This window comes from Hemitrygon akajei, unplaced genomic scaffold, assembly GCF_048418815.1.
Source record: "Hemitrygon akajei unplaced genomic scaffold, sHemAka1.3 Scf000098, whole genome shotgun sequence".
NCBI classification, from domain to species: Eukaryota; Metazoa; Chordata; class Chondrichthyes; order Myliobatiformes; family Dasyatidae; genus Hemitrygon; species Hemitrygon akajei.
Genome location: NW_027331984.1, coordinates 1,648,682 through 1,792,860, shown reverse-complemented (window position 1 = coordinate 1,792,860; position 144,179 = coordinate 1,648,682). Strand labels below are relative to the sequence as shown.

Below are 144,179 nucleotides of genomic sequence, written 5' to 3'. Positions count from 1 at the left end.
CCCTCCATAACCTCCCTGTCTCACAGGAACGTACCAATGCCGAACTCCACACAAATATGCCCTGTTCCAGTACCCCACCATAACCTCCCTGTCTCACTGGAACGTACCAATGCAGAACTCCACACAAATATGCCCTGTTCCTGTACCCCCCAATAACATCACTGTCTCACTGGAACGTACCAATGCCGAACTCCACACAAATATGCCCTGAACCTGTACCCCTCCATAACATCCTTGTCTCACAGGAACGTACCAATGCAGAACTCCACACAAATATGCCCTGTTCCTGTACCCCTCCATAACCTCCCTGTATCACTGGAATGTACCAATGCAGAACTACACACAAATATGCCCTGAACCTGTACCCTCCATAACCTCCCTGTCTCACAGGAACGTACCAATGCCGATCTCCACACAAATATGCCCTGTTCCAGTACCCCACCATAACCTCCCTGTCTCACTGGAACGTACCAATGCAGAACTCCACACAATTATGCCCTGTTCCTGTACCCCCCAATAACATCACTGTCTCACTGGAACGTACCAATGCCGAACTCCACACAAATAAGCCCTGTTCCTGTACCCCACCATAACCTCCCTGTCTCACTGGAACGTACCAATGCAGAACTCCACATAAATAAGCACTGAACCTGTACCCTTCCATAACCTCCCTGTCTCACTGGAACGTACCAATGCAGAACTACACACAAATATGCCCTGAACCTGTACCCCTCCATAACCTCCCTGTCTCACTCGAACGCACCAATGCGAACAACACTCAAATATGCCCTGAACCTGTTCCCTGCATAACCTCTCTGTCTCACTGGAATGTACCATTGCAGAACACCACACAAATATGCCCTGAACCTGTACCCCTCCATAATCTCCCTGTCTGACTGCAACGTACCAATGCCGAACTGCACACAAATATGCCCTGAACCTGTACCCTGCATAACCTCCCTGCCTCACTGGGACGCACCAATGCAGAATTCCACACAAATATGCCCTGAACCTGTACACCCTCCATAACCTCCCTGTCTCACTGGGATGTACCAATGCAGAATTCCACACAAATATGCCCTGAACCTGTACCCCTCCATAACCTCCTTGTCTCACAGGAACGTACCAATGCAGAACTCCACACAAATATGCCCTGTTCCTGTACCCCTCCATAACCTCCCTGTATCACTGGAATGTACCAATGCAGAACTACACACAAATATGCCCTGAACCTGTACCCTCCATAAGCTCCCTGTCTCACAGGAACGTACCAATGCCGAACTCCACACAAATATGCCCTGTTCCTGTACCCCCCAATAACATCACTGTCTCACTGGAACGTACCAATGCCGAACTCGACACAAATATGCCCTGTTCCTGTACCCCACAATAACCTCCCTGTCTCACTGGAACGTACCAATGCAGAACTCCACACAAATATGCCCTGTTCCTGTACCCCCCAATAACATCACTGTCTCACTGGAACGTACCAATGCCGAACTCCACACAAATATGCCCTGTTCCTGTACCCCACCATAACCTCACTGTCTCACTGGAACGTACCAATGCAGAACTCCACACAAATATGCACTGAACCTGTACCCTTCCATAACCTCCCTGTCTCACTGGAACGTACTAATGCAGAACTACACACAAATATGCCCTGAACCTGTACCCCTCCATAAACTCCCTATCTCACTGGAAAGTACAAATGCAGAACTCCACACAAATATGCCCTGAACCTGTACCCTCCATAATCTCCCTGTCCAACTGGAACGTACCAATGAGGAACGCCACACAAATATGCCCTAAACCTGTAACCCTCCATGACCTCCCTGTCTCACTGGAACGTACCAATGCAGAACTCCACACAAATATGCCCTCAACCTGTACCCCTCCATAACCTCCCTGTCTCACTGGAACGTACCAAAGCAGAACTCCACACAAATATGCCCTGAACCTGTACTCTCCATAACCTCCCTGTCTCACTGGAACGTACCAATTCAGAACTCCACACAAATATGCCATTTTGCTGTACCCCTCCATAACCTCCCATTCTCACTGGAACGTACCAATGCCGAACTCAACACAAATATGCCCTGAACCTGTACCCTCCATAACCTCCCTGTCTCACTGGAAAGTACCAATGCAGAACTCCACACAAATATGCCCTGAACCTGAACCTCTCCATAACCTCCCTGTCTCACTGGAACGTACCAATTCAGAACTCCAGACAAATATGCCCTAAACCTGTAACCCTCCATAACCTCCCTGCCTCACTGGGACGTACCAATGCGGAACTCCACACAAATATGCCCTGAACCTGTACCCTCCATAACCTCCCTGCCTCACTGGGACGTACCAATGCAGAATTCCACACAAATATGCCCTGAACCTGTACACCCTCCATAACCTCCCTGTCTCACTGGGATGTACCAATGCAGAATTCCACACAAATATGCCCTGAACCTGTACCCCTCCATAACCTCCTTGTCTCACAGGAACGTACCAATGCAGAACTCCACACAAATATGCCCTGTTCCTGTACCCCTCCATAACCTCCCTGTATCACTGGAATGTACCAATGCAGAACTACACACAAATATGCCCTGAACCTGTACCCTCCATAACCTCCCTGTCTCACAGGAACGTACCAATGCCGAACTCCACACAAATATGCCCTGTTCCAGTACCCCACCATAACCTCCCTGTCTCACTGGAACGTACCAATGCAGAACTCCACACAAATATGCCCTGTTCCTGTACCCCCCAATAACATCACTGTCTCACTGGAACGTACCAATGCCGAACTCCACACAAATATGCCCTGAACCTGTACCCCTCCATAACCTCCTTGTCTCACAGGAACGTACCAATGCAGAACTCCACACAAATATGCCCTGTTCCTGTACCCCTCCATAACCTCCCTGTATCACTGGAATGTACCAATGCAGAACTACACACAAATATGCCCTGAACCTGTACCCTCCATAACCTCCCTGTCTCACAGGAACGTACCAATGCCGAACTCCACACAAATATGCCCTGTTCCAGTACCCCACCATAACCTCCCTGTCTCACTGGAACGTACCAATTCAGAACTCCACACAAATATGCCCTAAACCTGTAACCCTCCATAACCTCCCTGTCTCACTGGAACGTACCAATGCGGAACTCCACACAAATATGCCCTGAACCTGTACCCTCCATAACCTCCCTGCCTCACTGGGACGTACCAATGCAGAATTCCACACAAATATGCCCTGAACCTGTACACCCTCCATAACCTCCCTGTCTCACTGGGATGTACCAATGCAGAATTCCACACAAATATGCCCTGAACCTGTACCCCTCCATAACCTCCTTGTCTCACAGGAACGTACCAATGCAGAACTCCACACAAATATGCCCTGTTCCTGTACCCCTCCATAACCTCCCTGTATCACTGGAATGTACCAATGCAGAACTACACACAAATATGCCCTGAACCTGTACCCTCCATAACCTCCCTGTCTCACAGGAACGTACCAATGCCGAACTCCACACAAATATGCCCGGTTCCAGTACCCCACCATAACCTCCCTGTCTCACTGGAACGTACCAATGCAGAACTCCACACAAATATGCCCTGTTCCTGTACCCCCCAATAACATCACTGTCTCACTGGAACGTACCAATGCCGAACTCCACACAAATATGCCCTGAACCTGTACCCCTCCATAACATCCTTGTCTCACAGGAACGTACCAATGCAGAACTCCACACAAATATGCCCTGTTCCTGTACCCCTCCATAACCTCCCTGTATCACTGGAATGTACCAATGCAGAACTACACACAAATATGCCCTGAACCTGTACCCTCCATAACCTCCCTGTCTCACAGGAACGTACCAATGCCGAACTCCACACAAATATGCCCTGTTCCAGTACCCCACCATAACCTCCCTGTCTCACTGGAACGTACCAATGCAGAACTCCACACAATTATGCCCTGTTCCTGTACCCCCCAATAACATCACTGTCTCACTGGAACGTACCAACGCCGAACTCCACACAAATAAGCCCTGTTCCTGTACCCCACCATAACCTCCCTGTCTCACTGGAACGTACCAATGCAGAACTCCACATAAATAAGCACTGAACCTGTACCCTTCCATAACCTCCCTGTCTCACTGGAACGTACCAATGCAGAACTACACACAAATATGCCCTGAACCTGTACCCCTCCATAACCTCCCTGTCTCACTCGAACGCACCAATGCGAACAACACTCAAATATGCCCTGAACCTGTTCCCTGCATAACCTCTCTGTCTCACTGGAATGTACCACTGCAGAACACCACACAAATATGCCCTGAACCTGTACCCCTCCATAACCGCCCTGAATCACTGGAGCGTACCAATGCAGAACTCCACACAAATATGCCCTGAACATGTACCCGTACATAACCTCCCTGTCTCTCTGGAACGTCCCACTGCAGAACTCCACACAAATATGATTTTTACCTGTAACCTCCATAACCTCCCTGTCTCACTGGAAAGTACCAATGCAGAACTCCACACAAATATGCCCTGAACCTGTACCCGTCCGTAACCCCCTTGTGTCACTGGAACGTACCACTGCAGATCTCCACACAAATATGCCCTGAACCTGAACCCTGCATAACCTCCCTGTCTCACTGGAACGTACCAATGCAGAACAACACACAAATATGCCCTGAACCTGTACCCCTCCATAACCCCCATGTCTCACTGGAAAGTACCAATGCAGAACTCCACACAAATATGCCATGAACCTGTACCCGTCCATAACCTCCCTGTCTCACTGGAACGTACCACTGCAGAACTCCACACAAATATGCCCTGAACCTGTACCCCTCCATGGCATCCCTGTCTCACTGGAACGAACCAATGCAGAACTCCACACAAATATGCCCTTTTGCTGTACCCCTGCATAACATCCCATTCTCACTGGAACGTACCAATGCCGAACTCAACACAAATATGCCCTGAACCTGTACCCTCCATAACCTCCCTGTCTCACTGGAAAGTACCAATGCAGAACTCCACACAAATATGCCCTGAACCTGTACCTCTCCATAACCTCCCTGTCTCACTGGAACGTACCAATGCAGAACTCCACACAAATATGCCCTGAACCTGTAACCCTCCATAACCTCCCTGTCTCACTGGAACGTACCAATGCGGAACTCCACACAAATATGCCCTGAACCTGTACCCTCCATAACCTCCCTGCCTCACTGGAACGTACCAATGCAGAACTCCACACAAATATGCCCTGAACCTGTACCCCTCCATAATCTCCCTGTCTGACTGCAACGTACCAATGCCGAACTGCACACAAATATGCCCTGAACCTGTACCCTGCATAACATCCCTGCCTCACTGGGACGCACCAATGCAGAATTCCACACAAATATGCCCTGAACCTGTACACCCTCCATAACCTCCCTGTCTCACTGGGATGTACCAATGCAGAATTCCACACAAATATGCCCTGAACCGGTACCCCTCCATAACCTCCTTGTCTCACAGGAACGTACCAATGCAGAACTCCACACAAATATGCCCTGTTCCTGTACCCCTCCATAACCTCCCTGTATCACTGGAATGTACCAATGCAGAACTACACACAAATATGCCCTGAACCTGTACCCTCCATAAGCTCCCTGTCTCACAGGAACGTACCAATGCCGAACTCCACATAAATATGCCCTGTTCCTGTACCCCCCAATAACATCACTGTCTCACTGGAACGTACCAATGCCGAACTCGTCACAAATATGCCCTGTTCCTGTACCCCACAATAACCTCCCTGTCTCACTGGAACGTACCAATGCAGAACTCCACACAAATATGCCCTGTTCCTGTACCCCCCAATAACATCACTGTCTCACTGGAACATACCAATGCAGAACTCCACACAAATATGCACTGAACCTGTACCCTTCCATAACCTCCCTGTCTCACTGGAACGTACTAATGCAGAACTACACACAAATATGCCCTGAACCTGTACCCCTCCATAAACTCCCTATCTCACTGGAAAGTACAAATGCAGAACTCCGCACAAATATGCCCTGAACCTGTACCCTCCATAATCTCCCTGTCCAACTGGAACGTACCAATGAGGAACGCCACACAAATATGCCCTAAACCTGTAACCCTCCATGACCTCCCTGTCTCATGGAGCGTACCAATGCAGAACTCCACACAAATATGCCCTCAACCTGTACCCCTCCATAACCTCCCTGTCTCACTGGAACGTACCAATGCAGAACTCCACACAAATATGCCCTGAACCTGTACTCTCCATAACCTCCCTGTCTCACTGGAACGTACCAATTCAGAACTCCACACAAATATGCCCTTTTGCTGTACCCCTCCATAACCTCCCATTCTCACTGGAACGTACCAATGCCGAACTCAACACAAATATGCCCTGAACCTGTACCCTCCATAACCTCCCTGTCTCACTGGAAAGTACCAATGCAGAACTCCACACAAATATGCCCTGAACCTGAACCTCTCCATAACCTCCCTGTCTCACTGGAACGTACCAATGCAGAACTCCACACAAATATGCCCTAAACCTGTAACCCTCCATACCCTCCCTGTCTCACTGGAACGTACCAATGCGGAACTCCACACAAATATGCCCTGAACCTGTACCCCTCCATAACCTCCTTGTCTCACAGGAACGTAACAATGCAGAACTCCACACAAATATGCCCTGTTCCTGTACCCCTCCATAACCTCCCTGTATCACTGGAATGTACCAATGCAGAACTACACACAAATATGCCCTGAACCTGTACCCTCCATAACCTCCCTGTCTCACAGGAACGTACCAATGCCGAACTCCACACAAATATGCCCTGTTCCAGTACCCCACCATAACCTCCCTGTCTCACTGGAACGTACCAATGCAGAACTCCACACAAATATGCCCTGTTCCTGTACCCCCCAATAACATCACTGTCTCACTGGAACGTACCAATGCCGAACTCCACACAAATATGCCCTGTTCCTGTACCCCACCATAACCTCCCTGTCTCACTGGAACGTACCAATGCAGAACTCCACTCAAATAAGCACTGAACCTGTACCCTTCCATAACCTCCCTGTCTCACTGGAACGTACCAATGCAGAACTACACACAAATATGCCCTGAACCTGTACCCCTCCATAACCTCCCTGTCTCACTCGAACGCACCAATGCCGAACAACACTCAAATATGCCCTGAACCTGTTCCCTGCATAACCTCTCTGTCTCACTGGAATGTACCATTGCAGAACACCACACAAATATGCCTTGAACCTGTACCCCTCCATAACCGCCCTGAATCACTGGAGCGTATCAATGCAGAACTCCACACAAATATGCCCTGAACATGTACCCGTACATAACCTCCCTGTCTCTCTGGAACGTCCCACTGCAGAACTCCACACAAATATGATTTGAACCTGTAACCTCCATAACCTCCCTGTCTCACTGGAAATTACCAATGCAGAACTCCACACAAATATGCCCTGAACCTGTACCGTCCATAACCCCCTTGTGTCACTGGAACGTACCACTGCAGATCTCCACACAAATATGCCCTGAACCTGAACCCTGCATAACCTCCCTGTCTCACTGGAACGTACCAATGCAGAACAACACACAAATATGCCCTGAACCTGTACCCCTCCATAACCCCCATGTCTCACTGGAAACTACCAATGCAGAACTCCACACAAATATGCCATGAACCTGTACCCGTCCATAACCTCCCTGTCTCACTGGAACGTACCACTGCAGAACTCCACACAAATATGCCCTAAACCTGTACCCCTCCATGGCATCCCTGTCTCACTGGAACGAACCAATGCAGAACTCCACACAAATATGCCCTGAACCTGTACACTCCATAACCTCACAGTCTCACTGGGGTGTCCCAATGCAGAACTCCACACAAATATGCCCTGAACCTGTACCCCTCCATAACATTCCTGTCTCACTGGAACGACCCAACGCAGAACACCACACAAATATGCCCTGAACCTGTACCCTCCATAACCTCCCTGTCTCACTGGAATGTACCAATGCAGGACTCCACACAAATATGCCCGGAACCTGTACCCTCCATGACATCATTGTCTCACTGGAACGTACCAATGCAGAACTCCCCACAAATATGCCCTGAACCTGTACCCCTCCATAATCTCCCTGTCTCACAGTAACGTACCAATGCAGAACTCCACACAAATATGCCCTGAACATGTACCCTCCATATCCTCCCTGTCTCACTGGAATGTACCAATGCAGAACTCCACACAAATATGCCCTGAACCTGTACCCCTCCATAATCTCCCTGCCTCACTGGAAAGTACCAATGCAGAACTCCACACAAATATGCCCTGAACCTGTACCCGTCTGTATCCCCCCTGTCTCACTGGAACGTAGCATTGCAGAACTCCACACAAATATGCCCTGAACCTCTACCCTGCATAACCTACCTGTCTCACTGGAAAGTACCACTGCAGAACTCCAAACAAATATGCCCTACACCTGTACCCGTCTGTAACCCCCCCCCCCCCGTCTCACAGGAACGTAAAACTGCAGAACTCCACACAAATATGCCCTGAAACTGTACCCTGCATAACCTACCTGTCTCACTGGAACGTACCAATGCAGAACAACACACAAATATGCCCTGAACCTGTACCCCTCCATAACCTCCCTGTCTCACTGGAAAGTACCAATGCAGAACTCCACACAAATATGCGCTGAACCTGTACCCGTCCATAACATCCCTGTCTCACTGGAACGTACCACTGCAGAACTCCACACAAATATGCCCTGTTCCTGTACCCCTCCATAACCTCCCTGTATCACTGGAATGTACCAATGCAGAACTACACACAAATATGCCCTGAACCTGTACCCTCCATAACCTCCCTGTCTCACAGGAACGTACCAATGCCGAACTCCACACAAATATGCCCTGTTCCAGTACCCCACCATAACCTCCCTGTCTCACTGGAACGTACCAATTCAGAACTCCACACAAATATGCCCTAAACCTGTAACCCTCCATAACCTCCCTGTCTCACTGGAACGTACCAATGCGGAACTCCACACAAATATGCCCTGAACCTGTACCCTCCATAACCTCCCTGCCTCACTGGGACGTACCAATGCAGAATTCCACACAAATATGCCCTGAACCTGTACACCCTCCATAACCTCCCTGTCTCACTGGGATGTACCAATGCAGAATTCCACACAAATATGCCCTGAACCTGTACCCCTCCATAACCTCCTTGTCTCACAGGAACGTACCAATGCAGAACTCCACACAAATATGCCCTGTTCCTGTACCCCTCCATAACCTCCCTGTATCACTGGAATGTACCAATGCAGAACTACACACAAATATGCCCTGAACCTGTACCCTCCATAACCTCCCTGTCTCACAGGAACGTACCAATGCCGAACTCCACACAAATATGCCCGGTTCCAGTACCCCACCATAACCTCCCTGTCTCACTGGAACGTACCAATGCAGAACTCCACACAAATATGCCCTGTTCCTGTACCCCCCAATAACATCACTGTCTCACTGGAACGTACCAATGCCGAACTCCACACAAATATGCCCTGAACCTGTACCCCTCCATAACATCCTTGTCTCACAGGAACGTACCAATGCAGAACTCCACACAAATATGCCCTGTTCCTGTACCCCTCCATAACCTCCCTGTATCACTGGAATGTACCAATGCAGAACTACACACAAATATGCCCTGAACCTGTACCCTCCATAACCTCCCTGTCTCACAGGAACGTACCAATGCCGAACTCCACACAAATATGCCCTGTTCCAGTACCCCACCATAACCTCCCTGTCTCACTGGAACGTACCAATGCAGAACTCCACACAATTATGCCCTGTTCCTGTACCCCCCAATAACATCACTGTCTCACTGGAACGTACCAACGCCGAACTCCACACAAATAAGCCCTGTTCCTGTACCCCACCATAACCTCCCTGTCTCACTGGAACGTACCAATGCAGAACTCCACATAAATAAGCACTGAACCTGTACCCTTCCATAACCTCCCTGTCTCACTGGAACGTACCAATGCAGAACTACACACAAATATGCCCTGAACCTGTACCCCTCCATAACCTCCCTGTCTCACTCGAACGCACCAATGCGAACAACACTCAAATATGCCCTGAACCTGTTCCCTGCATAACCTCTCTGTCTCACTGGAATGTACCATTGCAGAACACCACACAAATATGCCCTGAACCTGTACCCCTCCATAACCGCCCTGAATCACTGGAGCGTACCAATGCAGAACTCCACACAAATATGCCCTGAACATGTACCCGTACATAACCTCCCTGTCTCTCTGGAACGTCCCACTGCAGAACTCCACACAAATATGATTTTTACCTGTAACCTCCATAACCTCCCTGTCTCACTGGAAAGTACCAATGCAGAACTCCACACAAATATGCCCTGAACCTGTACCCGTCCGTAACCCCCTTGTGTCACTGGAACGTACCACTGCAGATCTCCACACAAATATGCCCTGAACCTGAACCCTGCATAACCTCCCTGTCTCACTGGAACGTACCAATGCAGAACAACACACAAATATGCCCTGAACCTGTACCCCTCCATAACCCCCATGTCTCACTGGAAAGTACCAATGCAGAACTCCACACAAATATGCCATGAACCTGTACCCGTCCATAACCTCCCTGTCTCACTGGAACGTACCACTGCAGAACTCCACACAAATATGCCCTGAACCTGTACCCCTCCATGGCATCCCTGTCTCACTGGAACGAACCAATGCAGAACTCCACACAAATATGCCCTTTTGCTGTACCCCTGCATAACATCCCATTCTCACTGGAACGTACCAATGCCGAACTCAACACAAATATGCCCTGAACCTGTACCCTCCATAACCTCCCTGTCTCACTGGAAAGTACCAATGCAGAACTCCACACAAATATGCCCTGAACCTGTACCTCTCCATAACCTCCCTGTCTCACTGGAACGTACCAATGCAGAACTCCACACAAATATGCCCTGAACCTGTAACCCTCCATAACCTCCCTGTCTCACTGGAACGTACCAATGCGGAACTCCACACAAATATGCCCTGAACCTGTACCCTCCATAACCTCCCTGCCTCACTGGAACGTACCAATGCAGAACTCCACACAAATATGCCCTGAACCTGTACCCCTCCATAATCTCCCTGTCTGACTGCAACGTACCAATGCCGAACTGCACACAAATATGCCCTGAACCTGTACCCTGCATAACATCCCTGCCTCACTGGGACGCACCAATGCAGAATTCCACACAAATATGCCCTGAACCTGTACACCCTCCATAACCTCCCTGTCTCACTGGGATGTACCAATGCAGAATTCCACACAAATATGCCCTGAACCGGTACCCCTCCATAACCTCCTTGTCTCACAGGAACGTACCAATGCAGAACTCCACACAAATATGCCCTGTTCCTGTACCCCTCCATAACCTCCCTGTATCACTGGAATGTACCAATGCAGAACTACACACAAATATGCCCTGAACCTGTACCCTCCATAAGCTCCCTGTCTCACAGGAACGTACCAATGCCGAACTCCACATAAATATGCCCTGTTCCTGTACCCCCCAATAACATCACTGTCTCACTGGAACGTACCAATGCCGAACTCGTCACAAATATGCCCTGTTCCTGTACCCCACAATAACCTCCCTGTCTCACTGGAACGTACCAATGCAGAACTCCACACAAATATGCCCTGTTCCTGTACCCCCCAATAACATCACTGTCTCACTGGAACATACCAATGCAGAACTCCACACAAATATGCACTGAACCTGTACCCTTCCATAACCTCCCTGTCTCACTGGAACGTACTAATGCAGAACTACACACAAATATGCCCTGAACCTGTACCCCTCCATAAACTCCCTATCTCACTGGAAAGTACAAATGCAGAACTCCGCACAAATATGCCCTGAACCTGTACCCTCCATAATCTCCCTGTCCAACTGGAACGTACCAATGAGGAACGCCACACAAATATGCCCTAAACCTGTAACCCTCCATGACCTCCCTGTCTCATGGAGCGTACCAATGCAGAACTCCACACAAATATGCCCTCAACCTGTACCCCTCCATAACCTCCCTGTCTCACTGGAACGTACCAATGCAGAACTCCACACAAATATGCCCTGAACCTGTACTCTCCATAACCTCCCTGTCTCACTGGAACGTACCAATTCAGAACTCCACACAAATATGCCCTTTTGCTGTACCCCTCCATAACCTCCCATTCTCACTGGAACGTACCAATGCCGAACTCAACACAAATATGCCCTGAACCTGTACCCTCCATAACCTCCCTGTCTCACTGGAAAGTACCAATGCAGAACTCCACACAAATATGCCCTGAACCTGAACCTCTCCATAACCTCCCTGTCTCACTGGAACGTACCAATGCAGAACTCCACACAAATATGCCCTAAACCTGTAACCCTCCATACCCTCCCTGTCTCACTGGAACGTACCAATGCGGAACTCCACACAAATATGCCCTGAACCTGTACCCCTCCATAACCTCCTTGTCTCACAGGAACGTAACAATGCAGAACTCCACACAAATATGCCCTGTTCCTGTACCCCTCCATAACCTCCCTGTATCACTGGAATGTACCAATGCAGAACTACACACAAATATGCCCTGAACCTGTACCCTCCATAACCTCCCTGTCTCACAGGAACGTACCAATGCCGAACTCCACACAAATATGCCCTGTTCCAGTACCCCACCATAACCTCCCTGTCTCACTGGAACGTACCAATGCAGAACTCCACACAAATATGCCCTGTTCCTGTACCCCCCAATAACATCACTGTCTCACTGGAACGTACCAATGCCGAACTCCACACAAATATGCCCTGTTCCTGTACCCCACCATAACCTCCCTGTCTCACTGGAACGTACCAATGCAGAACTCCACTCAAATAAGCACTGAACCTGTACCCTTCCATAACCTCCCTGTCTCACTGGAACGTACCAATGCAGAACTACACACAAATATGCCCTGAACCTGTACCCCTCCATAACCTCCCTGTCTCACTCGAACGCACCAATGCCGAACAACACTCAAATATGCCCTGAACCTGTTCCCTGCATAACCTCTCTGTCTCACTGGAATGTACCATTGCAGAACACCACACAAATATGCCCTGAACCTGTACCCCTCCATAACCGCCCTGAATCACTGGAGCGTATCAATGCAGAACTCCACACAAATATGCCCTGAACATGTACCCGTACATAACCTCCCTGTCTCTCTGGAACGTCCCACTGCAGAACTCCACACAAATATGATTTGAACCTGTAACCTCCATAACCTCCCTGTCTCACTGGAAATTACCAATGCAGAACTCCACACAAATATGCCCTGAACCTGTACCGTCCATAACCCCCTTGTGTCACTGGAACGTACCACTGCAGATCTCCACACAAATATGCCCTGAACCTGAACCCTGCATAACCTCCCTGTCTCACTGGAACGTACCAATGCAGAACAACACACAAATATGCCCTGAACCTGTACCCCTCCATAACCCCCATGTCTCACTGGAAACTACCAATGCAGAACTCCACACAAATATGCCATGAACCTGTACCCGTCCATAACCTCCCTGTCTCACTGGAACGTACCACTGCAGAACTCCACACAAATATGCCCTAAACCTGTACCCCTCCATGGCATCCCTGTCTCACTGGAACGAACCAATGCAGAACTCCACACAAATATGCCCTGAACCTGTACACTCCATAACCTCACAGTCTCACTGGGGTGTCCCAATGCAGAACTCCACACAAATATGCCCTGAACCTGTACCCCTCCATAACATTCCTGTCTCACTGGAACGACCCAACGCAGAACACCACACAAATATGCCCTGAACCTGTACCCTCCATAACCTCCCTGTCTCACTGGAATGTACCAATGCAGGACTCCACACAAATATGCCCGGAACCTGTACCCTCCATGACATCATTGTCTCACTGGAACGTACCAATGCAGAACTCCCCACAAATATGCCCTGAACCTGTACCCCTCCATAATCTCCCTGTCTCACAGTAACGTACCAATGCAGAACTCCACACAAATATGCCCTGAACATGTACCCTCCATATCCTCCCTGTCTCACTGGAATGTACCAATGCAGAACTCCACACAAATATGCCCTGAATCTGTATTCCTCAATAACCACCTTGTCTCACTGGAACGTACCAATGCAGAACTCCACACAAATATGCCCTGAACCTGTACCCCTCCATAATCTCCCTGCCTCACTGGAAAGTACCAATGCAGAACTCCACACAAATATGCCCTGAACCTGTACCCGTCTGTATCCCCCCTGTCTCACTGGAACGTAGCATTGCAGAACTCCACACAAATATGCCCTGAACCTCTACCCTGCATAACCTACCTGTCTCACTGGAACGTACCACTGCAGAACTCCAAACAAATATGCCCTACACCTGTACCCGTCTGTAACCCCCCCCCCCCCCCTGTCTCACAGGAACGTAAAACTGCAGAACTCCACACAAATATGCCCTGAAACTGTACCCTGCATAACCTACCTGTCTCACTGGAACGTACCAATGCAGAACAACACACAAATATGCCCTGAACCTGTACCCCTCCATAACCTCCCTGTCTCACTGGAAAGTACCAATGCAGAACTCCACACAAATATGCGCTGAACCTGTACCCGTCCATAACATCCCTGTCTCACTGGAACGTACCACTGCAGAACTCCACACAAATATACCCTGAAACTGTACCCCTCCATAACCTCCCTGTCTCACTGGAAAGTACCAATGCAGAACTCCACACAAATATGCCCTGAACCTGTACCCTCCATAATCTCCCTGTCCAACTGGAACGTACCAATGAGGAACGCCACACAAATATGCCCTAAACCTGTAACCCTCCATGACCTCCCTGTCTCACTGGTACGTACCAATGCAGAACTCAACACAAATATGCCCTGAACCTGTACCCCTCCATAACATCCCTGTCTCACTGGAACGTACCAATGCAGAACTCCACACAAATATGCCCTGAACCTGTACTCTCCATAACCTCCCTGTCACACTGGAACGTACCAATTCAGAACTCCACACAAATATGCCCTTTTGCTGTACCCCTGCATAACAACCATTCTTACTGGAACGTACCAATGCCGAACTCAACACAAATATGCCCTGAACCTGTACCCTCCATAACCTCCCTGTCTCACTGGAAAGTACCAATGCAGAACTCCACACAAATATGCCCTGAACCTGTACCTCTCCATAACCTCCCTGTCTCACTGGAACGTACCAATGGAGAACTCCACTCAAATATGCCCTGAACCTGTAACCCTCCATAACCTCCCTGTCTCACTGGAACGTACCAATGCGGAACTCCACACAAGTATGCCCTGAACCTCTACCCTGCATAACCTCCCTGCCTCACTGGAACGTACCAATGCAGAACTCCACACAAATATGCCCTGAACCTGTACCCCTCCATAATCTCCCTGTCTGACTGCAACGTACCAATGCCGAACTGCGCACAAATATGCCCTGAACCTGTACCCTGCATAACCTCCCTGCCTCACTGGGACGCACCAATGCAGAATTCCACACAAATATGCCCTGAACCTGTACACCCTCCATAACCTCCCTGTCTCACTGGGATGTACCAATGCAGAATTCCACACAAATATGCCCTGAACCTGTACACCTCCATAACCTCCTTGTCTCACAGGAACGTACCAATGCAGAACTCCACACAAATATGCCCTGTTCCTGTACCCCTCCATAACCTCCCTGTATCACTGGAATGTACCAATGCAGAACTACACACAAATATGCCCTGAACCTGTACCCTCCATAACCTCCCTGTCTCACAGGAACGTACCAATGCCGAACTCCACACAAATATGCCCTGTTCCTGTACCCCCCAATAACATCACTGTCTCACTGGAACGTACCAATGCCGAACTCGACACAAATATGCCCTGTTCCTGTACCCCACAATTACCTCCCTGTCTCACTGGAACGTACCAATGCAGAACTCCACACAAATATGCCCTGTTCCTGTACCCCCCAATAACATCACTGTCTCACTGGAACGTACCAATGCCGAACTCCACACAAATATGCCCTGTTCCTGTACCCCACCATAACCTCCCTGTCTCACTGGAACGTACCAATGCAGAACTACACACAAATATGCACTGAACCTGTACCCTTCCATAACCTCCCTGTCTCACTGGAACGTACTAATGCAGAACTACACACAAATATGTCCTGAACCTGTATCCCTCCATAAACTCCCTATCTCACTGGAAAGTACAAATGCAGAACTCCACACAAATATGCCCTGAACCTGTACCCTCCATAATCTCCCTGTCCAACTGGAACGTACCAATGAGGAACGCCACACAAATATGCCCTGAACCTGTACCCTCCATCACCTCCCTGTCTCACAGGAACGTACCAATGCCGAACTCCACACAAATATGCCCTGTTCCTGTACCCCCCAATAACATCACTGTCTCACTGGAACGTACCAATGCCGAACTCGACACAAATATGCACTGTTCCTGTACCCCACCATAACCTCCCTGTCTCACTGGAACGTACCAATGCAGAACTCCACACAAATATGCCCTGTTCCTGTACCCCCAAATAACATCACTGTCTCACTGGAACATACCAATGCCGAACTCCACACAAATATGCCCTGTTCCTGTACCCCACCATAACCTCCCTGTCTCACTGGAACGTACCAATGCAGAACTCCACTCAAATATGCACTGAACCTGTACCCTTCCATAACCTCCCTGTCTCACTGGAACGTACTAATGCAGAACTACACACAAATATGCCCTGAACCTGTACCCCTCCATAAACTCCCTATCTCACTGGAAAGTACCAATGCAGAACTCCACACAAATATGCCCTGAACCTGTACCCTCCATAATCTCCCTGTCCAACTGGAACGTACCAATGAGGAACGCCACACAAATATGCCCTAAACCTGTACCCCTCCATAACCTCCCTGTCTCACTGGAACGTACCAATGCAGAACTCCACACAAATATGCCCTTTTGCTGTACCCCTCTGTAACATCCCATTCTCACTGGAACGTACCAATGCCGAACTCAACACAAATATGCCCTGAACCTGTACCCTCCATAACCTCCCTGTCTCACTGGAAAGTACCAATGCAGAACTCCACACAAATATGCCCTGAACCTGAACCTCTCCATAACCTCCCTGTCTCACTGGAACGTACCAATGCAGAACTCCACACAAATATGCCCTAAACCTGTAACCCTCCATAACCTCCCTGTCTCACTGGAACGTACCAATGCGGAACTCCACACAAATATGCCCTGAACCTGTACTCTCCATAACCTCCCTGCCTCACTGGGACGTACCAATGCTGAATTCCACACAAATATGCCCTGAACCTGTACACCCTCCATAACCTCCCTGTCTCACTGGGATGTACCAATGCAGAATTCCACACAAATATGCCCTGAACCTGTACCCCACCATAACCTCCTTGTCTCACAGGAACGTACCAATGCAGAACTCCACACAAATATGCCCTGTTCCTGTACCCCTCCATAACCTCCCTGTATCACTGGAATGTACCAATGCAGAACTACACACAAATATGCCCTGAACCTGTACCCTCCATAACCTCCCTGTCTCACAGGAACGTACCAATGCCGAACTCCACACAAATATGCCCTGTTCCAGTACCCCAACATAACCTCCCTGTCTCACTGGAACGTACCAATGCAGAACTCCACACAAATATGCCCTGTTCCTGTACCCCCCAATAACATCACTGTCTCACTGGAACGTACCAATGCCGAACTCCACACAAATATGCCCTGTTCCTGTACCCCACCATAACCTCCCTGTCTCACTGGAACGTACCAATGCAGAACTCCACACAAATATGCACTGAACCTGTACCCTTCCATAACCTCCCTGTCTCACTGGAACGTACCAATGCAGAACTACACACAAATATGCCCTGAACCTGTACCCCTCCATAAACTCCCTGTCTCACTGGAAAGTACCAATGCAGAACTCCACACAAATATGCCCTGAACCTGTACCCTCCATAATCTCCCTGTCCAACTGGGACGTACCAATGAGGAACGCCACACAAATATGCCCTAAACCTGTAACCCTCCATGACCTCCCTGTCTCACTGGAACGTACCAATGCAGAACTCCACACAAATATGCCCTGAACCTGTACCCATCCATAACCTCCCTGTCTCACTGGAACGTACCAATGCAGAACTCCACACAAATATGCCCTGAACCTGTACTCTCCATAACCTCCCTGTCTCACTGGAACGTACCAATTCAGAACTCCACACAAATATGCCCTTTTGCTGTACCCCTGCATAACATCCCATTCTCACTGGAACGTACCAATGCCGAACTCAACACAAATATGCCCTGAACCTGTCCCCTCCATAACCTCCCTGTCTCACTGGAAAGTACCAATGCAGAACTCCACACAAATATGCCCTGAACCTGTAACCCTCCATAACCTCCCTGTCTCACTGGAACGTACCAATGCGGAACTCCACACAATTATGCCCTGAACCTGTACGCTCCATAACCTCCCTGCCTCACTGGGACGCACCAATGCAGAATTCCACACAAATATGCCCTGAACCTGTACACCCTCCATAACCTCCCTGTCTCACTGGGATGTACCAATGCAGAATTCCACACAAATATGCCCTGAACCTGTACCCCTCCATAACCTCCTTGTCTCACAGGAACGTACCAATGCAGAACTCCACACAAATATGCCCTGTTCCTGTACCCCCCAATAACATCACTGTCTCACTGGAACGTACCAATGCCGAACTCCACACAAATATGCCCTGTTCCTGTACCCCTCCATAACCTCCCTGTATCACTGGAATGTACCAATGCAGAACTACACACAAATATGCCCTGAACATGTACCCTCCATAACCTCCCTGTCTCACAGGAACGTACCAATGCCGAACTCCACACAAATATGCCCTGTTCCTGTACCCCCCAATAACATCACTGTCTCACTGGAACGTACCAATGCCGAACTCGACACAAATATGCCCTGTTCCTGTACCCCACAATAACCTCCCTGTCTCACTGGAACGTACCAATGCAGAACTCCACACAAATATGCCCTGTTCCTGTACCCCCCAATAACATCACTGTCTCACTGGAACGTACCAATGCCGAACTCCACACAAATATGCCCTGAACCTGTACCCCACCATAACCTCCTTGTCTCACAGGAACGTACCAATGCAGAACTCCACACAAATATGCCCTGTTCCTGTACCCCTCCATAACCTCCCTGTATCACTGGAATGTACCAATGCAGAACTACACACAAATATGCCCTGAACCTGTACCCTCCATAACCTCCCTGTCTCACAGGAACGTACCAATGCCGAACTCCACACAAATATGCCCTGTTCCAGTACCCCAACATAACCTCCCTGTCTCACTGGAACGTACCAATGCAGAACTCCACACAAATATGCCCTGTTCCTGTACCCCCCAATAACATCACTGTCTCACTGGAACGTACCAATGCCGAACTCCACACAAATATGCCCTGTTCCTGTACCCCACCATAACCTCCCTGTCTCACTGGAACGTACCAATGCAGAACTCCACACAAATATGCACTGAACCTGTACCCTTCCATAACCTCCCTGTCTCACTGGAACGTACCAATGCAGAACTACACACAAATATGCCCTGAACCTGTACCCCTCCATAAACTCCCTGTCTCACTGGAAAGTACCAATGCAGAACTCCACACAAATATGCCCTGAACCTGTACCCTCCATAATCTCCCTGTCCAACTGGGACGTACCAATGAGGAACGCCACACAAATATGCCCTAAACCTGTAACCCTCCATGACCTCCCTGTCTCACTGGAACGTACCAATGCAGAACTCCACACAAATATGCCCTGAACCTGTACCCCTCCATAACCTCCCTGTCTCACTGGAACGTACCAATGCAGAACTCCACACAAATATGCCCTGAACCTGTACTCTCCATAACCTCCCTGTCTCACTGGAACGTACCAATTCAGAACTCCACACAAATATGCCCTTTTGCTGTACCCCTGCATAACATCCCATTCTCACTGGAACGTACCAATGCCGAACTCAACACAAATATGCCCTGAACCTGTCCCCTCCATAACCTCCCTGTCTCACTGGAAAGTACCAATGCAGAACTCCACACAAATATGCCCTGAACCTGTAACCCTCCATAACCTCCCTGTCTCACTGGAACGTACCAATGCGGAACTCCACACAATTATGCCCTGAACCTGTACGCTCCATAACCTCCCTGCCTCACTGGGACGCACCAATGCAGAATTCCACACAAATATGCCCTGAACCTGTACACCCTCCATAACCTCCCTGTCTCACTGGGATGTACCAATGCAGAATTCCACACAAATATGCCCTGAACCTGTACCCCTCCATAACCTCCTTGTCTCACAGGAACGTACCAATGCAGAACTCCACACAAATATGCCCTGTTCCTGTACCCCCCAATAACATCACTGTCTCACTGGAACGTACCAATGCCGAACTCCACACAAATATGCCCTGTTCCTGTACCCCTCCATAACCTCCCTGTATCACTGGAATGTACCAATGCAGAACTACACACAAATATGCCCTGAACATGTACCCTCCATAACCTCCCTGTCTCACAGGAACGTACCAATGCCGAACTCCACACAAATATGCCCTGTTCCTGTACCCCCCAATAACATCACTGTCTCACTGGAACGTACCAATGCCGAACTCGACACAAATATGCCCTGTTCCTGTACCCCACAATAACCTCCCTGTCTCACTGGAACGTACCAATGCAGAACTCCACACAAATATGCCCTGTTCCTGTACCCCCCAATAACATCACTGTCTCACTGGAACGTACCAATGCCGAACTCCACACAAATATGCCCTGTCCCTGTACCCCACCATAACCTCCCTGTCTCACTGGAACGTACCAATGCAGAACTCCACACAAATATGCCCTGTCCCTGTACCCCACCATAACCTCCCTGTCCAACTGGAACGTACCAATGAGGAACGCCACACAAATATGCCCTAAACCTGTAACCCTCCATGACCTCCCTGTCTCATGGAGCGTACCAATGCAGAACTCCACACAAATATGCCCTCAACCTGTACCCCTCCATAACCTCCCTGTCTCACTGGAACGTACCAATGCAGAACTCCACACAAATATGCCCTGAACCTGTACTCTCCATAACCTCCCTGTCTCACTGGAACGTACCAATTCAGAACTCCACACAAATATGCCCTTTTGCTGTACCCCTCCATAACCTCCCATTCTCACTGGAACGTACCAATGCCGAACTCAACACAAATATGCCCTGAACCTGTACCCTCCATAACCTCCCTGTCTCACTGGAAAGTACCAATGCAGAACTCCACACAAATATGCCCTGAACCTGAACCTCTCCATAACCTCCCTGTCTCACTGGAACGTACCAATGCAGAACTCCACACAAATATGCCCTAAACCTGTAACCCTCCATACCCTCCCTGTCTCACTGGAACGTACCAATGCGGAACTCCACACAAATATGCCCTGAACCTGTACCCCTCCATAACCTCCTTGTCTCACAGGAACGTAACAATGCAGAACTCCACACAAATATGCCCTGTTCCTGTACCCCTCCATAACCTCCCTGTATCACTGGAATGTACCAATGCAGAACTACACACAAATATGCCCTGAACCTGTACCCTCCATAACCTCCCTGTCTCACAGGAACGTACCAATGCCGAACTCCACACAAATATGCCCTGTTCCAGTACCCCACCATAACCTCCCTGTCTCACTGGAACGTACCAATGCAGAACTCCACACAAATATGCCCTGTTCCTGTACCCCCCAATAACATCACTGTCTCACTGGAACGTACCAATGCCGAACTCCACACAAATATGCCCTGTTCCTGTACCCCACCATAACCTCCCTGTCTCACTGGAACGTACCAATGCAGAACTCCACTCAAATAAGCACTGAACCTGTACCCTTCCATAACCTCCCTGTCTCACTGGAACGTACCAATGCAGAACTACACACAAATATGCCCTGAACCTGTACCCCTCCATAACCTCCCTGTCTCACTCGAACGCACCAATGCCGAACAACACTCAAATATGCCCTGAACCTGTTCCCTGCATAACCTCTCTGTCTCACTGGAATGTACCATTGCAGAACACCACACAAATATGCCCTGAACCTGTACCCCTCCATAACCGCCCTGAATCACTGGAGCGTATCAATGCAGAACTCCACACAAATATGCCCTGAACATGTACCCGTACATAACCTCCCTGTCTCTCTGGAACGTCCCACTGCAGAACTCCACACAAATATGATTTGAACCTGTAACCTCCATAACCTCCCTGTCTCACTGGAAATTACCAATGCAGAACTCCACACAAATATGCCCTGAACCTGTACCGTCCATAACCCCCTTGTGTCACTGGAACGTACCACTGCAGATCTCCACACAAATATGCCCTGAACCTGAACCCTGCATAACCTCCCTGTCTCACTGGAACGTACCAATGCAGAACAACACACAAATATGCCCTGAACCTGTACCCCTCCATAACCCCCATGTCTCACTGGAAACTACCAATGCAGAACTCCACACAAATATGCCATGAACCTGTACCCGTCCATAACCTCCCTGTCTCACTGGAACGTACCACTGCAGAACTCCACACAAATATGCCCTAAACCTGTACCCCTCCATGGCATCCCTGTCTCACTGGAACGAACCAATGCAGAACTCCACACAAATATGCCCTGAACCTGTACACTCCATAACCTCACAGTCTCACTGGGGTGTCCCAATGCAGAACTCCACACAAATATGCCCTGAACCTGTACCCCTCCATAACATTCCTGTCTCACTGGAACGACCCAACGCAGAACACCACACAAATATGCCCTGAACCTGTACCCTCCATAACCTCCCTGTCTCACTGGAATGTACCAATGCAGGACTCCACACAAATATGCCCGGAACCTGTACCCTCCATAACATCATTGTCTCACTGGAACGTACCAATGCAGAACTCCCCACAAATATGCCCTGAACCTGTACCCCTCCATAATCTCCCTGTCTCACAGTAACGTACCAATGCAGAACTCCACACAAATATGCCCTGAACATGTACCCTCCATATCCTCCCTGTCTCACTGGAATGTACCAATGCAGAACTCCACACAAATATGCCCTGAATCTGTATTCCTCAATAACCACCTTGTCTCACTGGAACGTACCAATGCAGAACTCCACACAAATATGCCCTGAACCTGTACCCCTCCATAATCTCCCTGCCTCACTGGAAAGTACCAATGCAGAACTCCACACAAATATGCCCTGAACCTGTACCCGTCTGTATCCCCCCTGTCTCACTGGAACGTAGCATTGCAGAACTCCACACAAATATGCCCTGAACCTCTACCCTGCATAACCTACCTGTCTCACTGGAACGTACCACTGCAGAACTCCAAACAAATATGCCCTACACCTGTACCCGTCTGTAACCCCCCCCCCCCCCCTGTCTCACAGGAACGTAAAACTGCAGAACTCCACACAAATATGCCCTGAAACTGTACCCTGCATAACCTACCTGTCTCACTGGAACGTACCAATGCAGAACAACACACAAATATGCCCTGAACCTGTACCCCTCCATAACCTCCCTGTCTCACTGGAAAGTACCAATGCAGAACTCCACACAAATATGCGCTGAACCTGTACCCGTCCATAACATCCCTGTCTCACTGGAACGTACCACTGCAGAACTCCACACAAATATACCCTGAAACTGTACCCCTCCATAACCTCCCTGTCTCACTGGAAAGTACCAATGCAGAACTCCACACAAATATGCCCTGAACCTGTACCCTCCATAATCTCCCTGTCCAACTGGAACGTACCAATGAGGAACGCCACACAAATATGCCCTAAACCTGTAACCCTCCATGACCTCCCTGTCTCACTGGTACGTACCAATGCAGAACTCAACACAAATATGCCCTGAACCTGTACCCCTCCATAACATCCCTGTCTCACTGGAACGTACCAATGCAGAACTCCACACAAATATGCCCTGAACCTGTACTCTCCATAACCTCCCTGTCACACTGGAACGTACCAATTCAGAACTCCACACAAATATGCCCTTTTGCTGTACCCCTGCATAACAACCATTCTTACTGGAACGTACCAATGCCGAACTCAACACAAATATGCCCTGAACCTGTACCCTCCATAACCTCCCTGTCTCACTGGAAAGTACCAATGCAGAACTCCACACAAATATGCCCTGAACCTGTACCTCTCCATAACCTCCCTGTCTCACTGGAACGTACCAATGGAGAACTCCACTCAAATATGCCCTGAACCTGTAACCCTCCATAACCTCCCTGTCTCACTGGAACGTACCAATGCGGAACTCCACACAAGTATGCCCTGAACCTCTACCCTGCATAACCTCCCTGCCTCACTGGAACGTACCAATGCAGAACTCCACACAAATATGCCCTGAACCTGTACCCCTCCATAATCTCCCTGTCTGACTGCAACGTACCAATGCCGAACTGCGCACAAATATGCCCTGAACCTGTACCCTGCATAACCTCCCTGCCTCACTGGGACGCACCAATGCAGAATTCCACACAAATATGCCCTGAACCTGTACACCCTCCATAACCTCCCTGTCTCACTGGGATGTACCAATGCAGAATTCCACACAAATATGCCCTGAACCTGTACACCTCCATAACCTCCTTGTCTCACAGGAACGTACCAATGCAGAACTCCACACAAATATGCCCTGTTCCTGTACCCCTCCATAACCTCCCTGTATCACTGGAATGTACCAATGCAGAACTACACACAAATATGCCCTGAACCTGTACCCTCCATAACCTCCCTGTCTCACAGGAACGTACCAATGCCGAACTCCACACAAATATGCCCTGTTCCTGTACCCCCCAATAACATCACTGTCTCACTGGAACGTACCAATGCCGAACTCGACACAAATATGCCCTGTTCCTGTACCCCACAATTACCTCCCTGTCTCACTGGAACGTACCAATGCAGAACTCCACACAAATATGCCCTGTTCCTGTACCCCCCAATAACATCACTGTCTCACTGGAACGTACCAATGCCGAACTCCACACAAATATGCCCTGTTCCTGTACCCCACCATAACCTCCCTGTCTCACTGGAACGTACCAATGCAGAACTACACACAAATATGCACTGAACCTGTACCCTTCCATAACCTCCCTGTCTCACTGGAACGTACTAATGCAGAACTACACACAAATATGTCCTGAACCTGTATCCCTCCATAAACTCCCTATCTCACTGGAAAGTACAAATGCAGAACTCCACACAAATATGCCCTGAACCTGTACCCTCCATAATCTCCCTGTCCAACTGGAACGTACCAATGAGGAACGCCACACAAATATGCCCTGAACCTGTACCCTCCATCACCTCCCTGTCTCACAGGAACGTACCAATGCCGAACTCCACACAAATATGCCCTGTTCCTGTACCCCCCAATAACATCACTGTCTCACTGGAACGTACCAATGCCGAACTCGACACAAATATGCACTGTTCCTGTACCCCACCATAACCTCCCTGTCTCACTGGAACGTACCAATGCAGAACTCCACACAAATATGCCCTGTTCCTGTACCCCCAAATAACATCACTGTCTCACTGGAACATACCAATGCCGAACTCCACACAAATATGCCCTGTTCCTGTACCCCACCATAACCTCCCTGTCTCACTGGAACGTACCAATGCAGAACTCCACTCAAATATGCACTGAACCTGTACCCTTCCATAACCTCCCTGTCTCACTGGAACGTACTAATGCAGAACTACACACAAATATGCCCTGAACCTGTACCCCTCCATAAACTCCCTATCTCACTGGAAAGTACCAATGCAGAACTCCACACAAATATGCCCTGAACCTGTACCCTCCATAATCTCCCTGTCCAACTGGAACGTACCAATGAGGAACGCCACACAAATATGCCCTAAACCTGTACCCCTCCATAACCTCCCTGTCTCACTGGAACGTACAAATGCAGAACTCCACACAAATATGCCCTTTTGCTGTACCCCTCTGTAACATCCCATTCTCACTGGAACGTACCAATGCCGAACTCAACACAAATATGCCCTGAACCTGTACCCTCCATAACCTCCCTGTCTCACTGGAAAGTACCAATGCAGAACTCCACACAAATATGCCCTGAACCTGAACCTCTCCATAACCTCCCTGTCTCACTGGAACGTACCAATGCAGAACTCCACACAAATATGCCCTAAACCTGTAACCCTCCATAACCTCCCTGTCTCACTGGAACGTACCAATGCGGAACTCCACACAAATATGCCCTGAACCTGTACCCTCCATAACCTCCCTGCCTCACTGGGACGTACCAATGCTGAATTCCACACAAATATGCCCTGAACCTGTACACCCTCCATAACCTCCCTGTCTCACTGGGATGTACCAATGCAGAATTCCACACAAATATGCCCTGAACCTGTACCCCACCATAACCTCCTTGTCTCACAGGAACGTACCAATGCAGAACTCCACACAAATATGCCCTGTTCCTGTACCCCTCCATAACCTCCCTGTATCACTGGAATGTACCAATGCAGAACTACACACAAATATGCCCTGAACCTGTACCCTCCATAACCTCCCTGTCTCACAGGAACGTACCAATGCCGAACTCCACACAAATATGCCCTAAACCTGTAACCCTCCATGACCTCCCTGTCTCACTGGAACGTACCAATGCAGAACTCCACACAAATATGCCCTGAACCTGTACCCCTCCATAACCTCCCTGTCTCACTGGAACGTACCAATGCCGAACTAAACACAAATATGCCCTGTTCCTGTACCCCCCAATAACATCACTGTCTCACTGGAACGTACCAATGCCGAACTCGACACAAATATGCCCTGTTCCTGTACCCCACAATAACCTCCCTGTCTCACTGGAACGTACCAATGCAGAACTCCACACAAATATGCCCTGTTCCTGTACCCCCCAATAACATCACTGTCTCACTGGAACGTACCAATGCCGAACTCCACACAAATATGCCCTGTCCCTGTACCCCACCATAACCTCCCTGTCTCACTGGAACCTACCAATGCAGAACTCCACACAAATATGCACTGAACCCTTTACCCTTCCATAACCTCCCTGTCTCACTGGAACGTACTAATGCAGAACTACACACAAATATGTCCTGAACCTGTACCCCTCCATAAACTCCCTATCTCACTGGAAAGTACAAATGCAGAACTCCACACAAATATGCCCTGAACCTGTACCCTCCATAATCTCCCTGTCCAACTGGAATGTACCAATGAGGAACGCCACACAAATATGCCCTAAACCTGTAACCCTCCATGACCTCCCTGTCTCACTGGAACGTACCAATGCAGAACTCCACACAAATATGCCCTCAACCTGTACCCCTCCATAACCTCCCTGTCTCACTGGAACGTACCAATGCAGAACTCCACACAAATATGCCCTGAACCTGTACTCTCCATAACCTCCCTGTCTCACTGGAACGTACCAATTCAGAACTCCACACAAATATGCCCTTTTGCTGTACCCCTCCATAACCTCCCATTCTCACTGGAACGTACCAATGCCGAACTCAACACAAATATGCCCTGAACCTGTACCCTCCATAACCTCCCTGTCTCACTGGAAAGTACCAATGCAGAACTCCACACAAATATGCCCTGAACCTGAACCTCTCCATAACCTCCCTGTCTCACTGGAACGTACCAATGCAGAACTCCACACAAATATGCCCTAAACCTGTAACCCTCCATAACCTCCCTGTCTCACTGGAACGTACCAATGCGGAACTCCACACAAATATGCCCTGAACCTGTACCCTCCATAACCTCCCTGCCTCACTGGGACGTACCAATGCAGAATTCCACACAAATATGCCCTGAACCTGTACACCCTCCATAACCTCCCTGTCTCACTGGGATGTACCAATGCAGAATTCCACACAAATATGCCCTGAACCTGTACCCCTCCATAACCTCCTTGTCTCACAGGAACGTACCAATGCGGAACTCCACACAAATATGCCCTGTTCCTGTACCCCTCCATAACCTCCCTGTATCACTGGAATGTACCAATGCAGAACTACACACAAATATGCCCTGAACCTGTACCCTCCATAACCTCCCTGTCTCACAGGAACGTACCAATGCCGAACTCCACACAAATATGCTCTGTTCCAGTACCCCACCATAACCTCCCTGTCTCACTGGAACGTACCAATGCAGAACTCCACACAAATATGCCCTGTTCCTGTACCCCCCAATAACATCACTGTCTCACTGGAACGTACCAATGCCGAACTCCACACAAATATGCCCTGTTCCTGTACACCACCATAACCTCCCTGTCTCACTGTAACGTACCAATGCAGAACTCCACACAAATATGCCCTGTTTCTGTACCCCCCAATAACATCACTGTCTCACTGGAACGTACCAATGCCGAACTCCACACAAATATGCCCTGTTCCTGTACCCCACCATAACCTCCCTGTCTCACTGGAATGTACCAATGCAGAACTCCACACAAATATGCACTGAACCTGTACCCTTACATAACCTCCCTGTCTCACTGGAACGTACTAATGCAGAACTACACACAAATATGCCCTGAACCTGTACCCCTCCATAAACTCCCTCTCTCACTGGAAAGTACAAATGCAGAACTCCACACAAATATGCCCTGAACCTGTACCCTCCATAATCTCCCTGTCCAACTGGAACGTACCAATGAGGAACGCCACACAAATATGCCCTAAACCTGTAACCCTCCATGACCTCCCTGTCTCACTGGAATGTACCAATGCAGAACTACACACAAATATGCCCTGAACCTGTACCCTCCATAACCTCCCTGTCTCACAGGAACGTACCAATGCCGAACTCCACACAAATATGCCCTGTTCCTGTACCCCCCAATAACATCACTGTCTCACTGGAACGTACCAATGCCGAACTCGACACAAATATGCCCTGTTCCTGTACCCCACAATAACCTCCCTGTCTCACTGGAACGTACCAATGCAGAACTCCACACAAATATGCCCTGTTCCTGTACCCCCCAATAACATCACTGTCTCACTGGAACGTACCAATGCCGAACTCCACACAAATATGCCCTGTTCCTGTACCCCACCATAACCTCCCTGTCTCACTGGAACGTACCAATGCAGAACTCCACACAAATATGCACTGAACCCTTTACCCTTCCATAACCTCCCTGTCTCACTGGAACGTACTAATGCAGAACTACACACAAATATGCCCTGAACCTGTACCCCTCCATAAACTCCCTATCTCACTGGAAAGTACAAATGCAGAACACCACACAAATATGCCCTGAACCTGTACCCTCCATAATCTCCCTGTCCAACTGGAACGTACCAATGAGGAACGCCACACAAATATGCCCTAAGCCTGTAACCATCCATGACCTCCCTGTCTCACTGGAACGTACCAATGCAGAACTCCACACAAATATGCCCTCAACCTATACCCCTCCATAACCTCCCTGTCTCACTGGAACGTACCAATGCAGAACTCCACACAAATATGCCCTGAACCTGTACTCTCCATAACCTCCCTGTCTCACTGGAACGTACCAATTCAGATCTCCACACAAATATGCCCTTTTGCTGTACCCCTCCATAACCTCCCATTCTCACTGGAACGTACCAATGCCGAACTCAACACAAATATGCCCTGAACCTGTACCCTCCATAACCTCCCTGTCTCACTGGAAAGTACCAATGCAGAACTCCACACAAATATGCCCTGAACCTGAACCTCTCCATAACCTCCCTGTCTCACTGGAACGTACCAATGCAGAACTCCACACAAATATGCCCTAAACCTGTAACCCTCCATAACCTCCCTGTCTCACTGGAACGTACCAATGCGGAACTCCACACAAATATGCCCTGAACCTGTACCCTCCATAACCTCCCTGCCTCACTGGGACGTACCAATGCAGAATTCCACACAAATATGCCCTGAACCTGTACACCCTCCATAACCTCCCTGTCTCACTGGGATGTACCAATGCAGAATTCCACACAAATATGCCCTGAACCTGTACCCCTCCATAACCTCCTTGCCTCACAGGAACGTACCAATGCAGAACTCCACACAAATATGCCCTGTTCCTGTACCCCTCCATAACCTCCCTGTATCACTGGAATGTACCAATGCAGAACTACACACAAATATGCCCTGAACCTGTACCCTCCATAACCTCCCTGTCTCACAGGAACGTACCAATGCCGAACTCCACACAAATATGCCCTGTTCCAGTACCCCACCATAACCTCCCTGTCTCACTGGAACGTACCAATGCAGAACTCCACACAAATATGCCCTGTTCCTGTACCCCCCAATAACATCACTGTCTCACTGGAACGTACCAATGCCGAACTCCACACAAATATGCCCTGTTCCTGTACCCCACCATAACCTCCCTGTCTCACTGGAACGTACCAATGCAGAACTCCACACAAATATGCCCTGTTTCTGTACACCCAATAACATCACTGTCTCACTGGAACGTACCAATGCCGAACTCCACACAAATATGCCCTGTTCCTGTACCCCACCATAACCTCCCTGTCTCACTGGAACGTACCAATGCAGAACTCCACACAAATATGCACTGAACCTGTACCCTTCCATAACCTCCCTGTCTCACTGGAACGTACTAATGCAGAACTACACACAAATATGCCCTGAACCTGTACCCCTCCATAAACTCCCTATCTCACTGGAAAGTACAAATGCAGAACTCCACACAAATATGCCCTGAACCTGTACCCTCCATAATCTCCCTGTCCAACTGGAACGTACCAATGAGGAACGCCACACAAATATGCCCTAAACCTGTAGCCCTCCATGACCTCCCTGTCTCACTGGAACGTACCAATGCAGAACTCCACACAAATATGCCCTCAACCTGTACCCCTCCATAACCTCCCTGTCTCACTGGAACGTACCAATTCAGAACTCCACACAAATATGCCCTTTTGCTGTACCCCTCCATAACTTCCCATTCTCACTGGAACGTACCAATGCCGAACTCAACACAAATATGCCCTGAACCTGTACCCTCCATAACCTCCCTGTCTCACTGGAAAGTACCAATGCTGAACTCCACACAAATATGCCCTGAACCTGAACCTCTCCATAACCTCCCTGTCTCACTGGAACGTACCAATGCAGAACTCCACACAAATATGCCCTAAACCTGTAACCCAACATAACCTCCCTGTCTCACTGGAACGTACCAATGCGGAACTCCACACAAATATGCCCTGAACCTGTACCCTCCATAACCTCCCTGCCTCACTCGGACGTACCAATGCAGAATTCCACACAAATATGCCCTGAACCTGTACACCCTCCATAACCTCCCTGTCTCACTGGGATGTACCAATGCAGAATTCCACACAAATATGCCCTGAACCTGTACCCCTCCATAACCTCCTTGTCTCACAGGAACGTACCAATGCAGAACTCCACACAAATATGCCCTGTTCCTGTACCCCTCCATAACCTCCCTGTATCACTGGAATGTACCAATGCAGAACTACACACAAATATGCCCTGAACCTGTACCCTCCATAACCTCCCTGTCTCACAGGAACGTACCAATGCCGAACTCCACACAAATATGCCCTGTTCCAGTACCCCACCATAACCTCCCTGTCTCACTGGAACGTACCAATGCAGAACTCCACACAAATATGCCCTGTTCCTGTACCCCCCAATAACATCACTGTCTCACTGGAACGTAGCAATGCCGAACTCCACACAAATATGCCCTGTTCCTGTACCCCACCATAACCTCCCTGTCTCACTGGAACCTACCAATGCAGAACTCCACACAAATATGCACTGAACCTGTACCCTTCCAAAACCTCCCTGTCTCACTGGAACGTACCAATGCAGAACTACACACAAATATGCCCTGAACCTGTACCCTCCATCACCTCCCTGTCTCACAGGAACGTACCAATGCCGAACTCCACACAAATATGCCCTGTTCCTGTACCCCCCAATAACATCACTGTCTCACTGGAACGTACCAATGCCGAACTCGACACAAATATGCACTGTTCCTGTACCCCACCATAACCTCCCTGTCTCACTGGAACGTACCAATGCCGAACTCCACACAAATATGCCCTGTTCCTGTACCCCACCATAACCTCCCTGTCTCACTGGAACGTACCAATGCAGAACTCCACACAAATATGCACTGAACCTGTACCCTTCCATAACCTCCCTGTCTCACTGGAACGTACTAATGCAGAACTACACACAAATATGCCCTGAACCTGTACCCCTCCATAAACTCCCTATCTCACTGGAAAGTACCAATGCAGAACTCCACACAAATATGCCCTGAACCTGTACCCTCCATAATCTCCCTGTCCAACTGGAACGTACCAATGAGGAACGCCACACAAATATGCCCTATACCTGTAACCCTCCATGACCTCCCTGTCTCACTGGAACGTACCAATGCAGAACTCCACACAAATATGCCCTGAACCTGTACCCCTCCATAACCTCCCTGTCTCACTGGAACGTACCAATGCAGAACTCCACACAAATATGCCCTTTTGCTGTACCCCTCCATAACCTCCCATTCTCACTGGAACGTACCAATGCCGAACTCAACACAAATATGCCCTGAACATGTACCCTCCATAACCTCCCTGTCTCACTGGAAAGTACCAATGCAGAACTCCACACAAATATGCCCTGAACCTGAACCTCTCCATAACCTCCCTGTCTCACTGGAACGTACCAATGCAGAACTCCACACAAATATGCCCTAAACCTGTAACCCTCCATAACCTCCCTGTCTCACTGGAACGTACCAATGCGGAACTCCACACAAATATGCCCTGAACCTGTACCCTCCATAACCTCCCTGCCTCACTGGGACGTACCAATGCAGAATTCCACACAAATATGCCCTGAACCTGTACACCCTCCATAATCTCCCTGTCTCACTGGGATGTACCAATGCAGAATTCCACACAAATATGCCCTGAACCTGTACCCCTCCATAACCTCCTTGTCTCACAGGAACGTACTAATGCAGAACTCCACACAAATATGCCCTGTTCCTGTACCCCTCCATAACCTCCCTGTATCACTGGAATGTACCAATGCAGAACTACACACAAATATGCCCTGAACCTGTACCCTCCATAACCTCCCTGTCTCACAGGAACGTACCAATGCCGAACTCCACACAAATATGCCCTGTTCCAGTACCCCAACATAACCTCCCTGTCTCACTGGAACGTACCAATGCAGAACTCCACACAAATATGCCCTGTTCCTGTACCCCCCAATAACATCACTGTCTCACTGGAACGTACCAATGCCGAACTCCACACAAATATGCCCTGTTCCTGTACCCCACCATAACCTCCCTGTCTCACTGGAACGTACCAATGCAGAACTACACACAAATATGCCCTGAACCTGTACCCCTCCATAAACTCCCTGTCTCACTGGAAAGTACCAATGCAGAACTCCACACAAATATGCCCTGAACCTGTACCCTCCATAATCTCCCTGTCCAACTGGAACGTACCAATGAGGAACGCCACACAAATATGCCCTAAACCTGTAACCCTCCATGACCTCCCTGTCTCACTGGAACGTACCAATGCAAAACTCCACACAAATATGCCCTGAACCTGTACCCCTCCATAACCTCCCTGTCTCACTGGAACGTACCAATGCAGAACTCCACACAAATATGGCCTGAACCTGTACTCTCCATAACCTCCCTGTCTCACTGGAACGTACCAATTCAGAACTCCACACAAATATGCCCTTTTGCTGTACCCCTCCATAACCTCCCATTCTCACTGGAACGTACCAATGCCGAACTCAACACAAATATGCCCTGAACCTGTACCCTCCATAACCTCCCTGTCTCACTGGAAAGTACCAATGCAGAACTCCACACAAATATGCCCTGAACCTGTACCTCTCCATAACCTCCCTGTCTCACTGGAACGTACCAATGCAGAACTCCACACAAATATGCCCTAAACCTGTAACCCTCCATAACCTCCCTGTCTCACTGGAACGTACCAATGCGGAACTCCACACAAATATGCCCTGAACCTGTACCCTCCATAACCTCCCTGCCTCACTGGAACGTACCAATGCAGAACTCCAGACAAATATGCCCTGAACCTGTACCCCTCCATAATCTCCCTGTCTGACTGCAACGTACCAATGCCGAACTGCACACAAATATGCCCTGAACCTGTACCCTGCATAACCTCCCAGCCTCACTGGGACGTACCAATGCAGAATTCCACACAAATATGCCCTGAACCTGTACACCCTCCATAACCTCCCTGTCTCACTGGGATGTACCAATGCAGAATTCCACACAAATATGCCCTGAACCTGTACCCCTCCATAACCTCCTTGTCTCACAGGAACGTACCAATGCAGAACTCCACACAAATCTGCCCTGTTCCTGTACCCCTCCATAACCTCCCTGTCTCATTGGAATGTACCAATGCAGAACTACACACAAATATGCCCTGAACCTGTACCCTCCATAACCCCCCTGTCTCACTGGAACGTACCAATGCCGAACTCCACAGAAATATGCCCTGTTCCTGTACCCCCCAATAACATCACTGTCTCACTGGAACGTACCAATGCCGAACTCGACACAAATATCCCCTGTTCCTGTACTCCACCATAACCTCCCTGTCTCACTGGAACGTACCAATGCAGAACTCCACACAAATATGCACTGTTCCTGTACCCCCCCCCCCAATAACATCACTGTCTCACTGGAACGTACCAATGCCGAACTCCACACAAATATGCCCTGTTCCTATACCCCACCATAACCTCCCTGTCTCACTGGAACGTACCAATGCAGAACTACACACAAATATGCACTGAACCTGTACCCTTCCGTAACCTCCCTGTCTCACTGGAACGTACCAATGCAGAACTACACACAAATATGCCCTGAACCTGTACCCCTCCATAAACTCCCTGTCTCACTGGAACGTACCAATGCAGAACTCCACACAAATATGCCCTGAACCTGTACCCCTCCATAACCTCCCTGTCTCACTGGGACGTAACAATGCGGAACTCCACACAAATATGCTCTGAACCTGTACCCCTCCATAACCTGTCTTTCTCACTGGAACGTACCAATGCAGAACTCCACACAAATATGCCCTGAACCTGTACCCCTCCATAACCTCCCTGTCTCTCTGGGACGTACCAATGTAGAATTCCACACAAATATGCCCTGAACCTCTACCCTCCATAACCTCTCTGTCTCACTGGATCGTACCAATGCTTAATCCACACAAATATGCACTGAACCTGTACCCCTCCATAACCTCCCTGTCTCACTGGAACGTACCAATGCAGAACTCCTCACAAATATGCCCTGAACCTGTACCCCTCCATAATCTCCCAGGCTCACTGGAACGTACCAATGCAGAACTCCACACAAATATACCCTAAACCTGTAACCCGTCCATAACCTCCCTGTCTCACTGGAACGTACCACTGCAGAACTCCACACAAATATACCCTCAAACTGTACCCCTCCATAACCTCCCTGTCTCACTGGAAGCTACCAATGCAGAACTCCACACAAATATGCCCTGAACCTGTACCCTCCATAATCTCCCTGTCTCACTGGAACGTACCAATGCAGAACGCCACACAAATATACCCTAAACCTGTAACCCTCCATGACCTCCCTGTCTCACTGGAACGTACCAATGCAGAACTCCACACAAATATGCCCTGAACCTGTACCCCTCCATAACCTCACTGTCTCACTGGAACGTACCAATGCAGAACTCCACACAAATATGCCCTGAACCTGTACCTTCCATAACCTCCCTGTCTCACTGGAACGTACCAATTCAGAACTCCACACAAATATGCCCTTTTGCTGTACCCCTCCATAACCTCCCATTCTCACTGGAACATACCAATGCAGAACTCCACACAAATATGCCCTGAACCTTTACCCTCCATAACCTCCCTGTCTCACTGGAAAGTACCGATGCAGAACTCCACCAAATATGCCCTGAACCTGTACCTCTCCATAACCTCCCTGTCTCACTGGAACGTACCAATGCAGAACTCCACACAAATATGCCCTGAACCTGTACACCCTCCATAACCTCCCTGTCTCACTGGGATGTACGAATGCAGAATTCCCCACAAATATGCCCTGAACCTGTACCCCTCCATAACCTCCTTGTCTCACAGGAACGTTCCAATGCAGAACTCCACACAAATATTCCCTGTTCCTGTACCCCTCCATAACCTCCCTGTCTCATTGGAATGTACCAATGCAGAACTACACACAAATATGCCCTGGACCTGTACCCTCCATAACCTCCCTGTCTCACAGGAACGTACCAATGCAGAACTCCACACAAATATGCCCTGTTCCTGTACCCCCCAATAACATCACTGTCTCACTGGAACGTACCAATGCCGAACTCCACACAAATTTGCCCTGTTCCTGTACCCCACCATAACCTCCCTGTCTCACTGGAACGTACCAATGCAGAACTCCACACAAATATGCACTGAACCTGTACCCTTCCATAACCTCCCTGTCTCACTGGAACGTACCAATGCAGAACTACACACAAATTTGCCCTGAACCTGTACCCCTCCATAACCTCCCTGTCTCACTGGAACGTAACAATGCGGAACTCCACACAAATATGCTCTGAACCTGTACCCCTCCATAACCTGTCCTTCTCACTGGAACGTACCAATGCAGAACTCCACACAAATATGCCCTGAACCTGTACCCCTCCATAACCTCCCTGTCTCACTGGGACGTACCAATGTAGAACTCCACACAAATATGCCCTGAACCTCTACCCTGCATAACCTCTCTGTCTCACTGGAACGTACCAATGCTGAATCCACACAAATATGCACTGAACCTGTACCACTCCATAACCTCCTAGGCTCACTGGAACGTACCAATGCAGAACTCCACACAAATATGCCCTGAACCTGTACCCTCCATAACCTCCCTGTCTCACTGGAACGTACCAATGCAGAACTCCACACAAATATTCCCTGAACCTATACCCCTCCATAACCTCCGTGTCTCACTGGAATGTACCAATGCAGAACTCCACACAAATATGCCCTGAACCTGTACCCCTCCATAACCTCGCTGTCTCACTGGAACGTACCATTGCAGAACTCCACACAAATATGCACTGAACCTGTACCCCTCCATAACCTCCGTGTCTCACTGGAATGTACCAATGCAGAACTCCACACAAATATGCCCTGAACCTGTACCCCTCCATAACCTCCCTGTCTCACTGGAACGTACCATTGCAGAACTCCACACAAATATGCCCTGAACCTGTACCCCTCCATAACCTCCGTGTCTCACTGGAATGTACCATTGCAGAACTCCACACAAATATGCCCTGAACCTGTACCCCTCCATAACCTCCCTGTCTAACTGGAACGTCCCACTGCAGAACTACACACAAATATGCCCTGAACCTGTACCCCTCCATAACCTACCTGTCTCACTGGAAAGTACCAATGCAGAACTCCACACAAATATGCCCTGAAAATTTGCACATTTCTTCCCTACTTTTCACTGAGAAAATCTGTTTCAAGTTTAAGCTTCCAATTTCCTGCCCGATAGCCTCATAATCCCCTTACTCCAATTAAACGCTGTTCTAACTTAACTGTTCCTATCTCTCTCCAATGATATCGTAAAGGAGATAGAATTTTGATCACTATCTCCAAAATGCTCTCCCACTGAGAGTTCTGACACTTGACCTGGTTGATTTCCTGATGCCAGTCGAGTACAGCCTCTCCTCTTGTAGTTTTATCTACATATTGTGTCAGGAAACCTTCCTGAACACACCTAACAAACTCCATCGCGTCCAAACCCTTTGTGAGATACCAATCGATATTTGGGATATTAGAAACTCCAATCACGACAATTCTGTTATTATTACACCTTTACAGGATCTGTTTCCCTGTCTGCTCCTCGATATCGCTGTTACTATTAGGCGGTGTATAAAAACACCCAGTAATGCTATTACCCAGTAACACCCCTTCCTGATCCTGCCGACCACCCACAGAAACTTCACAGACAATCCCTTAATGGCGTCCACCCTTTCTGCAGCAGTAACTCTATCTCCGATCAACATTGTCACACCACCACCACTTTAACCTTCCTCCCGGACCTTTCTGAAACATCTAAAATCTGAAGTAAACATTCCTGTGCCCTGGCACATCCAAGTCTCTGTAACAGCCAGCACATCATATCTCCAAGTAGTGATCCACGCTGTAAGCTCATCCGCTTTATTCATAACACTCCTTGCGTTAAAATAGACACATCTCAAACCTTCGGTCTGAGAGCGTCCCTTCTCTGTCACCTATTATCCTCACTCTCGCACTATCTGCAAGCTCTCTCTATTTGTGAACCAACCTCCTCTTCCCCAGTCTCTTCAGTTCGGTTCCCAACCCCCAACAATTCTATTTTAATCTCTCCCCAATAGCCTTAGCAAACATTCCTGCCAGGATATTGGTCCCCCTGGGATTCAGAGCAGCCCCTTTTTTGTGCACGTCATACCTGCCCTTAAAGAGGTCCCAATGATCCAGAAATCAGAATCCCTGCCGATCCCTGGCTCTCGGCAGCGAGGGGGGAGGGTGTCGTTGGAGGGTTGAGGACTGAGTCTGAGTGAATCTGGTTCAAAGCCCAGTAAATGACAATACTCGGACGGTGCAAGCATGGCCGCCGCAAACAGCAGCCACGGGGTTAGCGCGAAGCTATTACAGGTCAGGGGTGTTCCAGAGTTCAAAGTTCAATTGCGGTGTTGTTCTGCCGGGAAGTCCTCGGCGTGGAATGTTTGGGCTTTCCGTTTTCCTATCACAGTCCAAAAAACTGCCGGGAAGATTAACTGGAGACCTGGGATGGGAGAAGGGTATTTCCAGCCCGCTCTCACGTTCTGGCAGGATCGGCGATACCGTGGAGCAGGTCCGACAGCAAAGTGGGACGGGGGAAGGATTGAATGGAGATCAAACAGAGAAGCGAATGTTATGACCTCATGGAACCTGACTTAGACAGAGGGGCATTTCCGTTTTTACTTCTGTCGTCTATATTGTCGTATCTTTTCGGTGTCAAGGCAACCTCTCAGTCTTTTCCCTGTTTAGCACTCCCAGGTTCCGAGCTGACAAGCCGATCCTCCCCGTTTGCCTGGGAGGCGCTGAGCTCCCTGCGTGAATGAGCGGTGCCGTTAGGTGCAGGGCGAGTCTCAGCGCAAACAGTCGCCAGTAGCCCAGGGGAAAAGGAGCTGTCTCTCCTGTGAAAACAAGTCAGTGCGGCTTCATAGTTGCATATGAATATATAAGACCATATGATATGGGAGCAGAAGTAGGCCATTTGGCCCATCGAGTCTGCTCCGTCAATTCATCATGGCGGATCCAATTTTCCCTCTCAGCCCCAATCTCTTGACTTGTTTGGTCGAGTGAACTTTTGCCTTTTCTCCTTCGAGGATGAAAGGTGACCTGAAAAAGGCGTATAAGGTGATCAGGGGCGTTAAACGTGTGCATAGACAGAGGCTTTCCCCCGCCCTCCCCAGTGTTGAAATAGCTAACAGAAGGGGAAGGCGATGGTGGGAGGTGTTCCATAGTTATAACGTGCTTGCAGGTAGGTACGGAAGGGATGTCTTTCACACAGAAACTGGTGAGTGAGTGGATTGAACTGCCAGCGACGGTGGAAAAGGCGGATGAAATAGGGTCTTCTAAGAGAGCGTTAGACAGGAACATGGAGCTTAGAAAAAGATAGAAGGCTATTTCGTAGGGAAATTCTAGTCATTTTCCAGAGGCGGTTACCTGGTCGGCTCAGCATTGTGGGCCGAAGGACCTGTAATGTGCTGCAGATTTCCATGTTCTCTGTTCTCCGGAATCACATCATGTCCTGGCCCATCAAGAATCTATCAAACTCTGCCTTAAATATACATAAAGCCTTGGTCTCCACAGCCACCAGTGGCAAAGAATTCCACAGATTCACCACTCTCTGGCGAAAGAAATTCCTTCTCATCTCCATTCAGCACAGCTGCCTGAGGCAAAGAGTTCCATTGCCCCCGCTAATGACCACTGGATTTAAATACATGTGAAATGGGGCATGGTCTATCCCCTGGGAATTCGAGCGGAAATTTACCTGAGCTACATCAGTCAGCATCCCCGATCTTGCAGGACGTTTCCCGCCAGGAACGATTCTGCAAACGGGATCTCTGGAAAGCGAGCGTTATTCAAAAAAAAAATCCCAACATGAAAGCATTTTGAATAAGCCTTGAGGAGCCTGGCAGTGGATGGGCTACAGCAGCAGAAGACCACGAGCACATACACTCAGTGGCCACTTTATTAGTTGCAGGAGATACCCAATATTGAATACCCATGGAGGCCGGCGAATATTTGAGAGACTCATGCCGCTGAGCAGTTAGACAGCCAACATCAGACTCCCGAAACCCGACTGGAAGTGATCCGGCGAGAGGAGCAAATACCCAGCGAGCCAGAAAAGGAACCTTCCCGATTCGTCGTTTTGGACAGTTCCTCTTCCGTATGACTTATCTTAAGGGGCGGGGATAAGGGGCGGGGATTCCGCGACCACTTTTAGAAAAAAAAATGCATGCAAAATAACATGAATTTTATAGCCAAACTTCTGTAATTAAACACAAAATGAAACAAGGAAATTGATTTACAGATTAGTTTTTGCTGAATTCCCTGCAATTATTTAGCAAAGGGCTTGACATATCTTGTTCACAGTTGAAGTGGGAGGGAGCTGGGGAAGGGCTTTGATTTGATTCCGAATGAGCAGGTGACTCTGTGCTGGGACGTTTAAGGTGAAACTCGTCTTGCCCCGGGCAGGACGGGACCTGCTGGGCGGAGCTTCGTATCTCGCAGAGCGTGGGCGGCTCGAATTCACAGCCTGGGACTTGCAGACTTTAACGAGAGGACGTCCGTCCCACGTTTGGGGTCGAGCAAGCTTTTCCGACCGATTAGATGCGATGGACCCTTACCATTATCCGTGGGCGCCAGGTCGGGGACAGCTGGGATTGAATAATAAGGAGAGAACTTGTGAGATCGGCCCAGAAATCAACTGAGAAGATAAATGCGGACATGAGGTAAGGTTAACACAGCTTTTTATATTTCTGCAAGTGTTTCACCTTGTGCCCCTCAGGGATTCCCCTGTTCGTTGTGCTCCTCCTCCTCAGCCCACGGTCCGACCCGCTCCGGTCGAAGATAAGAAGTAACAACACAGGTAATAGGAGCAGAAGTCGGCCAACTGCCCCGTCGAGCCGGCTCTGCCATTCAGTAAGGTCATGGCTAATCTGACCATGAACTCATCTCCACCTGCCTGCCTTCTCCCCATCACCCTTAAGTCCCCTAGTATTTAAAAACCTATCCAACCTTGTCTTAAGTATATTTACTGAGGTATGCTCAACTGCTTTATCTCCACTCTCTGGGAAAGAAGATCTCCATCCTAAATCTACTCCCCGAATCTTGAGACTATGCATCCTCGTTCTAGTCTTTCCTACCACTGGGGAAAAAAAAACTTTCCTGCCTCTATTTTTCCATCCCTGTTATATTTTTATATGTACCTATCAGATCTCTTCTCAATCTTCTGAATTCCAGTGAGTACAGTCCCAGGTGAATCAATAGTTCCCCGTAGTCTAATCACACCCCCCCCCCCATCTCAGGAATCAACCCGGTGAACCTCCTCTGCAGCGCCACCAAAGCCAGACCCGACAGCTGTGTCAGGTGGGTGGCACCATGGCTGCGGTGTCCACCTCTTCCCCAGGCCGAGGATGTCAGTGTTTCTACCAGTCCTGCTGCATCCCTCTCCCACAGACGCGGTGTGGGGTCAGTCAAGGGTCACGGGGCACAATCTGACACTCGACTATTTGGGTCCCTTTCGTAGCCAGAGTTGAGCATCGATGTTGTGCCCCAGCTGTCTAGATACGCAAACCAGGTCAGTACGATACGGAGAGCAAGCTGTTGCCCATGTAGCAGGCTGCCTCGCTCCACGCGCATAATGAACAGCAAGGATCTGCAGAGATCCATACAGTTTGGCACCGGCAGCGTCTCAGGAGTTGCCAGTCAGGGTTGAAATCAATTTAGGAACTGCAGCTCCGGAGTTTTCCCTCTGTGTTTACTATCGAATCCTTTCTCATGAGTCGATTCAGCCATAAGGTAGCGGAGGTTTGAGATCAGAGTATTCCTTCCAGTCGAACTGTCAACCGCGGCTGACGAGCCAGATCTGCCCGAAACGGCAATTATTAAGACTCTTGCCCCGTCTCCTGTCAGTAGAAACTGTTCCATCGGGGTCAGTAGCTAAGCCACACGTGCAGGCCGGGAGCCGGACTTGGTTGTCAAAGGCTATTTAGGTGAACGCCATTGGGAGCATTTAATAGGCAGAGGGACCTTGTTCCCATCAACACCCTTGGCTGTAACAACCTGGAGGAATCAGGGCAGTGCACCGACCACGAAAAAAAAATAAAAAAATTATAAACCCTTAGCATTTTGGGCAGCAACTCTAACGGTACTAATTCACTCTGGGATTCGATATCACATAAATGTTATCTCTGTATCGATTTTGTTTCCATTCCGTGGAGAAGGAATGGTTAAACAATATATTAAACCAAGTTCCTCAGACAGGATGAAGAGGTCAATACTCCCCAATGCCATTAGGCTTTACAATTCTACCGTCAGGACTTAAGAACTTTTTAAAAGCTATTATTAATGCTTTTTGAGACGGTGATTTAGATGCATATCATATGTTTTTACTGAGTTAAGTATTGTATGTAATTAGTTTTGCTACAACAAGTGTATGGGACATTGGAAAAAAAGTTGAATTTCCCCATGGGGATGAATAAAGTATCTATCTATCTATCTATCTATCTATCTAAGTTCCTTCAGTGTTGATTGATAGCAAGCTACCGAGCCGGCTGCTCCGATTTCAGCAGAGAGGCCGCTCCCTCTCCTGAGGAATGTGTGTGTTGGAATTCGCCCTGCGGGCAGGCAGCTGCTTGCACAGAGATTCTGAGGTCTGAGCCCCACAGGATAACAGCCTGCACCGCCCAAGTCAGCCAAAGGCCCCTCAGCTGGTTGGCTGCATGAATCGATTAGGAAAATATATCAAAGAAGTGATAGAACTTTTAAGCGGGATCTCGGGGAGAAGAATGCCGCTTCTTATGTTTATTTCACAGTATTCATTCAAGCAACATTTTTGTTAAGGTGTCTTTGTTTTGGAGTCAGGGATCCAGGAGTCACCGGCTCTCTTATGCCGACGATATGATGTGTTCGGCTGCTGTTTTTTTTTGTTTGAAATCATTGCCACGGTTAGGATTTCCCATTGGTTTATTCAAGATCAAAGATGCATTGCGGTGTGTCAGGGAGGTTTTAAAATGATCCCGGTGAGCGAGTAGAAGCACAAGTTGTTTGTTGTCTTTGAAGGACCGCGTGCAAACTATGAAAAGCTTTAAAAACAGTTAAACTTACAAACAAGAGAAAATCTGCTCCTCCCCCTTTTTCCCGTGGCCTTCTGTCTCTTTCAACAATCAACCTCCCAGCATCTGTACTTCATCCCTCCCCCTTCAGGATCCACCTATCATATGGAGCTTCCCTCCTTCCCTCACTCCCCCTCCAACTTATAAATCTACTCCTCAGTTCTGTTTTCTCCGAAGAGTCTCGTCCGATCTATCGACTGTATTTTTCCCACAGTTGCTGGCTGGCCTGCTGAGTTCCTCCATCATTTTGTATGTGAAACAATATACCCGTCAATTTAGTGCTTTGGTGAACCCCTTTGGTCGCATCCACTAAAGGAAAGATTCAGAAACGCGAGAAAATCTGTAGATGCTGGAAATCTGCATGCAGCACGCACAAATTGCAGTAGGAACTCAGGAGGCCAGGCATCGCCTATGGAAATTCGTAAACAGTTAGCGATTCGACCTGAAAACTTTCATCAGACTCATTTTCTTATGTCTGTTCGCCTTCATAACTTTTTGCTCAAATTTAAAACATGTATTCCTTTTGAAAACAGGAGGATAGATAGATAGATAGACCTCAGTATGTGCGGTTGGGAGACTGTAGGTCTGACACGGTGGTCAGCAGCACAGGAGCGCCGCAGGGAACCGTACTCTCTCCGGTCCTGTTCACCCTGTACACATCAGACTTACAATATAACTCGGAGTCCTGCCATGTGCAGAAGTTCGCTGATGACACGGCCATAGTGGGGTGTGTCAGGAATGGACAGGAGGAGGAGTATAGGAAACTGATACAGGACTTTGTGATATGGTGCAACTCAAACTACCTGCGTCTCAATATCACCAAGACCAAGGAGATGGTGGTGGACTTTAGGAGATCTAGGCCTCATATAGAGCCAGTGATCATTAATGGAGAATGTGTGGAGCAGGTTAAGACCTACAAGTATCTGGGAGTACAGTTAGACGAGAAGCTAGACTGGACTGCCAACACAGATGCCTTGTGAAGGAAGGCACAGAGTCGGCTGTACTTCCTTAGAAGGTTGGCGTCATTCAATGTCTGTAGTGAGATGCTGAAGATGTTCTATAGGTCAGTTGTGGAGAGCGCCCTTTTCTTTGTGGTGGCGTGTTGGGGAGGAAGCATTAAGAAGAGGGACACCTCACGTCTTAATAAGCTGGTAAGGAAGGCGGGCTCTGTCGTGGGCAAAGTACTGGAGAGTTTAACATCGGTAGCTGAGCGAAGGGTGCTGAGTAGGCTAAGGTCAATTATGGAAAACTCTGAACATCCTCTACATAGCACCATCCAGAGACAGAGAAGCAGTTTCAGCGACAGGTTACTATCGATGCAATGCTCCTCAGACAGGATGAAGAGGTCAATACTCCCCAATGCCATTAGGCTTTACAATTCAACCGCCAGGACTTAAGAACTTTTTAAAAGCTATTATTAATGCTTTTTGAGATAGTGATTTAGATGCATATCATATTTTTTACTGGGTTAAGTATTGTATGTAATTAGTTTTGCTACAACAAGTGTATGGGACATTGGAAAAAAAAGTTGAATTTCCCCATGGGGATGAATAAAGTATCTATCTATCTATCTATCTATCTATCTATCTATCTATCTATCTATCTATCATTAGCCCGTTGATAATCCATACCATGAATGACACAACAGGTGTCATAAGGAAATAAATTCCAAAAGCATTAGAAAACTAAATAAGCGAGAAAGAAATGATAATATTTACAACTGTGAGATCAAAACTCGACTCCTGAGAGCTGATAAACCCCAGGGACCTAATGGTTATCAGTCCACCTATGTCGTGGACATTTATTTTATTCGAAAAATCACTCGATCACGTGTCTAGGTTCCGGCTGCTTTCCTGGGCTGCGTAAGTCCAGGAAAGACACACTCTGGTGCCGCCAAACCCGCGAGACTGATGCGGCGCACCCACCCCAAACCCGGTTTGTGTAAATGCTGTGTAATTTGCTACCCTGTTAAAGCTCAATGCCCGGAAATAACAGACAGCACACTGAATACGATTAAAGAAATTATATTTGTGAGTCTTAACTGAAAGATTCGTAAAGATAAGAAAGATTAAAAAATACTAAGGGCCGCTTATAATTAAACAGTCAATGTGCACAAGTTGGAGCTCAGTTCATCGATCCTCCATCGATCTCGGCGCCTGTCTCCATGTAATTACAATTTCTCCAATGCGTCCAGTCCTACCACCGCTTCTCTCTAGCGTCTTCCCTCTTCACCTCCCTCCAAACAAAGAAGCCAGCTCTCATTCCAGAGCATCTGTTATTTTTCCCCATAACTCAAACACTGCTTCTACAGAGAGAACATTAGGTTGGCGGTGAAACATTTCCCGGGGTGTTACACTGTGGAGAGAGAATCTGGACCATAACCCTTCACAGTCTCAGATCCACACACCTATCGATGCCCATAAGACACAGCAGCAGAATTTGGCCATCTGGCCCCATCAACTCTGCTCCGGAATTCAATCCTGGCTGATCTTTCCCTCCTCTGCCTCACCCCCGTAACCTGTGAACAAGGAGAAGGAGATAAGTCCGTGGCCCAAGGTAGAAGGAGATCAGTTATACGGCTCTCGTTACATGCACATGCGGAACAACTCTTTAAATGGTTATGCAGAAATGTTGAAGTTAATAACTCACTTATTTCTACTGTCACGTACCCAGTGACCGGGTTAAAGAACCAGCAGAAATGCAAAACACACTGGAATCTGGTATTGCTATAAATTAGTAATGCTTTTTAGTAAACTACGCAATACGGTAATATAAATGCAAATATATCAAACAGGTTAGCAGTGATACAGATATAGATATCTGTGGGACAAAACTAGGCTCTTGCAAACCCAGGGGTTATTGGATACAAGCTTACGATGATGAAGACAGTTTAGTTCAGTTCGTGGTATTTTGTTGAGTAACGTTGGAGAGAGAGAGAGAGTGGGGGTCTGAGAGGTGATCCCGTCGATCTTCCCGTTGTCTTCTGATGTCCTGTTGTGGTCACCGACTACGACCATGATACTTACGAACTTTCTTCATTGGTCGCAACTCTTCACATTGTCAGCCACTGATCGATTTCCCTGAATCGATCCTCCAAAACCCGACCTTCACATGGGTGCACAAAGTTCGTTCAATGTCCCACACAGTGTGTGTCTCGTGGTGTGTCTGTGTGTGTAACAGTGGATCTGCTTTTTATCTCCACATGCTGGACATCAGCTGTCCATCAAACTGATCCTCCCATCACTTTCTGCAGAAACCGTACAAGCAGGCAAGTAACCTTGTGAAAGTTGAACAATCAGATGAGGAACCATAACATCAATCTTTCGAGCACTTTCAGTCTCTCTCTCTCTCTCTCTCTCTCTCTCTCTCTCTCTCTCTCTCTCTCTCTCTCTCTCTCTCACTCTCTCTCTCTCTCTCTCTCCCTCTCTGTCTCTCTCCCTCTCTCTCTCTCTCTCTATTGCTCTGGACGACTCCCCCCCCCCCCTCTCTCTTAAAAGCACCACCGTTCATATAGTCTCTTCTGGACCCCTTTCCATACTAGGGTGACCCACAACACACCCTCATTTTAATAAATTCTTACGGAGGGAAAAATTGCAGGTTATATGTGCAAAACAATACATGAGTAATCATCAGATAACAGTGTAAAACGAGTACAGTTTCAAACTTAACATCTAGATAAACAATCGGCTATAATGTTGTCAGTACCTTTGACATGTCTAATTTCGATGTCATATTCTAGCAATATGAGACTACAATTCAAAACCCTTCTGTTCTTATTTTTTATATTAGCCAGAAATACTAAAGGATTATGATCTGTGTAAACCATTAGTGGATTCTGGGCAGGACAAATATAAACTTCGAAATGTTGCAAAGATAGAATAAGTGGCAGTAACTCTTTTTCCATAGTGGAATAGTTTTTTTTCTGGTGTACATTATATTTCTTGGAGAAATAAGCCACTAGTTGTTCAATGTCATCCGCACATTTTTGCAATAATACTGCTCCGAAAGTCAGGTCACTAGCATCTGTTGCTATAGAGAATGATTTGGAATAGTCTGGTGCTCTGAATATGGGATTATAACACAATATAATTTACAGTTGTTCAAACAATATTCCCACAGCCAGAGGGTGCTCTTCCCATGTGTCACGACAGACCACTCAAACATCAATATATGTATGCCCCTGTGTTTTCTAAGCCTCTAATTACCGAGTCAATCATCCTTTGAGATGTTCCTGGAATATATTTCATTCCGAAAGGTAAAACATGATATTCATACAGCCCTGAAGGTGAGACAAAGGCTGAGATTTCCCTAGACATTTCAGTCAAAGGAACACACCAATATCCTTTCAGCAAGTCAATATTCTGTAAGGTACGTAGCCGTCCCCACTTTATCAATGTAATCATCTACTCTCGGGATAGGATCAGCATCTGTCTTTGTGATGGCATTGACTTTCCTGTAGTCAGTACAGAATCTCATGCTACCGTCCAATTTCGGTACAAGTATACAAGGCGCTGCTCACTCTGAGGTAGGTCGCCAAATAATACCAGCTGCTAGCATGTACTCAATTTCTTTTTCCACCAGCTTGCTTTTCTCAAATTTCATTCTGTAGGGATGCTTTTTAATGGGCTGGGCTGACTTTACAGTGATGTCACGCACGCGTCGTGCACGGTCTTAGAATATCACGGAATAAACCTTTAGGTCAGTTAATTAAAATATTCAGCATTTTTGCTGCTTTGACTGCAAATGCTGAATTTTCCCAGCAATATTTTTCAAAACATCATACTCTCTGAGTCTTCTGAAAACTACAGGGAGTTCGGTAAAATGATTTTGTCTTCTAGTACTAGACACGACAAACTCCTCCGTTGTCATGACAGTGCTCACTGATGCAGGATCAGAGTCATGATAACACTTGATCACATTTACATTCTGACCTGACCATTGCTCTCTGAGTAAGGTCAAAGGTGACATAATACGCTTAACTCTCAACTCCTTAACTATCCCCTGGAATGTTCTCGATATAAAGTTACTACCCTGTTTAGATTGGATTTTTTTAGGTAGACCGACTAGTATGGAGAATTTGTTAAGTGCTTTTACGTTGATGTTCCGGAGGGGCACCATTCAATGGAACCGAGACACAGCACATTTGATGGTTAACAGATACTCGTAGCCAGCTGCCGTGTTTGGCAATGAGCCCGCACAATCCACTTAGACCCCGGAAAATAGTTCACCAAAAACAGGTATCAGCCAAGATGGTGCTTTTGGGATCATCTGATTAGGATTTCCTGCACGCTGACGGGTATGGCCAGTCCTGCACAAGTTCACAACATCGTTCCTTAAATGAGGTCGGGAGAATTCCTTCACAATTCCATTTATTGGATTTTCCACTTCAGAGTGTTCACCTAAAGCCATACTATGAGCCACGTTTAAAATTTCAGCCCTGTAAACTTCCGGGACCACCACTTGATGTTCAATAGCCCGATCCTCATCTGCAAGCACAGTAGGTGGTCTCCATTCCTCATCAACAACCGGCCTCAGATAATATCCTACAGACTCTCTCTGAACCTCCTCTTCTGTGAGAGTTGTCTCCTTTAATGTCACAATTTCCAGATTTCTATTTTGCTCCTCTCTCTTCCTTTTTGCTTCTGCAGCCGGCAGTTTTTTTGTATTTTTGTTTTTACTTGGAACTCACGTTCATACTGCACTTTATCAGCCTGAATCTGAACCTCAGCCTCAGTAACTGCTTTACCCTCAACAAACATCTCCCTCCTCCTCTTTGAATTTCCCCTCGGCTGCATAAAGCTGTGTTATTAACATCTGTACCTGAGCCCTCCACGTGCGAGTGGTCAATTTAATCTTTAGCTTGCGATCAATTCCCATCAGTACATCCCTCTTAGCCTCATCCAAAGCATCAGGGGTTGGATCCACCATAAACATAATAACCACAAACTCCATTTTTGCTGTTTTTTCACACAACCACATCAAAATAAGGGAATGTACGCCAACCAATTCAAAGAATCCCCCACACAATTCTGTTCAAAGCCCCGGACGTAGGCCCTAATTTTGGACGCGTCCACAGGGACTGAGTTAAAGAACCAACAGAAATGGAAAACACTCTGGACTCTGGTATTGCTATAAAATAATAATGTTTATTAGTAAACTACGCAGTATAGTAATATAAAAACAAATACATCAAACGGGTTGGCAATGATACAGATATAGATATATATGCATGTGTGGAACAAAACCAGGCTCTTTCAAACCCAGGGGTAATTGGATATAATGTTGCGATGATGAAGAGAGTTCAATTCAGTCCGTGGTATTTAGTTGAGTAACGGGGGGGGGGGGGGGGGAGAGAGAGAGAGAGAGAGAGAGAGAGAGAGAGAGAGAGGAGATAGATATGCTGCTGTCAGTTATCCCGCTGTCTTCTGAATTCCTGTTGTGGTCACCTACTATGACCATCATACGTACGACCATTCTGCAGTGGTGGAATTATCACACAGGCAAGGGTGGACACACAAGTAATTCCCCACCGCTCGCACTTTTGGCAATGTGAGCTACTGATCGATTATCCCGAATCGATCCTCCAAATCCCCACCTTCACGTGGGTGCACAAAGCTCGTTCAGTGTCCGACACAGTGTGTGTCTCGTGTGTCTGTCTCTAGCCCAGCGGATCTGCTTCTTATCTCCACATGCTGGACATCAGCTGTCCATCAACCTGCTCCTCCCATCACTTTCTGCAGAAACCGTACAAGCAGGCAAGTAACCTTGTGAAAGGTGAACAATCAGCTGAGGAACCATAACATCAATCTTTCGAGCAGTTTCAGTCTCTCTCTCTCTCTCTCTCTCTCTCTCTCTCTCTCTCTCTCTCTCATTGCGCTGGACGCCTCACTCTCTCTCTCCTAATAGCACCACCGTTCACAGAGTCTCTTCTGGACCCCTAGGGTCCTAACTAGGTTGACCCCGAACACCTCCTCCTTTTAAGAAATTCTTACGGAGGAGCATTTCAGGTTATATGTGTATTACAGTGTTTAAAAGAATACACGACTAATTATCAAACAACCTATTAAAACGGGTAGGGTTTCAAACTTAACTTCTAGATAAACAATCAGCTGTAATGTTGTCCGTACCTTTTTCATGTCTAATTTCTAGATCATATTCTTGCAATAACAAACTCCAGTTCAACAACCTTCTGTTCATATATTTCATATTAGACAGAAATACTAAGGGATTATGATCTGCGTAAACAAACCGTGGTTTCTGGGCAGGTCAAATCTTAACTTCGAAATTTTGGAAAGACAGAATAAGGGACAGTAACTCTTTTTCCACAGTGGAATATATTTTCTGGTGTACATTAAATTTCTTGGTGAAATAAGCCACTGGGTGTTCAATGTCATCCGCACCTTCTTGCAATAATACTGCTCCAGCACCCTCGTCACTAGCATCTGTTGCTATGGACTATGGTTTGGAAAAGTCAGATGCTCTTAGCATTGGGATTATAACACAATATAGTTTACAGTTCGTCAAACAATTTTCCCACAGCCGCCGGGTGCTCGTCCCACGTGTCACTCCAGACCAGTAAATCATCGGAATAAGACCCTGTGTTTTCTAACCCTCTAATTAGTGAGTTAATCATCTTTTGAAATGTTCCTGTAGCATTTTTCATTTCGAAAGGTAAATTATTATTTTCATACAGCCCTGGAGGTGTGACAAGTGCTGAGATTTCTCTAGCCCTTTCATTCAAATGAACAGACCAATATCCTTTCAGGAAGTCAATTTTCTGGAAGGTACGTAGCCGTCCCGACTTTATCAATGCAATCATCTACTCTCGGGATAGGATCAGCATCTGTCTTTGTGATGACATTGACTTTCCGTAGTCAGTACAGAATCTCATGCTACCGTCCGATTTCGGTACACGTATTCAAGGCGCTGCCCACTCTGAGGTAGATCGCCGAATAATACCAGCTGCTAGCATGTACTCAATTTCTTTTTCCACCAGCTTGCTTTTCTCAAAGTTCATTCTGTAGGGATGCTTTTTAATGGGCTGGGCTGACTTTACTGTGATGTCATGCACCGCGTCGTGCACGGTCTTAGAATATCATGGAATAAACCTTTATGCCGGTTAATTAAAATCTTCAGTAGTTTTTGCTGCTTTGACTACAAATGTTGAATTTTCCTATCAATATTTTTCAAAACATCAGACTTTCTCAGTCTTGTGAAAAATACAGGGAGTTCAGTAAAATGACTTGGTATTCCTGTACTAGACACGACAATCTCCTCCGTTGTCATGACAGTGCTCACTGGTGCAGGATCGGAGTCATGATAACACGTGATCACACTTACATTCTGACCTGTCCATTGCTCTCTGAGTAAGGTCAAAGGTGACAAAATACGCTTAACTCTCAACTCCTTAACTATCCCCTGGATGGTCCTCGATGTATCGTTTCTACCCTGGTCAGATTGGATTTCCTCAGGTAGAACTAACTGTGTGGAGAATTTGATAAGTGCTATTACCTTGATGTTCCAGAGGGGCACCATGCCATGGAACCTGGACACAGCACATATGATGGTTAAAAGATACTCGTAGCCAGCTGCAGTCTTTGGCAATGGGCCCACACAATCCACCACAAACCCTGGAAAATAGTTCACCAAAAACAGGTATCAGCCTAAATGATTCTTTTGGGATCACCTGATTATTTTTACTGAACGCTGACAGGTATGGCAAGTCCTGCAGAAGTTCACAACATCCTTCCTTAAATTAGTTCGGTAAAATTCCTTCACAATTCCATTTACTGGCTTTTCCAATTCAAAGTGTTCACCTAAAGACATACTATGAGCCACGTTTAAAATTTCAGTCCTGTAACTTCCGGGACCACCACTTGATGTTCAAAAGCACGATCCTCTTCTGCAAGCACAGTAGGTGGTCTCCATTCCTCATCAACACCCTACCTCTAGGATAATATCCTACTGACTCTCACTGAACCTCCTCTTCTGTGAGAGCTGTCTCCTTTAAAGTCACAATTTCCGTATTTTTATTTTGCTCCTCTCTCTTCTGGTTTGCTTCCGCAGCCGCCAGTTTTTTTTTTGTTTTGATTTTTCTTTACTCAGAACTCATGTTCATACTGCATTTTACCTGCCTGAAGCCGAACCTCAGCCTCAGTAAGTGCTTTACCCTCAAGAAACATCTCCACCCCTCCTCTTTGAATTTCCCCGCGGTTGCATAATGATGTGTTATTAACATCTGTACCTGAGCCCTCCACGTGCGAGTGGTCAATTTAATCTTTAGCTTACGAGCAATTCCCATCAGTACATCACTCTTAGCCTCAACCAAAGCATCAGGTGTTGGTCCCAGCATAAACATAGAAACCTCAATATCCATTTCTGCTGTTTTACCACACAACCAAATCAAAATAAGGGAATGTAAGCCAATCAATTCAAAGAATCCCCCACACAATTTTGTTCAAAGCCCCGGACGTAGGCCCCAATTTTGGACGCGTCCAAAGGGACTGGGTTAAATAATCAGCTGAAATGGAAAACACTTTGGAGTCTGTTATTGCTATAATCTAATAATGTTTATTAATAAACTACACAGTATAGTAATATAAAAACAAATATATCAAACAGGTTGGCAATGATACAGATATATATATATGTGTGTGTGTGTGTGTGTGTGTGGAATAAAAGCAGGCTCTTACAAACCCAGGGGTAATTGGATATAATCTTATGATGATGAACTGAGTTCAATTCAGTCCGTGGTATTTAGTTGAGTAACGTTGCTGAGATAGAGAGAGAGAGAGAGAGGGAGAGAGAGTTGAGAGGTGATGCCGTCGATTATCCCGTTGTCTTGTGAAGTCCTGTTGTGGTCACCGACTATCACCATGATACGTACGACCGTTCTTCAGTGGTGGAATTATCACACAGGCAAGGGTGGACACACAAATAATTCCCCACCGGTCGCACTTTTCGCACAGTGAGCCACTGATCGATTACCCCGAATCGATCCTCCAAACCCCCACCTTCACCTGGGTGCACAAAGCTCGTTCAGTGTCCGACACAGTGTGTGTCTCGTGGTGTGTCTGTCTGTGGCCCAGCGGATCTGCTTCTTATCTCCACATGCTGGACATCAGCTGTCCATCAACCTGCTCCTCCCATCACTTTCTGCAGAAACCGTACAAGCAGGCAAGTAACCTTGTGAAAGGTGAACAATCAGCAGAGGAACCATAACATCAAACTTTCCAGCAGTTTCAGTCTCTCTGTCTCTGTCTCTCTCTCTCTCTGATTGCGGTGGTCGCCTCCCCCTCTCTCTCCTAATAGCAGCACAGTTCATAGGGTCTCTTCGTCACCCCTTTCCAAACTGGGGTGACGCCTAACACCTCCTCCTTTTAAGAAATTCTTACGGAGGAGAATTTCAGGTTATATGTGTATTACACAGATTAAAACAATACATGATAATTATCAAATAACCACGTAATAAGGGTAGAGTTCCAAACTTAACATTTAGATAAACAATAGCTATAATGTTGTCTGTATCTTTGACATGTCTAATTTCTAGATCATATTCTTGCAATATCAGACTCCAGTTCAACAACATTCTGTTCTTATTTTTCATATTAGCCAGAAATACTAATGGATTATGATCTGTGTAAACTATCCGTGGTTACTGGGCAGGACAAATCATAACTTTTGGACGTGTCCACAGGGACAAGGTTAAAGAACCAGCAGAAATGGAAAACACTGGAGAGTGGTATTGCTATAAACTAATAATTTTACTTAGTAAATTACACATTATAGTAATAAAAAAACAAATATATCAAACGGGTTGATATAGATATATATGTAAGCCTGGAACAAAACCAGGCTCTTTCAAACCCACGGGTAATTGGATATAATCTTACGATGATGAAGAGAGTTCAATTCAGTTCATGGTATTTAGTTGTGTAACGTTGCTGAGATGGAGATAGATAGAAAGGGAGAGAGAGAGAGAGAGAGAGAGAGGTGAGAGGTGATGCCGTCGATTAACCTGTTGTCTTCTGAAATCGTGTTGTAGTCACCCACTATGACCATCATACGTACGACCGTTTTTCAGTTGTGGAACTATCACACAGGCAAGGGTGGACACACAAATAATTCCCCACCGGTCGCACTTTTCACACTGTGAGTCACTGGGCGATTTCCCCAATCGATCCTCCAAAACCCCACCTTTAAGTGAGTGCACAAAGCACGTTCAGTGTCCGACACAGTGTGTGTCTCGTAGTTTGTCTGTCTGTGGCCCAGCGGATCTGCTTCTTATCTCCACATGCTGGACATCAGCTGTCCATCAACCTGCTCCTCACATCACTTTCTGCAGAAACCGTACAAGCAGGCAAGTAACCTTGTGAAAGGTGAACACTCTGCAGAGGAACCATAACATCAATCTTTCGAGCAGTTTCAGTCTCTCTCTCAGACTCTCTATCTCTATCTCTTTCTCTCTCTCGCTCCCCCTCTCCCCCTACCTCTCCCTATCCCTCTCCTTCACACCCCCCTCGCCCACTGGACGACTCCCCCTCTCTCTCCTAATAGCAGCACAATTCATAGGGTCTCTTCTGGACCCCTTTCCACACTAGGGTGACCCCAAACACCTCCTCCTTTTAAGAAATACTTTCGGAGGAGAATTTCAGGTTATATGTGTATTACAGAGTTTAAAACAATACATGAGTAATTATCAAATAACCTAGCAAAGCGAGAAGGGTTTCAATCTTAACATCTAGATAAACAATAGGCTATAATTTTGTCCATACCTTTGACATGTCTAATTTCTAGATCATATTCTTGCAATATCAGACTTGTTTACCAACCTTCTGTTCTTATTTTTCATATTAGCCAGAAATACTAACGGATTATGATCTGTGTAAGCTCTCAGTGGTTTCTGGGCAGGACAATTTTAAATTCGAATTTTGCAGAGACAGAATAATTGACAGTAACTCTTTTTCCGCATTGCAATATATTTTCTGGAGTACATTAAGTTTCTTTGAGAAATAAGCCACTGGGAGTTCAATGTCATCCGCAACTTTTTGCAATAATACTGCTCCAGTACCCTCGTCACTAGCATCTGTTGCAATGGAGAATGTTTTGGAAAAGTCAGGTGCTCTGAGTATGGGATTATAGCACAATATAGTTTACAGTTGCTCTAGTTTCCCACAGCCAGAGGGTGCACGTCCCACGTGTCACTCCAGACCAGTAAATCATCGGAATAAGACCCTTTGTTTTCTAACCCTCTAATTAGCGAGTTAATCATCCTTTGAAATGTTCCTGGAGTATTTTTCATTCCGAAAAGTAAAACATTATTTTCATACAGCCCTGGAGGAGTGACAAGCGCTGAGAATTCTCTAGCCCTTTCAGTCAAAGGAACACACCAATATCCTTTCAGCAAGTCAATTTTCTGTAAGGTACGTAACGATCCCGTCTTTATCAATGTATTCATCTACTCTCGGGATAGGATCAGCATCTGTCTTTGTGATGGCATTGACTTTCCTGTAGTCAGTACAGAATCTCAGGCTACCGTCCGATTTCGGTACAGGTATACAAGGCGCTGCCCACTCTGAGGTAGATCGCCGAATAATACCAGCTGCTAGCATGTACTCAATTTCTTTTTCCACCAGCTTGCTTTTCTCAAATTTCATTCTGTAGGGATGCTTTTTAATGGGCTGGGCTGACTTTACAGTGATGTCATGCACGCGTCATACATGGTCTTAGAACATCACGGAATAAACCTTTAGGTCAGTTAATTAAAATATTCAGCTTTTTTTTTGCTGCTTTGACTGCAAATGCTGAATTTTCACATCAATATTTGTCAAAACATTATGCTTTCTGAGTCTTCTGAAAACTACAGGGAGTTCAGTAAAGTGATTTGGTGTTCCCGTACTAGACACGACAATCTCCTCCGTTGTCATGACAGTGCTCACTGGTGCAGCGTCGGAGTCATGATAACACTTGATCACATTTACATTCCGAACTGACCATTGCTCTCTGAGTAAGGTGAAAGGTGACATAATACGCTTAACTCTTAACTCATTAACTATCCCCTGGAATGTGCTCGATGTAAAGTTACTACCCTGGTCAGATTGGATTTCTTTAGGCAGACCTACTAGTATGGCGAATTTGTTAAGTGCTTTTACCTTGATGTTCCAGAGGGGCAGCATTCCATGGAACAGATACACAGCCCATATGATGGTTAACAGATACACGTAGCCAGCTGCAGTCCTTTGCAATGGGCCCACACAATCCACTATGACCTTGGAAAATAGTTCACCAAAAACAGGTATCAGCCTAAATGATTCTTTTGGGATCACCTGATTACGTTTTACTGAACGCTGACAGGTATGGCAAGTCCTGCAGAAGTTCACAACATCCTTCCTTAAATTAGTTCGGTAGAATTCCTTCACAATTCCATTTACTGGCTTTTCCACTTCAAAGTGTTCGCCTAAAGACATACTATGAGCCACGTTTAAAATTTCAGTCCTGTAACTTCCGGGACCACCACTTGATGTTCAGTAACCCGATCCTCATCTGCAAGCACAGTAGGTGGTCTCCATTCCTCATCAACACCCCACCTCTAGGATAATATCCTACTGACTCTCTCTGAACCTCCTCTTCTGTGAGAGCTGTCTCCTTTAAAGTCACAATTTCCGTATTTTTATTTTGCTCCTCTCTCTTCTGGTTTGCTTCCGCAGCCGCCAGTTTTTTTTTGTTTTGATTTTTCTTTACTCAGAACTCATGTTCATAGTGCATTTTGTCTGCCTGAAGCTGAACTTCAGCCTCAGTAAGTGCTTTACCCTCAACAAACATCTCTACGCCTCATCTTTGAATTTCCCCTCGGCTGCATAATGCTGTGTTATTAACATCTGTACCTGAGCCCTCCACGTGCGAGTAGTCAATTTAATCTTTAGCTTACGAGCAATTCCCATCTGTACATCCCTCTTAGCCTCATCCAAACCATCAGGGGTTGGATCCACCATAAACATAGTAACCTCAAACTCTATTTCTGCTGTTTTTCCACACAACCAAATCTAAATAAGGGAATGTACGCCAATCAATTCAAAGAATCTCCCACACAATTTTGTTCAAAGCCCCGGACGTAGGCCCCAATTTTGGACGCGTCCACAGGGACGGAGTTAAAGAACAAGCAGAAATGGAAAACAATCTGGAGTCTGGTATTGCTATAAACTAATAATGTTTATTATTAAACTACGCAGTATAGTAATATAAATACAAATATATCAAACTGGTTGGCAATGATACAGATATAGATATATATGTATGTGTGGAAGAAAACCAGCTCTTTCAAAACCAGGGGGTAATTGGATATAATCTTACGATGATGAAGAGAGTTCAATTCAGTCCGTGGTATTTAGTTGAGTAACATTGCTGAAATAGAGAGAGAGAGAGAGAGAGAGAGAGAGAGAGAAGAGAGAGAGGAGAGAGAGAGAGAGAGAGAGAGAGAGAGAGAGAGAGAGACAGAGAGAGAGTGAGAGGTGAGAGGTGATGCCGTCGATTATCCCGTTGTCTTGTGAAGCCCTGTTGTGGTCACCGACTATGACCATCATACGTACGACCGTTATCACACAGGCAATGGTGGACACACAAATAATTCCCCACTGGTCGCACTTTTCGCACTGCGAGCCACTGATCGATTACCCCGAATCGATCCTCCAAAACCCGACCTTCACCTGGGTGCACAAAGCTCGTTCAGTGTCCGACACAGTGTGTGTCTCGTGGTGTGTCTGTCTTTAGCACAGCGGATCTGCTTCTTATCATCACATGCTGGACATCAACTGTCCATCAACCTGCTCCTCCCATCACTTTCTGTAGAAACCGTACATGCAGGCAAGTAAATTTTGAAAGGTGAACAATCAGCTGAGGAACCATAACATCAATCTTTCGAGCAGTTTCACTCTCTCTCTCTCTCCCTCTCTCTCTCTCTCTCTCTCTCTCTCTCTCTCTCTCTCTCTCTCTCTCGCTCTCTCTCTCTTTCTCCCTCTCTCTCTCTTTCTGTCTCACTCTCTATCTCTCTCTCATTGCGCTGGACACCTCACCCTCTCTCTCCTAATAGCACCACCGTTCATAGAGTCTCTTCTGGACCCCTTTCCAAACTAGGGTGACCCCGAAAACCTCCTCCTTTTAAGAAATTCTTACGGAGGAGAATTTCAGGTTATATGTGTATTACAGAGTTTAAAAAGAATACATGAGTAATTATCAAATAACCGAGTAAAACGGGTAGAGTTTCAAACTGAACATCCAGATAAACAATCAGTTATAAAGCTGTCCGCAGCTTTAACATGTCTAATTTCTAGATAATATTCTTGCAATATCAGACTCCAGATCAACAACCTTCTGCTCTTATTTTTCATATTAGCCAGAAATACTAACAGATTATGATCTGTGTAAACTATCCGTGGTTTCTGGGCAGGGTAAATCTTAACTTCGAAATTTTGCAAGACAGAATATGTGACAGTAACACTTTTTTCCACAGTGGAATATATTTTCTGGTGTACATTAAATTTCTTGGAGAAATAAGCTACTGGGTGTTCAATGTCATCCGCACCTTTTTGCAATAATACTGCTCCAGCACCCTCGTCACTAGCATCTGTTGCTATGGACTATGGTTTGGAAAAGTCAGATGCTCTGAGCATTGGGATTATAAAACAATATAGTTTACAGTTCGTCAAACAAATTTCCACAGCCTCCGGGGTGCTCGTCCCAAGTGTCACTCCAGACCAGTAAATGATCGGAATAAGATCCTGTGTTTTCTAACCCTCTAATTAGCGAGTTAATCATCCTTTGAAATGTTCCTGGAGCATTTCTCATTTCGAAAGGTAAATTATTATTTTCATACAGCCCTGGAGGAGTGACAAGTGCTGAGATTTTTCTAGTCCTTTCATTCAAAGGAACACACCAATATTGTCTCAGCAATTCAATTTTGTGTAAGGTACGTAGCCGTCCCGGCTTTATCAATGTATTCGTCTACTCTCGGGATAGGATCAGCATCTGTCTTTGTGATGGCATTGACTTTCCTGTAGTCAGCACAGTATCTCATGCTACCGTCCGATTTCGGTATAGGTGTACAAGGCGCTGCCCACTCTGAGGTAGATCACCGAATAATACCAGCTGCTGGCATGTACTCAATTTCTTTTTCCACCAGCTTGCTTTTCTCAAATTTCATTCAGTTGCTTTTGCTGCGTTGAATGCAAATGTTGAATTTTCCTATCAATATTAGCAAAACATCAGACATTCTGAGTCTTGGGAAAAATGCAGGGAGTTCAGTAAAATGATTTGGTATTCCTGTACTAGACACGACAATCTCCTCCGTTGTCATGACAGTGCTCACTGGTGCATGGTCGGAGTCATGATAACACTTGATCACATTTACATTCTGACCTGACCATTGCTCTCTGAGTAAGGTCAAAGGTGACACAATATGCTTAACTCTCAAGTCCTTATCTATCCCCATGGAATGTTCTCGATGTAAAGTTACTACCCTGGCCAGATTGGATTTCTTCAGGTAGACCGAATAGTATGGATAATTTGATAAGTGTTTTGATCTTGATGTTCCAGAGGTGCACTATCCCATGGAAGCTAGACACAGCACATATGATGGCTAACAGATACTCTTAGCCAGCTGCAGTCTCTGTCAATGGGCACACACAATCCACTATGACCCTGGAAAATAGTTCACCAAAAACAGGTATCAGCTTAAATGGTGCTTTTGGGATCATCTGATTAGGTTTTCCTGCACGCTGACGGGTATGGCAAGTCCTGCAGAAGTTCACAACATCCTTCCTTAAATTAGGCCAGTAGAATTCCTTCACAATTCAATTTATTGGCTTTTCCACCTCAAAGTGTTCACCTAAAGACATACTATGAGCCACGTTTAAATTTCAGCCCTGTAAACTTCCGGGGACCACCACTTGATGTTCAAAAGCACGATCCTCACCTGGAAGCACAGTAGGTGGTCTCCATTCCTCATCAACACCCCACCTCTCAGATAATATCCTACTGTTTCTCACTGAACCTCCTTTTCTGTGTGAGCTGTCTCCTTTTAAAGTCACAATTTCCGGATTTTTATTTTGCTCCTCTCTCTTCCTTTTTGCTTCCGCAGCCGCCAGTTATTTTGTTTTGTTTTTTTTCTTTACTCGGAACTGCTGTTCATAGTGCATTTTATCTGCCTGAAGCTGAACCTCAGCCTGTGTAAGTGCTTTACCCTCAACAAACATCTCCACGCCTCCTCTTTGAATTTCCCCTCGGCTGCATAATGATGTGTTATTAACATCTGTACCTGAGCCCTCCACATGCGAGTGGTCAATTTAATCTTTAGCTTACGAGCAATTCCCATCAGTACATCCCTCTTAGCCTCATCCAAAGTGTCAGTGGTTGGTTCCACCATAAACATATGTAACGTCAAACTCCATTTCTGCTGTTTTTCCACACAACCAAATCAAAATAAGGGAATGTATGCCAATCAATTCAAAGAAACCCCCACACAATTTTGTTTCAAAGCCCAGGACGTAGGCCACAATTTTGGACATGTCCACAGGGACGGGATAAAGATCCAGCAGAAATGGAAAACACTCCGGGGTGTGGTATTGCTATAAACTAATAATGTTTATTTGTAAATTACACATTATATTAATCTAAAAACAAATATATCAAACGGGTTGGCAATGATACAGATATAGATATATATGTATGAGTGGAACAAAACCAGGTTCTTTCAAACCCAGGGGTAATTGGATATAATCTTACGATGCTGAAGAGAGTTCAATTCAGTCCGTGGTATTTAGTTGAGTAACGTTGCTGAGAAACAGAGAGAGAGAGAGAGAGAGAGAGAGAGAGAGAGAGAGGAGAGTGAGAGAGAGAGAGAGAGAGAGAGAGAGAGAGAGGGTGAGAGGTGATGCCGTCGATTATCCCGTTGTCTTATGAAGTCCTGTTGTGGTCACCGACTATGACCATCATACGTACGACCGTTCTTCAGTGGTGGGATTATCACACAGGCAAGGGTGGACACACAAATAATTTCCCGACCGGGTCGCACTTTTCGCACTGTGAGCCACTGATCGATTACCCCGAATTGATCCTCCAAAACCCACCTTCACGTGGGTGCACAAAGCACGTTCAGTGTCCGACACAGTGTGTGTCTCGTGGTGTGTCTGTCTTTAGCCCAGCGGATCTGCTTCTTATCTCCACATGATGGACATCAGCTGTCCATCAACTTGCTCCTCCCATCACTTTCTGCAGAACCCGTACAAGCAGGCAATTAACCTTGTGAAAGGTGAACAATCAGCAGAGGAACCATAACATCAAGCTTTCGAGCAGTTTCAGTCTCTAACTCTCTCTCTCTCTCTCTCTCTCTCTCTCTCTACATCTCTCTCTCCCTCCGTCTCCGTCTCCCTGTCCCTTTCCCTCTACCCACTCCCCTCTCCGTACGACTCCCCCTCTCTCTCCTAATAGCAGCACAATTTATAGGGTCTCTTCTGGACCCCTTTCCAAACTAGTGTGACCCCGAACACCTCCTCCTTTTATGAAATTCTTACGGAGAATTTCAGGTTATATGTATATTACAGAGTTTAAAACAATACATGAGTAATTATCAAATAGCCGAGTAAAACGGGTAGAGTTTCAAACATAACATTTAGATAAACAGTCGGCTACAACGTTGACGTACCTTTGACATGTCTAATTTCTAGATCATATTCTTGCAATATCAGACTCCAATTCAGCAAACTTCTGATCTTATTTCTCATATTAGCCAGAAATACTAACGGTTTATGATCTGTGTAAACTATCAGTGGTTTCTGGGCAGGACAAATAATAACTTCGAAATTTTGCAGAGACAGAATAAGTGACAGGAACTCTTTTTCCAAAGTGGATATATTTTCTGGTGTACAATGAATTTCTTGTAGAAATAAGCCACTCTGTGTTCAATGTCATCTGCAACTTTTTGCAATAATACTGTTCCAGCGCCCTCGTCACTATCATCTGTTGCTATGGAGAATGGTTTGGAAAAGTCAGGTGCTCTGAGTTTGGGATTGTAACACAATATAGTTTACAGTTGCTCTAACAATTTTCCCACAGCCTACGGGTTGCACGTCCCACGTCTCACTCCAGACGAGTAAGTCATCGGAATAAGACCCTTTGTTTTCTAACCATCTTATTAGCGAGTTAATCATCCTTTGAAATGTCCCTGGAGCATTTTTCATTCCGAAATGTAAAGCATTTTCATACAGCCCTGGAGGTGTGACAAGTGCTCAGATTTCTCTAACCTTTCAGTCAAGGGAACACACCAATATCCTTCCAGCAAGTCAATGTTCTGTAAGGTTCGTAGCCGTCCCCACTTTATCAATGTATTCATCTACTCTCGGGATAGGATCAGCATCTGTCTTTGTGTTGGCATTGACTTTCCTGTATTCAGTACAGAATCTCATGCTACCGTCCGATTTCGGTACAGGTATACAAGGCGCTGCCCACTCTGAGGTAGATCGCCGAATAATACCAGCTGTTAGCATGTACTCAATTTCTTTTTCCACCAGCTTGCTTTTCTCAAATTTCATTCTGTAGGGTTGCTTTTTAATCGGCTGGGCTGACTTTACAGTGATGTCATGCACCGCGTCGTGCACGGTCTTAGAATATCACGGAATAAACCTTTAGGTCAGTTAATTAAAATATTCAGCTTTTTTTTATGCAGCTTTGACTGCAAATGCTGAATTTTCACATCAATATTTGTCAAAAACATCATTCTTTCTGAGTCTTCTGAAAACTACAGGGAGTTCAGTAAAATGATTTGGTCTTCTAGTACTAGACACGACAATCTCCTCCGTTGTCATGACAGTGCTCACTGGTGCAGGGGTGAGAGTCATGATAACACTTGATCACATTTACATTCAGACCTGACCATTGCGCTCTGAGTAAGGTCAAGGTGACATAATACGCTTAACTCTTAACTCCTTAACTATCCCTGGAATGTACACGATGTAAAGTTACTACCCTGGACAGATTGGATTTCTTTAGGTAGACCTTCCAATATGGAGAATTTGTTAGGTGTTTTTACCTTAATGTTCCAGAGGGGCACCATTCCATGGAACCGAGACACAGCACATATGATGGTTAACAGATACTCGTAGCCAGCTGTAGTCTTTGGCAATGGGACCACACAGTCCACTATGACCCTGGAAAATAGTTCACCAAAAACAGGTATCAGCCTAAATGGTGCTTTTGGGATCATCTGATTAGGTTTTCCTGCATGCTGACAGGTATGGCAAGTACTGCACGTTCACATCATCCTTCCTTAAATCAGGTCGGGAGAATTCCTCCACAATTCCATTTACTGGCTTTTCCAATTCAAAGTGTCCACCTAAAGAGCTAAGTTTAAAATTTCAGCCCTGTAAACTTCCGGGACCACCACTTGATGTTCAATATACCGATCCTCATCTGCAAGAGCAGTAGGTGGTCTCCACTTCCTCATCAACATCCCATCTCTAGGATAATATCCTACTGACTCTCTCTGAATCTCCTCTTCTGTGAGAGCTGTCACCTTTAAAGTCACAATTTACGGATTTTTTTTTTTCTCATCACTCTTCCTTGTTGCTTCCTCAGCCGCCAGTTTTATTTTTACTCGGAACTCCTGTTCATAGTGCATTTTATCGGCCTGAATCTGAACCTCAGCCTCAGTAAGTGCTTTACCCTCAACAAACATCTCCACAACTCCTCTTTGAATTTCCCCTCGGCTGCATAATGCCTGTGTTATTAACATCTGTACCTGAGCCCTCCACGTGCGAGTGGTCAATTTAATCTTTAGCTTACGAGCAATTCCCATCAATACATCCCTCATAGCCTCATCCAAAGCGTCAGGGGTTGGATCCACGATAAACATAGTCACGTCAAACTCCATTTCTGCTGTTTTTCCACACAACCAAATCTAAATAAGGGAATGTACGCCAATTAATTCAAAGATCCCCCACACAATTTTGTTCAAAGCCTCGGACGTAGGCCCCAATTTTGGACGCGTCCACAGGGACGGGGTTAAAGAACCAGCTAAAATGGAAAACCCTCAGGAATCTGGTATTGCTATAAACTAATAAGGTTTATTAGTATACAACGCTGTATAGTAATATAAATACAAATATATCAAACGGGTTGGCAATGATACAGATATAGATATATATGTATGTGTGGAACAAATTCCCGCTCTTTCAAACCCAGGGGTAATTGCATATAATCTTACGATGATGAAGAGAGTTCAATTCAGTCCGTGGTATTTAGTTGAGTAACGTTGCAGAGTGAGAGAGAGAGAGAGAGAGAGAGAGGTGAGAGTTGATGCCGTCGATTATCCCATTGTGGTCACCGACTATGACCATCATATGTACGACCGTACTTCAGTGGTGGAATTATCACTCAGGCAAGGGTGGACACACAAATAATTTCCCACCGGTCGCACTTTTCGCACTGTGAGCAACTGAGCGATTTCCCCGAATCGGTCCTCCAAAATTCCACCTTCACGTGGGTGCACAAATCTCGTTCAGTGTGTGTGTGTGTGTGTGTGTGTGTGTGTGTGTGTGTGTGTGTGTGTGTGTGTGTGTGTGTGTGTGTGTGTGTGTGTGTGTGTGTGTGTGTGTGTGTGTGTGTGTGTGTGTGTGTGTGTGTGTGTGTGTGGAATAAAAGCAGGCTCTTTCAAACACAGGGGTAATTGGATATAATCTTACGATGATGAACAGAGTTCAATTCAGTCCATGGTATTGAGAGAGAGAGAGAGAGAGAGAGAGACGTCAATTATCCCATTGTCTTGTGAAGTCCTGTTGTGGTCACCGACTATGACCATCATACGTACGACCGTTATTCAGTGGTTGAATTATCACACAGGCAATGGTGGACACACAAATAATTCCCCACCGCTCGCACTTTTCGCACTGTGAGCCACTGATCGACTTCCCCGAATCGATCCTCCAAAAGCTCGTTCAGTGTCCGACACAGTGTGTGTCTCGTGGTGTGTCTGTCTGTGGCCCAGCGGATCTTATTCTTATCTCCACATGCTGGACATTAGCTGTCCATCAACCTGCTCCTCCCATCATTTTCTGCAGAAACCGTACAAGCAGGCAAGTAACCTTGTGAAAGGTGAACAATCAGCAGAGGAACCATAACATCAATCTTTCGAGCAGTTACAGTCTCTCTCTCTCTCTCTCCCTCGCTCCCTCTCTCCCTCTCCATCTCCCTCTCCCTCTCGCTCCACGCCTCCCCTCCGCTGGACGACTCCCCCTCTCTCTCCTAATAGCAGCACAATTCATAGGGTCTCTTCTGGACCCCTTTCCAAACTAGGGTAACCCCGAACACCCCCTCCTTTTAAGAAATCCTTACGGAGGAGAATTTCAGGTTATATGTGTATTACAGAGTTTAAAAGAATACATGAGTAATTATCAAAATACCGAGTAAAACGGGTAGAGTTTCAGACTTAACATCTAGATAAACAATCGGCTACAATGTTGTCCGTACCTTTGACATGTCTAATTTCTAGATCATAATCTTGCAATATCAGACTCCAGTTCAACAACCTTCTGTTCTTATTTTTCATATTATCCAGAAATACTAAAGGATTATGATATGTGTAAACTATCCGTGGTTTCTGGGCAGGACAAATCTTAACTGCGAAATTTTGCAAAGACAGAATAAGGGACAGTAACTCTTTTTCCACAGTGGAATATATTTTCTGGTGTACATTAAATTTCTTGGTGAAATAAGCCACTGGGTGTTCAATGTCATCCGCACCTTCTTGCAATAATACTGCTCCAGCACCCTTGTCACTGGCATCTGTTGCTATGGACTATGGTTTGGAAAAGTCTGATGCTCTGAGCATTGGGATTATAACACAATGTAGTTTACAGTTGGTCAAACAATTTTCCCACAGCCTCCGGGTGCTCGTCCCACGTGTCACTCCAGACCAGTAAATCATCGGAATAAGACCCTGTGTTTTCTATCCCTCGTATTAGCGAGTTAATCATCCTTTGAAATGTTCCTGGAGCATTTCTCATTTCGAAAGGTAAATTATTATTTTCATACAGCCCTGGAGGCGTGACAAGTGCTGAGATTTCTTTAGCCCTTTCAGTCAAAGGAACACACCAATATCCTTTCAGCAAGTCTATTTTTGGTAAGGTACACAGCCGTCCCGGCTTTATCAATGTATTCATCTACTCTCGGGATAGGATCAGCATCTGTCTTTGTGATGGCATTGACTTTCCTGTACTCCGTACAGAATCTCATGATACCGTCCGATTTCAGTACAAGTATACAAGGCGCTGCCCACTCTGAGGTAGATCGCTGAATAATACCAGCTGCTAGCATGTACTCAATTTCTTTTTCCACCAGCTTGCTTTCCTCGAAGTTCATTCTGTAGGGTTGCTTTTTAATGGGCTGGGCTGACTTTACAGTGATGTCATGCACCGCCCTCGGGAAGCCCTTAGAATGTTGCATTGTTTTTGCTGCTTTGACTTCAAATGTTGAATTTTCCTATCAATATTTTTCAAAACATCATACTTTCTGAGTCTTGTGAAAAATACAGGCAGTTCAGTAAAATGATCTGGTCTTCTTGTACTAGACACGGCAATCTCCTCCGTTGTCATGACAGTGCTCACTGGTGCAGTGTCGGAGTCATGATAACACTTGATCACATTTACATTCTGACCTGAGATTGCTCACTGAGTAAGGTCAAAGGTGACACAATACCCTTAACTCTGAACTCCTTAACTATCCCCTGGTTTGTTCTCGATGTAAAGTTTCTACCCTGGTCAGATTGGATTTCCTCAGGTAGATCTAACTGTGTGGAGAATTTGATAAGGGCTATTACCTTGATGTTCCAGAGGGGCACCATGCCATGGAACCTGGACACAGCACATATGATGGTTAACAGATACTCGTAGCCAGCTGCAGTCTTTGGCAATGGGCCCACACAATCCACCACAAACCCTGTAAAATAGTTCGCCAAAAACAGGTATCAGCTTAAATGGTGCTTTTGGGTCACCTGACTATATTTTCCTGCACGCTGACAGGTATGGCAAGTCCTGCACAAGTTCATAACATCCTTCCTTAAACTAGGCCAGTAGAATTCCTTCACAATTCCATTTATTGGCTTTTCCACTTCAACGTGTTCACCTGAAGACATACTATGAGCCACATTTAAAATTTCAGCCCTGTAAACTTCCGGGACCACCACTTGATGTTCAATAGCCCGATCCTCATCTGCAAGCACAGTAGGTGTTCTCCACTTCCTCATCAACACCCCATCTCTAAGATAATATCCCACTGACTCTCTCTGAACCTCTTCTTCTGTGAGAGCTGTCTCCTTTAAAGTCACAATTTCCGGATTTTTATTTTGCTCCTCACTCTTCCTTTTTGCTTCCTCAGCCGCCAGTTTCTTTTTTTACTCTGAACATAAGTTCATACTTCATTTTCGCTGTCTGAAGCTGAACCTCAGCCTCAGTAAGTGCTTTGTTCTCAACAAACATCTCCACGTCTCCTCTTTGAATTTCCCCTCCGCTACATAATGCTGTGTTATTAACAGCTGTACCTGAGCCCTCCACGTGCGAGTGGTCAATTTAATCTTTAGCTTACGAGCAATTCCCATCAGTACATCCCTCTTAGCCTTATCCAACGTGTCAGGGGTTGGCTCCGCCTTACAACTAGTAACCTCAAACTCCATTGCTGCTATTTTTCCACACAAGCAAATCAAAATAAGGGAATGTGTCCCAATTAATTCAAAAATTCCCCACACAATTTTGTTCAAAGCCTCGGACATAGGCCCCAATTTTGGACGTGTCCACCGTGACGGGGTTAAATAACCAGCAGAAATCGAAAACACACTGGAGTCTGGTATTGCTATAAACTAATAATGTTTATTAGTAAATTACCCAATACAGTAATATAAATGCAAACATATCACAGGTTAGCAATGCTACAGATATAGATATATATGTATGTGTGGAACAAAACTAGGCTCTTTCAAACATAGTGGTAATTGGATATAATCTAACGATGATGAAGAGAGTTCAATTCAGTTCGTGGTATTTAGTTGAGTTACTTTGGAGAGAGAGAGAGAGAGAGAGAGAGAGAGGTGATGCCTTTGATCTTCCTGTTGTCTTCCGAAGTCCTGCTGTGGTCACCGATACGAACCATGATACGTGCAACCGTTCTTCTGTTGTCGCACCTTTTTCACACTGTGAGCCACTGAGCGATTTCCCCGAATCAATCCTCGAATACCCCACCTTCATGTGGTTGCACAAATCTCGTTCAGTGTCCGGCACTGTGTGTGTCTCCTGGTGTGTCTGTCTGTGTAACAGTGGATCTGCTCTTTATCTGCACATGCTGGACACCAGCTGTCCATCAACCTGCTCCGCCCACCGCTTTCTGCAGAAACCGTACAAGCGGACTAGTAACATTGTGAAAGGTAAACAATCAGCACAGGAACCATAACATGATTCTTTCGAGCAATTTCTGTTGCTCTCTCTATCTCTCTCTCTCAGTTGTCTGGACTCTTCCCCCTCTGTCTCTTAAAAGCAGCACAGTTCATAGAGCCTCTTCTGGACCCCTTTCCAAACTAGGGTGAGCCCTAACACTACATTCAGTAATAAGTATATCGCTTTGGATACTGTTGGTGGGGACAACCTGCCAGGGGCTAGTTGTCATGGTTTCGTATCTGGCACCGGGACTGGACCCTCAGCTCAGAATGGAAGGAGGGAAAGGAGGAGAGCAATAGTGATAGGGGATTCGACAGTTATGGGACAGATAAGAGGTTTTGTGGAAGAGATTGAGACTCTCGGATCGTCTGTTGCCTCCCTGGTGCCAGGGTCCACGATATCTCAGATCGAGTTCTCAGCATTCTCAAGAGCGAGTGGGTGCAGCCTGATGTCCTGGTCCATGAAGAAGGAGAAAGTCCTGCAAAGAGAATTTAGGGAGTTTGGTGCAACGGTGAAAGACAGGATATCCAGGGTTGCAATCTTCTGTGCCGCGTGCTAGTGAGGCTAGAAATAGGAAGTTAATGCAGATAAATACGTGGCTAAGGAGTTGCTGCAGGAGGGAGGTCTGCATGTTTCTGAGCAATTGGGTCTTGTTCCAGGGAAGGTGGGACCTGTTCCGACGGGACGGGTTGCACCTAATCTGGAGGGGGGACTGCCATTTTTGCAGGAAGGTTTGCTCGTGCTACTCAGGGGGGTTTAAACTAGATATGCAGGGGGAGGGGAGCCAGAGTGTTAGAGCAGATTGTGAGGTGGAAGAAGATAAAGGTCATGCGAGAGCTGCAAGTATAGTGCATGGGGTAAAGCCAGATCTAACATATAAAGATACTTTGAGGAAAGAGAAGCAGAATAAAGGGAGTAAAGATGGTAAGGTAGAAGGGCAAAAGTGCGTGTACTTCAAAGCAAGAAGCAGCAGGAAAAAAGATGATGAACTGAGAGCTTGGATACATCCATAGAATTATGATGTAGTGGCCATTAGAGAGACTTGGCTGGCACCAGAGCAGGAATGGATTCTCAATATTTCTGCATTTCAGTGCTTTAAATGGAGCGGGGAAGGAAGGGATGAGGGGTGGCATTACTGGTCAGGGATGCTATTACAGCTACAGAAAGGGTGGGAAATGTAGCAAGATCCTCCATTGAGTCAGTATGGGTAGAAGTCAGGAACGGCAAAGGAGCATTTACTCTATTGGGATTATTCTATAGACCCTGGCAGCAGCAGAGATACCGAGGAGCAGATTGGGAGGCAGATTTTTGAAAGGTGCGAAAATAACAGGGTTGTTATTATGGGTGACTATAACTTCGCGAATATTGATTGGCACCTGATTAATTCCAATGGTTTATAGAAGATAGAACAACATAGCACAGTACAGGACATTCGGCCCACAATGCTGTGCCAACCCTTAACCCTGCCTCCATATAACCCTCACCTTAAGTTCTTTTATATACCTGCCTAGTGGTCTCTTAAATTTCACTAGTGTAACGGCCTCCACCACTGACTCAGTCAGTCCATTCCACGCACCATCAACTCTCTGAGTAAAAATCTTTCCTCTAATATCCCCCTTGAACTTTCCACCCCTTTCCTTAAATCCATGTCCTCTTGTATTGACCAGGGGTCCCCTGGGGAAGAGGCACTGGTTGTCCTCTCTATCTATTCATCTTAATATCTTGTATACCTCTATCATGTCTTCTCTAATCCTTCGTAGAGTAAAGCCCTAGCTCCCTTAATCTCTGATCATAATGCATACACTCTAAACCAGGCAGCATCCTGGTAAAACACCTCTGTACCCTTTCCAATGCTTCCACATCCTCCCTATAGTCAGGTTGACCAGAGCTGGACACAGTACTCCAAGTGCGCCCGAACTAGAGTTATTTTTTTAGAGCTGCATCATTACCCCGTTATTCTTAAGCTCTATCCCTCGACTTTTGAAGGCTAACACTCCATAAGCTTTCTTAGCTATCTTATCTACCTGTGAGGCAACTTTCAGGGATTTGTGGACATGTACCCCTAGATCCTTCTGCTCCTCCACACACCCCAGTATCCTGCCATTTACTTTGCCTTGGAGTTTGACCTTCCAAAGTGTACAGCCTCAGACTTCTCCGGGTTGAACTCCATCTGCCGCTTCTCAGCCCACTTCTGCATCCTATCAATGTCTCTCTGCAACCTTCGACAATCCTCAGCACTATCCACAACACCACCAAGCTTTGAGTCGTCTGCAAACTTTTGTGTCGTCCATCCTTCTACCCCCACATCCAGGACGTTAATTAAAATCTCGAAAAGTAGACGTCCCAGAATCGATCCGTGTGCGGCACCATTAGTCACAACCCTTCAATGCGAATCTACTCCCTCCACCACAACTCTCTGCTTTCTGCAGGCAAGCCAATTCTGAATCCACCTGGCCAACCCTTCCTGGATCCCATGCCTTCTGACATTCAGAATAAACCTACCATGAGGGACCTTGTCCAATGCCTTACTAAAACAATATAGATCACATCCATTGCACTACCCTCATCTATGTGCCTGGTCACCTCCTCAAAGAACTCCGTCTGGCTTGTTAGACACGAACTGCCCTTCGCAATGCGATGCTGACTGTTTCTGATCAGAGCATAATTCTCTAAATGCCCATAGTTTGTATCACTAAGAATCTTTTACAGACGTAAGACTCACTGGTCTATAATTACCTTGACTATCCCTACTAACATTTTTGAGCAAAGGGTCAACATTCGCCTCCCTCCAATCCTCCGGTACCATTCCTGTGGACAACGAGGATATAAAGGTCCTAGCCAGAGGCTCAGCATTCTTTTCCCTCGCCTCGTGGAGCTGCCTGGGGAATATTCCGTCAGGCCCCGGAGACTTATCCATCCTAATGTATTTTAGCAACTCCAGCACCTCTTCTCCCTTGATATCAACATGCTCCAGAACATCAACCTCACTCATATCGACCTCACCGTCATCAAGATCCCCCTCATTGGTGAATAACGAAGAGAAGTATTCATTGAGGACGTCGCTCACTTCCACAGCCTCCAGGCACACCTTACCACCTTTACCTCTAATCGGTCCTGTGATCACATAATTGAAGAATGCACTGGGGTTTAGAAGGGGCAGAGTTTGTTCAGTGTGTCCAGAAAGGTTTCCTGTCACAGTATGTTGACAGGCCGACTAGGGGGAATGCCATACCAGATCTAGTATTAGGAAACGGACTGGGTCAGGTCACAGATCTCTCAGTGGAAGACCATCTGGTGGACATTGACCACTGCTCCCTGGACTTTAACATTATCATTTAAAAGGATAGAATCAGACAGGACAGAAACATTTTTAATTGGGGAAGGGCAAATTATGTGGCTATAAGGATAGATCTTGCGGGTGTGAATTGGGATGATGTTTTTGCAGGGAAATGTACTGTGGAAATGTGGTCGAGGGTTAGGGAGCTCTTGCAGGATGTTAGGGATAAATTTGTCCCGGAGAGGAAGTTAAAGAATGGTAGGGTGAAGGATCCATGGGTGACAAGATAGGTGGAAAATCTAGTCAGATGGAAGAAGGCAGCATACACGAGGTTTAGGAAGCAAGGATCAGATGAGTCTATTGAGGAATATAGCGTAGCAAGAAAGGAGCTTAAGAAGGGGCTGAGGAGAGCAAGCAAGGTGTATGAGAAGGCCTTTGGCAAGTAGGGTAAAGGAAAACCCCACGGCATTCTTCAATTATCTGAAGAAAAAATGGTTTACAGGAGTGAAGATAGGACCGATTAGAGATAAAGTTGGGAAGATGTTCCTGGAGGCTGTGGAAGTGATCGCAGTCCTCAACGAATACTTCTCTTCGGTATTCACCAATGAGAAGAAACTTGATGATGGTGAGGACAATATTACTGAGGTTAATGTTCGGGAGCATGTTTATATTAAGGGGGAAGAACTGTTGGATTTGTTAAAATACATTAGTACCGATAAGTCCCCGAGGCCTGAAGGAATATTCCCCAGGCTGCTCCACGAGGAGAGGGAAGAGATTGCCTAGCCTCTGGCTAGGATCGTTATGTCCTCGTTGTCCATGGGAATGGTACCGGAGGATTGGAGGGAGGCTAATGTTGTCCGCTTGTTCAAAAAAGGTAGCAGGGATAGTCCTGATAATTATAGACCAGTGAGCCTTACGTCTGTGGTGGGAAAGCTGTTGGAAAAGATTCTTAGAGATAGGATCTATGGGCATTTACAGAATCATGGTCTGATCAGAGACAGTCAGCATGGCTTTGTGAAGGGCAGATCGTGTCTAACAAGCCTGATAGGGTTCTTTGAGGAGGTGACCAGGCATATAGATGGGGATAGTGCAGTGGATGTGATCTACATGGATTTTAGTAAGGCATCTGACAAGGTATCACAAGGTAGCCTTATTCAGAAAGTCAGAAGGCATGGGATCCACGGAAGTTTGACCAGGAGGGTTCAGAATTGGCTTGCCTGCAGAAAGCAGAGTGTCGTGGTGGAGGGACTACATTCAGATTGGAGGGTTGTGACTAGTGGTCCCTCAACAGATCCCACAAGGATCTGTTCTGGGACCCCTGCATTTCGTGATTTTTATTAACGACCTGGATGTGGGGGTAGAAGTGTTGTTTAGCAAGTTTGCAGATGACACAAAGGTTGGTGGTGTTGCGGATAGTGTAGTGGATTGTCGAATATTGCAGAGAGACATTGACAGGATGCAGAAGTGGGCTGAGAAGTGGCAGATGGAGTTCAAACCGGAGAAGTGTGAGGTGGTACACTTTGGAAGGACAAATTCCAAGTCCAAACTAAATGGCAGGATACTTGGTAGTGTGGAGGAGCAGAGAGATCTGGGGGTGCACGTCCACAAATCCCTGTAAGCTGCCTCACAGGTAAATTGGGTAATTAAGAAAACTTATGCACTGTTACCTTTCATAAGTCGAGGGATAGAGTTTAAGAGTTGCGGGATAATGATGCCACTGTATAAAACTCTGGTTAGGCCACACTTGGAGTACTGTGTCCACTTTTGGTCGACTCACTGTAGGGAGGATGTGGAAGCATTGGAAAGGGTACAGAAGAGATTTACCAGGATGCTGCCTGGTTTAGAGAGCCTGGATTATGATCAGAATTTAAAGGAGCTAGGGCTTTACTCTCTGGAGAGATGGAGGATGAGAGGAGACATGATAGAGGTATACAAGACATTAAGAGGAATAGATAGAGAGGACAAACAGCACCTCTTCCCCAGGACACCACTGCTTAATTCAAGAGGACATGGGTTTAAGGAAAGGGGTGGAAAGTTCAAGGGGGATATTAGATGAAGGATTTCTACACAAAGAGTGGTTGGTGCGTGGAATGCCATACATGAGTCAGTGGTGGAGGCAGATACACTGGTGAAATTTCAGAGACTACTAGACAGGTATATGGAGGAATTTAATGTGTGGAGGGGGGTATATGGGAGGCAGGGTTTAAGGGTCGGCACAACATTGTGGCTCGAAGGGCCTGTACTCTGCTATATTGTTCTATGTTTCTTAGGTCACGAACCTATCTATCACACCTGCAGATGACCAAGATCCGTATGCTCCACTGCCGCCGGACAAAGTGTGTAAATGCAGGATAGGGCTATGTTGAAAATTAAATGTGCTCGGTTTTCTAAAATTGACTCTTTCTACCTCAGGCCACGAAGTTAGCAATCAACCCCCACCCCCCGCCCCCACCGTACAGCACATCGCCGGATACTGCTGCAGTTTAACTCAATCTGACAATTTACACAGGTACAATTAAGTGGCAATTATCAATCATCAAAATCTTGATCTAAGAAATAACGTCATGTAAGTGTAACACCCTGATTAACATTCTGTCTGCTATACTGTAGGCATTTCAGTTTATCAATTTTATGAGAGAAGTCGGTTTTATTATAAGCTTGTAGGGTTTGATCTGAGATAAAGGGATTTACTGTACAACTTAAGAATGTAGTGTCATCCAGTCAGGATGGTAGAATTGATAAGGGTTCTACAGAATGCTGTGAGGGCAGCTCTTTGATGGTGGGAGCTGGGAGAATGCAGGAGGGAAGATGGATGAAGACGCCGTCCCTCTTGCACAAGGTGCTTTATGCAAATGAATGTCTTCAGGAGGAAGAACCAATACTCTGGAAGTAGACAACACAAGTGAATCTGCAGATGCTGGAAATAAATAAAAACATAAAATGCTGGCAGAATTCAGCAGGCCAGAGAGCATCTATGGAAGAAAGTAGTGACAACGTTTTGGGCCGAAATCCTTCATCAAGAGAGTCCTTTTGTTCGACGTGGATTTCAAGCGGAAACAAATGTTTCTCGATGATTTGATCTCCACTGTGCACAGGTGACTGCTTCAGTATAATGGGTCATTTTTTTCCTGTCCTTCCTTTGGTAACTAGGTGCTTAAGTTAACATTCGTAAATATACTTCTTTATAATTTGTATTCACTGTAAGAAACGTTATGTCTTGCCAAAGGGCGATAGCCGCGGGTAGAAAATCACACAGCTTTCACACAAACTGGCGTGTGGGTGGGCAAACGAGCCATCCCAACCTCATGGATTTCACAGGTCCACAGTTGTATCACGCTAGATGTACGAAGCCTGACAAAGGTGGGTTTCTCCTCACAGTGTCCAGTGCTTGTTAGCGAGGAACTAACGAGCCGCATTTCCAGAGGCTTCCAGTGTAAATTTGTTTTATAAGCCACCATACCTTCCAGAAATACACGCTTGATCCAGTTTACAGTGTGAGTCCTAAAAACTATAATGACAAATCCATTATTAGAGATCGGGGAATCTTAATGACAGACGCATCCTTCCTGAGGCATCGCTCCTTGAAAAGATGTCTTGGATACTATGGAGGCTGGTACCCATGATAGAGTCGACGAATGGTACAAGATTCTGCAACTTACTTCGATCTTGTGCCTTGCCCCGCCCCAATACCAGATTGTGATGCAGCCAGTGACAATTCTCTCCATGATGCATTTTTAGAAATTTTCGAGTATTTTAGTTGACAACCCAAATCTCCTCAAAATTGGAATGTAATAAAGTCACTTAATTGCATTCTTTACACCTGCACAATATTTTGTGTCCATGTTAGTGTGTCAGAGATATTGACACCCAGGAATTGCTCGCACTTTCCACTCTTGACCTCTCTATGCCGTTTGATTTTGCTCCCTTGTCTTAGCCCTTCCTGAACTCCACAATCAGCTCTTTGGTCTTGCTGAAGTTGAGTGCAAAGTTGTTGTTGCGGGACCACTCAACTAACTGGTATATCTTGCTCCTGTACGCCCTTACCTCACAGACCTAAATTCTGCCAACAATGATTACATTCACAGCAGTTTACAGTTGATATTTGAGATGCCCCTAGACACATAGTCATGGGCTTAGAGAAGGTAGAGCAGTGTTAAGCACACAAAACTGTGCTGTGCCGGCCATTACCCTATATTTTCCATAGGCATAGGGCAATTCACAGGTTGTTGATCAAGCTCCCCTTCGGGCCACCATGCCCATTCTAGTACCCAACACCATTCTATTTACAAACACTTCGTCCGCAGGCGGCAATGCCAATGTTTCTGTATGTTCACCTGGATAATGGGGATGGACAGTCAGAATCACTGCATCCATCCACTATCTACGCCCCATGACAGCGTATTCCTGGTTCCAGCACTCCTCACCACCATACCACCACCTCTGGGTGACATTGCTCATAGTCCCTCTGAACCTCTTGCACGGCCACGTCAATCTGTCCTGTGTACTATTGAGAACTGTGCTACAAGGGTGACCGTTAACACTGTGTAACCCATCCATACTTCTCCCCTGCTATCGGTCAGAACACCCCAGTTAGTCTATTCCGGTCCACGAGGGTCAATCCAGACTGCGCAGTCTGCCTTAAACAGAAGGGAAATGAACGATCTCGAAAGAGGTGCTGGAGAGGAAGAGAAAGAGTGTGGAATGGGGAGAAGCTGATTGGGAGTAAAGGAGGTGGAGAGAAGTCGGTTTTAGCTGGTGGGAGAGACCATGCAGGAAGGGGACCGTGTTTTGAACAGTGTTCAAAACAACTTTTCACTCAACCTCCACACCACGGGAATTGGACATGTGCTCCCCACAGTTCAATGTCTGTCGTCGCTGGGAACTGAGCACCACTGCCGTGATTTCCCACTACTCCCAGCCTGTCACCTTTCCAGAAATTAAATTAATCCCAGTGTCTGTTGTGTAATCATTAACCAAGTGCCCGCTTTTAACTTCACCAACATCATCAGCACAGTGTTCTGTCAAATACTGAGTTCCTGTGGGTGACATGAAGGCAATGTGGGAGAGCAAAGAATGCAACAGATATCCATATTAACAGACTAATGCCGAAGGATATGTGAGAGAGAGAGAGAGGGAGAGAGAGAGAGAGAGAGGAAGAGAGAGAGAGAATAAGGAAAAGCGAGGGAGCATTGATGAAATAGTTAGAGGCTGGAGGGACAGTGGGAAAGAGAAGGGAGGAGGAGCTGAGAGCGAGATATTGCAGTGTGTGTTAGACAGATACAGTGAATCATGAAACCCAGAGTGAAAGGGGGAAAGAACAATAGATGTAGTATGATTTCTTGTCTCTCATGCCTAATGATTACAATTTCTCTGAGCTCTCATCTCCAGAGTTCACAGTTTCACTGCAAAGACCATGAGTGGTCCGCATTCCCTCTGTGTCACCTTGCTGTACAAGGTGTGTGCTTGTCCGGTGCCTGTACATACCGAGAGATAACACGGGATATTGATATAAATGAGAAGAAAAACAACTCGTGATTTTAGTGTCTCCAGCCGCAGGTTTTGCATCATCCAATGGAGCTACCTTGTGCAAACAGAAGCTCATTAATTCACCGGGAGACACTGCATCAGTAGCACCTATACTAGTGGATCCAGAGAACAGCTGAAGCCACCACCTACTTTGCCTATTGGGAAGACTGTTTCTGAAGCACCTGGCCATTCTGCTCAAAGCTTCCAACTCAGCATGAATCACATATGCAAAGCTGGCAAGGCATCTGCTAACTCGGTGATTCAATCACCCGCCCATTTATGAGATGACGGAGAGCTGCACCTGGCTTTCTGGCAACGAAATGGCAGTCACTGTGTGGTACATTAAGACAGTCCATTCAGCCCATCAAAGCTGCTTCGTCAATCAATTATGTTTAATCCCGCATCACCTTTGATGCCCTGACGAATCAGGAAATTATCTTTTTTTTTGCTTTCAATATTTCCACGGACTTGGCTTGCACACCTGTCCGTGGCCGAGCATTCTGCAGATTCACCACTCTCTGGAAAAACAATATCCTACTTAACTTTGTTCTAAAGTGATCCCTCTCAAATTTGAGGTTGTGCCTGCAATTTCTGGAGACTTTGTATATGAAACATCGTCTCCACATCCGCCTAAACAAGTCTTTTCAACATTTGGTAGATTTCAATGCGACCTACCCACATTCTTCTAAATGCCAGTGCGTACAGGGCCAAAGCTCTTACATCTTAACCCTTCTTTCCCAGAATCATCCTCGTAATCTGGACTCCCCCCGATGTGAGCGCATGCTTTCTGAGATACGGGGCATAAAACTGTTGACAGTACGCCAAGTGCGGACTGTTGCTTATAAGTACTCAGCTAATCTCGCTGTTTTTATATTATATTCCACTTTGAAATGAATACCAACATCTGCCTTCTTTACGACCAGCTCATTTCTGAACATTGTATTCAACCTGCCAATTTTTTCCTATTCTTCCAATTTTTATATCCTTAGACCAGTGGTGTCAAACTCAATTTAGGTCACGGGCCGGATTGAGCAAAATGCAGCTTCATGCGGGCCAGATCAGTCGGACGCGTGCGAACGCAGCTTTCGTTGCCTCCATTTGTTCAGCCTACTCTCATGTGTCTCAGTCTCTGCTATAACTACAAAGTGTTTCACTTTACAAATTCCGTTTCTTATGAAGAAGACTGCCGAGCAAGACTGCCGAATAAACACTAGAAACCCTGAAAACCTGGTACCTGAATAAACTCAGTATTAGCCATATCATACGCCATAGGCGCTTCGATTACTGGGGCCAGCTTTAATAGTAATTAGATATTATCTCGCGGGCCAAAGATAATTACACCGCGGGCCGGATTTGGCCCGCGGGCCTTGAGTTTGACATATATGCCTTAGACCATAAAACCATTAGACAAAGGAGTAGAATTAAGCCATTCAAACCAGTAAGTCCGTCTACAATTTCATAATGGCTGATCCCGGATCGATTCAACCCCATACACCTGCCCTCTCATCATTTCCCTTGATGCCCCACTTTCTTTCTGTAATCCCATTGCTTCTTCAGAGCTACATACCCCTCCAACTATCTTCATAACTTCTGACAACGTTGCTGCAAAGCTATCAATTTCTTTATCTAAATCATTGACAAAAGTATAAAAAGTAGGTTTCTAATACTGGCCTCTGGAGAACACTACTAGTCACTGGCAGACAACCAGGAAATGCCCCCCTTTATTCCAGTCGCTGGTCCCTGCCTGTCAGCCATCCCTCTAACCATGTCAGCATCTTTCCTGTATTTCCATGTGATTTTATCATGTTAAGCGGCCTCATGCGTGGCACCGTGTGAAATGCCTTCTGGAAATACAAGTAAAGGATTGGAGGGTTGTGAATGTTGTTCCTTTATTAAAGGAAGGGAGTAGAGATAGACGAGGAAATTATAGATGTGAGTCTCCATTCAGTGTTTGGCAAGTTGATAGAAAACATCCTTGCAGACAGGATTCATGAATATTTGGAGACATATAATATGATTAGGAATAGTCAGCATGACTTTGTCAAAGGCAGGTCGTGTCTTATGAACCTGACTGAAATTTTTGACCATGTGACATTGATGAAAGCAAGGCAGTAGATGTAGTGTATATGGATTTCAGCAAGATACCCCATGCAAGGCTTATTGAGAGAATTAGAATGCATGGGTTCCAAGGGGACATTGCTTTGAGCATCCAGAGTTGGCTTGACCAAGGAAGGTAATGAGTGGTTGCAGGTTGGTCACATTCTACAAGGAGGCCGGTGACCAGTGGTGGGTCTCAGGGATCTGTTGTGGGACCACTACTCTTCATGATCTTTGTAGATGATCTGGATGAGGAAGTGGAAGGTTGGGTTAGTAAATTTGCTGATAACACAAAGTTTGGTGGTGTTGTGGATAGTTTGGAGGGCCATCAAAGATTACAGTGGGAGATTGATAGGATGCAAAACTGAGCTGCAAAATGACAGATGGAGTTCATCCCAGATAAGTGTGAGGTGATTCATTTTGGTGGGTCAAGTAGGATGGCAGTATATAGTATTAATCGTAAGATTCTTGGCAGTGTGGAGGATCAGAGAGATCTTGGGGTCCGAGTCCATAGGGAACTCAAAGCTGCTGCGCAGGTTTACTCTGTGGTTAAGCAGGCAGACTGTGCATTGGCCTTCATCAATCGTGGGTTTAAGTTTAGGAGCCGAGAGGTAATGCTGCAGCTATATAGGAACCTGTTCAAACTCTACTTGGAGTATTGTGCTCAGCTCTGATAGACTGACTGCAGGAAGGATGTGGAAACCATAGAAAAGGTGCAGAGGAGCTTTACAAGGATGTCACCTGGATTGGAGAATTGTTTGAGTGAACTTGGCCTTTTCTCCTTGGAGGGACGGAGGATGAGAGGTGATCTGACAGAGGTGTATAAGATGATGAAGGGCATTTATTGTGTGGATAGCCAAGGCTTTATCCCAGGGCTGAAATGCCAGCACGAGAGGGCACAGTTGTAATGTGTTTGGAGGTAGGTACGGAGGAGATGCCAGGTGTACGTTTATTTACACAGTGAAGGTGAGTTCGCGGAATGGGCAATCGACGACGGTCGTGGAGGCGAAAGCGATAGTGTCGTTTAAGAGACTTCTGGATAGGTACATGGAGATTAGAAAATTAGAGGGCTATGGGTAACCCCAGGTAGATTCTAAGGTAAGGACATGTTCAGTGCAGCGTTTTAGGCTGAAGGGCCTGTATTGTGCCATAGGCTTTCTATCTTTCTATGTAATGGCTTCTTTGAAATGTTTCACTGCTAAGGCAAAAGTAATGGCTTCTCAGTAATGTTCCCTGCTGAGATAATTGTTTCTCTGTAGCAGCAATGTTTGGGTTATGCCTGTTAGCCCATCGGAGACTGTTGCTTTGTCTTGTGTATCAGGAAGGACGTTGTCTTCGCGGTTTTTGTCAAGGAGAGATGAAGAGGGAGGACGCGTGTGGAGAGAGCGGGTAGACCACTAGGCGGAGTGGACTGGGATGTGGAAGTTCGAAGTTCGGTGACGCTCGGAGGAGACCGATGGTGGAAGAATGACTACTGAGTGAGCTCAAACGTGACTTTGACTTGACTTGGGCACTTTTTTATTTTCAGTACTATATTCAGATTAAGATTCATAATGTTCTATCATTTAATTGCATATTGTGTACTGTCTGGTATTTTGCGTTGTGGGTTTGTAGCTGGGGGTACATTGCACAACATCCACACAATGTGATTACCCAGTTTGGTGGGGCTGAAGGCCGACTCCCCTAGACGAACAGGAGCCGGGCGAGCCTGAGGGTTACATTTGTACCAAAGACATCCACCTCCCTTCATTTTTTTCATGCTAATTGTTAGTCCTCGAGGAACCCTGTCAGATTTGTCAGGCAGGGTAACCAAACAGGCCTGTAATTTCCTTCTTTATTTGCCTTCCTCCCTTTTTAAAGAGTGCAGAGACATTTGCAATTTGACATTCCTCCGGAACCATAACAGAATCCAGTGATTCTTGGAAAATGATAAACACTGCATCTGCTGTCTCTTCGGCAACCTCTTTCAGAACTGTGGGATGTCAGCCATATGGTCCACTTGTCCTATTTCAGACTTTTGCGTTTCTTTGGCGCTTTTTCCTTTGTAATAGAAAAGGCACTCACTCATGCTCCCTGGCACTCACGGTCTTCAGGAACACTGTTAAAGTCTTTCACAGGGAGAGCTGATGTAAAGTACTCATGAGCTTCATATGCCATTTCATTATCCCCCATTACTACATCACCAGCCTTATTTCCGGTAGTCCAGTTTCAACTCTCACTGCCCTTTTACTCTTTATATAACTGTAAAACAAACTTTTAGCATTCCACTTTATATTATTGGCCAGTTTGCCCTCATGTTTATTCTTTTGAATTTGTATGGCTTTCTTAGTGGCCTTATGTTGGATTAAAAAAAAAATTCTCAAACATGCAAAGACCCTTTCTACAGGCCGAGAGCCAAGTTCCTCGCCCAGAACGTTGACTGTACACTATTTCTAATTTCTGATGTAAAATCATCTAGAAAAATGATGCAAATGTAACCCCTGGGTCGCCTCAGGCATCGCTCAAACTCGTTCTAGTCTAGGGGGAGCAGCCTTCGGCCCCGCCAAACTGGGTAATCAGCTGGTGTGGATGCTGTGTGATGTCCCCGCCTCGCTCAAAAAACAGACAGTACACCTTATGCGATTAAATGAGTACAATTTATAAAGATTACTATAACTAAGCGATTACTAACGATACAGTATATATGAATAAGAGAAAAAAAAAGAAAAGGCGCCAAACTTATCAAAGTCCAAACCACTTCGTGCACAACCGTTGGAGCTCAATTACTGAAGTCTTCTGGTATTCGATCCCCTCCGAATTTCTCGACCCGCCTCCTGGGACCCCCACGGTGGTCGACCAGTCGCTCCACACTCCTCTGTCTCCGTCTCCTCTCATCACCGAAAACCTTGGGCCGGGGACCCCCGCTCGGGGTCCGTACCATCGCCCAGCTTCCAGCACCCCGTCCTCTCTCTCTCACTCCATCGCGCCGACTCCCCAAAACCCCCACCAACAATCAGTTTATAGTCCCAAACAAGCTTCCAGCACTTATCATAACAAAGACGCTAGCATTCCTACTATTAACACAGGCGCCAGCATTCCTACTTTTAACAAAACAAAGACGCCATTTTGATTACATACACAGTAACAAAGAAAAAGAAAAAAACCCCCGTTACACTCTCCCCCCACCAAATAAAAGTCATGTCCTCATGACTATTAGATAACTCGTCACCTTTCCTGCCAACACACCATAACCCAAGCACAAGCAGTGACATCTCCTCCCCACACAGTAAACCTCACGCCCTGTTCCTTAGGCGCTATATAGGCCAACTATCTGGGCGTTCCCAAACCCTTCTGAGACCTCTGTACCCCCCTCACCTAAACCCTTAGGCTAGGACACAGCTGAGGATACCTTGGGTCCACTACCAACTCCTCTTTCAACCTCTCACTCATGCCCCACACTGCACACAGCTAACCCTCCCCACTACACCTGACTCAGTGGAAGAAGGGCCAAAGGTCTCTTCCTCAATCGAGGGAAAGTCAGCAAAAGGCAGCATGTACCACACATCCAGCACATCAGCCTTTGAATCCGTATTCTTCCTCATTTCTTCGATCGGTAGCTGCTGTTTGATCTTCTCCAAACGGAAACACGTGGCCTGCACTGCTCCTGCAGTCTCTTCAGCCTCCTGCAATTGAGATTATCATCTTCTCTGGCCCCTGGCTCAGCAGTTCTGACTCCTGCATCCCGACCATCTCAATCTGGAATGCAGTTACTCCAACAGCTTCTTCCACCCCGACCTGAAAAGCAGCAGTTAAAGATTGGTCACCCTCCAGTTCAGTATTCACTGCACTTCTCTCCAGCTTTTTTTCTCCTCATGACTTCTTCCAGATCAACCTTCAGGTTTTGCACTTCATTTGAACTGTCGATGGTCATCTTCAGGTTCCCTTCAAGCTACCGCTTCCCCCTTCCGAGATTTGTCCGCAATTTCTTCACCTCCGCAAACTCCCTTCTCCAGGCTCTCAGTTTGCTGTGGCCCTTAGTCAAACAACTTTCTTCGTTCTCTCCAACTTGTAAGTCTTTCAAATGGTCCCAGATCACTCTCTCCGGTCTCTCAGTCTTCATTTCAAACTTGATTCCGTAGAGACAGACACTCACGAGCTGCGACCTTCGCCAGCCCTGGCACGTGTCCAGAAAACACTTTAACTCTGTAGTTCTCAGCCGCTCCTGCAACGCCCTCACTTCATATTCTCCTGAGGCAAATCCAAATACCAGGAGATCATCCACATACGTCAAAATTCCAAACGCCTCCACACCCCCATGGTCTTCCACATGCCCTGCAGGAAGGTTGCAAGGGCTCCGGAGATACCCTGTGGTATCTTTTCGGACCGGAAAGACGACTAGGAAACTTTTAACCGCCGTCTTCTCCTTGGCGGCCTCACTCATCGGGATCTGGCAACATCCACTCCTCAGATCCAGCACCTTAAACCTCTTCGCACCACTCAGATAGGCCATCGCCTCTACGGCCCAATATAATCCACACACACGCTGCCTACGTCTGCCACGCTGTAGGGGCCAGTCGCCGCAACCTCTGCCTCACCGAGGTGTCTTCAGCAGTCAACTCCCCTCCCTGGTGGTATTTCGCAGCGTCCACTAAGAGGGTCTCACCCTCAGATACTCCTCCAGGCCATACCACCACCGGCTCTGGTTTGAATTCGGTATCGGCCCAATGCTGCTACACACGTCCGCACAAGCAGCTCGAAACTCTGGGTGCATCGATAATGCCTCCAAACAGCTCTCACCCGCCTCCTCCGGGCAGGCCCCCAAGCGCACCAACAGGATATTGGTTCTCTCCAGAACCGAAACGCTGCCCGTCTCAACAGTGTCCGGACACATCAGCATTAACGATTCACGAACCTCAGTCACCTCCACATTTGCCTCTAAGAACTCCATTTTCACTGACCAACAACCGTCGTCTTTATAATCACCGGCACTGGTACCCCAAATCTCCAGTGCCGTCAATGTCATCAAGGGTAAAGGCTTCCAAAAACGGTTATAAAACAAACTGTACAGCAACTTAACCGGTGCCCCAGTGCCGAGGATGGCTTTAACTTGACTTCCATCCATCCGTAACAACACCTGAGTGCGTGGTCCCTCTAAGCCTTCAGGAATAGAGTCTGTTCCTTGCGGGAGTTCCTTGGTACATTGCTGGGAACGTGCTCCCCCAGAGACCCCAAGCCGTTCCCCCACTGGGCCTCCTCTAAGTTTCCCGACATCTCTCGGATCAACGGAACAACTGATCCCCTTGACAGATCCCCCTGTCTCCGCAAGCAATTTATCTGCCCTCCTAACCAAAAGGGATACCCTAAAAACTTCCCACCAATCTCCTGCCACGGATATGATAAGCCCCCCAGTTGCGGCATTTGACTTCCAGTCGAACCACACGCATTTTCCCACACTTTCCCAGAACTGGCAGCTGTCACTTCGAGGTAATTGCGCCCGACAGTTCTAACAACGCTACCAGCCCGCCTACTCAAACTTTCAACCAATCCCTGTCGCTTTCCCTCAGCCAAGCACTGCCACTCACCCAACAACTGAGAGGTCTGCTCCGCCCCTTTAGGGCTGGACATTATTCCAACAACCGGGCGGAGCCCACCGTAGCTGAAACATCCCAACCTGCCACTCCTCACTCTCCAAACAGTACGGACAACCCATGGTACCACCACCATTTCGTCAGCGCTAGTCAGAACTCGAACAACGACCTCCGGGCTACCAACAGCAGCCACCCCACCCAACACACATACAGAGACAACCGGCAATCGCACACCCACAAAGGCACACCAGCTCTTCGCCGCAGACACAATTCAAAGAGGGTGATCACACAGCTTCCACAGAAATCAAACCCGGACGAACACCCCCACAATGTAACCCCTGGGTCGCCTCAGGCATCGCTCAAACTCGTTCTAGTCTAGGGGGAGCAGCCTTCGGCCCCGCCAAACTGGGTAATCAGCTGGTGTGGATGCTGTGTGATGTCCCCGCCTCGCTCAAAAAACAGACAGTACACCTTATGCGATTAAATGAGTACAATTTATAAAGATTACTATAACTAAGCGATTACTAACGATACAGTATATATGAATAAGAGAAAAAAAAAGAAAAGGCGCCAAACTTATCAAAGTCCAAACCACTTCGTGCACAACCGTTGGAGCTCAATTACTGAAGTCTTCTGGTATTCGATCCCCTCCGAATTTCTCGACCCGCCTCCTGGGACCCCCACGGTGGTCGACCAGTCGCTCCACACTCCTCTGTCTCCGTCTCCTCTCATCACCGAAAACCTTGGGCCGGGGACCCCCGCTCGGGGTCCGTACCATCGCCCAGCTTCCAGCACCCCGTCCTCTCTCTCTCACTCCATCGCGCCGACTCCCCAAAACCCCCACCAACAATCAGTTTATAGTCCCAAACAAGCTTCCAGCACTTATCATAACAAAGACGCTAGCATTCCTACTATTAACACAGGCGCCAGCATTCCTACTTTTAACAAAACAAAGACGCCATTTTGATTACATACACAGTAACAAAGAAAAAGAAAAAAACCCCCGTTACACTAACTACTTGGTTTTATGTATTTATTTGATTGTACAATTTGAGCCTAAGAAGGAAGAGTCATTTTTATCAGACAAAATCCAAATTGTCTAAAGCAGTGTTAACAGTAAAATAAAAATACAATGCGTTTCCATTCCCACTTGACGCACTGATGTCCCCTTCTCCCTTCCGCAAACCTCCTCCTTCGACATATCGATCTGGTTTGCTGCCCTCCTCTGGATGTTTTAATCTGGAATTCCTCCTCAAACCTTACCGACTCTGAACTCCACTTTCTCTGTGCGTACCCCAAATTTACAATCAAACCCCCAGACAAAGGATGTGCTGTTGGACTGTTTCCGAGTGAACTTGTGAAATCCAGCATCTCCTTATCCGTACCACATGAGGAGGACCCCACTCCAGAACTACATAAAACTGTCTCTGACGCCATTAGTGACCTCATCAGTTCTGGAGATCTCCCATCCAATCACAGATCCTTCGCCCACAACAGCTTACCTTGACCCAATACCCAAGATCCACAATCCCGACTGTGCTGGGTAGGCATATTATCTCTGCCTGCTCCTGACCCACTGCACTCTTATGCTCATAGTTCGACTTAATTCTGTCCGCCTTGGTCAGTCCCTTCCAATCTGCATCGGTGAAACTTCTCATGCTCGCGATCTTCTTTCTAGCGTTTAACTCCCTGGCCACGATTACCTCATTTACACCATGAATGATCATTCCGAATACACTTCTACCCCCGATCCACTACCACTTTCCTCTGTCTGTTAGAATTGGTCCTCACCCTCAACAATGTTTCCTTTCGCTCCGTCCGCATTATCCAAGCTCGTGTGTTGGCCATTGGCTACGTCCCTATTCCAAGCCTTTGCCAGAGATGTTCCCTATCTTGTTCCTCCAGCACATTGATGTGTTATGCTCCGGTCCCGAGCCGGCGTTCCGGTTCTTGTTCCGGGCTGCAGACTCCGGGTCTTGTAGCCGTCCGCCTTTCACCCTTGAGCCTAATTAGTCACACCTGTGGATCATCTTGGCTTGTTGGGGCTCAAGGTATGTACACCTGATGCCCATCGGCTGGCGGTGTATAGAGGGGCCTCTGGGACTGAGTGGAGTTGGGGGATTGTCTTGCCTATCCTGCTCACCCCTGGTTGTCCTGCTTATCCTGCTCACCCCTGGTTGTCCTGCTTATCCTGCTCACCCCTGGTTGTCCTGCCTATCCTGCTCACCCCTGGTTGTCCTGCCTATCCTGCTCACCCCTGGTTGTCCTGGCTTGGAGTACCATCGTTAAAGACGAGTTTTTCGAGTAGGTCTGGCAATCACCCTGGACGAAGTTTCCTTTCTATCCCTTGCCTCCGTTGGGCAAGCCTGGCTGGACTGCCGTTGCCCGACGGGGGACTCTGCCTCTTCCTACCCCTTGCTGCCGTGGAGTTGTGCTCCGCAACCTACCCAGGTGCCCTGCAACATGCGTAGGCCCCTGCGTTCCTTCCTCGGAGGTCCGGGCCCTGCCCAGGAGTTATGTGCCTCCCCCAGAGAACTCCAAGATCCTGCCGGAACTCCTAGATCCTGCCGGACCTCCAAGAACCTCCTCAGAACTCCGGGATCCTTCCTTGCCTGAATTCTAAGCCTCTCTTGGAACCCCAGAATCACCATGTCCCTCATGTCCACCACGGTCCCCACATCTTGTCTATCGTTTAGCTGTTCCCATCCTGTCCCTAGTACTTCAGTGTCTGCGTCCTGCACTTGTGTCCAGCCGCCTGTCCCCTTACGACATTGATGACTGCATCGATGCTGTTTCAGGCACCTGCTCTGAGGCTGGAATTTCATCACATTGGCCACCAACTTCCACACTGACCTTAAGTACACTTGGTCTGTTTTAACAACTGCCTTACCTTGCTCGATCTCTTTCTCTCAATCAAAGGAAACAAATTGCCGACCCTTTTCATTAGAAACATACTGGCTCCAACAGTTATTTGGTCCTTACCTCTTCCCTCCCAGTTTCCTGTAAAAATGCTATTCCCTTTTCCCCTTTCCTTTATCTCATCAGCATCTGCTCCAAGAATGTGGCCACCATTCCAGGCGATCAGAGCTGCCTTCTCTCCGCGGCCCTAAACATCGATTGCACTCTTTTCCACAGTTGCTGCTTGATCTTCTGAGTTCTTCCTGCATTTCAATGTATCAAAAATGATTAAAATATGTTCCCTTATTCGTCAATTGATATTGCACTAATCTTCTTCGATGTTAACACATCCCCTCTTAGTGGGACCAAATGGCTCACAGTGCTCCAAAATTGGCCTGCCCAGCGCTTTAAAAAGTTTCATTCAGCCTTGCTTCTTGCTTTTATATTCTATTCCTCTTGAAATGAATGCTAACATTGCATTGACATTTCACAGCACTGACTCAACCTGCCAATAAACGTTTAGGTGAATCTGCAGAGATCGCAAAAGTCACCTTGCACCTCAGATTTTTTTAAATTTTGTTTTCACTCCATTAAGAAAATATGCTGTGCCGTTATTTAATCTAACAAAATGCATCGCCATACAGGGGAAGACACTGCATTCAATTAGCTGCCTCTTTGCCATTCTCCATATCCGTTCAATTCATTATGGAGTCTGTCTACTTTCTAAAAACTATCTACCCATCTATGTATCTTCGCATCATCTGAAGACATTGTCACAAAGCCATCTATTCCAAATTCACAGATAGTTCTTACGTATAACGTAAGCGGACCCAACACAGACCACTGTGGAACACCACTAGTCACCGACAACCTCACAGAAAAGGCTCTCTTTATACTCACTCTTTCCTTCCTGCTAAACAGTCATTGCTTTCTCTATGCTAGCATCGGTCATCCAATACCGTGGATCTTTACTTTTTAAGCAGTCTCATGTCTGATGCCCTATCGGAGGTCTTCTAAAAATCCAAGTGCACACCAGCTACCGATTCTACATTGACTATTCTGCTTGATAATCTCTTAAGGAATTCCAGTAGTTTTGTCAAGCAAAACCGATCCCTGAGAAAAAAAACATGCTGACATTTGTCAGAAATCATGTTGACTCTAATAATCGAGTTAAACATCTTCTTAGACACTGAGCTCAGCCTAATTGTCCTGTCCTTTCTTCTGGCTCTCTTGCTTCATGAAGCTTTGAGTGACGTTTGCAATTTTCCATTTCTCCGGAAGCATGCCGGAATCAAATGACACATGAAAGATGACTAGTGTTGCTTCCACAATCACGTGCTCCACATATTAGGACCCTGGAGGGCATAATATCTTGTCCAGGAGACTTTTCAAAATTCAGACTTCGATATCCAAAGAACATTCTCCCTTCCAATAGCAACTTCACACACATTGTCCTTGACACTCTCGAGTTTCTGAGATATTTCTCGGTTGTTTATACTGTATATTTGATATTTCTGTATTCACCAGGTGGCCCTGTAATGCTACAGGTGACCCCTCTGTTTCTGGGATGAGGTCCCCCGATCTGCGCCAGGCTTTCGAAGATTCCTTGTAGACATCTAGTCTGCTCAGATGACAGGGTATTGTTCCAGAAACGTTCATGTTCCCACATTTGTTAAATTCTTCTCCTGTAGTGATTATTTCTTAAGCTTACTGGGCTGTTCTTTCCTTTAGGTATAACGGCGTGTGCTTCTTGTCAGAATGCATATGCTCACATGGGCTATGAATTCCGCTTTCTTTGATGAAATTATATTATTAGAAGGGTTACCTAACCTCTCAGTATGTAACACCCTGGGAAAGGTTCCACTGCTAGGGTAATGTAGCAGCTTCCTGTAGCAACCTCCTGTAGCAGCTAGGTTTGAATTATGGTTAGCGATAACGGGAGTTTTCTAATGTGAACTGGATCTTTTGTCAGGAGTAACCGTGATTAGATGGAGCAAGGGTTCGTAGGTGATAGAGAATAGGTCAATATGCCTTTTATCTTATGCCGCGTGCGATTATTCCTTGGCACTGACTTTGTAAAGGGTGGCAAAGTGCATAGCATCCACACAAAACGGGGTTTGCGTTGGCAGAGCCCTTTCTATATCATGGGTTAGGCCAGACCAAAGTGTATATTAACCTAGACTTACTCAGCCAGGGAAATCAGCGGGGTTTCATGTTATTGTTTAATGTCTGTTATTCTTCTTCCCCCTTTGGTCCTCGGTAATGTTAATCTAACTGTGCTGGAGTGTATACATTTTTAGGAAGTTTGTCCTGTCACGACTTTTTTTTTTGTAAATTTTCCAGACTGATATCGAGCCAAAATATCTTGTCAAATGAAGACGTTAATTCGGATATAACCATAGAATCATATAGTAATTAGAGCATGGAAACAGGTAATCTCGGCCCTCCTAGTCCATGTCGAAAGCCTACTCTCACCTAGTCCCACCGACTTGCACTCAGCGCACAACCCTCCATTCCTTTCCTGTCCATATACCTATCCATTTTTTTAAGTGACATAATCGAACCTGCCTCTAACACTTCTACAAGAAGCTCGTTCCACACAGCTACCACTCTCTGAGTAAAGAAGTCCCCCCTCGTGTTACCCCTTAACGTTTGCACCCTAACTCTCAAATCATGCCCTCTTGCTTGAATCTCCCCTTCTCTCAATGAAAAAAAGCCTATCCACGTGAACTCTATCTATGTTTACCCCACATAATTTTAAATACCTCTATCAAGTACCCCCTCAACCTTCTACGCTCCAAAGAATAAATAACTAACTTGTTCTTCTCTGTAACTTAGGTGCTGAAACCCAGGTAACATTCTACTAAATCTCCTCTGTACTCTCTCTATTTTGTTGACATTTTTCCTATAGTTCGGTGACCAGAACTGTACACAATACTCCAAATTTGTCCTCACCAATGCCTTGTACAATTTTAACATTACATCCCAAATCCTATACTCAATGCTCTGATTTATAAAGTCCAGCATACCAAACGCTTTCTTCACCACCCTATCCACATGAGATTCCACAGTCAGGGAACTATGCACCATTATTCCTGGATCACTCTACTGCATTCATCAATGCCTTACCATTTGCCATGTATGTCCTATTTTGATTAGACCTACCAAAATGTAACACCTCACACTGATCAACATTAAACTACATGGGCCATCTGTCAGCCCACTCTTCTAACTGGCCTAAATCTCTCTGCAAGCTTTGAAAACCTACTTCACTATCCACAACGCCACATATCTTAGTGTGCATACTTACTAATCCAGTTTTCCACCCCATCATTCAGATCATCAATGTATGTGAAAAACAACATTGGACCCAGTACAGATCCCTGAGGCACAACACTTGTCACTGGCCTCCAACCTAACAAACAGTTATCCACCACTGCTCTCTGAAATCTCCCATCTAGCCACTGTTGAATCCATTTTTACAAATTCAATGTTAATAACTAACGATTGAACCTTCCTAACTATCCTTCCTTGTGGAACCTTGTCAAAGGCCTTACTGAAGTCAATATAGACAACATCCACTGCTTTACCGTCGTCAACTTTCCTAGTAGCCACTTAAAAAATTTCAATAGGATTTGTTAAACATGCCCTTCCTCGCACAAATCCATGTTGACTGTTCTTAATCAGACCCTGTCTATCCAGAGAATTATATATTCCGTTTCCTAGGATACTTTCCATTAATTTACCCAGCACTGCCATCAAACGTACAGGCCGATTATTGCTAGGTTTACGCATAGAACCCTTTTTAAACAATAGGACCACATGAGCAATTCGCCAATAATCCGGCACCATCCCCGTTTCTAATGACATTTGAAATATTTCTGTCCGAGCCCCTGCTGTTTCTACACTAACTTCCTTCAAGATCCTAGGGAATACCCTGTCAGGACCCAGAGATCTATCCACTTTTATATTCTTTAGAAGCACCAGTACTTCCTCTTCTTTAATCATCATAGTTTCCATAACTACCATACTTGTTTCCCTTATCGTACACAATTAAATATCCTTCTCCTTAATGAATACCGAAGAAAAGAAATTGTTCAAAATCATCCCCATCTCTTTTGGCTCCACACATAGCAGTCCACTCTGATTCTCTAAGGGACCACTTTTATCCCTCACTATCCTTTTGCTATTAATATAACTGTAGAAACCCTTTGGATTTATTTTCACCTTACTTGCCAAAGCAACCTCATATCTTTTTTTAGCTTTTCTAATATCTTTCTTAATATTCTTTTTACTTTCTTTATATTCCTCGAGCACCTCATTACTCCATGTTCCCTATATTTATTGTAGATCTTTCTCATTTTCCGAACCAGGTTTCCAATATCCCTTGATAACCATGGCTCTCTCAAAGTCTTAACCTTTCCTTTCAACCTAACAGGAACATAAAGAATCTGTACCCTCAAAATTTTACCTTTAAATGACCTCCATTTCTCTATTACATCCTTCCCATAAAACAAATTGTCCCAATCCACTCCTTCTAAATCCTCAAAGTTAGCCTTTCTCCAATCTAAAATCTCAACCCTGGGTCCAGACCTATCCTTCTCCATAGCTATATTGAAACTAATGGCATTGTGATACACTGGTTATATCGGAAGTCTTCATTGCACGTTTTTTATGTTTACTAAAGAGCATTATTTGGCAGATTTTCTTAGGCATGAATTAAATTATTTGGAATGTTTGCCTTTGTAGAGTCTGATTTGTCTTTGCTTTGACACCTGAAAACCTGTATAGGTCATAGTCATCCATCTGTTGAATCGTATCATGCTATTCGGTTTTAAACTCGACGAACACTATAACATCTTTCTCTCTGCTTAATGCTCTGTACTTATTCGTCTAGATTATATGTTCCTAATTTTCGAAAAGATTACAACTATTGTTATAATTGCTTTAGCTTTATTGGTGAAGTAGCGTTAAATTTCAAATTGGCCAGGAAGGTTTGTTAAGCAATAAATTGTTTGGTTGTTTCTAATCTGAAACCCAATATTTCTCTGATTCAGTCAATTACAGACCGTGTTCAAAGAAAGTCCAAACCCGAGCAAGCATTGAGTGCCGTCGGGAAAAATGCCTTGGTTTAATTTCAAATGCACGGGGAACCGGCACCATCGTCTCTTGTGGGGTCGAACGTGCTCGGGTCATTCTTTACCGTGAGTCTACATGAACACACAGTTTTGAAGTAGTCATTTCTCTAAGGAGGGTTGTAACCTGAGGTCGTTTCCTCACCTCATATCACTGGATCCGACGTGTGGATGGACAGTTCTACCCTGGACTCTACTCCAATAACACTCACTGAGCGTCTTTACCGGAACAACAGAACAGGTGCAGCTCCGTGTAACCGCGGAAAAGCAATGACGACCAACCTAGGACTCTAACGATGCAGATGCCTTCTCTTATTTGCTTAAGTGATTCTAGTTAATTTGGAAGCTTTGTGGAGAACGGTGAGGTGTCTCACATCCTGTCCTCACAGTAGGCAAAGTAGGTGGCGGGTTCAGCTGCTGTCTGGATCCACTCATGTTTGTGATATTGATGTTGTATCCTAGTTAAATAATGAGCTTTGGTTTGCACGGGTCGCAACATTCGATGATGCGACACTTGCGGCAGATGTATTTAGAATCATGAGTTGTCTTTGTCCTCCTGCACTGGGGGTTCTGCATAGACATAGCCTCTGTCATTTCTCCGTATATAGAGGCTGTGGATAAACGCAGACCCAGTACAGCAAGTCAACACTTAGGTAAACCGTCACACTTAGCGTCTCTGCAGTGGAAGTGTAGTCACAGAATGTCAGAAAGACGTGATTCCTTATTCCTTGCCCTGGTCTGCCCCACCTCACAACTGGCCCTGTCTCCATCACCTCACTTCTCCTGTCCCGTCTTTTTGGACCAGTCTCCTTACCCAAACATGCTTTGTTGCACAAAGTCCCCCTCTCCGATCCACACTTATTATTTCCGTTTTCTCCCTGATAAATATGCCGGGGCAAAATCGCCAAGGGAACAGTCCAATTAAATATTTATACTGATCCACGTTTGTAGAGGGTCATCGGGCTGGTATGCAGTCCCGATGGGTAGCGATGCAGAACTCAATGATGTACGCAAGGCCTGTAAGAAACACGGGACATTGTACATAGAGCAATCGGGAGGAGAGGGTCCTGGAGAGAGAAACGCGGAAGGTGGGCTAGGAGATAAGATTGGTGAGTAGGAATGGAAGGCGTGCTGGATGGTCTCGAGAGTAGGTATGAAAGGGGAGGTGCGCTGGCTGTAGAAAGTTGCTAAGATGGGCTGAGTATCAGCACAGAAATGAGTACGAAGCCAGAAGGAAATGGGCTGGTAAGTGGTGAGACTGGAGAGAGTACTGCATCATATCGATAGTGATGATGTGGTGAGTGCGCATGCGGGTGAAACCAATGCTTTCACGTGTAGGAGTTACACATGTTTTGACTTGGTTTCGAGTGTGAATGTATTTTGTGAAAGCAGCTCGTTTCCGAGCTCTTATATTGGTTGTTGCCGAGTGTCTACCGTTACTGATGTGGCTGAATACATTTGTGTAAACTGACTATTCCGTTGTCGTCCTGGCCCCGGTCTACGTAGCAGGGAGAATCAGGGTTTAAGCGCTGTGTATTGGAGATGCGAGTTGGTGCAGGGAAGCATGGTTGAGGAGGCAGGCTGGTGCAGGAAGACGGAATGGAAGGAGGGAGGCGAGGCAGGCAGGGTCATGTCGGAGGTGGTACAGGGCAGGGAGGCCGGGCTAGGCAGGGATCGGGACTGAGCGGCAGATGTGGGACTGCGGAAGGATGCGATTTCGCACACAGCTTACCTTTCGCTCAAGCCAGCTTCGAAGACCAGTGAGGCCGTAAGCAGAAACACGGGCAGCATAGTCACCCTGTGAAAACAGAAGCAGTCGCTACCCAGTATTTGCCATCAGCATAGGGTCATTGATAGGGTCATACAGCAGGCAGCCCTTCGGCCCGTTGTGTCAATTCTGGTACCCAACAGCTTCGTATTGATTTCGTATAGTGGCAAAAAAGCCACAATTCTATTTTTTCATCTCGATACTAGGGATTGCAGGCAAGAGTATATCCATCCTGCCCCACCCGGGCACCGCAATAAGGCTCCAGAAACCCCAGCACCACCACAACTAGCCCTACGGCTACAGAACCTGTGAACCTCTCACCCCGCCTCTTAAATCTGTATGGTGTACCTTAGAAACACATCTGCAACATGGGATAACGTTCCCAATGTGTGAACCTTCCATGCCCTCCAACGGTTAGAACAACAGCCAATCTCCTCCATTCCAGAAAAAGACAGAAAACCTGCACGGAACTCTCTTAGAGAGCAGGGGAAGGAGGGTTCCTCGAGATTAGGTGGGAGAGGAAGAGTGACTGGGTGAAATCTGCCGAGGAGGATTTGCAAGGTTTAAGGGCGAATAGAGGGGTGGGGTGGTCAGATAGAAGGTGCGGAGTGTTTGGTACAGTGCTTAAAACGATCTACCTCGTACATCAGATAAAACAAATTATCTACCACATGGAGTGCTCAAATCTCACCCGAGCAGGTATATTTATTTGGTTACTACAGCGCCTTCCCAACTTCTCTGCCCAGACCAACTTACTTTTCTCTCTCTCCTCAGTTCTAATGAAATGTACTTAATCGCAAATAGTTTCCCTTTCTCTGGTAAGTGAGGGGGGTGAAAAGGGGTGAGAAATTGTGAAAGGCAGAGGGTGCGTGGCATATTACAGGAAGATTCATACATCGATTTTCGTGGTGTCAGGTTGCATCTAATCAAACGGAATATAAGGTGCTGTTTTCCAAACTCAGCGTGGCCTCCTCACAACAGTTGAAGTGGTCATGGATGGGCATATCAGAATGGGAATGAGAAATGGAAGCAAACTCGGTTGCCAGTTTCCGACCCCGCTTGTTCTGGCGGACGGAACGTAGATGCTTGGCAAATCCGTCTCCCAATCTATTTCGAGTCTCGTTGATATACAATAGGTCACACCGGGACCACAGAATGTCAGTGAGGGGGGGGATGTGTAGGGGCAGGTCTAGCAACTGCTCTGTGTGCCAGGAGGAAGATCGGTGGGCAGTGACGAATATACGATCCGTATGGAAAGTGGCGGAGGGCGAGAGTAACTATAACTTGTTCAACCCTGCTGCATGTTAAAACGCCATCCCCTGCTCTCAAGTCCTCGGTCACCGCCGCATATGCTCTCAGGGTGAGGCTTTTCATTCTAGTGGTCTTCCACTTCCATTCCCATTGAGGTATGTCCATCCCTGATCTCCACTCTGTCGTGATGAAGCCACACTTAGGATGGAGAAAGAGCGCCTGATGTTCTGATTGGCTCGCCTCCAACCCGATGACATGAACAGTGATCTTTGAAACTTCCAGTAATGCTCTCCAACACACGCAAACCTTTATATTTCCCATCTAGGTAGCATCTATGGAAACAAATACACTGGAGTTTTCCGAATGAAACACTTCGGCAGGACTGGAAAACAGAAACCTGAGGAGTAGAATATAAAGTTGGGTGGAGGGGAGATAGAAACGCCGTGTGATAGGTGAATCCTGGAGGGGGAGTGATGAAGTAAATAGATGGGAAGTTGATTGGTGAAAGAGGATGGAGGCCATGGTAGAAAGAAGAATAAAAGGTGGGGGGAACACCAGAGGGAGGCGACGGGCGGACAAGCAAATGAAGTGAGAGAGGGGAAAGGCGATGGGAATTGGAGAAAAAGGGGAAAGGGCCTGGGCACATTGCTGGAAGTTTTAGACAACGATGTTCTTGCCATCAGGTTGCAGGATATCCAAATGGAATATAAGGAGTTGTTATAACCAGAGTGCGGCCTCGTCACAACTTTGGAGGAGGCCATGGATGGACAAACCTGAATGGGAATGGGAATTGGAATTCAAGTCGGTGACCACTGCAAGATCCCGCTGGTTCTGGCGGATGGATAGTAGATGCATGGCGAAGCGGTCTCCCAATCTGCGTCGAGTCTCATCGATATACAGCAGGCCACACCGGGAGCAACGGGCACAATAAGTGACCCCAACAGACTCACAGGGGAAGTGTCGTCTCACATGGAAGGACTGTTTAGGTAAGGATCTGTGGCACTTCTGCTTGTAAAGGTAAGAAAGTCGCACACTGGGAGATCCGTATGGAGAGCAGAACGTGGATAAGGAGATAGGGAGAGGTGTGCTTGGTTGTGGAAGACGGAGGAACTGCGAGAAGGGGATGGCGTTCTACGTTCGTACTTGTTCTGTACCTCGTCTGACACTGCTACTTGTAAAACTCCATCCCATTTACTCAATTCCTCTACACAACGTTTTATGTCGATGCCTCAGCTTTTCCTTTTTCTCCAGTATTAGAGTAGTGTTTCGTCCCGAAACTACGACTGTACATTTTTTTTTCATAGATTCTGCCTGGCCTGCTGAGTTCCTCAAGCAATTTTTGTGATTCTGATTCTATTTGTTAATATCTACTGCAGAGGACAGACCAGTACCCCTCCCTAGGTAATCTTCACTGCCCTCTCCGAGACTAACACTGTCCACAATACACTCGGTACATCTGCAAAAACGTCGCGCACAATTCGAATGAACTTTTCCATCTTCACTGAGCAAGCTCTTTGGGGAGAAAGCCCAGCGCCATCAGTGCAGAGAGTTAGCGACTGTTCTCCCAGGCTGGTTTTCAGTCTCTGGTGTGGTGGCCCTGCTCCACAAACTGGGCATCAGCACCGACAGATCACTTTTTATTTAATAAAGACATTGTCTTCAGCACAAAGGTAGATGTCCTTACAGCCATCCACACGATATTCCATTGCCACCTTCCCACACACTTACCCGGCCGCTGCATATTCCATTTCATCATCCCAAGCCCTGCTCTGCGCTCACACCTACACATGGTGAATGTCGTCAGAAACTTTGGTCCTTGGATCTGTGGCACTCCTCAGTTCATGGGTGACGTCGCTGTGTCCTGAACACCACTGACCGTGATTTCCCGCTCTTACAGACTGCCAACATGCTGGAGGTGCATTTAGACCCAGTGTTTCTTGTGTGATCAATAACACAGACCCAGGCTTAACTTCAACAACATCTCCGGCACGGTGTTTTGTCAGATACTGAGTCTCTGCAGGTGGGTTGAAGATGATATGGCAGGGTAGAGAGCGAGGTGGATGCACATATTCCAGACGGAGACAGAGGGAATGGGACAGAACATGGCGAAATGTGGACGGGGCGGAGGGACGGATGGGGGAGAGAGATGAAATTGCTCAATAGAGACTGCAGGAGTTGCGAGAGAGAGCAGCTGGAACAGAGATGGTGATGTAAGAGTGTGTGAATTAGAGAGAGAAAGCATAGTTGAAGAGGCAGCGAGGCAAGGGGAGGGAGAGAGACATATAGAAAGAGAGAGAGCGAGAGAGAGAAGGAGAAAGAGTGAGAGAGATGGAATTGAGAGAGAGAAGTGAGAGAAAATGAGAGAGAGAGAGAGAGAGAGAGAGAGAGGTGGAAATTGGGGCACGATAAGTACAGAATAACCCCTTGTTTCTAACATCCACTGACTACTGTTCCAATGCTGAGGCACTAAGTACTACGGCTTAGCTCAGTGTTGTCTTGCTGTACTGGTTGTGTGTTTGTCCAGAGCCTCTATATACGGCGAGATAACACAGGCTGTTGCTGTGCAGAACAGCCAGTGCAGGAGACGGGAAAAATAAGAAACTCGTGATTTTAAGTACTTTGCCCGCAAATATTGCATCGGGATGAAGGGGTTAACCTATGAGGAGAGATTGAGTAGCCTGGGATTATATTCTCTGCAGTTCAGAAGAATGAGAGGGGATCTTATAGAAACATGCAACATTTTGAAAGGGATAGATAAGATAGAAGTAGGAAAGTTGTATCCATTGGTAGGTGAGACTCAAGCTCGGGGACATTGCCTCAAGATTCAGGGGAGAAGATTTAGCACGGACATGAGGAGAATCTGTGGAATTCTCTGCCCAGGGAAGCAGTTGAGGCATCTTCACTAACTATATTTAAGAAACAGTTAGATAGTTTTTTTTTTACATTGTAAGACAATTAAGGGTTATGGGGAAGAGGCAGGTCGATGGAGCTGAGTTTACAGACAGATCGTCCATAAACTTATTGAATAGCGAGACAGGTTGGATGGGACGGATGGCCTACTCCTGCTCCTATTTCTTATTTTTTTAATGTTCTTATGATCGTATGGAGCTACTTTGTGCAAACAGATGTTCATTGATTAACTAGGAAACCGCCGCAATGTCACAAACATGAGTGAATCCAGAGAGCAGCTGACCTACTTTGCCTACGAGGAGGACAGTATGTGAGACACCCCACCGTACTCCACAATGCTTCCAAATGAACCTCAGCCACTTATGCAAATGGATGAAGACATCTGTGTCGTTAGAATCCTAGTTTGATCGTCATCACATTTTGGACGTTACACAGAACTGCACCTATTCTGTTGTCGAGCTACTAACCGTCATTGTCTCTAATCCGAGCAGGGTGAGTCTGGAATACAACAGTAAAATCACGGGTCAAATCCAGTGGCAGCAGTTCTGGGCACCGACCTCAGGTTAAATCACTTCGTATAGCAACCCATACTGCAGAACTGTGCGCTCATGTAGAGTGACTGTACGAGATGGTCCCAGCACATTATTCCGCCCCCTAAGACGGCAGTGCAGGTTAACCATGCAATTCCCAGTGACACTCTCAGACTACTGGGGTTTTGACAGTCTTCAAACCGGCTCTCTAATTCAACCGAAACAGAGGAATATAGGGATTCAGTTCAGAAGCAACCAAACCAATTACATCTTAAAATACCTTCCTGATGATTTGAAAATAAATGCTAGTTCACCTTTAAAGCTAAAGCAATGAATGCAAATAGTAGAACTTTTTTCGAAAAAAAGTCTGGCATATAGATTGGACTAGATAACCACAGAACATTAAGCAGAGGGGAAGATGTAGTAGAGCTAGTTGAATTCAAAAATGAGTACCATGAGATGATACAACAGATGGAGGAACATGAAATATATACAATAGGTATTTAGGTGTCTACAACAAGCAAAATGGATCATATTCCGACAAATGAAAAAAGCGTTCCATATAATTTACTTCAGGCTTTCGAAAATCTGCCAAACAAAGTTCAATAGTAAACTTACAACAAATGGAAAGAACGCTTCCGTGATATTCGTGTTAACGTCTTTGTTTTAGCAACATATTTCGGCCAAAATCATTCTCGAAAATTTACAAAGAACAGTAAGAACTGAAAAGGATCACATTCCAAAACACCCGTTATCTCTAACCATATCCCATACCCAGCTTCTACAGAATGGCCATTACATTAGCAGTGGAACCTTCATTTCAGAAGGAATAGAATATAAAAGCAAGGCGTAATTTTGAATGAATCTTTATCGAGCGCTGGGGAAGCCGCTCATGCAGTACAGTGAGCCGTTTTGGTCCCACTATGAACGGATGTGCTATCATCAGACAAGGGCAGTGCAGCATCAATCGCAGAGGAAAGGAAAACATATCTTTGAAGGATTAAAATACTGCAAGAACTTAAAAGGCCAAACTTATTGGCAATATTTCCAAGAACAGAAGAGTATCTTACAAAACCTCAGCAACATCTTGTTGTTTTTATATTATATTCCACTTTGAAATGAATCACAACATTGCACTTTCCTTCTTTACGACAAGCTCAATCTGTAAGTCAACCTTCACGGAGTCTAGCAAGTCGTCTCTTCAGGCCCTCTGCTCCTCTCATGTTTGAATTGTCTTAGATAACATTCTGCACGTTTGTTCCTTTTGCCAAAATGCATTTTCATTCCTTTCTGAAAACTGTATTCCATCTGCTATTTTTTTCGAGCATTCTGCCAGTTTGTATAAGTCCTTAGACCATGAAGCCATTAGACAAAGGAGTAGAATTAATCCATTCAAACCAATGATCCCGTCTATCATTTTGTAATGGCTGATCCCGGATCGATTCAACCCCATACATCTGCCCTCTCACCATATACCCTGATGCTCAAATTTCCTTCCTCAATCGTATTGCTTCCTCGGCACTACCGACCCATCCAACTATCTTCAGAACATCTCTGAACGTTGCAAGAATGCTATCAATTCCATTACTTCAATCATTGACAGCAATATGAGAGGTAGCATTCTAAATACAGGCCCCTGAGGAAGATTGCCAGTTACTGGCAGCCAACCAGATAATGCCTCCTTTATTCCACTTGCTGACTCCTGCTATTCTACTATCCCTCCAACCACGTCAGTATCTTTCCTGTAATGCCATGTGATTTTATTTTGTTGTGAAGCATCATGAGTAGCACCATAGCAACTGCTTTTCGAAAATCCAAGTAAAGGACATCCACTGCCTTTCCTTTTCTCCATCCTACTTGTTACGTCCTTAAGGAACTGTTTCAGATTTGTCAGGAACGATGTCCGTTGACAGAGATCATGCTGTTTTTAACAGCTTTATCATTAATCTCCAATTATCAGAAACATCATTGTTATTACTGGACACCAAAATGTTCAAAGCTACTGAGGTTGGTCTATCAGTCTTAAAATGTTTTTCTTTATTTGCCTTCCTGGCTTCTTAAAATGTGCAGTGACATTTGAAATTTTACTGTCCTCCAAACCCATATCAGAATCGAGTGATTCTTGAAAGATCATAACAAATGCATCTCCTATCTCTTCGGCAACATCTTTAAGAGCTTTGTGTTGTACAATGTATGCCTTTTCGTTTCCCTGGCACTTTTTCGTTTGTAATAGCAAAGGCTCTCACGCGTTCTCCCTGGCACGCACGGTCCTTAGCCACAGTGGTAATGTCTTCCACAGTAAGGTCTAATGCGAAGTTCTAATTCGGCTCATATGCCATTTCTTTTCCCCCTATTACTACTTCACCAGCATCACTTCCAGTGGTCTATTTTCAGCTCTCACCTCCCTTTTAATCTTTACGTAACTGAAAAACAGACTTTTAGCATCCTACTTCATGTCATTGGCTAGTTTGCCCACATATTTAATTTTTTCGATTATTTTGAGTTTCCTGGCCACTTTTTTGGATTAAAAAAAACACAATAACTTATTAAACATGATGCGACCCTTCCTACAGTCAACACCTCTGTCCGAGAACCAAGTGCCTCTGCTATAAAAGTCGACTGTGCAATATTGCTAGTTTCTAAAGTAAAATCTTCCCGCAGAATGCTGCAAACAAACTTTGTTTTTCGTGTTTATTTGATTGTGCAATTTGAGCCTGAGAAGGGAGAGTCATACTGTTTTTAACACACAACATCCAAATTGTCTAAGTCAGTGTTAACAGTAATAAATACAAGGTGTTGCAATTTCTAGCCGACGCACAGATTTCTACTTCTAGCTTCTGCAAAACTCCTTCCACATATCACATTGGTTCGCTGCCCTGCTTTGGATCTTTTAATCCCTAATTCCGGATGAGACATCAGTCAGGTACACTACCATGCCTCATTCCTCCTCATGTCTTACCCACTCTAAACTCTGCTCTCTCTGTGCCTATCCCAAACTTACCAACAAACCCCCAGACAAAGATTGTGCTGTTGTAAAGTTTCGGACTGAATTTGTGGAGTCCAACACCTCCTTATCCCTACCAGATAAAGAAAGCCCAGCTCCGCAGCATCGCAAAACTGACTAAGACACTGTTACTGACCTCATCAGTTCTGCAGAGCTCCCATCCACTGTCACCAAATTCACAGATCCTTCACCCAGATCTATTTATTTTGACCCAATACCCAAGATCCACAATCGCGACTGTTCCGGGTAGGCCCATTTGCTGCCTGCTCCAGACCCACTGTACTCCAATCCTCGTACCTCAACCCATTCTGTCTTCCCAGATTCAGTCTCTTCCCAGCTATATCGGCGAATCTTATCGTGCTCGTGATCTCCTCTCTAATGATCAATTTCCTGACCACGATTGCCTTATTTTCAGCGTGAATGACCACTCTCAATACGCCTCTACCCTGATCCGCCATCACTTTCCTCTGTCTGACAGAATTCATCCTCGCCCTCACTATTTTTCTTTCGGCTCCTTCTACTTTATCCAGGCACGAAGGCTGTCTATGGGCTTCGTCCCTGTGCCAAAATTTCCCCAGAAATGTTCCCCATCTTGTCCTCCAGAACACTGATGACAGCATTGATGCTTTTCATGCACCTGCTCTGAGGCCGTGAATTTCATCACATTTGCCACCAACGTCCACACTGACCTTAACTACACTTGGTCCATTTTAACAACTCCCTTCCCTTGCTCAATCTCTGTGTCTCCATCACTGGAGATAAAGTGTCGACCCTCTTCATTAGAAACATACCGGCTCCAACTGTTATCTGGTCCATATCTCTTCCCTCGCAGTTTCCTGTAAAAATACCATTCCCTTTTCTCCTTTCCTTCATCTCATCTGCATCTGCTCCAAGAATGGGGCCTCCATTCCAGATCAGAGCTACCTTCTCTCTGCGGCCCTAAATACAGATCGCACTCATTTCCACAGTTGCTGCCTAATCTTCTGAGCTCTTCCTGCATTTTAATCCTTCAAAATTAATTAATTAAATATAATTCCCCTCCTGTACAAATGATACCGCACTCACCTTCTAGCACATCCCTTCTTAGTGAGACCAAAGCGGCTCACAGTACGCCAAAAGCAGCCTGCCCAGAGTTTTCTGAAGTTTTATTCATTCTTGCTTTTATATTCTATTCCTCTTGAAATGAATGCTAACATCGCATTGGCATTTCGCAGCAGCGACTCAACCGGCCAATAAACGTTTAAGGAATTCTAAAATTTTCCGTGCTTTTATTTAATCATACAGGAGAAGACACTGCATTCAATTCCCTAACTCTTTGCCCATTCTCCCAATCCGTCTAAATCATTGTGGAGCCTGTCTGCTTTTTCAAAACTATCTTCCCCTCTACCTATCTTCGCATCATCTGAAGGTTTTGCCACAAAGCCATCTATTCCACTTCCGCAGAATGTTAGAACATAGAATATAGAACGTAGAACAACACAGCACAGTACTGGCCATTCGGCCCACAATGCTGAGCCGACACTTAAACCCTGCCTCCAATGTAACCCTCCACCTTAAATTCCTCCATACGTCTGTCTAGTAGTCTCTTAACGTTCACTAGTGTATCTGACTCCACCACTGACTCAGGCTGTGCATTCCACGCAATAACCACTCTCTGAGTGAAACATCTTCCTCTAATATCCCCCTTGAACTTTCCTCCCCTTACCTTAAAACCATGTCCTCTTGTATTTTGCAGTGGTACCCTGGAGAAGAGGCGCTGGCTGTCCACTCTATCTATTCCTCTTAATATCTTGTATACCTCTATCATGTCTCCTCTCATCCTCCTTCTCTCAAGAGAGTAAAGCCCTAGCTCCCTTAATCTCTGATCATAATGCATACTCTCTAAACCAGGCAGCATCCATCCTTCCTACAGTGAGGCGATCAGAAATGGACACAGTACAGCAAGTGTGGTGTAACCAGAATTTTATAGAGTGCATCATTCCCCAGCGACTCTTAAACTCTATCCCTCGATTTATGAAAGCTAACACTTCATAAGCTTTTGTAACTACACTATCTACCTGTGAGGCAACTTTCAGGTATCTGAGGACTTGTACTCCCATATCCCACTGCTCATCCACACTCCCAAGTGCCCTGCCATTTACTTTGTACTCTGTCTTGGAGTTTGTCCTTCCAAAGTGTACCACCTCATACTTCACTGGTCTGAAATCCATCTGCCACTTTGCAGCCCAATTCTGCATCCTATCAATGTCTCTCTGCAATCTTCGACAATTCTCAACGTGATCTACAACACCAGCAACCTTTGTCTCGTCTGCAAACTTGCCAACCCACCCTTCTACACCCACTTCCAGGTCGTTAATAAAAATCCCAGAACCGATCCTTGTGGGACACCACTAGACAGAACCCTCCAATCAGAATGTACTCCCTCCACCACGACCCTCTGCCTTCTGCAGGCAAGCCAATTCTGAATCCACCTGGTCAAACTTCCCTGGATCCCATGCCTTCAGACCTATTGAATAAGCCTATCGTGTGGTACCTTGTCAAATGCCTTACTAAAATCCACGTAGATCAGATCCACTTCCCTTATTTATATGCCTAGTCACCTCCTCAAAGAACTCCATCAGGCTTGTTAGGCACGATCTGCCCTTCACAAAGCCATTCTGACTGACCCTGATCAGTTCATGATTCTCTAAATGCCCATAAATTCTATTTCTAAGAATTTCTTTCTAACAGCATTCCCATCACAGGTGTAAGGCTCAATGGTCTATAATTACCCGGACTCTCCTTACCACCTTTTTCTGAACAAGGGTCAACATTCGCCTCCCTCCACTCCTCCGGTACCATTCCCATGGACAACGAGCACATAAAGATTCTAGCCAGAGGTTCAGCATTCTCTTCCCTCACCTCGTGGAGCAGCTTGCGGAATATTCCATCAGGCCTCGGTGACTGATCCATCCTAATGTATTTTAACAACTCCAAACCCTCTTCTGCCATAATATCAACATGCTTCAGAACATCAACTTCACTCATATTGTCCTCACCGTCATCAAGTTCCCTCTCATTGGTGAGTACCGAAGAGAAGTATTCATTGAGGACCTCGCTCACTTCCACAGCCTCCAGGCACATCTTCCCACCTTTATCCCTAACCGGGCTTATCTTCACTCCTGTCAACCTTTTCTTCTTCACATAATTGAAGTATACCTTGGGGTTTTTCTTTACGAAACTTGCTAAGTCCTTCTGATGCCCCTTTCTTGCTCTCCTCAGTCCCTTCTTAACCTCCTTTCTTGCTACCCTATTTCCTGAATAGACTCATCTGATCCTTGCTTCGTCAACCTCACGTATGCTGCCTTCTTCCATCTGACTAGATTCTCCACGTCACTTGTCACCCATGGCTCCTTCACACTACCATTCTTTATCTTCCTCACCGGGACAAATTTATCCCTAACATCCTGCATGAGATCCCTAAACATCGACCACATGTCCATAGTACATTTCCCTGCAAAAACATCATCCCAATTCACACCCGCAATTTCTAGACTTATAGCCTCATAATTTGCCCTTCCCAAATTAAAGATCTTCCTGTCCTCTCTGATTCTATCCTTTTCCATGATAATGCTAAATGCTAGGGAGCGGTGGTCACTGTCCCCCAGATGTTCACACTCAGAGATTTGTGACCTGACCCATTTCATTACCTAATACTAGATCTACTATGGCATTACCCCTAGTAGGAATGTCAACATACTGTGACAGAAATCCATCCAGGACGCACTTAACAATCTCTGCCCTGTCTAAACCACTGGAACTAATCAGTTGCCAATCAATATTAGCTAAGTTACAGTCACACATGGTAGCATCCCTGTTATTTTTGCACTTTTCCAAAATCTGGCTCCCAATCTGCTCCTCTGTATCTCTGCTGCTAGCAGGGGATCTATAGAATACCCCCAATAGAGTAACTGCTACCTTCCTGTTCTGACTTCTACCGATACTGTCAGAGAAGATGATCCAGCTACATAACCCACCCTTTCTGTAGCTGTAATAGTATCCCTGACCAGTAATGCCCACCCCTCCTTTCCATTTCCCCTTCCCTATCCCTTTTAAAGCATTGAAATCCAGGAATATTGAGAATCCATTCCTGCCCTGTTGCCAGCCAAGTCTCTGTAATGGCCACCACATCATAATTCGATGTATGTATCCAAGCTCTCAGTTCATCACCTTTGTTCCTGATGCTTCTTGCATTGAAGTACATGCACTTTAGCCCTTCTACCTTACTACCTTTACGCCCTTTATTCTGCTTCTCTTTCCTCAAAGCCTCTTCATAAGCTAGATCTGGCTTTACTCCAAGCAATATACTTGCAGTTCTCGCATGACATTTATCATCCTCCACCTCACTATCTGCTCTAACACTCTGTATCCCTTCTCCCTGCAAATCTATTTTAAATCCCACGGAGCAGCAGTAGCAAAACTTCCCGCAAGATGGTAGTCCAATTCCAGTTCAGTTCAGGGTAGTTAAGAAAGCTTATGGAGTATTAGGTTTCATAAGTCGATAGATAGAGTTTAAGAGTCGCGATGTAATGATGCAGCTATATAAAACTCTGGTTAGGCCACACTTGGAGTACTGTGTCCAGTTCTGGTCGCCTCACTATAGGAAGGATGTGGATGCATTGGAAAGGGTACAGAGGAGATTTACCAGGATGCTGCCTGGTTTAGAGAGTATGCATTATGATCAGAGATTAGGGGAGAATGGGCTTTACTCTCCGGAGAGATGGAGGATGAGAGGAGACATGATAGAGGTATACAAGATATTAAGAGGAATAGATATGGTGTACAACCGGCGCCTCTTCCCCAGGGCACCACTGTTCGGTACAAGAGAACATGGCTTTAAGGTAAAAGGAGGGAAGTTCAAAGAGGATATTAGAGGATGGCTTTTTACTCAGAGAGTGGTTGGTGCGTGGAATGCACTGCCTGAGTCAGTAGTGGAGGCAGGTACAGTAGTGAAATTTAGGAGACTACTAGACTGGTATATGGAGGAATTTATGGTAGGGGGTTATATGGGAGGCAGGGTTTAAGGGTTGGCACAACATTGTAGGCCAAATTTCCTGTACTGTGTTGTATTGTTCTATGTTTTATGAACTATTGGAACTAATCAGGTGCCAATCAATATTAGGGAAGTTAAAGTCACCCATGATAACAACCCTGTTATTTTTGCACTTTTCCAAAATCCCAATCTGCTCGTCCGTATCTTTGCTGCTCCCAGGGGGCCCATTGGATACTCCCAGTAGAGTAACTGCTCCCTTCCTGTTCCTGACTTCTACCGATACTGACAGAAAAGAGGATCCTGCTACATTACCCACCCTCTCTGTAGCTGTAATAGTATCCCTGACCTGTAATGCCACCCTTCATCCCTCCCCCCCATCCATTTTAAAGCACTGAAATCCAGGAATATTGAGAATCCCTTCCTGCCCTGGTGCCAGCCAAGTCTCTGTAATGGCCACTACATCATAATTCCATGTATGTATCCAAGCTCTCAGTTCATCACCTTTGTTCCTGATGCTTCTTTCATTGAAGTTCAGGTACTTTTTCCCCTTCTACCTTACTAAACTTATACGTTTTATTCTGCTTCACTTTCTTCAAAGCCTATTTATATGTCAGATCTGGCTTTAGTCCATGCACTATACTTGCAGATCTCGCATGACCTTTATCCTGCTCCACCTCACTATCTGCTCTAATATTCTGGTTCTCCTCCCCCTGCATATCTAGATTAAACACCCCAGGGATTCACTAGCAATCCTTCCCACAAGGATGTTAGTCCCCATCCAGTTCAGCTGCAGCCCGTCCGTCGGAACAGGTCTCACATTCCCTGGAACAAAGCCCAATTGTCCAGAAACATGAAGCCCTCCCTCCTGCACCAACTCCTTAGCCACGTATTTAGCTGCATTATCTTCCTATTTCTGGCCTTACTAGCATGTAGCTGGTCCTGTCCTTCAACTTTGCACCTGACTACCTAAATCTACTTTGTAGGAACTGCTCCTTCTTCCTATCCACGTCATTGGTCCCTACATAGACAACGACATCCGGCTGCTCACCCTCCCTCTTGACAATACTGAGAACTCGATCCGAGATATCATGGGCCCTGGCACCTGGGAGGCAACAGACCATCCGGGATTCTCGATCTCTTTCACAGAACCTCTCATCTGTCCCCCTAACTATCGAATCCCCAATCACGACTGCTCTCCTCTTTTCCCTCCTTCTCTTCTGAGCTGAGGGTCCAGTCTCGGTGTCAGAGATGCAACCACTGCAACTTGTCCCAGGTAGGTCGTCCCGACCAACAGTATCCAAAACGTTCTTACATATAACTGAAGCGATCCCAACGCAGACTGCTGTGGAATACCACTGTTCACCGACAGCCTACCAGAAAAGGCTCTCTTTATTCGCACTCTTTCCTACCTGCTAAACAGTCATTGCTTTTTCAATGCTAGCATCTATCATGTAATACCGTGGATTTTGACGTTTTTAGCAGCCTCATGTCTGATGCCTTATCAGAGGTCTTCTAAGAATCCAAGAACAGAACAGCTACCGATTCTACATTATCTATTCTGCTTGATAATCTCTGAAGGAATTCCAAAAGCTTTGTCAAACAAAACCTTCCCCTGAGGAAAACTTGCTGACACATGTCAGAAAATACGTTGACTGTAATATTCGATTTAAACATCTTCCTAGACACTGAAATCAGCCTAATTGTCCTGTCCTTTCTTCTGGCTCTCTCCCTTCCTGACAGTTCGAGTGATGTTTGCAATTTTCCATTTTTCCGGATCCATGCCAGATTCAATTGACACTTGAAAGATCACTATTGTTGCTTCAACAGGCATGTGTTCCACGTATTAGGACACTGCGGGGTATAATATCTTGTCCAGGAGACTATTAAAACTTCAGGCTTCGATATCTAAAGAACCTTCTCTCTTCCAATGGCAACTTGACACGCATAGTCCTTGACACTCTTGAATTTCTGACATATTTCTTGTTCGTTTATTCTGTATTTTTGATATTTCTGTATTCACCAGGTGGCCCTGTAATGCCACAAGGGACCCCTCTGTTTCTGGGATGAGGTCTCCCGATGTGAGCCAGGCTTTGGAAGCTTCGTTGTAGACATTTAGTCTGCTCATGACGGACTAGTGTTCCAGGGAGGGTCATGTTCCCCCATTTGTTAACTTCTTCTCCTGTAGTGATTATGTCATAAGCTTTCTGAGTTGTTCTTTCCTTTAGGTGTAATGGCGTGTACTTCTTGTCAGAATGTATATGTGCACATCAGGTATGAATTCCGTTTTTTTTAATGAAACTATATTATTAGAAGTGTTATCTGACTGTTTAGTATTTAACGCCCTGGAAGAGGTTCCACTGCTATTGTAATGGTCTTTCTGTAGCAGCTGAATTTGGATTATGGTTCGCGATAACGGGTGTTTTCGAAAGTGAACTGGATCTTTTGTTAGGGTACTCGTGATTAGATGGAGCAAGGAGTTCACAGTTGACAGAGGATTGATCAATATGTCACTTTGAAGAGTTAAGTTTAATTAACATGGAAGGTTAGTTAAGAAGGTTCAGTCGTTAGGTATTAATACTGGAGTAATAACATGGATTCAACAGTGGCTAGATGGGAGATGCCAGAGAGTAGTGGTGGATAATTTTTTATCGGGATGGAGGCCGGTGACTATCGGGGTGCCTCAGGGATCTGTTTTGGGCCCAATGTTGTTTGTAATATACATAAATGATCTGGATGATGGGGTGGTAAATTGGATTAGTAAGTATGCTGATGATACTAAGGTAGGAGGTGTTGTGGATAATGAGGTGGGCTTTCAAAGCTTGCAGGGAGATTTATGCCGGTTAGAAGAATGGGCTGAACTTTGGCAGATGGAGTTTAATGCTGAGAAGTGTGAGGTTCTACATTTTGGCAGGAATAATCCAAATAGAACATACAGGGTAAATGGTACGGCATTGAGGAATGCAGTGGAACAGAGAGATCTGGGAATAACAGTGCATTGTTCCCTGAAGGTGGAGTCTCATGTAGATAGGGTGGTGAAGAAGGCTTTTGGAATGCTGGCCTTTATAAATCAGAGCACATTGAGTACAGAAGTAGGGATGTAATGTTAAAATTGTACAAGGCATTGGTAAGGCCAAATTTGGAATATTGTGTACAGTTCTGGTCACTGAATTATAGGAAAGATATCAATAAATCAGAGAGAGTGCAGAGACGATTTACTAGGATGTTACCTGGGTTTCAGCACTTAAGTTACAGAGAAAGGTTGAACAAGTTAGGTCTCTATTCATTGGAGCGTAGAAGGTTGAGGGGGGATATGATCGAGGTATTTAAAATTTTGAGAGGGATGGATAGAGTTGACGTGAATAGGCTGTTTCCATTGAGAGTAGGGGAGATTCAAACGAGAGGACATGATTTGAGAGTTAGGGGGCAAACGTTTAAGGGAAACACGAGGGGGTATTTCTTTACTCAGAGAGTGATAGCTGTGTGGAATGAGCTTCCTGTAGAAGTAGTAGAGGCCAGTTCAGTTGTGTCATTTAAGGTAAAAATGGATAGGTATATGGACTGGAAAGGAGTGGAGGGTTATGGGCTGAGTGCGGTAGGTGGAACTAGGTGAGATTAAGAGTTCGGCACGGACTAGGAGGGCCGGAATGGCCTGTTTCCGTGTTGTGATTGTTATATGGTTATATGGTTATAATTGGCACTTTTGTTTTTTTATCCTTATTTTCTTTTCTAAACCTTTAGTTAAGATTCCTGAATATAATTCCTTTTATCTTATGCCGCGTGCTGTCTATTATTCCTTGGCACGGACTTTGTAACGGGGCAGCAAAGTACACAGCATCCACACAAAACGGTGTATCGGGTGGGACAGCCCTCGCAGTATCACGGGTTAGGCCAGACCGGAGTGTATATTAAACTAGACTTACACAGCCAGGGAAACGAGTGGGGTTTCATGTTATTGTTTAATGTCTGTTATTATTCTTCCCCTTCTGTCCTTGGTAATGTTAATCTAAGTGTGCTGGAGTGTACATTTTTCTTTCTAAAATTTCCTCCTTTGAGGTCTTACTTTTCTTTGTAATTTTTCCAGATTGATATCGAACCGAAATATATTGCCAAGCGAAGATGTTATTTCGAATATACCGGAAGTGTTTATTGCAATTGTTTTATGTTTACTGTTGAGCTTTGTTTGCCAGATTTTCTTCAGCCTGAAGTAAATTCTGTGGAAAGGTTTGACTCTGTAGCAGTCGGATTTTCTTTTTTTGCTTTGACACCTAGATACCTATATATTTCATTGTCATCTATCTGTTGTATGGTATCATGCTAATCGGTTTTAAATTCGACTAACTCTGTTACTTCTTTCTCGCTGTTTAATGTTCTGTACTTACCTTGTCCAGAGTAACATAGAAACATAGAAAACTTACAGCACAATACAGGCCCTGCGACCAACAAAGTTGTGCCGAATATGTCCCTACCTGAGAAATTACTAGGCTTACCTATAGCCCCCTATTTTCCTAAGATCCATGAACCTACCTAAATATCTTAATAGACCCTACCGTATCGGTATCCACCACCATTGCCGGCAGCACATTGCACGCACACACGCATATGTTCCTAATTTTCGAAAAGAGATCTACTATTGTATTAATTGCTTTAGCTTTATTGGTGATGTAGCATTTAATTTCAAATCGTCCAGGAAGGTGTGTTAAGGTAAAATCGCTTGGTTGTTTCTGATCTGAAACCCTATGCTTCTCTGATTCAGTCAATTACAGAGCGTGTTCGCAGACAGTCCAAACCCTAATCGGCATTGAGTGTCACCGGGAAAAATGCTTTAGTTTAATTTGAAACGCATGGGGAACCTGCGCCACAGTCTCTTGTGCAGTCGAACATGCCGGGGTCATTCTTCACTGTGAGTCTACATGAGTGCACAGTTTCGCAGTCGGCATTGCTGCACGGAGGGTTTTTATCTGAGGTCGTTTCCTCAACTCCTGCCACTGGATCCGACCTGTGGGTGGACAGTTCTACCCTGGACTCTACTCCAGTAACAGACACTGAGCATCATTACCGGAACAACAGAACAGGTGCAGCTCCGTGTAACAGCGGAAAAGCAATGACGACCAACCTAGGACTCTAACGATGCTGATGCCTTCTCTGATTTGCTTAAGTGATTCAGGTTAATTTGGAAGCTTTGTGGAAAACTGTGAGGGGTCTCACATACTGTCCTCACAGTAGGCAAAGTAGGTGGCAGGTTCAGCTGCTGTCTGGATCCGCTCATGTTTGTGATATTGATGTGGTGTCCTAGTTAATTAATGAGCTTTGGTTTGCACAATGTTGCTCCATTCGATGATGCAATATTGTGGTTGGAAAACTTAAAATCACGAGTTGTTTTTTATTCTCCTGCATTGGCTGTTCTGGATAGCAACAGCACGTGTCATCCCTCCATATATAGAGGCTCTGGACAAGCGCACACCCAGTACAGCAAGTCGACACTGAGGTAAGCCGTAGCACTTAGCGTCTGGCAGTAGACAAGTGATTATGCTGTATGTATCGTGTTTTCTCTCTCCCTCTCTCTCTCTCACCCCCCTCTCCCTCCCCCTCTCCCTCCCCCTCTCCCTCCCTCTCTCTCTCTATGTCTCTCTGTCCTCTCTTTCTCTCTCTTACTCACACTGTCTCCTACCTCTCTATCTCTGTTCCTCCTCCTTTCTCTCCTACTTCCTCCAGCATCCGTTTTACAATTTCATCTCTCTTTCTTTCTGTCTCTCTCCGTCATTCGTCCCTCCGTCTCTGTCCCCATTATGCAATATCCCGCACCCAGCCCTCTGTTTCTACTGGAATATGTGTATCCACCTCGATCTTTACCCTCCAATATCATCTTCATCCCATCCAAAGAGACTCTGTATCAGACAAATCAGCATGCTGGAGATGTTTGTGAGGTTAAACCTGGGGCTCGGTTAATAATTACACAATGAACAGTGGGTCTACATGCATCTCTATCATGTGCGCAGTCTATAAGAGAGAAATCACGGTCAGTGGTGCTCAGGTCACAGCGACGTCAGTCCATGAACTGAGGGGTGTCACAGGTTCTATTACCAAGGGTTCTGACCCCACTCACCATTGTGACGGTATGAGCGAAGGGCAGGGCGTGGGATGATGAAGGGGGATACGGAGCGGCTGACTGAGTGTGTGGGAAGGTGGCAATGGAAAATCCTATGGATTATTATAAGGGTATCTACTTTCGTACAGAAGACAGAGTCATTATTAAATGAAAAGAGATATGTTGGTGGTGATGCCCAGTTTGAGGAACTGTTGCACCATAGGGAGAGATGAAAGATACTTAAAATCACAATTTGTTTTTCTTCTCCTGCATTGGCTGTTCTCTCAATCCCACTCCATCTAACTCACACCGTCTCCTACCTCTCTATCTCTGTTAATATTCAGTTTTTTTTCCCCACTTCCTCCAGTATCCGTCTTACAATTTCATCTCTCTCTCTCTCTCTCTCTCTCACTGTCTATCTCGCCGCCATTCGTCCCTCCGTCTCTGTCCCCATTATGCAATAACCCGCCCCCAGCCGCCCGTTTCTACTAGAATATATGTATCCACCTCGATCTTTACCCTCCCATATCATCTTCATCCCATCCAAAGAGACTCTGTTTCAGACAAATCAGCGTGTCGGAGACGTTGGTGAGATTATAGACAATAGACAATAGACAATAGGTGCAGAAGTAGACCATTCGGCCCTTCGAGCCTGCACCGCCATTTTGAGATCACGGCTGATCAAATACTATCAATACCCGGTTCCTGCCTTGTCCCCATATCCCTTGATACCCCTGTCCATTAGATACCTATCTAGCTCCTTCTTCTTTTTTTCTAGCTCCTTCTTGAAAGCATCCAGAAAATTGGCCTGTACTACCTTCTGAGGCAGTGCATTCCAGACCCCCACAACTCTCTGGGAGAAGAAGTTTTTCCTTAACTCTGTCCTAAATGACCTACACATTATTCTCAAACCATGCCCTCTGGTACTGGACTCTCCCAGCATCTGGAACATATTTCCTGCCTCTATCTTGTACAATCCCTTAATAATCTTATATGTTTCAATCAGATCCCCTCTCAATCTCCTTAACTCTAGCGTGTACAAGCCCAGTCTCTCTAACCTCTCTGCATAAGACAGTCCAGACATCCCAGGAATTAACCTCGTGAATCTACGCTGCACTTCCTCTACAGCCAGGATGTCCTTCCTTAACCCAGGAGACCAAAACTGTACACAATACTCCAGATGTGGTCTCACCAGGGCTCTGTACAAATGCAAGAGGATTTCTTTGCTCTTGTACTGAATTCCCTTTGTAATAAAGGCCAACATTCCATTAGCCTTCTGCACTGCCTGCTGCACTTGCTCATTCACCTTCAGTGACTGATGAACAAGGACTCCGAGATCTCTTTGTATTACTCCCTTACTCAACTCTATACCGTTCAGATAATAATCTGCCTTCCTGTTCTTACTCCCAAAGTGGATAACCTCACACTTATTCACACTAAACGCCATCTGCCAAGTATCTGCCCACTCACCCAGCCTATCCAAGTCACCCTGAATTCTCCTAACATCCTCATCACATGTCACACTGCCACCCAGCTTAGTATCATCAGCAAATTTGCTGATGTTATTTTCTATGCCTTCATCCAAATCGTTAGCGTAAATGGTAAACAGCTGTGGTCCCAATACCGATGTCATTCCGAGAAACACCCATTCACCGTTACCCTTTGCTTTCTATCTGCCAACCAGTTTTCTATCCATGTCAATGCCTTCCCCCTGATGCCCTGAGCTTTGATTTTACCCACCAATCTTCTATGTGGGACCTTATCAAATGCCTTCTGGAAATCGAGGTACACTACATCCACTGGATCTCCCCCGTCTAACTTCCTGGTTACATCCTCGAAAAACTCCAACAGATTAGTCAAACATGATTTACCCTTGGTAAATCCATGCTGGCTCGGCCCAATCCTATCACTGCTATCTAGATATGCCACTAATTCATCCTTTATAATGGACTCTAGCATCTTTCCCACCACCGATATCAGGCTGACAGGTCGATTGTTCTCTGTTTTCTCCCTCCCTCCTTTCTTAAAAAGTGGGATAACATTAGCCATTCTCCAATCCTCAGGAACTGATCCTTAATCTAAGGAACATTGGAAAATGATTACCAATGCATCCGCAACTTCCAGGGCCACCTCCTTTTGTACCCTAGGGTGCAGACCATCTGGACCTGGGGATTTGCCAGCCTTCAGTCCCATCAGTCTTCTCATCACCGTTTCCTTCCGAATGTCAATCTGTTTCATTTCCTCTGTTACCCTATGTCCTTGGCCCATCCATACATCTGGGAGACTGCTTGTGTCTTCCTTAGTGAAAACAGATCTAAAGTACTCATTAAATTCTTCTGCCATTTCTCTGTTTCCCATAACAATTTCACCCAATTCATTCTTCAAGGGCCCAGCATTGTTCTTAACTATCTTCTTTCTCTTCACATACCTAAAAAAGCTTTTGCTATCTTCCTTTATATTCCTGGCTAGCTTGCGTTCATACCTCATTTTTTCTCCCCGTATTGTCTTTTTAGTTAAGTTCTGTTGTTCCTTAAAAACTTCCCAATCATCTGTCCTCCCACTTACCTTAGCTCTGTCATATTTCCTTTTTTTTTAATGCTATGCAATCTCTGACTTCCTTTGTCAACCACTGTGGCCCCTTTCCCCCCTTTGAATCCTTCCTTCTCTGGGGGATGAACTGATTTTGCACCTTGTGCATTATTCCCAAGAATACCTGCCATTGCTGTTCCACTGTCTTTTCTGCTAGGCTATCCTTCCAGTCAACTTCAGCCAGCTCCTCCCTCATGGCTCCATCGTTTCCCCTGTTCATCTGCAACACTGACACCTCCGAGCTGCACTTATCCCTCTCAAATTGCAGATAAAAGCTTATCATAATGTGATCACTACCTCCTAATGGCTCCTTTACTGCGAGATCGCTTATCAAATCCTGTTCATTACATAACACTAAATCCAGAATAGTCTTGTCCCTGGTCGGCTCTCGTACAAGCTGTTCCAAGAATACATCCTGTAGGCACTCTACAAACTCCCTATCCTGTGGTGCAGCACCAACCTGATTCTTCCAGTTCACCTGCATGTTGAAATCCCCCATAACTACTGCGACATTACCTTTGCCACATGCCAATGTTAACTCCCTATTCAACTTGCACCCAATATTCATGCTACTGTTTGGTGGCCTGTAGACAAGACCCATTTGGGTCCTTTTGCCCTTACTGTTCCTCAGTTCTATCCACACAGACTCTACTTCTCCTGACCCTATGTCCCCCCTTGCAAAGGACTGAATCTCATTCCTCACCAACAGGGCCACACCACCCCCTCTGCCCACATTTCTGTCCCTACGATAGCACGTATACCCTTGTATATTCATTTCCCAGTTGTGATCTCCCTGCAGCCACGTCTCCGTTATCACAACAACATCATAGTTACCCATTCGCACCTGGGCTTCAAGCTCATCCGCCTTATTTCTGACACTTCATGCATTCAGATATAGAATTTTTAGCCCATTTCTCCTCTCTCTGTTTGAATCGCTGCCTATTGTGCTTAACCCAGCTCCCCGAACTCCCATCGGGCTATACGCCCCTAGAATTTTGTTATCCTTCCTAAATTTACTTATTCGTTCAACACATTTAACTCCATGTTCCGTCAGACAATCCCTCTGTACATGAGACCTCCTTATCACTTGTTCCGCCCCACCTTCCTCTACTACACACTTAATATTCCGGAACCGTGTAGTCCCCACCTGTCCTTTATTCTTCCTCTCGTTATCCTGTCTCACATTCTGGATCCCCACCCCCTGCAAATTTAATTTAACCCCCCTCCCCCAAGAAGCACTAGCAAACTTCCCTGCAAGTATGTTAGTACCGCTCCAGTTCAGGTGTAAACCGTCCCTTCGGAACAGATCCCACCTTCCCTGGAACAAGGCCCAATTATCTACAAACCTGAAGCCCTCCCTCCTGCTCCATCCTCTCAGCTACGTATTAATCTTTATAATCTTCTGTTCCTTGCCTCACTCGCAGGTGGCACAGGTAGCAATCCTGAGAGGTCCTGCCCTTCAGCTTTGCACCTAACTCCCTGAACTCCCTACGCAGGACTCCCTCACTCATCCTACCCACGTCATTGGTCCCTACATGGACCACAACATCTGGATCCTTGCCCTCCCTCTCGAGAATAACCTGCACCCGATCTGAGATGTCCCGGACCCCGGCACCAGGGAAGCAACATACCATCGGAGACTCCCGATCTTCCCCACAAAATCTCCTATCCGCCCCCCTGACTATAGAATCCCCTATCACTACTGCTCTCTTCTCATCCCTCCTCCCCTTCCTAGTCACGGGTCCAACCTCAGTGCCAGAGACTGGACCACTGCAGCTTGTTCCTGGTAGGTCATACCCACCAACAGTATCCAAAACGGTATACTTATTTTTGATGGGAACGGCCACTGGGGTGCTCTTCTCTCTCTGTCTGCTCCCCCTGCCTCTCTTGACTGTCACCCATTTGCTTACCTCCTGTCTTTTCTGTGTTGACCCTGACCTCCCAAATACTGCATACGGAGCACACCACTGCTCTAACCGTCTCCCCCATTACCTGATCCTAGATTTGTCAGAATCCCAGATTATACCTGGGACTCGGTTAATAACCACACAAAGAACAGTTGGTCTACATGCATCTCTGTCATGTGCGCAGTCTATGGGAAGAGGGAAATCACGGTCAGTGGTGCTCAGGTCACAGCGACATCAGCCCATGGACTGAGGGGTGTCACAGGTTCTATTACCAAGGTTTCTGACCACACTCACCAGTGTGACGGTATGAGCGAAGGGCAGGGCGTGGGATGATGAAAGGGGATATGGAGCGGCTGAGTGAGTGTGTGGGAAGGTGGCAATGGAAAACCCTGTGGATAGCTATAAGGGCATAGTCTTTGGTGTAGAAGACATAGTCATTATTAAATGAAAAGAGATCTGTTGCTGGTGATGCCCAGTTAGTGGAGCTGTTGCACCATACCCAGAGAATAAAGATCACCATAGGGGAACAGTCACTAACCCAGTCTATACCTAGTACTTCACCCCGGGCACGTCGACGCATCTAATTTGGCGCATTGTATTTTGCTGATGTACCTGTCGTATTGTTCACAGCTTTGGTGAAAATTCCCGAGGGATGGAAACTGGTTTCTCCTCTATTGATAACCAGAATGAGAATCACAAAAAATGCTTTTAGGATCTCTGCAGGCCAAACAGCATCAGTGAAAAAAAGAAGTGCAGTCCGAGATTCGGGCCGAAAACACTTCGGCAGGACTGGAGATAAAAAAACAGCTGAGGAGTAGATTTAAAAGGCGCCGGGTGTGGAGAGCGAAACACTAGGTGTTAGGTGAAACCTGGAGGGGAGGGAGTGGTGATAAAGTAATTAGCTTGGAATGTGAAAGAGACAGGACCATTTAAAACAGACAAAAAAATTGTCAGAGCACCAGAGGGAGGTGCTGGGTGGTCAAGGAGACATGGTGAGAGAGGGAAAAGGAGATGGGACATAGAAAGGGGCGGGGGGGAGTAGGGTCGGCGGTTTGGAGGGCATTACTGGAAATTTGAAAAATCAATGTTCAGTTTTTCAGGTTGGAGGCCACCCGTACAGAATATAAGGTGCTGTTCCTCCATCCTAAGTGTGGCCTCATCACGACAGAGGAGGGGGCCATGGATGGACATACAGCAATGGGAATGGGAAGCGGAATTAAAATGGATGACCACTGGAATGAAAAGCCTCAACTTGAAATCATATGCAGCGGTGACGTAGGAATTGAGAGAAGGGGATGGAGTGTTTAATGTAGCAGGGTTGAAAGAGGAATAGTTCCTCTAGCCCTCCCCCCCCCCTTTCCATACGGATTGCCCCTACGTGACTCCCTTGTCCATTTGTCCCTCCCCACTGAATTTCCCTCCCGGCTCTTATCTTTGTAAACAGAACAAGTACTACACCTGCCCCTACACCTCCCTCACTAACATTCAGAGCTGTAAACAGTCTTTTCATATGAGGCGACACTTCACTTGTGAGTCTGTTGGAATCTTTTATTGTGTTCTGTGCTCCCGGTGTGGCCTCGTGTACATCAACGAGGCTCGACATAGATTGAGAGACGGCTTTGAAAAAGACCTGCGCTCAGTCCGCCAGAACAAGTGGCCAGCGATTTTAATTCCAGTTCCAATTCCTGTACCGACATGTCCATCAATCACTGTCGTGATGAGGCCACGCTTACTTCCTTTTCACCATTTCCTATCCCCTTCCCTCGCCCCTCACCTTATCTGCTTGCCCGCCAATCGCCTCTCTCTGGTAGTCCCCCCCCCCCCCATACCCCATTTTTTTTCTTTCTTCCATGGACATCTGTCTCAGAATGAAGACCATTGTCGCCCCCGGTGAGGCCTCCAGTATATTGACCAGACTCGACGTAGATTGGGAGACAGCGTCGCCAAGCATTTCCGTTCCGTCCACCAGAACAAACGGGATCGCCCACTGGCCACTGATTTTAATTCCAATTCACATTCCCATTCCGATATGTCCATCCATGGCCTCCTCCGCTGTCGTGATGAGGCAACGTTTAGGTTGGGGGAACAACACCTGATATTCCGTTTGAGTAGGTGCAACCTGACGGCACCAAAATCGATGTCCCCACGCCCCCTCCCCTTTTCACCATTTCCCATCCCCCTTTCCCCCTCTCACCTAATATCCCTGCCCACCTGTCACCTCCCTCTAGTTCTACTCCCCAATTTTGTTTTCTTTCTTCTATGGCCATCTCTCTCTTGTACCAAACATTTTATCCCCCCATAGATGCTGCTGCTTTGTAGAGTTCCTCCAGCATTTTGTGTGTGTTGCTCTGATTTCCGGCTTCTGCAGGTTTTGTCTTGTTTGAGAATTCGGGATCACATTTATTATCACTGACATTCACTGTGTGACGTGAAACGTGTTTTTGTAGCTGCAATACACTGCAAAGACAGAAAATTCCCATTAAGTACATAAGTAAAGGGAGATTGATAGATTGATAGATAGATAGATAGGTAGATAGGTAGATAAACCGACCGACTGATGTGTAGATCAATAGATCGATAGATAAATGGATAGACAGATGGACACGCTCCAATGGGCAAAGTCTCAGCAGGATGGAGTCAGCGAGGATGTTTTCCCTGACTCAGATGTTTTGGATCAGGGACCTGCTCCATCATCAAGGGATGACATTGGCAATCAATCTCAGAATGAAGTGTATCATCATTAACATATTTGGTGCAATTTCTTCTTCTGTTCCAACAGCACAGCGTGAGAGTGAAAAATTGTAAATTGCAATAAATAAATACTTATGGCAGACAGGAGCTGTCAGGAGAGGGAGAGACATTAGATGAAGTACACTTCATTAGAACTGAGGAGGGAGAGAAACGTAAGTTGGTCTGGGCAGCAGAGAAGGTGGGAAGGCTCTTTAGAAATGAAACATCTCTGCTCGGCTGAGATTTGACTGAATTGGTTTATCTCATGTACAAGGTACAGTGCAAAGGTTATTTTTACACTCCACACCAAACTTTCTCCTTCTGTCCAACCAGCCCTACCCTCAACCCACTCTTACACCTCCCTTACCATGTTCGTCCAATTCCACTCAATCACTCTTCCTCTCCCGCCTATTCTCTCGCACTCTCTCCTTCCCCATCTCTCTGACAGAAACTCTGTCTTTTCCTGGAGTGGAGGAGGCTACCTGAGGTGTTCTAACCGATGAAGGGCATGCATAGTTCACACGGCGGGAACGTTATCCCATGTAGCAGAGGCTTCAGTAGCACACAATATAGATCTAAGAGGCGGAGTGAGAGGCTCACCAGGATTGTTAAGTGACCGGAATCAACTGGGGCTGGCTCTCCTGGTGTCGAGGATGCTAACCAGAATCCGTTGCGGTGCAGTGGGAACGATAGTGCTTGGGTAGAGATACACTGACACTCCGTCCCCTGTATCAAGATGAGCCAGTTAAAATTGTGGGATTATAGCCAAAGTACGAATTATTTCGCAATACAATGATGTTGAGTACTAGAACTGGCTCGGCGGGCCGATGGGCTGTTTGCTGTATAACCCTGTGAATGGCCTTATGTCCATGGCAAATACTGGATAGTGACTGTTTCTGTTTCTCATAGGGTAACAATGCTGCCCGTGTTTCTGCTTGTCGCCTCGCCGGTCAGCGTGGAAGGCTTGAGCAAAGAGTAAGACAAGAATCAAATTCCTTTCCTTCCGCAGTCCCACCATCTGCCGCTCTATCCCGATTCCTTGTATCCCTGCCAGTGCTGCCTCCATGTGTTGCACTCCCTCCGACCAGGCACTGCCTGCCTCGCCTCCCTCCTTCAATCAGTTTTCCGGGACCAGCTGCCCTTCCCTACCCGGTTTCCATTCACAAACTCCGCCTCTTCAATCCATATCGCTTAAATCCTGATTCTCCCTGCGATGGAAACCGAGGCAAGAATCACAACTGAGTACTCGGATTAAACATTTGTACCGAGCCACATCCGTAACAGTAGACACTCGGCAACATACAATATGAGAGCTAAGAACCGAGCTCCTTTAACAAAATACATTCGCCCTCCCCTCCAGCACGGCGTCCTTCTACAAACCAGCTTCTCACCAGATAACATCCCCCATGTTTAGCGCACGGCTCTCTTAATGTCGTACCTTGTTACACTGTCGGGTTTGATCTAAGAGCCCTTCTCTTCTGATGGCACACATCAATGAATCCACAGTTTTGTGGAATGTGTGGGATGCTTGTTTGCATTGTCTATTGAGTTTCTGATTCTCTCATTGTGTTTTTGCTTCCAGTCATTGCTTGGGATATGATGCCCTCTGCACCACTGCAGATTATGAGGTAATGTGATCGCTGACTATTACTTTTCCTTTCCTCCTTCCCTTGGACGTCCCGTCTTCAGCTACATCCGTTTCCCAGAGAATCTCCCTGTCACAGATCATTGCTCACTGTTGACATCTGAGCCTCTATTTACCCGACACCGCCACGTACAGATTCCCGTCCACGTCATTCTTCCTCAGGCCGTAGGGACGAATTGTCTCCGCTCCGCCGTCATTGGTTCTGAACCCTGGAGCTGCTTATCCGTCAGCACCCGGGGAGTCAGACGCAGCTGGAGAACTGTAGCCTGCTGACTACCCACCCTGGCCCCACTTCCCCCAGGGAGGGAAGGGTGAAGGGTAAATTAAGGGCTATAAGAAGATATGTCTTTTGGAGAGGGTACGAAGGAGCTTTACTGGGATGTTTACTGAATTAGTGGGTCCGTGCTCCAGTAGGAATTTGCGCACACTCGGAATGCTTTCGTTGCAGCGGCGGTAGCTGAGGAGATGTCAGTAAGGGTTTAAAAGTTTGATAAGTAACGCTGTCATGTATTGTACGTGATAGGCGTTAAAAAGAAGTATGTAGGAGGCCGTCAAATGTGATTTTTTTTTTGTCTGTACATGGAAGGACTTCGAAAACAACATGTTGAGACTACAAAACTTCTATGTGCTTGTCAGAACAAGAGGGGAGGGTAACAAGTGCAGAGAAACTGTCACAGGGGGGATAGGAGGGTGGACCCAAGTGCAGGACGCAGGCACTGAAGTACAAGGGGCAGGACAGGAATAACTAAAGGATAGAACCAGATGGGGAGACCAGGGCATGCGAAAGAGACAGGGCATGCGAGGTAATCCTGGGGTTCAGAAAGAGCTAGTGGCAAGGCAGGAGGGCCGCCTGGGCGGCCGCATCACTCCTGGGCAGGGCTGCCTCCAGGGCGTGAACACGGTGTCCGGGGCAAGACGCAGGACACCTGGGCAGGTAACGGGCACAACTCATCAGAGGTGAGGGGTAGGAAGGGGACAGATTCCTCTTGCCGGGCAACGGCAGACCGGCCTGCTACCCGCCGGAGGCAAGGGATCGGAAGGGAACTTGGTCCGGGGTGATTCCAAGGCTGACTCACAGAACCTGAGGATGAGACTGTGGATACTCCAAGCTGGGACGACCGGAACGAACAGGGCCGATCGGACGAAACACCTCGGAACATGGCAAACCAGCTCGTACAAGACAAAACAGGTTTAGAGCAGGGAAACCCACCCACCCAACCAGACTCCGTACCAGAGTCCCTTATATCCACCTGCCAGCTGATAGGCAACAGGTGCACCTCCTTAAGCCAAGATGATCTTATTTGGCTTAAGGGCGACAAGAGGGTCGGCTGCAAGACCTGGAGTCCGGTATCCATGGACCGGATCATAACCTGGAATGCTTGGGCCCGAGCAGAAACATTTAAAACATCCTTTGCAATTGGAGAGATACCAGAGGAGGAGAGGACAACCAATTTTTAAGACTATTTTTAAGAGTTTAAACATAAACCACAAAATTCTAGGCCGCAATTTCTGACATCAGCGGAGGAAACGTTACCTGAAAGTATTCCAAGGGACCTGATGTAGGAGTATTTGGATATCAGTTGACTAAATAAGTACTGTCTGCATGGTGTCGTGCCTGGTAGGTTATTCCTAACCAAATTATCGAGTTTTTTGAGGAACTTACCAGGAAAATGTATGAAGGTAAGGCATTGTGGGAGACACCAGATAGTGGCAGTAGATAGCTGCCTCTCAGATTGTGACCTGGGCTTATTGATGTGATATAGGCTGTGCTGTGTTTGTTGTTGTTTTATTTCATCTATATCAACGCAGCTGATGATAATGTGGTTAACTGTGTCAGCAAAACGCCGAAGACACCAAGTCTGGGGGTGTAGTGGGCAGCGAGAAAGACTATCTTGGCTCCAGTGGGATATGCACCAGCTGGCAAAATGCTCTAAAATATGGCAGGTGGAAATTAATGCAGACAAGTGTGAGGCTATACACTATGGCAGGACTAAACACAGTAAGCCTTACACGGTGAACGTCAGGACACTGAAGAGTGTGGTAGAACAAAGCAATCTGCAATACGGTCCATAAATCGTTGAAAGTGTCGCCATGTGTAGATAGGATCCTAGAGAAACCGTTCAGCACAATGGCCTTTATTAATCAATGTATTGAGTACAGGAGATGAGATGTTGTGTTGAAGATGTTCCAGACGTTAGTGAAGCCCAATTCAGACTATTGTCTGCAGTTGTGGTCACCGACATACAGGAGAGTTGTAATTAAGATTGAAAGAGCACAGTGAAAACTTATGAAGATATTGCCGCGTCCAGAACATTTGCACTTTAAGGAAATATTGAAAAGGTTTTTTCAGTATTTCTTAGAAGACAGAAGATTGAGAGTGGTTTTGAAAGATGTTTACAATATTACGAGTGGTGTCAATTGGGTAAATGCAAGTAGGCTCTTTCCACTGGTGTTGCGTGGGACAACGACCAGTGTCCTGGATTGAGTGTGAAAAGCTGAAAAGTTTAAAAGGAACATGAGGGGAAACCTCTTCTCTGAGTGGATCATGAGAGCATGGAATAAGCTCCCAGCTCAAGCGAGGCATGCGAACTGGATGTGAACGTTTAAGAAAAGTTTGGATCGTTATATGATGATATGGTTATGTAAGTCTTTGGTCTCGGTGAAGGTCGATTGGAGAAGCAGTTTGAATGGTCATTGCATGGACTAGATGTGCTGAAGGGCTTGTGCTGTACTTCTCTATTTCTCCGTGAGATTGTATGGACAAGGTTTGTCACCCCGAGTGCACTGAATGCTTTGAGTGTGCGATCTACGTTGATAGACCATAAGGCGATAAAGTATATCAGCAGAAATAGGCCATTAGGCCCATCAATACTGCTCCACCATTCAAATATGGGGTGATCCAATTCTTCCAGTCATCCCCACTCCCCGGCTTTCAACCTATACCCTTGGAAGCGCTGTCTAATCAAGAACCTATCTATCTCTGCCTTAAATTCACCCAATGATTTTGCCTTCACACCCACTCGTGGCAACAAATTCCAAAGATTTACCACCTTCTGCTTAAAGTAATTTCTCTGCACGTCAGTTTTAAAAGGACTTTCTTCAATTCTGAAGCCGTGCCAAATTGTTCTGGAGTCATCTACCATGGAAATACCTTTGCCATATCTAATCTGTCCAGGCCTTTTAACATTCTAAATGTTTCTAGGAGATCCCCCTTCATTCTTCTGAACTCCAGGGAATACAGCTCATGAGCTGCCAGACCTTCCTCATAAGGTAACCCTTTCATCCCTTTCATACTGTCGGAAACAGATACATTAGAGATTTTTCCATGGCGTTTATACAGGCACCTGAAGGAAAATGTAAGGGTACGGTTAATGTGAAGAGAGAGGGACTTAGTTTAGTCAGCCAGATGATTACAAATTTAATTGACCTGACACAGTACTGTGGGCTGAAAGGCCGGTCCCTCTACTTCTCTATGTTCCCTGTTCTATGTTCGATTTGTCACAGCTACCTTGTTACAGACAGTAAATCCGTCATTATCATTTGCGCCCAACACATTCTGAGGCTGTGCTGCGCCAGTTCGCATGGATCGTCACGCTTCGAGTGCCAACATATCTTCCCACCAATGACTATCCATGACCAATACGTCCTTGTAATATGGGAGGATACCAGAGTACCCAGAGGAAACCCACGCGATCACGGGGAGAACGGAGAATTCTTTACAGCCGAGAAAGATGATGTGGACGGTGGGGAATTGAACCCATTTGCGAGTGCTATAAAACTCTACGTTGGTTGTTGCAATACGCTGCTGCCTTGCCAGGGTACCTTCGGACCACGAAGGGTCTATTGATACATGTGCGGAGTACTGAGTGTATCTGTTCAGAGGTACTTGTGCCACTTTAAGACCTTACGCTGCTCAGTGCCATGACATTCTATCCGTCGCTGTGCTCACTTCGTTCTGCCTCGTCGTGTGCCATCCTTGCTCCTCAATCACGAAACGCACATCACCGAACCCCTCTTACAACTCCTATAGTAAGAACTCCATTCTCTGTCAACAGGTCCGCCGTTACAAAGACTCGGTCTGGGTTGGAATACACGGCAGCTACACCCACAATCTTAGAACTGATAGCGCACCGCTGCACCTATATCTCGCTGGGCGAAACCTGGAAGGTAGGAAAACGGCCAATATTGATGACATCAGAAACAATCTGTCGACTGTCAACTGGGGCAGACTGTTCCAGACACATATGTATTTGATAAGTTGGAGTATTAGAACATTGCCGTCGAGAGAGTGCAATGCTTTTACGTAAAAGTTTAAGATGATAAGTGTAGAAAACCGTCGTTTTCTAGAGATGTGGAGGCGCTTGGTAAGAAAAAGTGGAGATGTGTATCACGTATAAGCAGGTAGGAACAACATATCTATTTATGGAGTAACCTTAATGCAATGGAATAGTTTTTTTTTAAAGAATCAGGAGCGACAATGGAGTCCATGAGATTTCACCAACAGACAAGGGAAGGGAATGATTGGGATGATTGGGGATACTAATACTGTATGGAGACATGTGGAGATAAAAGAAGTGGGGAGATCATAAATAATTTTTCTTTTTCATCTGTATTTAGTCAGTAGACTGCTACAGAGTCTATAGCACAGAGGCAAAGTGGCAACATCTTCACAGAGAAGGACGTGTTTGTTGTCCTGTCGCAACTTAGGGATGCAAGTGGAAAAGTGGTAATGTTGTTGCTGGAATTAGTTGAAGGTATTCTAAACAAATGATACATAAGTATTTGTTTTGACATGGATGAAGATTAATCAGCTCAGTTTCCTGCCTATACATTATTGAGGCTGTTACCACTAAAGTTGATGAAAGCAAGGCTGTAGACATTGTATACATGGATTTCAGTATTCCAGTTGAGAAGGGCCCGTGTGGGCGTTTTGTCAAGAAGTTTCGATGCATTCAAGATTAGGTAGTAATTTGAATTAGACACTGGCTTTGCGGAGCAGCGAAGTACATTGTTGCCTCTCTGGCTGGAGACCTGTGACCAGTAGAGAGCCGTAGGGATTGATGCTGTGTCCGTTGTTGTTTGCCATCTATCTAAGGGATCTGAATGATAATGTGGTTAACTCGATTAGTAAAATTTAGGGACCATAGCAAGAACAGGAATGTAGTAGACAGTGAGGAATACTGTCATGGCCTGCAGCGGGATTTGGGCGAGCTGGAAATTGTGCTTAAAACGGCAGATGGAATTTAATTCAGTCAAGTGCGAGGTTTTTCACTTCGGTCGGACCAACCACGGTAGGGCTTAAATACTGAAAGACAGGGCACTGAGGAGTGCGGCAGAGCAAAGGCATCTGGGAATACAGGTCCATAATTGATTGAGAGTAGCATCACAGGTTGATCGGATCATAATTAATGATTTTTGTAGACTGTTCTTAATAAATAACAGTATTGAGTAAAGGAGATGGGAAGTTATGTTTAAGTTGTTAAAACTGAGAAATAAACAAGTTTGAAAGAGGACAGAAGAAATTTTATAGAGACTTCCTGGGTCTTGAGGACCTTAGCTATCAATGAATATTGAAATGGTTAGGACATAAATTTCTGGAATATTCAAAATATAGATAGGTTGATCCTTTCAGGTGTTTTCCACTGAGGCTGGTTGGGAATACAAGCAGAGGTTAAGGGTGAAAGGTGAAAAGTTTGATGGGATCCATCTTCACTCAAAGGTTATGGCAATGTTTAATGACCTGGCAGCAGAAGTGGTGCATGCGAGCTCGTCGTCAAAGTTTAAGCGAAGTTTGGATACTGACATAGATGGGGGGAGTATGGAGGGTTAGGATCCCAGTGGTGATCGAAGGAATCGGGCAGTTTAAATCATTCAGCACGGAGCAGATAGGCCAAATGGCCTGTTTCTCTGCTTTTCTCTTCTATGACTCGATGACTCCATGACTCGGAATGAACTGGATGAGGCAGTGTAAGTTGGGATATTAAGCTTGCAGGTGACAAGCGGCTTTGCTGACTTGGAGATAATGTAGATCAGGGGTGTCAAACTCATTTTAGGTCACCAGCCGGATTGAGCAAAATGAAGCTTCATGCGGGCCGGATCAGTCGGACGCATGCGAACGCAGCTTTTGTTGCCTCCGTTTTATCAGCCTGCTCTCATGTGCCTCAGTCTCTGCTATAACTACAAAGTGTTTCACTTTACAAATTCCGTTTCTTATGAAGAAGACTGCCGAGCAAGACTGCTGAATAAACACTAAAAACCCTGAAAACCTGATACATGAATAAACTCAGCATTAGCCATATCATACGCCATAGGCGCTTCGATTACTGGGGCCAGCTTTAATAGTAATTAGATATTATCTCGCCGGCCAAAGATAATTCCACCGTGGGCCGGATTTGGCCCGCGGGCCTTGAGTTTGACATATATGATGTAGAGGATTGCTGCAGGTTGTAGCAGAACAGTGACAGGATTTGGCGGTGGGCTGAGAAATGGCAGATGTTGTTCAAGCCCGACAAGTGTGAAGTTAGGTGGTAGAAGGAAATTTGGGATCCACACCATAGATCCATCAAACCTGTAGCAGAAATTGACAGGGTTATTGAAAAGGCGTGTGGTGTGTTGCCCGGGGTGGTGGCAGAGACACACACAATAGATCACTTAGGAAACTCCTTGATAAGCATACGGAGGTCTGTGTGGGAGTGAAGATTCAGGTTGACCTTAAAATAGGTTATAATGTCGTCACAACATCGCGGAACATAGCGTTATATACTGAAACTAACGCTTAAGTATATGAGTGCTTCCAAAGAAATGTATGAAGTATTATAATGTTCTGCAAAACCCTTAGAGATGAAGATCCAATACACTGGACAAGAACTCGTTTCACTGACCGGGCGTAGAGTGCTTGCAATCTACATGATGCTTCCCGAAGAGCTCTGGGACAATCCTCCAACAGCAACCAACACAGAAGTGAGTATCAGCTGAAAGCTGACAATACATTGTACTGTGTCTGAACACCCCCTACCCCAATGTCTAGAGGGGCAGGTGTTCAGGAAGGAGCCCTGTAGAATCGTCTGATGGTTACTTCTTTATCAGCTGCTGAAATCAGACACTAGTGCTTCACCAGGAGGAAAAACTGGCTTTGGTCCAGTTATTTGAGTTTAAGGCCCAGAGATTTGTCAGCGCAGATAAGATCAATATTTTTCAGGAGGGTGTGGAATTTGGCACCTAAAGACGCTTTTGCTGTCCAATATGAAGGAATACCGGTAGTTTGGGGGGTACTTAAATGCACACGGTGCAAAAGGACGAACATAACATGCTTATCTTAAAGGGAAATCAAGCCTGACAAATATGTACGTATTCTTTGAGGAAACAACGGGACAGTCTAAAAAAAAAGGCGAGGAAGTGTGATAAATCAGTGTATCTGAATCTGAACCTGAGGTAGATACAGTGAGTCATGGTGGGTGCGTTTCTAACCGATTGTTTCTGTTCCGGGATACTGAAGGGAGAGGAGGTGTAGGGGGAAGTATTGCGGGTCCGGAATCTGGGCGGTGAGTGGAACTGCAAAGTGATCTCAGATATGACTTGACAACTGATTGAATGGAAGAACAGGGTGGAAAGCGGGGGGTGCTGATGAATCGGAATTTCCCTGGTCCCATTTTACGGTGTTTACATCTTTCAGGTGTTTATCACTCGTTTCCCAGTGATGGATGTGTTCGCCAGGATTATCCGTGGGTTTGTCATAACCGACGCAGATGATTTCAACCACACGCTCTCTGAGCAGAATACCCCTGTCAACAATTCCAACTTCTTCGTGTATTCCTGCTTGGGGTAGGTCACACAGCGAGGCGTTCAGTTGGGTCTTTTGTGCGATCAGAGGCCAAAGGGCTGAGGATCTTCTCTCACAGGTGTTTTCTAGAAGGAAGGTACCCGGCAGCCTATTCAACACTTTCCTAGAATGTTTCCGGAGCCAACATATCATGTGCACAGCTTCCTCATCCGAACCCACAGTTTCCCAACATCCAATGACAGCAGGATGTCTCCAAACAGGACAATCCCAATCCGGTGGTGTGAGAAACACTTACTCGCAGGGTGAATCCATCACTCCCACCATGTCACCAATAACAAATGTCCTAACCCCATACAGGGAAATGAAACACGAAATTTCACCCAGGTTATCCATCAGCTTCTCTTCCGTCTCCGCATACCTCTCCCGGGCAATAGATCTGAATGTCATTGCTGGTCTTCCGAGACAAAGGAGAGTGTAAAGCAGAGCCACAATGTGTTGTCCCGTTTTGGACACCCAGACATAGCTAGTCCACATCTTTGTCCCGCCTTCCTACAATGTTAATTCATGTATACTGTCGGATTCAGATCATTATCACTGTCCCATCTAAAGACAACACCTCGCATTGTCATAAGGAGGGCGTTGGGAATGGACCCAAATGCAGGACACAGACACTGAAATACTAGGAACAGGATGGGACAAAACTAAAGGAAGGGACAAGTCGCAGACTAGGCTAGGAAAGCAGGACCAGGATGAGGGACTGGGAACATGGAGCCTGGTCGTGGCCTCCGAGCCCGAGACTGGACAAAGATCCAGAACTTTGGTCGTGACTTGGACTCGGACCTCAAACCAGACGAAGACGTGACGAGACTTGAGGACTGGGGTTTTGAGGCTTGAGGCTTGGGACTGGGGTCTTGAGGCTTGAGGCTTGAGACTGGGGTTATGAAGCTTGAGGCTTGAGACTGGGGTCTTGAGGCTTGAGACTGGGGTCTTGAAGCTTGAGACTGGGGTCTTGAGGCTTGCAAACCTCGGAAGCTGGAGATTGGAGGCAGACTAGGAACTGAACATCAACATAGTAGAGCCGGGACTTCTTCTTCGACAAGCCGGGATTCATCTTTAACAAGACATTAACATGAGACTGCACATACATAGACAAAGAGCTGGGACTTATCCTTCGACAACTCAGGACTCAACTTCCACTCCGCACCAAGATGGGACAGGACCATCTGTCTGGTAACGGCAGAACGGCCTGACTTACCCCATGGGGTGAGGACAGGAAGAGACAAACACCGAAGAACGACAGACAGTTCCATCTCTGCATCGGGGCTGCTCCGAATCGCAGTTACGGCTGGCGACCTTGGCTGGCTACGGAAACAACCAGGTCCCTACCCAGCTCAGAGTGGCAGACGGGCACACAGCTGGCCTGGGAAACGGCCTAACCATACCGCAATAATACCTCCGACTACTGACAGCAAGGCTCTAAGAAGCAATTGTTCTCCAAATGGCCGTTCTAGCCTCCCAAGGCCATTTGCTCCCAGGGAAGCTTGACAAGACGAACCCCAACCAGACTCAATCCCAGGTCCACTTATATACCCAGCCTCAAGATAAGCATCAGAAGCAAATGGTTAAGTCCAACTGAAACAAGGGACAGCCGGACGACCCGGAGTCCGGTGCCGGAATGCTCCGGAGGAGGACCGTGAACCAGAATGCGGACTTCGGATCAGACCATGACACGCATGAACGCACCATGAAACTCCATGTTGCGTGAGGTGGCATAGTGTATGTCCCGCTGAGCTAACAGTGAACCATGTCTCTGGGTTCACCTCGCTGCATGCTACTGAGGCTTCTTCAGATTCTGGCGCCTAAAACCAATTAGCGTTTAAAGGCTCGGAATTGGCGAGTAAGTGCATGGGGAACAATGTCTCTGTGAGCGAGGCGATAAATATATCAGAGGCAAAGTATCGTTTGGGTGCTTACACTGACAGAGGGGTGGAAACTTTCCCGTGGTGAAGCCCTTTTCCTCACACCGCTCTTCCAAAGGGAAGGGACCGTTTGAGCAACTGTTGTCGACTCTAAAAGTGAATGGCTGAACGCTGTTCGATGACAGAGCCCTGCAATAAATTCTTAAGGTTTTCAAATTTTCCTGACGGATTTCTCAGTCAGGATCTCCCCTCTACAAAACACTACTGGCTTGAGACTGTTTTTATCACGAACTGCAAGATACTCCAAAAATTCCCCCTCAATAATGACTCAAAAATCTCATCAACAGGTGCGGTACACGGAAGATTTATATTTAGTTTTCGATAAGACCATGAGATGTTCGAGAATTATTGAACCAATGGGCCAATCGAGACTCTCCACCATGTAATCTTCCCTCATTTGTTATCCCGCTCATCTCCTTTCTCCTGTTTTATCAATGAACTTAATGATCTTTATGAATCAAAAGCCTATCAAAATCCACCTTAAATGAAATCACGAATTTGGACTCCACATCCAATGCATTCTTCAGATTCAGCATCCCCTAATCCTCTGGTAGTGTGCTTGTATTATTTTATGCTCTATTAAGGTGGGGGTTATATGGGAGGCAGGGTTTAAGGGCTGCCACAAAATTGTGGGCCGAAAGGCCTACTGTTCTGTTCTATTCTATGTCCTAGCGAAAGGGACATCTTTGAGGCTATGCACACAGATCCAATCCCCAATCCCCCCATAGGAAATGCTTTCTCTCCATCTACTAAATTGTTCAATGGTCCATGGTTTTCCAGCTCATTCTTCAAAACTACCTGTATTGTTGATCTGAGAGTCTTTCCCTAATATTCTAACTTTTTGGCATCCTTGAATCAGGTCTGTAGTTTTGGGCAAAAGAATGTCTTATAGCATGTAAGCGGATGTGGAATGCTTTATGTGCGAAAGGGACGTTAAATGAATATCCCTCCAATTTAGGCAGCATACTGGTAACTCTCAGTTGTTCTGCTTCGAAACCTTTCTAGCAAAAGAGATTCTTCATAATCTCTGAGGCGATGCACTCTGCTCCAAGCCCAATTGCCCCATAGGAAATGTCCTCTCTCCATCTACCCAATCCAGGCCATTCAATGGTTCATGTTCTCCAGCTCCATCTTCAAAACAACGTCTATCATTGAGCTGAGATTCTCTCGCTAATTTTGCACTTTCTTGGCATCCTTGAGTCAGGTCTGTAGTTTTGGGCAAAAGAATATCATACAGCATGAAAGTCGATGTGGAATATTTTTGTGCGAGCAGGACGGTAAATTAACCAGAGCCTCTGAAGTATCGGTTGTGTGTCCGTGCCTAAGGCATGGTGGAAGGCTCTGGCAGTGTCAGATAAAAGTCTTGCACATAACACTGATCCTCCGAGGGGTGAAACGGTGTGAAAAGGTGCACTGGGTGTCCCGAGACATAAGCTTGTTCAGTATTCCTGAGAACTCACTGGTTCGGGAATCAATAGAGGGAAGGAATTTAGTAGAATTGTTGAACTTGAAGTTGACTTCAAATGGGTCGATGTTCCCAAAGGGAAATTGGGCTGGTATCCCGGCCCTGCCGCTGAGCATCTTAGGATGAGGTCACAGTTATATGAACGATGTGCAGTCTCTAAAACTTTTTTCTCCGTATCCCCAACTAGGAAATCAATGGAGTCCAGTCGTTTGCCGAAGATGTAAGTGGCTGAGGAATGTTGTGACTGTGATCGTGGCAGTTAACGAATCAGAGACGCTGCAGTATAAGGTGGCTGTTCATGCTGACAGCCGGGCAGGAACAGAAGATTAAGAGCACTAGAAATTGGTGTTCACCTTTGGTCCTTGATTGTTGTCGATTTAAAACCTTCTTTTCAAGAGAGCCGTCTTTTTTTTTGACCTAAGAGGTGTCAAGAGGTTCTTAAACGTACCAGATAGGGATGTCTCTAACAGGACTCCTGACACTGCGTTCCCCACACCCACCATTATGTGCAAATACAAACTACAAACCCATGGCAGTCCCTATACATCCCTCTAGTCATTTGAAAATTATATCCCCCGATTAGCCATTTCCACACTGGGGAAAAAGTCTTTGGCAAACCACTTAAATATGCCGTTTAACCTGTACAACCCGAAGCAGTCACCTTTCACACACCTGGCTGTAAAAGCCATAGTTCACTGAACCTATACTCATATGAATATCCCTACAGTCTAGGCAGCATACTGGTAAATCTCAGTTGTTCTGCTTCGAAACCTTTCTAGCAAAAGAAATTCTTCATCATCTCCGAGGCGATGCACTCTGCTCCAAGCCCAATTGCCCCATAGGAAATGTCCTCTCTTCATCTACCCAATCCAGGATGTTCAATGGTTCATGTCCTGCAGCTCCATCTTCAAAACTACGTCTATCATTGAGCTGAGATTCGCTCGCTAATTTTGTACTTTCTTCGCATCCTTGAGTCAGGTCTGTAGTTTTGGGCAAAAGAATGTCCTACAGCATGTAAGTCGACGTGGAATATTTTATGTGCGAGCAGGACGGTAAATGAAACAGAGCAGATGAATTATCGGCTGGGTGTCGGTGCTTACGGAATGCAGGGAATGCTCTGGTGGTGTCAGATAGAAGGCTCGCATATCAAACTGCTCCTCGGAGGGGTGAAACTATGTGACTGGGAGCACTGTGTGTCCAGAGATAGAAGCCTGTTCAGTCTTTCGGAGAACTCTCCTGTTCCGGCATCAATAAGGGAAGGAATTTAGTAGGATTGTTGAACTTGAAGTTGACTTCAAATGGGTCGATGTTCACAAAGGGAAATTGGGCTGGTATCCCGGCCCTGTTGCTGAGCATCTTAGGAAGAGAACAGGCGGTGGGTGGCAGTGATAAGGGAAGAGATGGTCAATGTTAACTGGATGATGTACGGTTTCTAATTCTTGATTTTTTTTCCTATATCCACCAATAGGGACTCAAAGGCGTCCCCTCACTTCCCGCAAATGTAAGTGGCTGAGGAATGTTCTGACTATGATCGGGTCAGTTAAGAAATCAGATACGCTGTAGTATAAGGGGGCTGCTCATGATGATGGTCGGCCAGGAAGAGAAAATGGATAAGACTAGACCTCTCTGTTCACTAATTGATCCTTGATTGTTGTCGACTTAATACATTCATTTCTAAGAGCCGTCTTTCTTTGATTGTCCATGTCTCTAAGAATTTCTTCAATGTACCTAATAGGTATGTCTGTAACAGGACTCCTGACATCTCGTTCCACACACTCACCATTATGTGTAAATACATACGCCATGCAGTCCCTATACCTCTTTCTAATGACGTCAAAATTATATCCCACGATTAGCTATTTCAACTCTGGGAAAAAAAAATGATTGGTCATCTGCTTGATCTATGCTTTTTAACTTATAGATAGATAGATAGATAGATACTTTATTCATCCCCATGGGGAAATTCAACATTTTTTCCAATGACCCATACACTTATTGTAGCAAAACTAATTACATACAATACTTAACTCAGTAAAAATATGATATGCATCTAAAATCACTCTCTCAAAAAGCATTAATAATAGCTTTTAAAAAGTTCTTAAGTAGTTTACTTAAATTCATTGAGTCATAACCCCGGCACTTTAACATATCTTACTCCTGGCGGTTGAATTGTAAAGCCGAATGGCATTGGGGAGTATTGATCTCTTCATCCTGTCTGAGGAGCATTGCATCGATAGCAACCTGTCGCTGAAACTGCTTCTCTGTCTCTGGATGGTGCTATGTAGAGGATGTTCAGGGTTTTTCATAATTGACCGTAGCCTACTCAGCGCCCTTCGCTCTGCTACCGATGTTATACTCTCCAGTACATTTCCCACGACAGAGCCCACTTCCTTACCAGCTTATTAAGACGTGAGGCGTCCCTCTTCTTAATGCTGCCTCCCCAACACGCCACCACAAAGAAGAAGGCGCTCTCCACAACTGACCTATAGAACATCTTCAGCATCTCACTACAAACATTGAATGACGCCAACCTACTAAGGAAGTACAGTCGACTATGTGCCTTCCTGCACAAGGCATCTGTGTTGGCAGTCCAGTCTAGCTTCTCATCTAACTGTACTCCCAGATACTTGTAGGTCTTAACCTGCTCCACACATTAATGATCACTGGCTCCATATGTAGCCTAGATCTCCTAAAGTACACCACCATCTCCTTGGTCTTGGTGATATTGAGACGCAGGTAGTTTGAGTTGCACCATATCAAAATGTCCTGTATCAGTTTCCTATATTCTTCCTCCTGTCCATTCCTGACACACCCCACTATGGCCGTGTCATCAGAGAACTTCTGCACATGGAAGAAATCCGAGTTATATTGGAAGTCTGATGTGTACAGGGTGAACAGGACCGGAGAGAGTACGGCCCCTGCGGCGCTCCTGTGCTGCTGACCACCGTGCCAGACCTACAGTCTCCCAACCGCACATACTGAGGTCTATCTGTCAAGTATACAACCCTAAGCAGTCACCTTTCATCCACTTCGCTGTAAAAGGAAAAGTCATAGCTCGCTGAACCTTTCCTCATATGAATATCCCTCCAGTCTAGGCAGCATACTGGTAAATCTCCGTTGTTCTGCTTCAAAACTCTTCTAGACAAAGAGATTCTTCATCATTTCCGAGGCGATGCACTCTGCTCCAAGCCCAATTGCCCCATAGGAAATGTCCTCTCTCCATCTACCCAATCCAGGATGTTCAATGGTTCATGTTCTCCAGCTCAATCTTCAAAACTACGTCTATCATTGAGCTGAGAGTCTCTGGTTAATTTTGTACCTTCTTCGCATCCTTGAGTCAGGTCTGTAGTTTTGGGCAAAAGAATGTCCTACAGCATGTTAGTCGATTTGGAATATTTTTCTGCGAGCAGGACGGTAAATGAACCAGAGCCGCTGAAGTATCGGTTGCGTGTCCGTTCCTAAGGCACAGTGGAAGGGTCTGGCAGTGTCAGATAAAAGGCCCGCACATAACACTGCACCTCCGAGGGGTGAAACGGTGTGAAATGGTGCACTGTGTGTCCCGAGAGAGAAGCTTGTTCAGAGATCTGGAGAAATCTTCAGTTCCTGCATCAACAGAGTGAAGGAGTTTAGTAGAATTGTTGAACTTGAAGTTGAAATCCAATGGGTCAATTTGCTCAGAGGGAAGTTGTGCTGCAATCCCGACACTGCCGCTGAGCATTTAATGCAGGGAACAGGCGGTGGGGTGGCAGTGATAGGGGAAGAGATGGTCACAGGTAACCGGATGACGTACGGTCTCTAATTCTTGATTTTTTCTTTTCCATCTCCACGAATAGGAGCTCAAAGTCAGTCCCTCGATTCGCGCCAATGTAAGTGGCTGAGGAATGATGTGACTGTGATCGGGTCAGTTAATGAATCAGATACGCTGTTGTACAAGGGGGCTGCTCATGATGATGTTCGGGCAGGAACAGAAAATTGAGAAGACTAGAGCTCTCTGTTGACTAATTAATCCTTGATTGTTGTCGACTTAATAGCTTCATTTCTGCAGAGCCATCTTTCTTTTTATTGTGCGTGTTTCTAGGATTTTTCTAAACGTACCTGATAGGTAGGTCTGTAACAGGACTACTGACAACGCGTTCCACACACCCACTATTATGTGTAGATACATACGCCTGGCAGTCCCTATACCTCCCTTTAATCACCTCAAAATTATATCCCCCGATTAGCTATTTCCACACTAGGAAAAAACAGTCTTTGGCTATCCGCTTCATTTATGCCATTTAGATTGTACAAACGTAAGCAGTCGCCTTTCACACACTTAGCTGTAAAAGCCATAGATGGCTGAATCTTTGCTCATATGAATATCCCTCCAGTCTCGGCGTCATTCTGGTAAATCACCGTTGTTCTGCTTCAAAACATTTGTAGTGAAAGAGATTCGTCATCACCTCTGAAGCGATGTACTCTGATACAAGCCCAGTTCCCCTACAGGAAACGTCCTCTCTCCATCTACCCAATCCAGGCCATTCAATGGTTCATGGTTCTGCAGCTCATTCTTCAACAGTACGTGAACCATTGAGCTGAGAGTCTCTCGCTAATTTTGTACCTTCTTCGCATCCTTGAGTCAGGTCTGTAGTTTTGGGCAAAATAATGTCCTACTGCATGTAAGTCGATGTGGAATATTTTATGTGCGAGTAGGACGGAAAATGATCCAGAGCCACTGATATATCAGTTGGGAGTCCGTGCCTAAGGAATGGTGCAAGGGTCTGTCGGTGTCAGATAAATGTCTCGCATATCGCACTGCTACTCCGTGGGGTGAAAAGGTGTGAATCGGTCCACTGTGTGTACCGAGAGAGAAGCTGTTTAGTGTTCTGGAGAACTCTCCGGTTCGGTCATCATGAGAGGGAAGGAGATTAGGAGAATTGTTGAGCTTGAAGTTGACCTCCAATGGGTCAATGTGCCCTGAGGAAAATTGGGCTGGAATCCCGACGCTGCCGCTGAGCATCTTATGAAGGGAACAGGTGGAGGGAGGCAGTGATAAGGGAAGAAATGGTCACAATAAACTGGATGACGTACCGACTCTAATTCTAGATTTTTTTTTCCCATATCCAGGAGTAGGAACTCAGAGGCGTCACCCCACTTCCCGGAAATGTAAGTGGCTGAGTAATTTTCTGACTGTGATCCGGTCAGTTAATGAATGAGAGACGCTGCAGTTTCAGGTGGATGCTCATGCTGATGGTCGGCCATGAACAGAGAATTGAGACTAGACCTCAATGTTTGCCCTTTCGTCCTTGATTCTTGTCGACTAAATAACTTCAGTTCTTCAGAGCCGACTTTTTTTATTGTCCATGTTTCTAGGATTTTCTTAAATGTACCTGACAGGTATGTCTCTAGCAGGACTCCTGACACCGCGTTCCCCACACCCACCATTATGTGTAAATCAATGTGCCTGGCAGTCCCTATACCTCCCTCTAATCACTTCAAAATTATATCCCCCGCTTAGCTATTTCTACACTGGGAAAAAAGGTTTTGGCTATCCGCTTGATTTATCCCGTTTAACATGTACAACTCTAATCAGTCACCTTTCATCCACTTCGCTGTAAAAGGAAAAGTCATACCTCGCTGAACCTTTCCTCATATGAATATCCCTCCAGTCTAGGCAGCATACTGGTAAATCTCAGTTGTTCTGCTTCGAAACTCTTCTAGACAAAGAGATTCTTCATCATCTCTGAGGCGATGCACTCTGCTCCAAGCCCAATTGCCCCATAGGTAATGTCCTCTCACCATCTACCCAATCCAGGATGTTCAATGATTCATGTTCTCCAGCTACATCTTCAAAACTACGTCTATCATTGAGCTGAGATTCTCTCGCTAATTTTGTACTTTCTTCGCATCCTTGAGTCAGGTCTGTAGTTTTGGGCAAAAGAATGTCCTACAGCATGTAAGTCGATGTGGAATATTTTATGTGCCAGCAGTACGGCAAATGAAACAGAGCAGATGAATTATCGGCTGGGTGTCCATGCTTACGGAATACAGGGAATGCTCTGGCCGTGTCAGATTCAAGGCTTGCATATCAAACTGCTCCTCGGAGTGGTGAAACTATGTGAATAGGAGTAGTGTGTGTCCAGAGATAGAAGCCTGTTCAGTCTTTCGGAGAACTCTCCTGTTCCGGCATCAATAAGGGAAGGAATTTAGTAGAATTGTTGAGCTTGAAGTTGACCGCCAATGGGTCAATGTGCCCTGAGGGAAATTGGGCTGAAATCCCGACGCTGCCGCTGAGCATCTTATGAAGGGAACAGGTGGTGGGAGGCAGTGATAAGGTGAGAAATGGTCACAGTAAATTGGATGACGTACCGACTCTAATTCTTGATTTTTTTCCCATATCCAGGAGTAGGAACTCAGAGGCGTCACCTCACTTCCCGCAAATGTAAGTGGCTGAGTATTTTTCTGACTCTGATCCGGTCAGTTAATGAATGAGAGACGCTGCAGTTTCAGGTGGATGCTCATGCTGATGGTCGGCCATGAACAGAAAATTGAGACAAGACCTCAATGTTTGCCCTTTCGTCCTTGATTCTTGTCGACTAAATACCTTCAGTTCTTCAGAGCCGACTTTTTTTATTGTCCATGTTTCTAGGATTTTCTTAAATGTACCTGACAGGTATGTCTCTAGCAGGACTCCTGACACCGCGTTCCCCACACCCACCATTATGTGTAAATCAATGTGCCTGGCAGTCCCTATACCTCCCTCTAATCACTTCAAAATTATATCCCCCGCTTAGCTATTTCTACACTGGGAAAAAAAGGTTTTGGCTATCCGCTTAGCTATTTCTACACTGGGAAAAAAGGTTTTGGCTATCCGCTTGATCTATGCCGTTTAACTTGTACAACTCTAAGCAGTCACCATTCATCCACTTCGCTGTAAAAGGAAAAGTCATAGCTCGCTGAACCTTTCCTCATATGAATATCCCTCTAGTCTAGGCAGCATACTGGTAAATCTCAGTTGTTCTGCTTCGAAACTCTTTTAGACAAAGAGATTCTTCGTCATCTCCGAGGCGATGCACTCTGCTCCAAACCCAATTGTCGCATACCATATATAACCATATAACAATCACAGCACAGATACAGGCCATTCCGGCCCCCCTAGTCCATGCCGAACTCTTAATCTCACCTAGTCCTAACTACCCGCACTCAGCCCATAACCTTCCACTCCTTTCCTGTCCATAGGAAATTTCCTCTCTCCATCTACCCAATCCAGGATGTTCAATGGTTCATGTTCTCCAGCTCCATCTTCAAAACTACGTCAATCATTGAGCTGAGATTCTCTCACTAATTTTGTACTTTCTTCGCATCCTTGAGTCAGGTCTGTAGTTTTGGGCAAAAGAATGTCCTACAGCATGTTAGTCGATTTGGAATATTTTTGTGCGAGCAGGACGGGAAATGAACCAGAGCCGCTGAAGTATCGGTTGTGTGTCCGTTCCTAAGGCATGGTGGAAGGGTCTGGCAGTGTCAGATAAAGGGCTCGCACATAACACTGCTCCTCCGAGGGGTGAAACGGTGTGAAATGGTGCACTGTGTGTCCCGAGAGAAAAGCTTGTTCAGAGATCCGGAGAAATCTCAGTTCCTCCATCAACAGAGTGAAGGAGTTTAGTAGAATTGTTGAACTTGAAGTTGACATCCAATGGGTCAATTTGCTCAGAGGGAAATTGGGCTGAAATCCCGACGCTGCCGCTGAGCATCTTATGAAGCGAACAGGTGGTGGGAGGCAGTGATAAGGTGAGAAATGGTCACAGTAAACTGGATGACGTACCGACTCTAATTCTAGATTTTTTTTCCCCATATCCAGGAGTAGGAACTCAGAGGCGTCACCCCACTTCCCGGAAATGTAAGTGGCTGAGTAATTTTCTGACTGTGATCCGGTCAGTTAATGAATGAGAGACGCTGCAGTTTCAGGTGGATGCTCATGCTGATGGTCGGCCATGAACAGAGAATTGAGACTAGACCTCAATGTTTGCCCTTTCGTCCTTGATTCTTGTCGACTAAATACCTTCAGTTCTTCAGAGCCGACTTTTTTTATTGTCCATGTTTCTAGGATTTTCTTAAATGTACCTGACAGGTATGTCTCTAGCAGGACTCCTGACACCGCGTTCCCCACACCCACCATTATGTGTGCCTGGCAGTCCCTATACCTCCCTCTAATCACTTCAAAATTATATCCCCCGCTTAGCTATTTCCACACTGGGGAAAAAGGTTTTGGCTATCCGCTTGATTTATCCCGTTTAACTTGTACAACTCTAATCAGTCACCTTTCATCCACTTCGCTGTAAAAGGAAAAGTCATAGCTCGCTGAACCTTTCCTCATATGAATATCCCTCTAGTCTAGGCAGCATACTGGTAAATCTTAGTTGTTCTGCTTCGAAACTCTTCTAGACAAAGAGATTCTTCATCATCTCCGAGGCGATGCACTCTGCTCCAAGCCCAATTGCCCCATAGGAAATGTCCTCACTCCATCTACCCAATCCAGGCCGTTCAAAGGTTCATGTTCTGCAGCTCCATCTTCAAAACTATGTCTATCATTGAGCTGAGATTCGCTCGCTAATTTTGTACTTTCTTCGCATCCTTGAGTCAGGTCTGTAGTTTTGGGCAAAAGAATGTCCTACAGCATGTAAGTCGATTTGGAATATTTTTGTGCGAGCAGGACGGGAAATGAACCAGAGCCGCTGAAGTATCGGTAGTGTGTCCGTTCCTAAGGCATGGTGGAAGGGTCTGGCAGTGTCAGATAAAGGGCTCGCACATAATACTGCTCCTCCGAGTGGTGAAACGCTGTGAAATGGTGCACTGTGTGTCCCGAGAGAGAAGCTTGTTCAGAGATCCGGAGAAATCTCAGTTCCTCCATCAACAGAGTGAAGGAGTTTAGTAGAATTGTTGAACTTGAAGTTGACATCCAATGGGTCAATTTGCTCAGAGGGAAGTTGTGCTGCAATCCCGACACTGCCGCTGAGCATTTGATGCAGGGAACAGGCGGTGGGGTGCAGTGATAGGGGAAGAGATGGTCAAAGGTAACCGGATGACGTACGGTCTCAAATTCTTGATTTTTTATTTTCCATATCCACGAATAGGAACTCAAAGTCATCCGCTCGATTCCCGCCAAAGTAAGTGGCTGAGAAATGATGTGACTGTGATTGGGTCAGTTAATGAATCAGATACGCTGTTGTATAAGGGGTCTGCTCATGATGATGTTCGGGCAGGAACAGAAAATTGAGAAGACTAGACCTCTCTGTTCACTAATTGATCCTTGATTGTTGTCGACTTAATACCTTCATTTCTACAGAGCCGTCTTTCTTTTTATTGTGCATGTTTCTAGGATTTTCCTAAACGTACCTGATAGGTAGGTCTGCAACAGGGCTACTGACACCGCGTTCCACACACCCACTATTATGTGTATATACATACGCCTGGCAGTCCCTATACCTCCCTTTAATCACTTCAAAATTATATCCCCCGATTAGCTATTTCCACACTAG

At 46.1% G+C, this 144,179-nt stretch overlaps 1 protein-coding gene across 1 annotated transcript; it reads left to right on the top strand.

The window, feature by feature from the left end:
- The first annotated feature begins 41,457 nt into the window (after positions 1-41,457).
- Positions 41,458-139,813, top strand: LOC140723034 (uncharacterized). The gene is made up of 11 exons (XM_073037659.1): positions 41,458-41,638; positions 113,895-113,969; positions 122,705-122,770; positions 123,378-123,423; positions 127,496-127,607; positions 130,279-130,400; positions 131,113-131,261; positions 134,852-134,884; positions 136,133-136,165; positions 138,498-138,530; positions 139,771-139,813. The coding sequence occupies exons 1-11, from the start codon at positions 41,634-41,636 to the stop codon at positions 139,811-139,813; spliced, it is 717 nt and encodes a 238-aa protein (XP_072893760.1). The 5' UTR covers positions 41,458-41,633.
- Positions 139,814-144,179: the final 4,366 nt, after the last annotated feature.

Coding starts and splice junctions, on each gene's coding strand:
- LOC140723034 (XM_073037659.1), top strand. Junction 131,262..134,851: donor TTCGTGTATTCCTGCTTGGG/GTAGGTCACACA, acceptor ATCCCCAACTAG/GAAATCAATGGAGTCCAGTC. Junction 138,531..139,770: donor GTCCCTCGATTCGCGCCAAT/GTAAGTGGCTGA, acceptor TCCCATATCCAG/GAGTAGGAACTCAGAGGCGT.